Source organism: Balaenoptera acutorostrata, chromosome 21 (assembly GCF_949987535.1).
Source record: "Balaenoptera acutorostrata chromosome 21, mBalAcu1.1, whole genome shotgun sequence".
Lineage (NCBI taxonomy): Eukaryota > Metazoa > Chordata > Mammalia > Artiodactyla > Balaenopteridae > Balaenoptera > Balaenoptera acutorostrata.
This window is the reverse complement of record NC_080084.1, coordinates 22798107-22942285: the sequence shown is the minus strand read 5'-3', so window position 1 is coordinate 22942285 and position 144179 is coordinate 22798107.

Genomic DNA, 144179 nt, shown 5'->3' with positions numbered 1-144179 from the left:
CATAGATTATTTTATTTTATTCAGAATTCAGCAAGCTATCACAATGTTAAACATTTTGTTCTGCCTTATTGAACTGAATATATTCGCTTAATTAGTTTGATAATATTTTACAGACTCATAATTTCTGGAAAGGATCAAGGACATTTGTCTACTGTACCAAAATGTGTATCTTTCCTGAACACATACTGCATCTTGACACTTATATATGGTGGGAATGAGGAGAAAAGACTCATGGGTGACCTTAAAAGTTACTCAAAATCACTTACACTATTTAATTTCTGAGCAAGTTAGACATCACATGTTTCATGAGTTCCTCAATGTTTTCCGGGTGATGGACATACCTCTCTTTGCCTGCTGTACACTGTGAACTTTGAAAGTACACAGGGACTGGAATTCTTTTGCTACCAAACATATTGGAAACCCACAGACATGATTAGACTCGGTGGTTTTATGTGTTTTATCAGCCAGTGACATCATGACACGTGAGAATGTTCTGCCAAAACAAAACAAAATTTCCTAACATTAAGGATTTCGCAGACAAATCACATGTACTAAATGTCATTTAATCTATACAATGATTTGAACGTAATCCAGACCCAAGGCAGGAAAAAAAACTCCTCAACCACCAAGCTTATTATAGCAAGACGTTTGATTCTAAGCAAAACGCTAAGTCAGGATTTGCAAACTATTAAAAGTTAAACAAAATAGTTTGGTATCTCCAAATGGGATATGTTCTTTTGGCTTTTCAGTACTCTCTCATTTGATGAAGCATCAAACTCCCTACTGCGAAAAACAGACAAAAGCTAGTAAATAGTACCTTTCTTTTAATGTTCGTTTTGTCTGTGAATCACAAAAGTAATAGGGCAATAAGTAAATGAGTTGAATGATGTATGCAGAGAACAGAGCATTCTACCAAATTGCTTATTTTAGAGATAAGTGTGTCCAAGGGGAGATTAAATCAAGTCAGCAGAGTTCCTGTGAGACAAATAGGCATTACACTTCCCAAGGAAGGGCTTTTCATCAAGCCTAGCCATTTGGATAAAGTATAATCAAACAAATATAAACCCAGAATGCAGTTCACAATTTTTCTGTTAACACCAAGCTAATCTTTAAAGAATCACATCTAAAACCAAATTCTTTAAAAGCCATACTCTCTGGACAACTGCCTAAAAGAACAATGACCCAATCCTCATAAACTGGGTTTAATAAAGCAGAATGAAGGCATAATTGGGTTCTTTATTTATGAGACGTGGCGGAGCAGCTGCATGGCGTGTACCGCCTCCTAAACAGGTCCCACCTCTAGCAGTTGTCTACTGCAGATGGAAAAGTGACAAGCTCCACTTAATATGTCACAGCATCAGCATGGTCATAAAAGAGTCCCCAGCAATTCTCTTCTGAACGGAAGCCACCTGTTTACTATAAACCCACCTCTTATTTCGCAGGCCACAATTTTAATTTGCAACTTGCACCTGAAAGGTAGCACACCTTGGAGTTCAAAGCTGCCAGGTTGCACGTCAATCATAAGTGTTTGAAGAGTTCAAATCTCTAGTAGAATTTGAACAGTTTAAAAATTTTAGTGTGTCCAAAGCTTGCTTCTAAATGATCCGATCCATCTTCTCTTTGGAAGGGGTTTCATCATAATTATAATTACAGTTGGCATTTTATTTGGTTTTGCTTTATTCTAGAACTATGCTTATATTAGAAACAGACTCATTACCTCTTTGGTTATTAGAAACAGACTCATTATGCCTTCTACTTTATCTCAGTAGCAGAGATTTAGGCTGAAAAACTAAAGATTTGTCTCTAGCCTGTGGCTATTACTTCTCAGAAAGAATGAGTGTTTCATCAGTCATCTGGGACCCCTATGTTCATTATGGGAGATCATCGGTGTCTCTAGTTGTCTATGATGGTTTAGCACTGATCATATGTCTTATAGGAGGGAAAGAAAAAATTGCTTAAAAAAAGTGGAGCTAGGGCTTCCCTGGTGGCGCAGTGGTTGAGAATCTGCCTGCTAATGCAGGGGACACGGGTTCGAGCCCTGGTCTGGGAAGATCCCACATGCCACGGAGCAGCTGGGCCCGTGAGCCACAATTGCTGAGCCTGCGCGTCTGGAGCCTGTGCCCCGCGACGGGAGGGGCCGCGATAGAGAAAGGCCCGCGCACCGCGATGAAGAGCGGTCCCCGCACCGCGATGAAGAGTGGCCCCCGCTTGCCGCAACTGGAGAAAGCCCTCGCACGAACCGAAGACCCAACACAGCCAAAAATAAATAAATAAATAAATAAATAAATAAATAAATAAGAAAATCCTTTAAAAAAAAAAAAAAAAAAAAAAAGTGGAGCTAATGCATCAATCTAAAATCAAAGATAACAGACATCATTAGAGCATCAATTCATATTCATGTGCTATAAATCTATTACAGTAGACACAATCTCGCTCTGAACCAAGACATTCAAGATAGGAATGAAGCAAAAGCAGAAAAAACTCTTATTTGGATGATGACTTCTACAAGACATTTATGGTATAGCTCAGTTTTCCTATTACACTTTTTATTATGAGCCTGGGATTAAACGTGGATCCCTTCAGGATCTAATGTACAGATCATTTTTCTTGCCCTTTTTCATTTTGGCTACTAACTTACCATTAAGTTTATAATGCTAAATCTGGAGCATGTAGAGTATTCTTCATGTATTAATATTTTTAAAAAGGAGTTAGAGGAAGTTTTAGCAGCAGGGTTAGAGCATAACATAGGTTAATTGGACAAATTTAGAAGGCAACTTAGGTTGTGTTCCTGGGTCACGTTGATCTGTCTGCCTATGCTAGAGGGTTGGAAAAAGTTTTACTAGTCACAAATACATAGATCTGCTCTTTGGTTTTGTTTTAAATTGTATATCTATGGTACATTTATTTATTTTTTGTTTTATGGAACCAAGTTTTCTGATTTAACCTGAGAAAAAAGAGCCAGAGAAATCACTGAGATTGTTATAAGGACAACTGATTGCTTAGACTGTGTGTAAGGCAGTGCTGCTTTGGGTGCTCAGAGACTCTTTATATTGTTCAGTTATAAATTATCAAGAAATCCACATCACCAAGTCATATATACCACTCCATTCACTTACACAGACATCTATTGCTGTTATTAATACAAATAAACTACAAATGATGTATTTTTAGAAGACAAATGGATCAAGTTTAATGTAAACTATTACAAAGATCACACACACACAGCCCAATACCATTTTCTTGCTCAGGCCCTCTCCCAAACTCCTACTACAAATATCCAGAGGTCCAGAATAGAAGATAAATTACCAGATACTCTAATGCAGGCATGCAAGTCACACAGAAGATTGCATTTTGATCTCCAGGATCCAGCAACTTTCTCTGTTGGACCACACTTTCGTCTTTTCAGCTAAGCAACTCCTACGGGGAACCGCAGCCATCGTTTTGCACAAATGGGTTTTGTGGTAACTCACTTGTCATCCTTTCACAGCAAGCCCTGTAGTGTTATTTCCCAGGTTATAAGAAACAGAAGGATCTCATCAGACATATATTCAGAATAAGTGGTGAAAAATAAAACGTTCCTGACTTTTTGCATTTGACCAAATAACACTAAAGTATTTCTGAATCTTATATCACATAGATTCAAAGAATAGAAGCATATTTCTTTTGTGGGAAATAGGCAATCTCTCACTTAGAAAAAACAATAAAAATGGTATTGCTTTTTAAAAAATTAATACCATAACAGTGGGTATGGAAGTCAGAAAGATTTTCCTAGTATATATAACATGAGCTCATGATGTGTCATAACATTTCTAAAGAATCTTTCTTCAAAAGGCAGACTTGCGCTCAAGATTGAACAAGCATTTGTTTGCTAACACATCTATTTGGCTGACTCCTGATAATAGGAGTGGGACAATTTGTGTTTCTCAAAATATAAAAATGGCATTCTTATTTTTATAACATTTGTCAGATATTTGTAAGATAGTTTACAAGTCATTATCACATCCTCCTAGTACTTGTCACTGTTAACTTTCCAATCTTACAGCTGAGAAAGCAGAAAGCAAAAAAAGTATACAATGCTACTGACTAAATCTGGTGTAACACAGGAGTACTCTTGGATTGAATTAATTCACTATTTTTAATTCAAAAGTTTTACCAAATTAAATAAGAAATGGTAAATTAGTACATGTTCAGACTGCTCTTTTTTTGTCCCCAATATAATGTTATTACAAGTTTACGGTAGAGTAAAATTTGCCTTAAAATTTCAAAGAAAAATAATTTTTAAATTTGTGTAATTTACAGGATTTATTATACGCTTTACACCTTCGTATAATTCAAAATAAACTTCAATTTTCATTTAATTATTCATGACTTTTTTTTGTTTTGAAGAAATTAAATAAATTTAAAGTAGCTCTTAGGGTCCACATTCATGCAGTGCCCATCTGAGAACTTTTATGCTACATAATTCAATAAAGGTTGTTTTATATTGCATATTGTGTAGAATTAGGGAAGATGGGGGATGTTGCCTGTTGACTTATGTACTGCGAGCAACTAAGTACAGAACTAGATTATAAAGGTTTTTATTCTAAAACTGTATATTAATATATGCATTAACTTTTGACATTAAAAATTTAAACAGTAGAAAATAGTATAGAGTAAAATAAAAGCCCCTTTTCCCTGACTTCCTCTCACTTAAAAGTCAACAAACTCACAAAGTAGGTATTGTCTTTACATTTTACAGATGAGGAAACTGAGGCACAAATTGGTTCAATAACTTGCCTAAGAGTATCACTGATTGAGCAGCAGACTCAGAACTCAAACCAGAGCTCTGAGGCCCCAAAATCCACATAATTATGATTGTCAAACTTTAACGTGCATAAAAGGCACCTGCTTCTGGCCAAGATGGAGTAAAAGGTTCCAGATTTATTCTCCTTCCTGAATCAATTAAAAAGATGGACAAAATATTAAAAACAACATTTTTTAAGACATTGGACATTAAGCAATGAAGACAGTGGTCCCTGAGAGATGAGAAACAAATAAGAGGAGCCCTGTACTTGTCCTAGCTTGCTGCCTGGAGAGGGTTTCTAGGCTGAAATGCAGAGAAGGGAGTTATTAGTGAAGATCAGCAGTGTCACACAGTTGAGGAGACATAACTGGAAGACTGGAAAGGCCAAGGCAGCTAGAGTTTGCAGGACAGGATATTGGAAAGGAGAGAGCTGCACAGACAGAACTCTAGAGACCTTCATAAAGTGTGCCTTATATACATAGCTGCTTACTGATTAATGAATGTATATGTGAAAACTATTCAAGGCCAAGAAAAGAACCACCAGAAATAACAGCTGAAGCAGATAGAGGAGTGGAAAGAGTGCCTATTCCCACCAACCAGGCTAGAAAACTTTTCAATTTACTGGGCATTGAGTAAGATACTCAGAAGGGTTTTGTCTTGGTAATGAAGAAAAAATAGCCCTAGACTAAATACTAACAAAGCTGAAAAGCAAGACCCCATAGGATCCTATTGTTTCTGTGTAAATGAACTATCTCAGAACAAAGCTAAAGAGAATTTTTAGAAAATTACCCAGCACCCATAAAAGTAAAATTCACAATGTCTGGCATCCAAACAAAAATCATGAGGCGTTAAAGAAACAAAAATATACTACACATAATGAGGAAAAAATAAATCATTCAAAATTGACTCAACTGGAACAAATAATAGAATTAGTAGAAATAGATATTAAAACTCTAATCCACACAGCTAACATCATACTTAATGGTGAAACACTAATGTTTTCCCCCAAAGATCAGGAATAAAACAAGGATGTCCACTCTGACCATTTCTGTTCTAGTCTATATACTATCCCGGAGGTTCTTGCCAGTGAAATTAGGCAAGAAAAAGAAGGAAAGGGTGTCTAGACTGGAGAGGAAAAAATAAAATATATCTACTCTTAGATGACATGATCTCACATTTAGAAAATCCCAAGAAATCCATTAAAACACTATTAGAACTAATAAACGAGTTCAGCAAGGGTGCAATAAACAAGAGAATCCTTGTGTACTATTGGTAGAGATGTAAACGGGTGCAGCCACTGTGGAAAACAGTATGGAGGTTCCTGAAAAAATTAAAAATAGAACTACAGTGTGATCCAGCAATCCCACTTCTGAGTATATATCTGAAGAAAATGAAAACAGGATCTCGAAGAGATATCTGCATACCCATGTTTGTTGCAGCATTAATCATAATAATGAAGACATGGAAACAACCTAAGAAAGATGAATGGATAACGAAAATGGGTTAAAGAAAAAGTACATATGCATGAAATACTACTTAGCCATAAAAAAGAAGGAAATCCTGCCATTTGTAACAACATGAATGAATCCTGAGGGCATTATACTAACTCAGATAAGTCAAACAGAGAAAGATAAAAACTGTATGATCTCACTTATATGTGAAATCTAAGAAAGCACCACTTAAACAGAAACAAAGTAGAAGAGTGGTGGCCAGAAGCTGGGGGGTGAGGGAAATGAGGAGATGTTGGCAAATGGCACAAATTTCCAGTTATAAGATGAATAGGTTTTGGAGATCTACTGTATAGCAAGTAACTATCATTAATAATACTGTATTGTATACTTGAAAGTTGCTAGGGAATAAATCTTAAATGTTCTCACGACAATAACAACAACAAAAAATGGTAATTATGTGAGGTAAAGGAGGTAAAGGATGTGTTAACTTGATTTTGGTAATCATTTTGCAATATATTTTTAAAAATTTTTATTGGAGTATAGTTGATTTCCAGTGTTGTGTTAGTTTCCGCTGTACAGCAAAGTGAATCAGTTATACACATATATATATCCACTCTTTTTTAGGTTCTTTTCCCATATAGGCCATTACAGAGTACTGAATAGAGTTACCTGTGCTATACAGTAGGTCCTTAATAGTTATCTATTTTATATATAGTAGTGTGTATATGTCAATCCTAATCTCCCAACTTATCCCTCCCTCCCCTTTACCCCCTGGTAACCATAAGTTTGTTTTCTACATCTGTAACTCTATTTCTGTTTTGTAGTTAAGGTCATTTGTACCCTTTTTTTGGAGTCCACGTATACGGGATATCATATGATATTTGTCTTTCTCTGACATACTTCACTCAGTATGACCATCTCTAGGTCCATCCACGTTGCTGCAAATGGCATTATTTCGTTCATTTTTATGGCTGAGTAATATTCCATTGTACATACGTACAACATCTTCTTTATCCATTCCTCTGTCGATGGACATTTAGGTTGCTTCCATGTCCTGGCTATTGTAAATAGTGCTGCAATGAACAGTGGGGTGCATGTATCTTTTTTAATTATGGTTTTCTCTGGATATATGCCCAGGAGTGGGATTGAACTTATTTACAAAACAGAAATAGAGTCACAGATGTAAAAAACAAACTATGGTTACCTGTGGGGGGGAAAGGGGGAGGGATAAATTGGGAAATTGAGATTGACATATACACACTATTAAATATAAAATAGATAACTAACAAGGACCTACTGTGTAACACAGGGAACTCTACTCAGTACTCTATAATGACCTATATAGGAAAAGAATCTAAAAAAGAATGGATGTATGTATATGTATAACTGATTCACTTTGTTGTACAGCAGAAACTAAGACAACATTGTAAATCAACTATACTCCAATAAAAATTTAAAAAAAAAGAATCTATGAGCACAGTAAAATTGTTGCTTTAAGCTGCTAAATTTTGGATTAATTTTTTATACACAGTAGTAGCTGGAACACTCACACTCAGTTTCCTGTAGATAACAATCATAAAATCTGCATGTGTTTTTTAAAAAGTTATTTGAGGGCACTGGTAAGCAACCAAAAATGAGACTAAAATTGGAAATAAGGCCACCCTTAGCCCACAATTGCACTGGGTGAGATTTGCATGTTTGTAGCTTTTTGCCTGTGGCACTCGCCAAACCAGACAGCTCAGGGTGGCAGAAAGCTGCATTTTTATTGACTTCAAGCTTCAGAGGATGGAGTTTCAAGTTGACAAAATAACTGGAATATTAGAGGGGAAAGAAAGGAGTTACAGAAGGGACGAACTTCAAAATCCGTGTTTAAAAATTGTTCAAATTCTCCTGGACTGATCCATTTCTAGGTCTTCATTCTCACTATCATCCCTGACCTACAGAGAATTCCTATCGCTGTCTGACACTCATCCCAACACCAATGTTCTATTCACTGCTTTAGGAAAGGATGCTCGTAGGGACACAGAGAAGGAATTGATGAGGGGGTCACACACGATCAGTTCACGCCCATATTCCTATATGTCTCCACTGTCAAAATCCATCCTGCATATTATACCAAGGCATAAATGGTACCTCAGGCTCATTTCTACAGCCCCTATTGGGTCTAGGATGCAGCACAAACTGAGAAAGCTGAAGCACTCCCAGCTGCCTGAGTGGCTAAATGGAGTACAAGTTCTCGGCTGAGGGTTCCCATGCTGCTAAGTCCAGCCCAGTCAGAAGCTATGTTTCTCTTTCCCTCACCTAGGGAGAATGAGCAGCCTAAGAAGCATTCTCACATATATTAGACAGATTTTTTTGATAGTAAAGCTTAGCAAAATATTTGCCTTTCTGCTGTTGCCCCAGCCATTTCCCAGGTTTGACTCAGTAACTGACTCCTTGGGACGTGCTAGAATTTGGAGGCAATGAGGTGAGGTTGGATAGCACATTAGGAGAAACTGCTTCTTCTTGTAGATTTGCTTCCTCCTGCCAGGTTACCATAGGATCTTCCCTAAAGTCAAGAACACTTTCATCAAACAGAGGAAGAGAGACTCCTTCTGCTGAAAAGGGAGGCAAGGTTGGGCTCAGGAATTGTGGTGATTCTGATTCATTGGAATCTTCCCTAATGTTCCCATTCTAGTCAACAGCGCCTCAAACTTTCCCAACTAATAATCTGGCTTTGATTTTGTTGTTGTTGTTGTTATATACATCCTTCTGTGCAAACAATATTATGGAAGGGTCACTGAAACACTGTGATTTTTTAACTATACCTTACACCGAGATTTTAAAGTTTTAACGTTGCTAATTTATTTCCAGGTAGACACAGCCAGTGCACGCCACATTCCTGGCATTCTTCATGCCCTTCATACACGACTTCAGGGATTCCAATTTGCCACTGTGTGTTACAGACTACCGGAGTCCCACTTCTATGGCAAGATAACCAAGCTCCACTTCCCAGTTCCTTTGAAGTCTATTACTATACCATGTAGGGTGCATTGATGAAAGCAACAGAACACATTCTTGGCTTTACTGAGAAAAAAAATTTATTAAAAAATTTCGTATTAGGACACATAATCCCCAGGAGGGCCCAAGAATCAGTTGAAAGTTATCCAAGGAGGAACAGTTTCCAAACCGTCCCACTGGCGTAGCTGCAGATTAATCCCTAGTCTTTGGGTCACTGGCACTGCTGCTGCTGGGACATCTGCCTCCACTGTCTCTAAAAACTCTTTATCTCTTCCTTGTCCTCTGCCAAGCAGAGTGTTTCCTGGTCTTTTCCTTCTTCTGAATCCATGTCGCATGTTAGTGTAAGTACCAGGTGGAAAGTAAGTCATATTTTAGCATCCTGGCTGCCAGGAAGGCTGGGGAATAGGGTCCTTTGGTTCTACTGGGTGACCATGAGGCATAAAAAAGTGAGAATGCTCCAAATATAAAAAAGCAATTCAAAAGGTGGAAAGGTACACATATGACATGTTGCTCTAATCTAAATAACTAAATAGTCTGCTTCTGCTTCTACTCCTTGATTTATCATGTTTATGCAGTGTCTTTAGAAAAGGTGAATGTGAAGGGGTAGGCAGGCTTCTGACCAGTTTCCATTATTCAGAATGTGGAGGACGGGAGTACGCTGTTCTCCAGAACAGAGACACTTTGTTTTTGTTGTTGTTCTCTTGTTAAATTCCTCACCCCTTTTGTCATTCACTCACTGTGCTCTGCTTCTCTCACTGTTCCCCAAACTTGCTACAGGAGGTCTCTCTAGACACGCAGTTTTCTTGTTCTCCAGGGCAGCTCTGGGTTTTACATCTGTGGTCCAGCCCAGCTGTCCCTGCCGGTTAGTGCAAAGGGCTGGAGTGGAGGGATGGGATGTCCTCACTAGTCCTGGCGATCTGACTGCCCTTCTTTAACCCAGTGGCCTGATTGCCCAGTTCCCCCTTCAGGTTTAATAATTTTATGAATATGCTCTTTTACTCATGTAAACATAGTGTTCTCATGTACTTCTTTTTTTTTTTTAAGCTGGTGGGGGTTTTTGTTTGTTTGTTTGTTTTATTTATTTTTATTTATTTATTTTTGGCTGTGTTGGGTCTTCGTTTCCATGCAAGGGCTTTCTCTAGTTGCAGTGAGCGGGGGACACTCTTCATCGCGGTGCACGGGCCTCTCACTATCGCAGCCTCTCTTGTTGCGGAGCACGAGCTCCAGACACGCAGGCTCAGTAGTTGTGGCTCACGGGCCCAGTTGCTCCGCGGCATGTGGGATCCTCCCAGACCAGGGCTCGAACCCGTGTCCCCTGCATCGGCAGGCAGATTCTCAACCACTGCGCCACCAGGGAAGCCCTCTCATGTACTTCTTTTCTCTCTTTTTTTGCAGAGCTTTTTCATTTTCTCTTATCAATTTGATTCCCAGTGCTTTCTATCTTCCAGAAATTTTGTACAACATTTCCACTGAAGGCACCCTTTCTTACATTAGCTCTACAAGTCACGTATTATTATTCACACTTTAAATAAAAGAAAACTGAGGTTTAGAAAATTGAAGCAGTTTGCCGGTAAGAAATGAAGTCAAGATTTTAACTCAATTCTGTTTAACTCCAGAGTCCAAGATTTTAACTACTGTGAAAGATATATGCCATTATATAATACCACGTTGCTCTTAAGAAATCATTATTTTCCTTACCATCTCTATTCAGCATTCTAAAGATATCGATTCATTTGAAATTGTGAGCATTGTTATGATTTGAGATTGCCATAACTAGTATTCTATCTAGTTAATTAGAGTAGGCACTAAATTCATTTCTAACTACAAACTCATCTATTTCTCATAAATTTTTCCCAAATGTCAGTTTCACCCTTCTCCTCAAATAATCAGGGCAATTTTCCATTTGAAAAGTTATTCCTCTCTGTGATTTTTCTGTTAGACATTTGAATGTGATAGTCACAAAGTAACAGTTTCCTCCCATCCCAGAATATGAGGAGAAACCACCTTCCTCTCTTACAAAAGAAAAACATTCTAAGTTCAGATTCAGCAGATGGGATCACTGGAAAGAGAAGGTCTCCTCCAATTTTCACTAACAAGAACTCTATTTACTCCACTGGAGAGTTACTGAATACTGAGATAATAAAGCAGAAAGGAAAATGACACTCTCGGTTTCCTAAACCTAGATAAACTAGGAGAATGAGTTGGCTTGGAATGAAATGAGTATTGGGACCTTATGCATACAACTTAAAGCAGAACATCTTGTCAAGTAGGTGTCAGGGTATAAAGCTCTTTAGTCAATGTTTGTATTACTAGATACACTAAAACACTTAACAGCTTGCACTGTAATCTATCACAGAGTCATGGAACTAAGAAGGGACTTGAAGAGTGCCCTTCTTAAAGAGGCCTTGAAAGTCAACTGTCATGAAAAAAGCCAACTATTAATTCAGCCATGTTTATTATGCAAATAAATACATCTCTTAAAATGTTGCTTGTAAACTTCTGTCTATTAAGCCTATTATCCCATTTATTTGCATAAAAAAATCAATGATGCATGTCTACAGGAAAAAAAATGTCCATGGGACAAAATTAAGGGAATGTGATAACAAAATAACTTTTAGTAAAGAGGAGCAACACTTTTTGCAAGAAACTCTTAGTTACATAAGTAAAATACAATAGCATAATAGAATTTTAGCCTTTGAAGTGTCTAACAAACACAATTTTATTGCTAGAGAAACTGAAGCAACTTAAGATAAAAACACCACAATTAATAAACTAATGTATTATACTTCAGGAAAGAAGTAGAAACCAAAACTTGAAAAATAAAATGGAAAGTAAAATAGTTAATGTTGCTAAGATACAGTTAACAAGAAAATTTTAAGAGTTTGGAACCACAGATAGATATACATGAATATAAGATAAAAATTTGGAATACTTCTGAATCCTAAAACACCATCAAAACTTTCAAGATTAAAGTTTATGGGTTTATAAAGTCAAAGGAGAGGATTCTTTAAAAGTGCAAGAGACTTCACCTAAAATGGTAAATTACAACCCCCTAAGTTTAAATGTCTTAACCATTCCAAAAATAGCCTTCAGAGGTAGCTTATATATAATGAGAAGTGCTGACTTCTTCATTTTAAAGAAGAAAGGAAACAAACAAAATGCTGCTGGATATAAATACCTACTAATGGCTTCCACCTAAGCCCTTTCCTAAATTTTCAGCTATCAAGATTTCTCATAGCTTCATGCATGCTAAATTCATAGCATAATGCATACTGCTTTATACATTATGAACACATTTAGAAATATATGGATTATATTTCAAACATGTACTTTTTTTTTTTTTTAATTTATTTATGGCTGTGTTGGATCTTCGTTTCTGTGCGAGGGCTTTCACTAGTTGTGGCAAGCGGGGGCCACTCTTCATCGCGGTGCGCGGGCCTCTCACTATAGCGGCCTCTCTTGTTGCGGAGCACAAGCCCCAAACGCGCAGGCTCAGTAATTGTGGCTCACGGGCCCATTTGCTCCGCGGCATGTGGGATCTTCCCAGACCAGGGCTCGAACCCGTGTCTCCTGCATTGGCAGGCAGATTCTCAACCACTGCGCCACCAGGGAAGCCCCCAAACATGTACTTTTAATGGCTCTATCTCAGGTGTGGGACTCATGTTTCTGGCTCCTGAATATCCAAATATGATTTAACATCCATTGAATTTCTAAATCATTGGTTTTAATTTTGTTCTTAAAATGACTATGATTTTGCCTCACTTTACTCATCAAACAGGGCTATTAACGGTAACTACTTCATATGGTAAGGATTAAATAAAACACTCTGAATAGCACTCCATGGTGCTATTCTATAACGATGGTGACAACAGTGAGACAATGATAATTACTAAATTCCACCTCCTGCTGGGAGCCACATCTACAAGATTAGGTATGAGCGCCTAGAACAAGGGTACTCAATTCAGCAAATAAAAATACAGGACACCCAATTAAATTTGTATTTCAGATAAAAAAACTAGGAAATTTTCAGCAAAAGTATGCAATATGTGGGACATACTTTAACTGAATTTCAGAAAAACAATAAGATTTTTAGTACAAGTATGTCCCAAATATTGCACGGGACGTACTAATGGTAACTGTCTCACTGGGCTATGGTAAAAATTAATTAAAATGCTTAGAATAGCACTCCATGGGTATGAGATATGATGATGATGATGATGATGATGATGATGATGACAATGAGACAATGATAATTACTAAAAATTTATCCATTGCTTAAGTGAAATCCAAATTTAACTGGGCGTCCTGTATTTTCTCTGGCAACATAGATCAATAAATTTGAAAACCACTTACAATTTTGTTTTGAAAATGGATTTGTGAAACTATTGGATTAGCAATTTAAGACAGCAGTCCCCAACCTTTTTGGCACCAGGGACCAGTTTCGTGGAAGACAATTTCTCCACAGACGGTGGTGGGGAAGGGAATGGTCCTGGCAGTAATGCAAGCAATGGGGAGCTACGGGGAGCGGCAGATGAAGCTTCCCTCGCTCGCCTGCCGCGCACCTCTTGTTCTGTGGCCCAGTTCCTAACAGGCTGTCGACCCATACCGGTTCATGGCCCAGGGGGTGGGGACCCCTGATTTAAGGCATATCAATGAATCTAATTGCATCACTATATAATCAATCACGTGACAGTCTAGACCAGGGGTCCCCAACCGCCAGGCTATGGACCGGTACCAGTCTGCGGCCTGTTAGGAACCGGGCTGCACAGCAGGAGGTGAGCTGCAGGCGAGCGGGTGAAGCTCCATCTGTATTTACAGCCGCTCCCCATCGCTCACATTACCACCTGAGCTCCACCTCCTGTCAGATCAGCGGTGGCATTAGATTCTCATAGGAGTGCGAACCCTACTGTGAACTGCGCATGCGAGGGATCTAGGTTGCGTGCTCCTTATGAGAATCTAATGCCTGATGATCTGAGGTGGAGCTGAGGAGGTGACTGCAAATACAGATTATCATCAGCAGAGAGGTTTGACTGCACAGAGACCATCATAAATCAACTGCTTTTTGACTTATATCAAAACCCTATCAGTGAGTGGCAAGTGACAATTAAGCTGCATCTGGTGGCAGGATTTACATCAGAATCCAACACTTATTTTAGTCCGCGCGTGGCCCACCCATTATTTTATTTACCACCTCCATCCACGCCTCTTTCCCACACTGCGCACTTGTCTCAGTCACAGTTTTAGTAACCCCACAAGCTAACCTTAGCCAAAATGAGTAAAAAACAAACGTCACTGGAGTGCTTCTTTGCAAAGGGGGAAAGACCCAATGATGAAACAGCAAAAAAATAAAATAAACAAATGGCACCTAATGAAACTTAAAAGCTTTTGCACAGCAAAGGAAACCATAAACAAGACGAAAAGACAACCCTCAGAATGGGAGAAAATATTTGCAAATGAAGCAACTGACAAAGGATTAATCTCCAAAATGTACAAGCAGCTCATGCAGCTCAATATCAAAAGAACAAACAACCCAATCCAAAAATGGGCAGAAGACCTAAACAGACATTTCTCCAAAGAAGACATACAGATTGCCAACAGACACATGAAAGAATGTTCAACATCATTAATCATTAGAGAAATGCAAATCAAAACTACAATGAGATATCATCTCACACTGGTCAGAATGGCCATCATCAAAAAATCTACAAACAATAAATGCTGGAGAGGGTGTGGAGAAAAGGGAAGCCTCTTGCACTGTTGGTGGGAATGTAAATGGATACAGCCACTATGGAGAACAGTATGGAGGTTCCTTAAAAAACGAAAAATAGAACTACCATACGACCCAGCAATCCCACTACTGGGCATATACCCTGAGAAAACCATCATTCAAAAAGAGTCATGTACCACAATGTTCATTGCAGCACTATTTACAATAGCCAGGACATGGAAGCAACCTAAGTGTCCATCAACAGATGAATGGATAAAGAAGGTGTGGCACATATATACAATGGAATATTACTCAGCCATAAAAAGAAACGAAATTGAGTTATTTGTAGTGAGGTGGATGGACCTAGAGTCTGTCATACAGAGTGAAGTAAGTCAGAAAAAGAAAAACAAATACCGTATGCTAACACATATATATGGAATCTAAAAAACAAAGCAAAAAAATGGTCACGAAGAACCTAGGGGCAAGACGGGAATAAAGACTCAGACCTACTGGAGAATGGACTTGAGGATACGGGGAGGGGGAAGGGTAAGCTGGGACAAAGTGAGAGAGTGGCATGCACATATATACACTACCAAATGTAAAATAGATAGCTAGTGGGAAGCAGCCGCATAGCACAGGGAGATCAGCTCGGTGTTTTGTGACCATCTAGAGGGGTGGGATAGGGAGGGTGGGAGGGAGGGAGACGCAAGAGGGAAGAGATATGGGAACATATGTATATGTATAACTGATTCACTTTGTTATAAAGGAGAAATTACACTCCAATAAAGATGTTTAAAAAAAAAAAACAAAAAAACCCACAAAAGACTCTAAGACTGCCAAAGAAAAGAAAGCTGCATTTAAAAGAAAATACCAAGAGTCATACTTAAATTACAGATTTACTGCAACAGGTGATTCACATTCTCCAAGCCTGCTTTGTATAATATGCGGTGACCAGCTATCCAATGAAGCCATGAAACATTCAGAACTGCTTCACCACATGGAGACCAAGCACCCTGCATTAAAAGACAAGCCTTTGGAGTTTTTCGAACTCCAAAGAAAAAAACATGAACATGAAGAACAGAAGCAATTACTGAAGGCCACCACTTCATCAAATGTGTCTGCACTGAGAGCATCATTTTTAGTGGCTAACTGCATTGCTAAAGCTAAGAAGCCCTTTACTGTTGGTGCAGAGTCGATCCTGCCTGCTGCTAAGGACATTTGTCGTGAACTTTTAGGAGACGCTGCAGTTCAAAAGGTGGCACGTGTTCCTCTTTCAGCTAGCACCATAACTAGACGAATTGATGAAATAGCAGGGGATACTGAGGCACAATTATTAGAGAGGATTAATGAGTCACCGTGGTACGCAATCCAGGTTAATGAGTCTATCGATGTTGACAACAAGGCAACAACGCTTGTTTTTGTGCGATATATTTTTCAGGAGGATGCGCGTGAGGCTATGTTATGTGCATTTTGTTGCCAACCAACACCACACCTGCAGAACTGTTCAAGTCTTTGAATGATTACACAGCAGGAAAACTGAATTGGTCATTTTGTGTCGGTATATGCACAGACAGAGCGGCTGCCATGACTGGACGGCTTCCCGGTTTCACTACTCGGGTCAAAGAGGTTGCTTTTGAAAGTGAGTCTACACACTGTGTCATCCATAGAGAAATGCTGGCTAGCCAAAAAATGTCACCTGAACTTCACAACGTTTTGCAGGATGTGATTAAAATGATCAACCACATTAAAGTACATGGCCTTAACTCACGTCTGTTCATGCAGCTCTGTGAGGAGATGGACGCAGAGCACACACGTCTTCTCTTATACACAGAAGGGAGACGGCTTTCTAAAGGGAGATCACTGGCCAGAGTTCTTGAGTTATGAGAGCCGCTCCAGAGATTTCTTTTAGAAAAACAGTCACCACTGGCTGCACATTTCAGTGACACAGAATGGGTCGCAAAACTTGCTTACTTGTGTGACACATTCAACCTGCTCAACGAACTCAATCTGTCACTTCAGGGGAGAACGACAATTGTCTTCAAGTCGGCAGATAAAGTGGCTGCATTCAAAGCCAAACTGGAATTATGGGGGCAATGAGTGAACATTGGGATTTTCGACATGTTTCAAACATTAGCAGAGATTTTTGAAAAAGACTAGGCCTGGGACTTCATTCTCCCAGCTGGTGTATGATCACTATCTTTGCTTTCAAAAGAGTTTGAGCATTACTTCCTGTCCACGAAAGACCCCCACAAACTGGGAAGGAATGGGTCCACGACCCATTTGTGAATAAGCCAGGTGAATCGTCTTGCCCGTGCTAGAAGAGGACCAGCAGCTTGAGACTGCAAATGATGGTGGCCTTAAAAGTATGCTTCAGAAAACCTGAAATCTCCATACGTTCTGGATTAAAATCAAGGCGGAATATCTTGAGATGGCCACAGAAGCACTGAAAAGCCTGTTTCCATTTCCAACATCCTATCTTTGTGAAGCAGGGTTTTCTGCAGTGACAGCACCAGAACGAGATTACGGAGTAAACTGGACATAAGCAGCACACTTCGGGTGTCACTGTCTCCCATCACCCCCAGATGGGAGCATCTAGTTTCAGGAAAACAAGCTCAGGGCTCCCACTGATTCTGCATTTCGGTGAGTTGTATAATGATTTCATTATATATTACAATGTAATAATAATAGAAACAAAGCGCACAATAAATGTAATGCGCTTGAATCATCCCGAAACCATCCCCACCTCCCCCAACCCCCCACCCGCCGTCCATGGAAAGACTGTCTTCTACAAAACTGGTCCCTGGTGCCAGGAAAGGTTGGGGACCGCTGGTCTAGACTATTGACAAGGCTACGTTATTCAGCAGGAATTACATATTCCCTAGAGTGAATCCTAGATCTGTCACTTAAGAGGTGCGTGATGTTGGCCAACTTAAATAATAATCTACATAAGCACAGGGTTATTCATTTTTTAAATGAAGTTAAGTAAAATCTACAATATCCCTTATGTAGGATTATTAAGAGGACGAAAATACACAAAATGCCTAGTGCAATAGCTGTCCCATGGCAGAAATTCAACACTGTGAATTTTTTCTCCTTCCCTTCTCAAATACAAAACACTTTCTGGAAATAGCACCTGTATTGCTTTTTAAATTTCAATTGTCATCTGCAAAGGTGAATCTTGCAAAGGTGAAACTATAGACTGATTAAAATAATTAGATGCTAAAAGGGGAACAAAAGAGAGAGGTCAAAAATAACTCCAAGACAAGCATAATGAAGGGAGAAAATAATCACTACAGAAAGTGAGTGAATATAAAAGAAAGCACGTTTGAGAGGGAGGACAGTGAGTTTTAAACATAATACATTTGAAATAATGGTGACTTTCTGGGAGACCCTCCCAGCTGGTCTCCCAAAACATGGTCCTTATTATCTTAATTTTCTCATTCCATTATCATTACTCATCAATAAATGAACTAATTCATGTTAAATGTTTGAAATACTATTCAGAATATGGTAAATCTCAATTAATGTTAGCATTAATGTTAGCTATTATTCAATTTATGTTAGCTGTTATTATTTTTATCTTTTCAACTGACCAATTATGAATTCATTCTTGACTCCTTAATATCTCCTGAATTTTTTTCTTTGTTATATCTATCCCCTAAAATCACTTTCTCAAGTGTGTTCTGATCAAGATAGGAAAATCCCAAATGTCCTCCTTTACCTTTCTTACGCCTACCAAAAAACATCCCCATTTTCTTGATCTCTTATTTGGACTCACAATATGTGTGTTTACAGAAATAGAAGCTTACTATTAAATGTATTACATATATGTATACATATTTATTTCTATTTAAAGAAACATATGGTTATTATTTAAACTTTAGAAAAAATAGAAAAGTAGGAAGAGGATAAAAATCACTCATATTCCTGAGACTATAATATTATCAACTAAGATTTTGGAATATGTTCTTTAAGTATTTTTGATGTATGAGCGTCATGAAGAGTCCTTCCATAGTTCTGTGGCTACAGTGCATATTCTAGATTTTAGATCTTATCATGTGTTACAAGCTTTGCCCACTCACTAAGAGATATTTGTGGTGAGCTGCTAATGTGGATTTGTAGAATGTGAGTTTTTAAAATGACAGGATGGTAAATCTGAGACCTAATTGGATTGAATATTTGCAGCAGCCTCTAAAGCCCAAAGGCCCTTATTTGTTAGCTTTAGCACACAAAGATTTCTCTCTGGAAGCCTAGACCTTTCCCTTGGAGCCCACACAGTCAACACAGACTATAGCTGACTCTTTCCAGAGAAACAGGAACATTCACCTGACTGCAGGACTTCCTCAAGATTGTCCATTTGGCCCAAACTTAATCCTGAAGCTATGAGTGCACTCCATCTGCCCTACCAACCACTGGAGCATTACTGGGAATAATTCCCTTGGCAAACGTGTGACTAGCGAAATCAAGGTGTAAGCACATCCCTCCACCCCTCTGCTCTGTGATTTTATGCACTTGACCTAACTTCCCAACTGCCTTCCAAATGCTCCCATTGGAACTAGCACCCCATGGTTAGAAAAATCCCCTGTATGGGGCATATGTGTCATAGCCACGCACATTCCTATCTATTTCTCTTCATTAGTCAATTTCCTTACCAATTTTTAAATCTTATTCAAAGCCAAATATCTCTGCCTCTCCAAGGAGAATCAAATATATGTTCACTTTTCATCTCAGTACAATGCTTTTCAAACTGAGAAGTACCAGTTTTATTTATAACATATTACAGACTAATAATTGTGTAAAATATAATAAAAATAAATTATTAAGAAAGTGAAATTTCAAAAAAATTATAAAATAGAGCCCCATTTTTAAAAATACTGGACACCACAGATATAAAATTATCCTATGAAATTGTTTTATATGTTTCTAATGCTCATTGTTAATTTTAATACTTATCACATTAAAAAGGATAACAGTTTGCAGACAGGCACCAATGATGGATTTCTCTTTGAGTACCTGTATCTTAGTACACACACACCACTTTAGGTGCCACTAGTGCTGCATGGAGTAACATACGCTGGACAGTTTCCTTGTAATGCTTATCCTTCAATGATTTACTGTTTGTCTCATTTCTCTCAAATGTATGAGCTAATGAAGATATGAATCTCGTTCTTATGTATTCTGTAACCTACAGCATCTATTAAAATGCACTTCACAATGCATGTGCCAAATCAATGGTGACTGACAGGTGTATGGTTTATACTCTCAGGCACACTTGTTAGACTGCTCTTTGTACACACTATAATAATGTGGTACAGTTTTGGGATGTAGAAACATGAAATGACAGAATTAACTGGCAGGCATAGTATTGGGCTAAATGCAGTAAGGGTATTTATGTGATATTTTAAAGAAATTACTTCAATACTTGTCTTAGACTGTGTTTCTTAGAAATAGACTGGCACACAAAATTGCATATAGACAGTTTCTTGGGGTGTGTGCTGGGGCAATATTGCTATGAGGCAGCTAGGAAGGTAGCATTAGGCAGAGGGAGGAGCTGATCCACAGCGTTGTGACAACACAGCCTCAGTTGATCCCCCCTGAACTATGGGATTGAAATCGCTCTTAACAGTCATCCCAGAATGTGGCAATGACGCTAGACCCATATCAGCCCATCACTGGTCACAGGCTGTGAGACGGAGGCCGTTAGAGTGTTTCAGGCAGTGTCGTTTACGTTTAAAAGGAGCACTCTGATGTGGCGAGTATAGTTTACTGGGATGTACGGCAAGTACAGAAGCAGGGAGACAGTCAGGAGCCGGAGTAATAGTAGCCCAGGACTAAGATGCCACGGATCAGCGTGGTCACGGTGATGGTGAGCAGCAGCTGGAATCTGCATGTGCCATGAAGTTATAACTAAAAGCATTTACTGACGGGTTACATGTAGAGTATCAGAGAAAAATGGGAATCAAGTAAGTTTTGAGTGTAAACAACTGGAAGGAAGGATTGGTCATTCACTGAAATGGAAAAGACAGCAGAAGAGATTTGTGAGCTGTGGTGGAGGAAATCAGAAATTTGATTTGGGATGTGTTAAATTTAAGATGCTTATAGGTAATACCAGTGCAGAGTTTAAGTAGGCAATTGGATATCGAAATTTAGAGTTCAAAAGAGAGAACCACACTGCAGGTATAACTTAAGAAACAATGAGCACAGAGGTGCTTTCGAAATCATGAAATTTAATCTGGTCACTTAAAAAGTAGATGTGGAGAGAGAAAAGATCTAAGGAGTAAAATCTATGACATTCCAAATGGCAGAAAACCAAGGAGAAGTCAGCAAACAGCTCAAGGAATAGCAGCCAGCGAGGCAGGAGAAGAACCAAGAGTGATTAGTGCCACGGAAGCTAAGTGAAGAAGTATTGCAGGAAGGGGAAAGCAATCATCTGTGGAAAATGTTGCTGAAATGTCAAGTAAATTAAGGACTGGAAATCAATCATTGGACTTAGCAATATGTAAATAATGTGTAGTCCTGAAAGAGAAGTTTTTTTGAAGTAAATGGAAACAAATACCACAGAGGAATCTGAAACCGTAGATATGGATAACTTTTCCAAAGAGGTTTGCTATAAAGAGGATGAGAGAAATAGGTCCATAGCTGGGAGAATAACGTGAAAAGGTGTTCTGTTTGTTTGTTTGTTTGTTTTTCTCTTTCTTGGTGTAGGTAGGAATAATTAAAATGTGTTTATATTTGATGTAGAGAGGGGAAAATTTGAAGATACAGAAGAAATAAGGAATAATTGTTAGTTGCTAAGTGATTGTATTAGTAATCAGGAAAGTGAAAATTAAAATTGCAGTGAAATACTATTTCATATCAACCAAATTGGCAAAATTAAAAAATTCTGATGGCGCCAAATGTTGACTAGAATGTAGGGAATCACCGACTCTCACACACTGATGATAGGACTATGTATGGTAGCAACCACTTAGGAAAAATGTTTGATGATATGCAGTGAAGTTGAAAGCATTTAGTTCCAGTGACCTAGTGATTTCACTTTCTGGTACCTCTTCTAAAGCAGTGCTTTTCAAATTTTAATATGCACAGAAATCACTGGAAGCCTTGTTAAATGCAGATTCTGATTCAGGCAGTCTTGGATGAGACCTGAGATTCTGAATTTCTGACAAGCTTCCAAGTGATGCTGATACTGCTTGACAGTGGATATACATTGTGTAAGAAGGCTCTTTAGAAGCTCTTGCACATGTACCAGCTGACACATACAGTGATTTTCATAGGAGCAGTGAAACAACCTGACAACAATCTTACAGTCTATTAAAATGAGAATGGATAATACATTACAGAATATTCAAAAGAGAGAATACTGAAGTAGTACTATCCCTAACAAGATAGATTTAAAATGAAAAACAAATCAAAGAATATGTACAGTATATTACCCTTTATGTAAACTTCATTTCTGAACATAAAGATATAAAAATTATAGTGGGTGACTACACCCAGAATACATGAAAACGGTTGCTTCTGATGAGGAAGAGGAATGGATGAGGGATAAGGAATTTGACTTTTGTAATATGAAAGAAAATGTGCAAAATATTAACGTGTATTAATATTGTATGATGGGTATTCACTGAATTACTTCTTTTTAATTTTATGGATTTTTAAATGCTTAACTCTTAAACTTACATAAATATTTAAAAAGAATATCCTTGAAGGGGGGAACAACCATGAACAATTATGGTACCAGAATATTAAAAAATAGCCCTCTATGTGCATATGGATTCTATATAAGTTTACGTGAACAAGGAGCAAAGTGGAATGATATTTATCAAACTCAAACTTTCAGAAATGGAGTGGAAGTGGCAGAAAATTCCTTATGCTTCATTATATATAGTCTTTTTTTTAAAACAATAATCATGTGATATTTTAATATAAGCACTTACAGATGATGTAAAGTAAAATAAACATCAGTTAATTCAAAAATATTGAAGCAAATTAGCATAAGAATAGTGTGTCAGTTTAGGAGATGAATGATTGGGAAATTAAAAAAAACAAAACAACAAACAAGCAAAAAAACAGGTAACTATTATGAACTAATACTCAGTAGTCAGTACAATTAAAAACGATTATATATTTCCTCTAATCCAAAATCTCTTATTGCATAATCAGATATAAGATATTTAATTTCTATCTCAAATCATGTTGAGATGTGTTACCTACTTTCCAGCTTCCCTACTTCCTTTGCCCCTCTTCTTTACCTGAATGCTGGGCCCTAATCTGCATCCCATATCAAGTCATACTTCTTTGCACTTCTTGTCCTGATTAAGTCACCAAAGGTGAGTCTTTTCCATAATTCAACCCACTTAGATCAGCAGAACACCTGATTGAAATTCTCTTGTAAAATCTGTCTTTGAAAGGAATTGCATCATTATCAGCATAAAAGACAGAATCAGTGCTGGTCTCCATTTTTCAAAAAAGTCTAAATGGTACTGAATAGTCAGATCAAATTGAACATCATGAAGTCAGCAATCTACAGCAATCTAGGTCTTAAGTTCATTCATATGGCTCAGAAACAGGATCTGATGTTGAAAATGACAGAAATGTAAAACAGATTTATTCACTTAAAAATATATTATTCTCCTACCATGTCCCAGGTGCTGTGCTAGGCTTAAAACAATGAAAACCTAATAAACATCAGGTTTATACTTTATCTTTTTAATAAGGCATACACCATTTTCCAGTGCATACTACAGTTTCAAGAAGTTGTTCAAAAATGTTGAGTATGTCTGTGCGTAAGAGAGGGAACGAGAAAGATCAATCCAGGGTAGTATTTTATCTACAGACCCCAATTAAATAGAATGTGTTAATCTTTCCCCTGGTGCTAAAGAAACTGATGGTTCCATACACTGTGTTCTACCATATCTTTGGTTCTTTCTTTTACAGTCTTCCACTCAAGTGTCTATTTCACAAACCTTGTCATTGTTCAATTTAGATGCTCCAAATGGAATTAAACACTAGTGAGGACTGAAAATGGTTACACAGGTAGTTAAAGCAGGCTTTCAACCTTTATTATTGCCATATCACCAGGGACTATCTGAGACTATCTAAAAGTGGATAATAACACAAAAGCCTGCAAGGAGAGGAACAAAAGAATCCAATACTCAGGAAGTGTGTGAAAAATGGAAAGATGTAGCAAATGAGTAGACATTTTCATGGCAATGTATGTTCATGTTTCATCTCTTATAAAAGAACCATTTCACGTGTGCTATGATGACCTTATTTCTTATATGAATGTGTCTGCAGAAATTCTCTCATTTTCTTCAATTTTGAAGACATTAAAAATCGCATTAGCAATTTGAGACAATCTTCGCTAAAAATAACAGTTGGCAGGACTCTCTATTGATGACTCAGGATTACTAACATCTATTCAGCATAGACTAGTTTGCTTTATTAACCTATCAGCAAAATAACCTCAAGTATGCACTGTCACAAAGTATCAAACATAAGCTGAAAATCAAAAGCAAGAATAAAGGGGGGAAAAAAGCTTATCCTTCCTTTCTTCATATTTCTAATTTCCTCAGAACCCCCTCCCCATGTAAATGAAAGCACTTTAACATAAAAATAAGTACGTTTTCTTAGTCCTCATAGTTGGAATGCCTGGAGAGTGCAGGGCCTCTCTTCTATGACCATCTTCCCTGAATATCAATGTGCGGTCCCTGTGACTCTGTACTAAAGCTCTCTTTTGTCTGTAGATCTAATCCCATAGGCTCTCCTGAAAGCTGTTTATTAACAAGCCCTCTAATCTGCTGAAGTATTCAGTCTGCATCACTCAGCCACCAATGCTCACTAAGAACGTTTTCCGAAGGCTCCCTCTCACGTGCAATTCTATTAAACTCTCCAAGGATTTCTTAAGGGCTTGCTATCGGGGCCCTATATTTAAGTAGCTGATAGTCTAGAAAGAGATGGTAGATCTGTAACTACAGGTAACTGTAGCGCAGTGTGCTAAGTACAATAACTAGAAGTTTGTATATGGTAGAAAGTCAAGAAGAATGTGAGCGATCAGGGAAATTTTTCTCAGGAATTGCCATCAAATCTTAGTATTGAAGGATGAATAAGCATTTGTCAAGGGGTCAGGAAGGAAAAGTTCTTTCAAGAAGAGAAAATAATACTATTTTTATTTTCCACTGCATAGGAGTGTAAATCAATGCAAATGAACTGAGGACCTAAGAGTCTAAAGTGGAGAAATTGGGGACTGGAGACTAGAATGTGATATGAAAAAGTAAACACAATCAAGATTGACCTTTATTCTTTTGAGCTGGGGTCAGTGGCTAAATCTGGCCCACCACCTGCTTTTTAAAATAAAGTTTTATTGGAACACAGACACACTTGTTCATTTACCTGTTGTCTTTAGCTGCTTTCAAGTAGTTTTGACAGTCACCCTCTGACCTGCAAAGCCTAAAATATTTACTATCTGACCCTTTACAGAAAAAGTTTGCCAACCCCTGATTTAGGTAATGGGGATTCAATGAAATATTTCAAGCAGGTATTAATGAGAACAGATTTGTGAATTAGTCTTTTAATCAGCAGATGGGAGGTAAGCCAGATATTGAGGACATAGAGGCAGGAAGATCACTGAAGAAGGAAAAATCATGAGAATCTAAACTCAGGCAGTGACTATGGCAATGAAGGCAGATAATAGGAATTGAAACCAATTCATGTTTGAAAGATACAATAGTTAGGGCCCTACAAAGTTTTAGGTGTGGAGAATAAAGTCAAGAGTCAAAGATTTTTCTACCACCTGAGATAGGGGAAGGGGAACAGGAGAAAAAGGCAGATTTGGGTAACAGAACACTCAGATAATAGGAGAGGATCCAGAGGTGAAGTCTGACATCTCCCCTGAGTCAGAGCAAACCACTTTCATCTTTTTAAAAACAACATACTTTCTTGTTCTTGTTACAAACAGTAACACAGAACATGTTCGTTGAATAAAATTGTAAAAAAAAGACAGAGAAAACAAAACTATAAAAGGTAGCTTTAATGACACAATTGTAACATTCTTAATAGTTTGTGTCTCCTGTTCCCATGATCATACATGCTCTACAATTTTTTACCAAAATTGAACCATATTCTTATGCTATTTCATAAAGTCCACAAAGGATAGATAGGATATTTTCAGATTTTGTTTTTACAAACAGCACTCTGATTACATTGTTGGATAAGATTTCTATCATGTATATAATTCTTTCCTTAGGATAAACTCCTATATATAGAATTGCTAGGTCAAAGAGAACACACATTTTTTAAGTGTTTTTTTTTTTTTTTACAAGTGTCTTGTAATCATTTATTTGCAGGTTGTAGAAATCCAATTCTCTTTCTTCTGACAAAACCATGCCAGAAGAAAGAGAATTTATTAACAAAAAGACCCTTAGATTCTAATTGCAGAAATATAGCTGCACCTCCTGAGAAATGCACTGGGAACTTGCAAGTCAAGCATGAAACATCTCTTGTTATTTCTCTTGCCCCTGTTTTTTTCCTTCTGGGGTGGTGTTATCTTTCTTTTATACTCTCTGAGCTACTACACCATGATTTTAATCACTAACCTTCCTTGGATCACCCATTTGATTACATGTGGCACATTATAGTTGCCCAATATAATAGCTTCAGTCTTTAAATCTAAATAATCTTAAAGCTCTACTTGATTCCAATTTCAGAATTTCTAAAATAAATTTATGAAAAGACCAAAAAAAATTTACTTGACTCCACTGAGATCATTTGTCCAGCCCTCTTCTAATCAGCTCTGGCAATGGGCCCATAACCACTTGTAAAAACCTCCCATCCCTTCTTCAAGGTCTTTGAATTGGACAGCTCTCATAGTTAGGGATATAACTATAGGCATCTCTACCATAGAAAGCACTCAATACTTATTATTAAAAGTAGAAATAATAAGTTAATGTGACGTGTAATTTTATCAGAAATAATCAGGTTCCATTTTTGTTTATTATCTCCTGGATATATTTTTTAACACTTAGAAAAAGAATCATGAGCATTTTTCCAGGTCAAGAATTAAAGCCCTACACGAGAATTTTTTTTTTTTAATTTTTTGGCCATGCCACGCGGCATGCAGAATCTTAGTTCTCCGAGCAGGGATCGAACCTGTACCCTCTGCAGTGAAAGTGAGGAGTCTTAACCGTTGGACCGCCAGGGAAGTCCCCCGACGTGATAATTTTTAATGACTGCTTAATATTCTATTCACTATGTATACACAATTATCAAGCCATTCCTCCTTTGTAAAACATTAAGATTGTTTTTAGTGTTTAACTATTAAAAACTGTGTGGTGATTAATATTTTAGAGCATTTTCCAGGTTATTTATTTAGAAAATCCTAGGAAGGAAATTGGTCATTCAAAAGATTCAAAACTTTCAAGGATTTTGATACCCACTGACAAGTTGTGACCTACAAATTCTTACCAATTTAGAGGCATTATACCCTAGCCAGGATGATGTAGTATTACATTTTCACCATTGTCATCTTGATAGTTGAGAAATGATAACATTTTCATTCCTTTTCAAAAAACTGTTCAAATGCTTGTGGGTCATTTGTATTTTTCCTTTTACCCACAGTCTGTTTTTGCACTAATAACTAGTTATCCCTTTATAATTTATTTGTACAATGGTTTGCTTTATCAGATAAAGATAGTAAAATTTCCGCTTATATATTAGTTTAATTTTTTTTCTTCAGTATCTGTTTCAGGTAGAATTGTTTTCTTGTTTGTCTGTCTTCAGTTTGATGTGGAGTGGGAAAGATTTTTATGTATATGTAATCAAATCTGTGAATCTAATCATGTATGGTTTTAGCCTTTGTCAGGATTTGGTGATGCATTTAGAAAAGCCTACCCCAAGTATACTATAATTGTAAAATGTTTTTATCATGTTAAATTTATTTCCTGTATTTAATGACCACATTTTGCATACTGAAATCTCTGGTTTATTTGTAATTTGGGTGTTATATGTGAAGAAGGGATATAAAGTTTTTATTTCATATAAATATCTTAAATCAATGATTTTAACAAACTATCTCTTTTCTCCCTAATTTAAAATTCAAAAATTAACATATAGAGTCTCAGTTCCAGTGTGTATAAAGTTAGTATGTTGACATTCCCATCTCTATAACTAGAAAAAGCTGGACAAATTGCAAATCAGTGACTTTCTTGGACCCATCAGTCTGAATTTGTAGGACAAACCACCACCCAAAAGCTGGAGAGATAGATCTATTTCAGAGATTTATAACAACCAAGATGTACTTGCCTAGAGCAGAAACTGCTTGAGCCAGAAACTGGTAGGAACACTTAAATGGTAATTTTGATAAACTGTTGGAGGCTAGGTGTGGACCAGCATGAGAGGGAGAAACTCATGGGGCCATGGTCTTAGCTCCTCCATCCCCACATTCACAGGGTGTCTTTCTAGGAACCTCATCAGATTCTCACAGTGAGGACCTTGAAAAGATCTCCTCATAGCTTTGGCAGGAGAGAAGGGAAAGTAACAATTGTGAAATATGCCACAGCCTCATCCATAAAAAGGCCTATTTTCCTGGTGAAAGAAGTTTGCTGGATTTCAATTCTGAAACTTTATTCCAACTGGGAGAAGAAAATTACTCCTCACTCCAGCCTTCTCTAGTCTTTCTCCCATCTGAGGGGAAAAGAATAAACAGAAACAAAATTATAACTATGGTTAACAAGGCTCAAAGCTTCAAACCATAGACTGGGAAACCTGCAGTCAGGGAAGGGAGTAGGGATCAAGGGAATAAAAATATATCACTTGTGAAGGTCACAATCCAGGGACTCAGGCCAACCTAAAGACCGAGATTTATTTGGAAGATTGTAGAACACTCCTCTTCTTCTGTATCCTCAAGAGGTCTCCAGTACAGTAAAGGTGGATTACAGCTGAAAGACTCGTGACCCAGAATTTCTCTGAGGAGAAGTATATACTGAAACCCAAAATCAAGAAGGGAGACAAAACCAAGGATACTGGAGGAGTGTGAAGCCTTTTGTATCTATAACTACAATAATTAGAAACACAGCCCAACTCCTAGCCAGATTAACATAAACCCTTAAACTAAAAGCCCATTTATCTTAGTTCCAGACACAACATGTCTGGCTTTCAATGACAACAACAACAAAAATTACAAGGCATGTCAGGAAAAAACACAATCTGAATAGACTAAGCAATAATCAGAACCAGACTCAGATATGATACAAATTTGGGGATGATGAGACATAGAATTTAGCATAACTGAGATTAATATGTTAAGGGTTCTACAGTATTTAAAAAATAGACTGCATCCACAAATATCGGGTAATGTTAGCAGAGAGATGGAAACTCTAAGAAAGAATAAAATGAAAAGTCTAGAAATCACAAACACAGTAACAGAAGTGAAGAATGCCTTAGGCTTATTAGCAGATTCAACATGGTCACAGAAAGAATCTGTGAACTTCAAGACAAGTAAACTGAAACTTCTCAAACTAAAGCACAAAGAGCATAAAGGATGATAAAGCCATAATAGAATATCCAACAAATGTGGGACAATATCAAAAAGTGCATATATGTAGTTGGAATGGTAGAAGGAAAACAAACAGACAATGGAGCAAAAGAAATATTAGCCAAGAATATTCCAAAATTTATGATAGATACAGAACCACAAATACATACAAGTAGCACAGAGAATACCAAGCAGGATAAATTCCAAAATATCTATATCAAGGCAGATCATATTCAAACTTCAAAAACTAAAAACAGAGAAAATCTTGAAAAAAAGATAGAAGGGGTAAAACAAAACAAAAAACTTACCTATAGAAGAACAAGGAAAAGAATTACAGCAGACTCCCCACAAGAAAACAAGCAAGCAAAAAGAGAATGGAATGAAATATTTAAAATATTGAAAGAAAAATGCCACAACCTAGAATTCTACATCTAGTGTAATTATTCTTCAAAAGTGAAGGAAAAACAAAGACTTTCTCAGACAAACAAAAACTGAGGAAATTCATTGCCAGCAGTCCTGCCCAGCAAGAAATGTTAAAAGAAGTTTTCCAGTCAGAAGGAAAATAATATAGTCCAGAATTTTGGATCTACATAAAGAAAGAAAAGTAACAAATAAGGAATAGATAAAGGTAAAGTATAATATTTTAGTTTTCATATTCTTACTTAATCTAAGAGATAATAATTTCTTTAAAACAATAATGAGAGCAGTTTATTGGATGATTATAACATACATAGAAGTGAAATAAATGACAGCAATGTCACAAGAGATGGGGGTGGATGAAGAATGAGGATATTGTTGTTAGGATACAACCACTACATGTGAAGTGGTAGCTGTTTAAGGTAAGTTTGGATTAGATAAAAATATATATTGCAAACTCTAAGGAAACCACTAAATATTTTTAAAGAAGTATAATTGATATGTTAAGAAAGCAGCTAAAATATAATCAAATTAAATGCTCAATTAAAACTATAAAAAGCAGAAAAAGAGGGAGAAAATTAATGTTTAAAAATGTTTTCTATATACTTGGGCTTGTCTCTGAACTTTCCATTCTGTTTTTCTGTTTCTACATGAATCCGTTGCACTAAAAAAAATACAGATTTTTATTACACTTGCATTCATCTTATTGAATCATCCAGAGAAAAATGATATCTTGGCCATGCTGAATTTTCTTTTGCTTCATTTAGTGGTCATATTTCATTTTTTATTCAATTACTTTCTTAGGATTTCTATTTTTATTGATGTTGTAAAATATTTTTTCTTAACCATTTATGCTTTTTAACCATGTTAACCAATTATGTTAACCAATTATGTTTTTAAACAATTCATGTGGATCAGTTTCTAAATTTTTTATTTGAGTGCATTTTTCATGTACCCAAGAAGTTATTTAATCTTCTAATTAGAGATAATACTAATATTATTTTTTTCTCTTTTCTAGAAAGGTAGTCATAAATTCTGCAAATAATGTCAATTTGCTTTTCCTTTCTAGTACTGTATTTTAAATTACTTTCAAAAAAATTCACATTTCCTAGGATTTGTTATATGTATAAGGAAACTGTTATACATAATGGAGCTGTTATATGTAAGGGAGCTTATAGGTCTTCTTATCTAATAACTAAATTTAAACAGACTACTTCAATGGTTTTCTGTTAAATATTGGCATGCTATTGGTTTCTTTCATATAGTTAACCAAAAAATCTTCAGTACAGGCATTGCTTTAGGTTCTGCTGATACAACCAGCCAGACAAGATCCTGCTTTTGTAAAATCTACAGTCTAATGTAATGCGTTACTTAATTGTAGTCATAAAATAGGTGAATAATTAGATAAGTATTACAATCATTGAATCAAAAATGCAACTATTTTAAGATTTACCATTATTTATTATACTATGCTTAAAAAATAAGGCACCAATAATATTATTACATACAAGTTGTTGTAAGAGATATTCTGATCTCAAAAATGTAAAAATATTTTAAGACTTTTGGTTTAGAATCAGTAAAAATAATTGATGAAATAGAACAAATAAATTTAACAAACATGAAAAATATCATCTAGTGGAAAGAGTTATTCAGATAATTAAAATAGAATGGTGACTTAAATTTGCTGGGTAGATTTTTATAGACTGGTGGTCAGAAAAGGCTTCTCTGTTTAGGTGAGGTTTAAGCAGAGATCCAGAAGAGACCAGAGACATGAACACTCCAGGCAATGACAATGTCTAGTGAAAAGACTCCAAGAGAGAAACAAGCTTGCCATTGTGAGAAACAGAGAGGTTTATTATCACTAGAGCAGACAGTAAGACAAGGGGAGAATGCTGCCAGATGAAATCAGAGTGTAAACAGGACCCATGTCTTAGGTGATTGTTTTCTCAGACAGTTTACATTTATTCCAAGAGCTAGGAGAAGCTGATTGTTTTCTCAGACAGTTTACATTTATTCCAAGAGCTAGGAGAAGCTGCCAAAAGGTTTTAAGAAGTAGGCAGTATGAATTACTTTATCTTTTTAAAAGACAATCTAAGCAAAAATGAATTTGGTTGAATAAAAGTAGAAAATAGGAGAGCAGTTAGGATGCTACGCTGGTAGTCCACATGGCTTTTATATGATCATATTGTTTTTCTTCTTCAAATTAATCTTTAAAGTTACATAGCATTATGGTTTTCTTCACTTATTTTAAAATTTGAGAAACTAGTTTAAAGAATTGAATGCAGGAACCACAAAAGACCCCAAACAGCCAAAGCAAACTTGATAAAGGAGAACAAAGCTAGAGGCATTACACTCCCTGATTTCAAAATACATTACAAAGCTATAGCAATCAAAACAGCATGGTATCAGCATATAAACAGACACACATATCAATGGAACAGAATAGAGAACCCGTAAAGAAACCCAGGCCTATATGGTCAATTAATTCACAACAAAGAAGCCAAGAATATACAATGGGGAAAGAACAGTCTCTTCAATAAATGGAGTTGGGTAAACTGGACAGCCACATGCAAAAGAATGAAACTAGACTACAACCTTATACCATACACAAAAATTAACTCAAAATGGATTAGAGAATTGAGAGTAAGATCTGAAGCCATAAGACTCCTAGAAGAAAACATAGACAGTAAACTCCCTGAATCTTGGCAATGACTTTTTGATTTTGACATCAAAAGCAAGGCAACAAAAGAAAAAAAAATTTTTAAAGACAAGTGGGACTACATCAAACTAAAGAGCTTCTGCACAGCAAAGGAAATCATCAACAAAACAGAAAAAGCAACCTACTGAATGGGAAAAAATGTTTGCAGATCATATATCTCATAAAGGTATAATATACAAAATATATAAAAACTCATGTAACTCAAAAGCAAAAAAAAAATCTGATTAAAAATTAAGCAGATGATTTGTATAGACAGTTTTCCAAAGAAGGTATGCAGATGGCCAACAGGTACATAAAAAGATGTTCAACATCACTAATCATCAGGGAAATGAAAATCAAAACCACGATTAGATATCACCTCACACCTGTTAGAATGGCTATTATCAAAAAGACAAGAAATAACAAGTGTTGGCAAGGATGTGGGAAAAAAGGAACCCTTGTGCATTATTGGTGGGAATGTAATTTGGTGCAGCCACTATAAAAAATGAAAACACCAACTCAAAAAGATATCTGCACCTCTATGTTCATTGCAGCATTATTTACAATAGCCAAGATATGGAAACAACCTGAGTGTTCACTGATGGATGAACGGGTAAAGAAGATGTATATATACATACATATATACACACACACACACATATATATATACATACACACATATATATACACACACACCACATACACCACACAGAATGGAATTTTATTATTTTATTCAGCAAAAAAAAGAATGAAATTTTGTCATTTGTGATAACATAGATGGACCTTGAAGGTATGATGCTATATGAAATAAGTCAAACAGAGAAAGTCAAATAAGTAATCTCACTTATATGTGGAATGAAAAAAACCAAACCAAACAAGCAAACAAACAAAAACTTACCAAGCTCATAGATACAGAGAACAGACTGATTGTTGCCAGAGGCAGGGTTGGGGGTGGATGAAATGGGTGAAGTAGGTCAAAGGACACAAACTTCTAGTAATAAAACAAAAAAGTCATGGGGATATAATATACAGCATGGCAACCACAGATAATAATACTGTATTTCATATTTGAAAGTTGCTAGGAGAGTAACTTTTAAAAGTTCTCACAACAAGAAAAAATATTCTATAACTATATATGGTTATGGATGTTAACTAGATTTATTGTGGTGATCTTTTCACAATATATAAAAATACTGAATCATTATGTTGTACAGCTGAAACTAATACAATGCTGTATGTCAATTACACAACAATTAAAAAAAAAAGAATACAATTCTGAATCTGAATGCAACGTGCTGAAGTTTTCTAAATCACTAAACTGCAGCGCTGTACATAAAATATAAAATGTGTGCTTAGATTTTATATTACTAAATAAGAGGCACAAGGTCATGTCTATGTGATAATAATTTGAAAATATTTAGTACCAAATAAGTCAAGGAACTGGAAAACTGGACACAAGAGTAAAAATGCTGGTTCACTGTCAAGGGATGTTCATGCTATCCAACATTTCCGGGAAGTAAGAGTCAACGGTTTGGCAAATCCTTGCAAACCAGACTAACTACATTTTATTCTTATGGTCTAGTTAATTAAAAACATCAGCTGGATGTTTCAATTAATTCATATCAAATTATCATTCAGAGTATGAGATGAAATATGTAATACATTTAGAATAGTACCTGGCACATAGTAAATGACCAATAAATGTTATTATTATTATTATGCTGTCAATAATGCTTGCCAAATATAAGAAAATTGAAGATAATGCTATGTAAAGTCTGTTCATCACCATGGAAGTATTTTTAGTGTTGCATTGAAGAGAAAGCAATAATCATTCCTTTCTTGGGTTTGTTTCCTGTTGCCTTCTGAAGTCTGTGATTAGAGCATTACTGCAAACCCATGATGACAAGCCTGGTCATCATAAGTATAACAAATGTCAGGAAATTCAGTTAACCCCATATCCTGTTCTTCCTGTTAGATACATTTCTATTATTTTAGGTGAGTACTAGAAATTTTAGAACTCAGTTCAAGTATTACTTACATACTGTGGCCAAAAGTATACACTGAATAAATTTTCTATAAGGCAATTTTGCAAGACTTTGAATTTTTGCAAACTGTTTGAACTAATAATTTTCCTTCCTGGAACCATGTATATTCAAACATACTCATCTGTAAAGATATTTATTGTGACAACAGCAAAAAAAATAGAAGAATTGAACTGCCCAGTGATAAAGCAATAGTTTAATAAATTATGGCAATTATAAATGCGCATCAATTAAAAATAATGTTGCATAAAACTATATTGATGCAGAAAGAGATTCTTAATCTATTAAAAACTTCAACTGCTATTACCAAAAACTAATGTGACCCCATGTTTTGTAAAATATAAAAATAAGAGACAGTCGTTGACAGAAAAATACTGCAAGGATATATACTAAAATTCTAATAGTACTATGTCTAAATGGTAGTGTTAGAGGTAATTTCCACTTTTTTCTCTTGTTCTCTAGGTGCATTTTCTAATTTTTTAAAAATGTATTCCTGGTTTTACTTAGAAAAACTAGCAGATTCTTTTTTCCAGCTAAAATATAACAACATAGTTACAACATTAAAACTTACTTTACTAACGTCATTGCATACTAATAAGCATTCAAAAGTAAGAGAAATAAAGAAAAATAAAATATATTAAAATTAATAAAAACATACAATTTACATTTGTTCAGATTCAGTCAAATATTCAAGACATATTTTAGTGGGGTCAGGAATGAAAAGAGCATTTATACTGCTTCCAAAGACAACAGACAGGTTTATAGCTCTGGTGCCATTATCATCATCATCATCATCATCATCATCATCATCATCATCATCATCAATTAACATTCACTGAATCAATTCTCTAGGGATATAAACCTATTTCCCAGAAATAGGGCACATCTGGAAGTGAAAGTCACTTCTTCAGGGTTCAAGAGGACTACTTAGGAATCTCCTGTTCAGAACGTTACACAACATCTAGTCTCCTGAAAGAGTTAATGTAGTTTCCAGAACAGTCCAGCATATTAAATAGTGTCAACAGAAAACGGCTGGATTATAAAACATAATTCCTGAACAACTGCACTGGGAATAGCATGGCTCAAATAATATATTACCTTTAAAAAAAACTGCTGCAGATGCCCATGGCTGAGGAGACTTCTATCCCAAGACACAACTGCTCTCAGAACACCTGACTAGGTACCAAGCAAAATTTAAGACATGAAAATTGAGATCCAAGGTAAATAATGTGCCAGAAAAAGAAAGAAAAATTAAATCAAATTTAAGTGAAAATTTAAGAAGTCTTCACATTATTCATTCAAAAAACAGTTTCACTCTCAAAATGTGTATAGGTAGATAAATGAGCTTTGTGGCCTTTGAAGGTATGTCTTCTTCCATTTTTTTCACAACAGTTTTTTAGTTTAAATTATCTAGAGATTTAATGAAATCACCCCAATTGAATACATAATGTGATTCATTCCCAAAGAATAATATCTAGGCTGTATTTTTCAAAAGGAAAAAGGAAGCTCCCAAATGTTCTATGGTAAATATGCAATGGAACATATTAGTTAAGAATACTTTATAATTTGTATGGTATGTAATCTGTACAAATATCGAATCACTATGTTGTACACCTGAAACTAATGTAATATTGTAAGTCAACTACACCTCAGTTAAAAAATAAAATAAAATAAATAGATAAAAAATTTAAAACACCCTCAAACAAAACAGAATACAAGGTCTAAAATCAAACTGCTTGGAGTCAAATCCCAACTCTGCCAATTACTTAACATCTTTATACTCCAGGTTCTTTATCTGTAAAATGGGTATAATCATTAATTATAACACCTACTCATAGGTATACTGTGAGGATTAAGTGAGTTAGTACATGTAATAGCATTTAGAAAAGTACTGGGCTACTCAATGGTGTTTATTATTATTTGTTTGCTATAGTATATAATCATGGAAGCAAAGTAAGGCCTCTTTTAAGTTACCATCCTGAATAACTTTCTCTGGAGAGGAATCAGTGTCTCCTATCAACTAATGTGGGGCCTCTGGTGAAGTACCACAGTGCTCTTCCCTAGCTGTCTCCCATTAGCACTTTCCCCTTAATTCCAACAAAGCCTAAGTCATGCTTTTGAAATCTACACATCACTAAGCACAGAGAGAGAGGAATATGTTGAATGATAAACTCAAGATTCAAAATAATCATACATCAGAAAGCTGAACTATAAGTACTATGACAGAATGTCTGGTTCCATGGAAAAGTGCTCCATTATTTTGCTTCTATTTTTTAAAAGTACCAAGAAATTCAGGGGCCATTAAGAGAAATGTATATGACATAAATTATACCCTGTAAAAAAATATATTATTCACTATTTAATACTTATTAAATATTCACTATTTAATATTTATTGAAACCATTCCATCAGTTCAAAGACTACACTGTGTATTTTCTATTTCACTTTCTGCATTCTTCTTTTCCAGAGAAATCAGACACTAGTTACTGGGAAGGACTCTTTTTACAGCTTGTTAGACGAGGGATGAGACAGAAAGGAAAATTATTTATTTCCTTATTTCCATGTTTGTCCTTTACAATAATTCCTGACTGAAGACAAATATTCCACTGAGAACTTTCCTTGTGGGCAGCAGAGCAGGATGAAAAGAACGAGAAAATGGGAGCCTGTATAAGAATCTGTTTTCCACTTTTAGCTGAGAGCCAGTGAGTGAGCATCTTTAATTCTGCTTATTTCTTTGACCTCATTCTTTCCTTTGTTAAATTAGGGGCTCTGACCAGCTGATTTCTAAATTTCCTTGAGCACTGTCTATAATTTTAAGAAATAAAAACAGTATGTATTTTCAGACACTCTAATATGAAAAAGCTATGATATCAAAATCACTTAATAACCTAGCTAACTCATTTTCAACAATGGGTCATCAGTTAAACCAAATGTTTCTTATCCAGATTTTGGAACAATGATCAATTTTCAACTAATATTGACTATCTGGGATTTTCATGGCCTTCCAGAACAGCACCAGGCTATAATTAATGAATGATATGATATGAGATAATATGATAATTATATATTTGCCCCCTTAAATTGAGCTAGCAAAACTCAAAGCCTTTCAGATATGGCAAAAGGATCTGTTGAGAATAACTGGGTCTGTTTGGAAACAAGAACCATCTTCATTACCTTTAGCACAGGTACATAAAACAACACTTTTATGTATTAACTCCCAGCCCTTTACCTTAGCCTCTAACTTTCCCGTATGGCTTGCAAGCACATGCTTTATGACACGACCTGGATTCATTTTAAAGTACAGGGTCCTGGGCTTCCTTGGTGGTGCAGTGGTTGAGAATCTGCCTGCCAATGCAGGGGACACTGGTTCGAGCCCTGGTCTGGGAAGATGCCACAGGCCGCGGAGCAGCTAGGCCCGTGAGCCACAATTGCTGAGCCTGCACATCTGGAGCCTGTGCTCCACAACAAGAGAGGCCGCGATAGTGAGAGGCCCGCGCACCGTGATGAAGAGTGGCCCCCACTTGACGCAACTAGAGAAAGCCCTCGCACAGAAACGAAGACCCAACACAGCCAAAAATAAATATAAAAATAAATTAAATAAATAAATAAAAATGCAATAAAATTAAAATAAAACAAGTAATGTCTGCTCATTAAAAATTAGAAAACAGGTAAATTTATTTTAAAAAAATTGTACAGGATCCTCTGGAAAACAAATATTTAATTTTCAAGTAATCATTTAAAATTGAGTATAAATGATTCTTGAAATTCTTGAATTTTCCAGAAGGGGGGAAATGTACAGAGTTAAACTTTGTCTAGTTCCTAATTTTGCTGTGAGCCAGTTCCAGTTACAAACAATGCATAACCCAAAGGTATAGCATGTATTTGTTGTTGTTGAATATTCAAGAGAGAAACAATGGAATCAAGAAGTCAAACTGTATTCCTTAAATATATACAATTTTTATTTGTCAATTATTTCTCAGTAAAGCTAAAAAAAAAAAGAAGAAGAAATAAGATTGAGCAAATCACTTCTATCTTACTTCCCAGATTATGACAGAAATAATAAAGTTTTCAAAAAAGAAAAAATCAAGAAACAAGAAAAAGTATAAGAAGATCTGAAGAATTCCTAAAGAAAGAAAATATACTGAGCCAACTATGGGGGGAAATAATAGCCAGAAAAAAATCACAAACAATGACAATCAAGAAAAAATGTTATTGATGTGGAAGAGGTTTGCAAGAAATTCAGAGCTAAGACTGCGCAGATTAAAAACTGCTCTGAGATAGTTTTTAGGAATAATTAATACGGTAACCAACAGAAGCTCCTCCACCCCACTGGTTCCTACATCATCTTCCCCTTTACCGAGCAAAGGTCAAGGAGAACATATGCCCCTGAGAAATCAGGAAGAAAGGTTCTCTGAGCAAGAGAACGAATGTGCCAGTTAGCTACATCAGGGAACTACCACACCCCAATTACCCTCAAACATTGACACCTCACTCGCAGTCACTCATTCCCGTAAATTGAATGGCCTAATGGACAGGGATTTTTCAAAGGAAGAGATGAACTGACCATCAAAAATCCAAAAAGCATTTTAGTAAGCAGTGTGCCAAAAATAAAATAAACCCAACTCAAAGCATACCGAACTCAAGGAACTAACACCCATGGCAATCTAATTAATAAGTGTAATAATGACAAGGATCTTAGAGAAGATTGTATATATATGAAAAAAAAAAACCTGTAGATCTCAGAAATTTAAAAAATACAACTGTCAAAATAATGAATAGATGAGCTAAAATAGTTAAATATACTCAACTGAAAAGCTCATTAGTTAGTTGATGTATTAAGAAAAAGATTTTTCTAGTAAACTATCCAAAAAGGCTGAGTATAGAATGTAGTAGAGCATCAGAAACATGAAGAAAATTTTTTAAAAATTAGAAATGGCTGGAGGAGTGTAAATAGGAAGCATAAGTAATTAGAAGGATGATAGAAAACAATTTCTAAGAACTGAAGATAACTCAGAATGATGAATGAAAAAAGGATATGTGTGTATGCATGATAGATATATAGTAAAGATCCATACACTGTGTATCAGGAGAATATCTGAAAGGATAAAAAAGCCAAAAATGGTACCTCCAGGAAAATAAGTAGAATTAGAAAAAAATAGAAAGAATGAAGAGGGTCTTCAAATTACTTTATATGTATTGCTTGAATCTTTTATAATTAAAATGTCCACATGTATTACTTGGCTTAATTGGAAACATAATTTAAGAAAATGAATTAATACTATTTTTAATTGACTAATAATATTTTCAATGTTAACATAATAGAAAGTTGAAATTAATAATATTTAAAGTTAAAAGTATTTCACCTTATATTAAAATAAAAACTAGTAATTTAAGTATAAGAAAACAATATGAAATAGTCAACAATATTTAAATTCATTTTAAATATATAAAGTCCCATAACTAAAAGGACTTTCAAAATTAGAGGAAGTCAGAGACACTTGGTCTTGCTACATAGTACATGCTTATAATGATATGCAAAAAAAAATGGGTTTTCAGAAACTCACATTTACAAGTTAGGAATAGGAAAGGCAACCACCACAGTCTTTCAGAGATAGGTTGAAGATGGCGCCTCCTCGTAGGAAAGGGAATGACTTAACGCAAAAGAAAGGATCCCTCAAGATAAAAATAAATAACTGGTATCAATTTCTCCAACAAAAATAGCTTAATAACAGGTAGGCCTGGTTTGCTCAGGAGGAAGTAACAGAGGGTTGGGATATCTTTTAGGGATAGAAGACATAAAAGACCATCCAGGCTGTTTGTATATTATTTGACTGTTTCACTTGCTAGCACTAGATCAACTTTCAGTGAGAGACAGGAGCATATTCCCTCCCCTTAAAATTCAGGAATTAAAAGTGGAAAGGAAGACCCAAACTATTAGCCTCTGTTAGTTAATAGTACCCGGACGCAGGTACTCAATAATATTTTTGGAATGAATGGATGAACTAGTTCTAATAAACTCCTAATATACCAAGACTAGGTTGTTATATGTTGATTCACAGGGAATGAGGGAAAATGTTTAATAAAAGTATATGGTATTTTGCTTTCAAGGTCATCTCCACCACAGACCAGCTATCAGATCCTGACTACATAATTACTTCCCTTATTTTATTGCACTAATAATTGTCTTGCTTCCCCTACCCAGTTCAAATTAGCTGTTCAGATGAAGTGCATGTTAGCATTTTAAGTAAAAGGTATATTACCCAATAATATGAATCATTCCAGGACAATACCAGAATTGTCATGCAATCCTCTCCTTTTAAATATTTCAACAACAAAACAGAAATTTTTAGATGACTTTCCTCCATCAGCAGTGAGTAGTCAAGGTAACAAGTACTGACTCTCCAAATATTACATCACTGCCATGTAAAGCCACATGCATTAGGAGACCTCCTTGCCTTTAACCTAAACATTAGGGTGAGCTACCACAGTGCACGTGCACATCCAGCATGTAAGTATGGATCAATTCCTAATCACTCAGGTTAACCGACAAGATTGAAAAGAAAGAATGAACGAAGTGGGAGAGGGGAATTTAACCAAGAGCAGTGGATTCAGTGTGCCTGGGCCACAGAGAAGCTGAGGGAGGCTCAGGGAAGAGTAACGCTACCAGTCGAATCCAACAGAAGGTTCAAATCTAAGTTTCTGACGACTAATCCTTCATTTGCTCTCTATACACTAAGCAAGGAAATTAATCTCTTTTTCTTAGCAAAAGATTAGAAAATCTAACAGCTAATGAAAAGAAAAGGAATGCAGTTAGATCAGTAGGTAATTTCTTTAATCCCATTGTAAACATACAAACCCTAGTTATTCTTTCACATTCATAAGTCTACATATTTCTTATGGAAAATATACCTTTAGTTATAAAATAACTAAGTTTGAAAAGTAAGGTAGATGAACTTTGTACACAAGTGGAATTGAAACAGCACACAAAAGGCTTGTTTTGTATGGAATTAAACTTATTTTGTATGGAAGAATGTTAAAGTCCTAGTTAGTAATTCTGAAGAAAGTGATAATATATATTCACTAAATTTTGGTGAGTTTTACAGTATACAAAGATGCCGATTTACAGAGGTGACTAATAAAGTAATGAGTATCTCTGCCAACCATATGTAAAAATTCATGTAATACTGTTCCAAGTATTAAGCACTCCTCTAAGCACTTTACGTATATTTACTTATTTATTCCTCACAAGAACCCTAGAAAGTAGTTGCTATGATTATCTTCATTTCAAAAATGAAAAAATTGAAGCATATAGAAATTAAACACTAACAGTGTCCAAAAAGCAGCTGTGAAGATGTAAAGTCTGAATTCCAACTATAAACTGAGCTATTAACTACTGCAAGATATTTTGCCTCATGCATCATAAAAACCTGTATCCCTATTCACATATACAATTCACACTATAGGGCACCAAGAAGAATGTTTACTGAGGTAGGAAGGGTTAAGACTCTAAGAAAAACAGATGATCAAAGAGTGACTCCCTGTGAACTAAACAGACCGAGTATGGCTGTACCAGATATAAATAAGGTTATCAGTGAGACTAATATGGATGCAACAAGATTAGGCTGAGATTAGGATCCAAGTATTGACATACTGAACAGAAGACTTGGGTTGACATTTTAAAAAACTTACCTGAAATTCAAGTAGTTGCAAAAGATTAAATTTCCAGCATATTTTAAAACTGAAAATTTTAAATAAATGGTTAATTTACACATTTAAATATAAAAGAAATTAAAGTACCATATAAAATTTATACTTATAAATAAGTTTAACAGCCAGAAATTTTGCCTTGCTCTTTTAAATTAATTTTCATTCTCACAGAATATTATTTTTATGTAATGTACTTATGCTTAGGAGACTTTTACTGATCACCCAATTATATTTTTCAAACGATGTTCTAAAGATACATTGAAATTTACTATACTTATTTTATGTGACCATAAGTTTCCAAGTGTCTAAAGTTTCTTCAAGATTGAATTTTCATTACAATAATTATTAGAACACAGTTGAAAAAAATATATATGTATTTAAATTTTTTAAGTAATTAATAAACCTAAAATCAATTTTCATTGCAAATGTATCTCTTAATGAGATGGGTAGAGCTGGGTTTATTTAGTTTTTCAATTGGGTCATATATCTGTGGATATTACTGCTACAATGAAACAATTCAGCATCAATTTTACTCTCACTTTTCATTTTTATAGATGTAATCTCTGAAAACCTTGTTCAAATAAATAAGTAGATGGAAATTGAAGGAGTTTGGTTATAGTAATGCCTCTCAAGTTTTTAAAAACCTTCTGAATTGAAGATTTAAAATTCCATAGTCATTCATCATTAAAGAAAAAAAAAAGTCATTGTTAGTAATCTAGCAGGTTCTGCAAAGGAAAGGAAACGACCTGACTTGAAAAAAAGTATTTTTACCAAGTCATCAGAGCCATGCACACTCTCACCACTAACAACAATATTTCAAATCCCCCCTTTATGGCTGCCCCAGTGTTTTATATCCTTGGGTCACATGTATGGAAAGATTCATATGTGAGGAGAGATGTACTTTCCTATTGTGAAAGAGGAAATCGGAAAAAAAAAAAAGACTAGCTCTTTCATCTCTGGGATGTTCTCAAGGAAGATCAATTTTAGGAAAAACTAAAAAATAAAGTTAGAATCTGGAAATTATTTCCTTTAATACCACCAAAGTCTAGTACCTCTTGGGAAGTCTTTGTTTGCCCTCCGGATACACATGCTCCAGAAGAGAGACCACTGGTCTAATATGCAAAGGAATATTTAGATAGAAATAAATTAATGTGCTTATTTATGAGTGTGTGTATGTCTGCAGGTTTGGGAGTGTGTGGGGCAAGTTACTTCACCAACCAGCCTCAGTTTCATCTTCTGTAAAACTGGAAATAGCTTTTTTAGAGTTCTAATGAGAATTAGATATAACGTGTGCCAAGAGCCTGGCACCCTGCTTGACAGAAACCAGACATTCCATAAATGCTGTTTATCAATTTTCATACAGCATTTTGCACTTGTGGCTCTCACTATCTAGAGTCCTTTTCCCTTGAATCATCTCAAGCCTGGCTCCTTATTATCATTCCATTATAAGCTTTAATATCTTCCTCTGACTTTCCTGAAAACCCAGTCTAAAGTAATCCTCTAATCACTTGCTATCTCATTTCTGTTTTCTTTCCATCATAGCTCTTAATGCTACCTGATATTGTCTTGTTTGTTTACATCTTGTTTGTTTGCTTTTATTGTTTGTTTTTATGCACTGGAATTTGAGCTCTGAGAGAGTGGGATGTTATCTACACCTCCAGTGCCTTAAGCAGTGTCTGGCACAAACTTTGTTTGCTATAAATGATTGTTTAATGAATAAATGAGTCTGCCATAATAAAATACCACAGACTGTGTGGCTTAGAGAACAAGAAATTTATTTTCTCATAGTTTTGGAGGCTAGACCTCCAAGATCAAGGTGTCAGCAGGTTTGGTTACTTCTGAAGCCTCTCTCCCTGAATTGCAGATGGCCACCTTCTCTTTGTGCCCTTATGTGGTTGTCCCTTGGCCTGCATTGTTCTGTCCTAATCTTCTCTTATATGGATACCATTCATGTTGGAGTAAGGCCTACTCATCTGACCTCATTTTACCTTAAATACCTATCTAAAGACCCCATCTCCAACTACAGTCACATTCTGAGATACTGGGGGCTAGGATTTCAACATATGGATTTGGGAGGGATACAATACAGCCCATAACAGTGAGTGAATACTCTGAGTTTCAGATTCTAACCTAAAGCAGCCAAACCATTAGTCCTGACGACTAACTTCAGGAACCTCTGCTCACCAAGTAATAGTTAGGTGATGTCTGGCAAAAACCTAGTAAGCAAAGTACAGCCTCCAAAGTACAGGCTAAAAACAGAGCATACTATATCTACATAAAGTCCTATAAAAATGTTAATGCCAGCATTATTCATAATAGCCAGAAACTGGACACGACCCAAATGTCCACCTACCAGTAAAGGGATTAACAAACTGTGATATATCTATACAATGGAATAACACTCAGCAATAAAAAGGAATGACTGATATATGAAACAAACATGGATGAAACTAGAAAGCAAGATGTTAAGTGATAGAAGCCAGACAGACTCTGTACTGTATAGAACCATACACATAACATTCTAGAAAAAGCAAAACTTTAGGGACAAAAAGCAGATCAGTGGTTGCCAGGGACCGGGGGTAGGGAAGAAAATTAACTTCAAAAGAGTTCAAGCGAACTTTATAGGGTGATGAGAAAATTCTAAATCTTGATCGTGCTTGTGGTTACATGATTATATATATTCGTCACAGCCCATCAACTATAATGCTCAAAATGAGTAAATTTTATTATATGTAAACCATACCTCAATGCAACTGATTTCTCAAAAATTGGAGCATATCAAGAACACTTGGAAATCCATGTTTTCATCAGATAGATTACCATAGGATTTTTGCAAATATCTTTTTCACATATATTTTGGGAAGAAAACAAATATGCACACGTATAAATACACACACATGTTTATAGTAAAACTAGGCAAATAGAAATGTAGATTTCATTTGTAAAGTTCTAGAGAGAGCTAGAGGAGCACAGAGCACTGTCAGTGTGAACCTGGAATTTTCCCTGACAGCTGCTGAGATAATGCCTCACGCATTTCCTCTTGTTTGAATCCCCAAATCCCAAAACCTTCCCTGAGCAGTCAGTGAGGATGTTGGAAGGACCCCTCCAAGCTATCATTACTCGTCTTCACTGACTGGAACAGACTTGAAGATTTTTATACATTTTTCTATTCCATATCATTTTAAAATTTCCTGTTGAAGTGCTTCTCCCAAACAATAAAAAAAATACTGATGCTGTAGATAAAGTAGCACTCAATGGAAATTAAAGCAACTTGAGGGGTTTAGAATACTTAAGCTCCAACTGGAAAAAAGGAAGAATTTGGAGGGAAAAATTGTCTAGAAGGACTATTCCATAGAGGACAGATGGAGAGGATATTTGTGTTTAATTTAAATGTTCTGCGAAAGTTAACACTTGCTGCAGCAAAGAAACACCCCCAGGTTCCTGGCAAATGACAGGAACACTTTATCCTGAATCCTCAGCAGGATCTGAGACCTAGGGATTTTGAATCCATCCGGAGCCAGAGTTCTCTCTTTGAAATGATGCAAACCAGGAAAGGACTCTGAGGAGACTTCCACACCTCCACTCCAAACATATGTGCAACGCTAATCCCCCAAAGTTTCATGTTCTGATTAATTAGAGATACCAGGTTTTCATAATCACTGACTGCTCTTTCTTTCGGGGCTGATTTGGTTTAACGATGCCTGACATTTCATCCACTACACTCTGAGCTTTTTTACAGCAATAAAAAATAACAGCCTCTCTCTCTGACAGCAAAGAAGGTTTATTCACTGCTGTCAAATAGATGAACAGTTATAGCTCTCCTCCGTAGTAACTCACAGCACAATAGGTGGAACATCAAGAATAATTATATCAAATGGCCACGGAAACTGATTCACAGGATGTGCAGGTGAATGCTGTTTCACACTTGACACACTCTTGCGTCTTGTGCTGCTTCCATCAGCGAAGGGCTTCTCGAACCTTCCTCTGCTCCTCATCTGAGTGTGGAAAGCTGCCAGGAAGGTTCCTTTTGAAAAGCTGTGACCTAAGGGACCATACCCACCCTGGTCTTCAAGGACCCGCCTCGGGAAGTGGCCTCTTCACTGCCTCAGTGGAGGCAGCTGCCATTAGTGGAAGCGGCACGTGGTGTCTGGGGCCAGCATGGAGCTGTTGAGATCAGCAGTAAGAAATGTGGATAATGGCACAAGTAGCCACCCAGGAGAGTCTTGAGGGAGAAAAAGGATTAATGACCTCTGAGACTTGTTCTTTTTCTACTCTTTTCCTGAAATGTCAAACCATGGAGCCAGTTATCAATCAAGAGAGTGAAATGTATCAGTGGATGGGTTTGGTTTGCTACAATGACAGTCAGCTCCACTTTTGAATACTCTTTGAAAATAAGTTTTACTGTGCAATGCTGGAGAAAGCCAACAAATAATAAACCTGTCACAGCAATCACCAAGTGCTCTTAAATACAAAAGTCTCTGCTGTGCAGCTAGCTGTAAAGGAAGCCATTCCCAAGCTTAAAAAATTGTCAGTGCTTAATAACTGCATCTGATAGGATTCTCATTGAGGGCTGCTTTTTGGGGTGAGGATCTTCCACGCTCTCAAGGCAGGAGATTCCTGCCCCCACTGGTCAGTAGTTCAGAATGGAGGCCCAGCAGTTCTTTGAGCTCTATTTACTTTCCCAACCGTGCTACAGTTACACACCAACAAGTTCATCTTTTCGTTTAATTCAGAAAACCATACTGAACTGTGCTTATCGTGCATTTTTGGTGGCAAAATTTCAAAGGCAACACCAGTCCATTTAATGAAAACCATAGGCCTCCGGGCTCTGTTCAGCACTCCTCAGCCCTGTGGCCCTCCAGGTGGCCTGCCTGTGCTTCCTCGTTTGTCCTCCCCAAGTAGTTCTTGTTATGCATCATCCCCTGAAGACTCTGTCCCTGTGTCTGTCCATTTCTATCCTCCTCTTTAAAGTGATCAAACCAGAACTTGACAAAAAAAATTAAATTCTCATACAAACCCTGACTTGAGAGAAAGGAAGTCTCTATTAGAGAGCAGAGTGCTGAGTGGACACTTTTCAACAGTATCTTGTCACTTTAGAGGGATTTGGCTGGAACAAACTTTGTGGCCAGATTCTTCAAAGGAGGACCAGGAAAGCTGCCTGCTGGGTACTCTGGTGGGTTCACTGTGAACAGGAACAAGTTGCTTCCACTAAGAAAAGTGCTGTCTCTAATCAAGGTAGAGTTCCTAGGTATTTAGAAGGCTCACATTTCCTAAGAGGAGCCAGGTCACACATTTTTTGGTGTTGAAACTAGTAAGTTACTAGATTTGGAAGTGACAGCTACAAGCTCATAACCCTCAGGAAGGTGTAGAAAGAGGGGTTTTGTTAAATGAGTTTTCTTCTTCTATGTTAAACTTTTCCTTACCTGGACCGTATGGGGGTACAGAGGTACAGAAAGCCTCTTGCTGGCTTCCCTTTTCTGTGATGCTACTGTGGGTCATCTCCAGCGTTCCTAGGGGGCATGTCCTTATTGAGTGTCCATTTGTAGTTATTTTTAGAAAACCTGTCTCTCCTGAGCCCCTCTGAAGAGAGCAGACAATTACATGCAAAGGTGGAGATTCGTTAGTGTGGTCAAGTAGCCATGTCCAAAATGGCTTTCTAGGGTTAAGAACAGATAAATCCTCCCAAGAAAGACATGGAACTAGATGGTCCATGGCTTCCCATCTAGTAACATGAAAACAAGATCCCCCAGACCCAGAGTGACTCCTCACAGAGACTAACTGCTGACATAACAGGATACCCTAATGGCTGTTTCTCCTAATTTATCATTAGACCATTTTCAGTGAATGGTTCAACAACACTAACAACAACAAAAATGTGTTTCCCTGATAGAAAAAGTGATGTTACTTTGCCCAGACTTTCCATGGAAACACTGGTTTATACACTCATTACCAAAATATTCATCTCATTAGAAGATACGTAAAATTGAGTTATATGTTATACCAAAACCATTCATTTTTCTCCATCACTACATCAAAATAATTTAACCAACAAATATTTTTAAACTGATTTTGTCAGTTGCTAAAGCCAAAAAATATTTGGAGTCATACTTGAACTTTCTCACATCTAATCAGTCTAAAACCCAGTCAACTCCACATTCAAAATACACCTCGCATTTGACCAGTTTTCACAATTCTACCAATTCTACTTAGCCATCTTTTGACTATATCATTTTTAGTAGTCTCCCTGCTTCTGCCTTCCCTTCTTTAGTTCATTCTCCACAAAGTAGAGATGTTGGTAAAACATAAGCCATATCATGTAAGTTGTCTGCTCAAGCACTACAATGGATTACCCTGTCTATTACAGAGGTTGGCAGTTTTTTTTTCTGAAAAGGGACAGGTAATACATAACTTAGATTTTGTGGGCCATATGATTGATCTCACAACTATTCAAACTTGCCAATGTAGCAGGAAAGCAGCCATAGATAATGCATAAATGAATGGGGGTGGTTGTGTTTAATACAAACTTTATTTAAAAACAGCAGAAGACAACATTTGGCCTTGTTTGCTGACCCCTGGTATATAAGACCATACACGGTTGGCTTCAAGTTCCCTGTGCTAACAATCTCCTTCTTAATAACTCCATTTTAATCATGGTGGTCTCCTTACTGGTCCAGAAATGTGCCAAACACAGCCCCATCTCAGGCTCTTTGCACTTGCTATATTTTCTTAAAATGTTTAATTGAGATATATATTGTTGCATAACAAATGATACTAAGACTTAGTGGCTTAAAACGACAAAGACATTTATTTTCTTTCATGATTCTATGTGTAGACTGTTCTCAGCTGGGCATTTCTTCTTCTACACATGATGTCAGCTAGAGATGCAATTACCCAGAAGCTCAATTGAGTGGGAACATCTAAGAAGGTTTATTCACCTGCTAGCAGGTGATGCTGGCTGGTACCTGGGCACTCTGCTAGATCTAGTTCTCCTCCACAAGGTTCCTCCATGGGACCTGAGCTTCTTAAAATATGGTGGCTTGGTTACAAGGGGGAATGTCCCAGGAATACAAAAGTAGAAGCTCCAGATCTCCTAAATTCCAACTGTGGAACTTATACAGCATCACTTTATTTATAGGCTAGTGGTCAAAGCAAGTCATAGGGCAAACCCAAATACAGGAGAGAAAAAATAGACTCCATCTTTCAGTGGGAGAAGTATCACAGAATTTGCAGCCATCCTCATTCTATTACAATGCCTTCCTTTGCTTGTACTTTATTTTAGGTCTTTATTCAAATGTCACCTCTTCAGGGAGGTCAGTTCTGGCCCTGCATCCAAAACACTTACTATTTTCTTAACACTATTTTATTTTTTTCTGATTGTAATTGTTCATTGTATACCTTTATGTGTTAATTTGCTTATTTTCTTTTTCCCTACCACTAGACAGATGTGTGTTGTTTGTTCACTATTCTCTCACTGTTTCCTAAAATAATCCCTGACACAGAGAGGGCATTCACTATTTTGTGAATGAATGAATGGAAGAGTGCCAATTCTGTACAATGCACTGTGCCAGCCATTAAAGATAAAACAATTCAATAGATAATGTCTGCTCTGAAAAACTCATAGCCTGAAACTGAGAGCCTGTTAATCTAGAATTGATTTCTCTTTAACTCCAATAATGTGAAAGAGAATCACAAAATTGTGTAATTTACAAGCAAAATTTATAGCGCTCAAAAATGAAAAGGGAATACTAAATATTTAAACAAGTGAGAATACACTGCTCTCCTCTCCTCGGCCAGTGGTAGGGGTTTCCAGGCACCTGCAGCGACAGGACTTCTGAAGCCATTTCAAAGTTCTACAGGGAAGAGTGTCAAGACCGATAACTACTTTCTGCCAGGGGTGTTGAAGGGGGTATTTACCAGATGGTTTTTATTTAAATACTGGAATTAAAGAATAAAATACTGATGAAAAATGGCTTACAAATATCTTCAAAATACAAAGTATGATCTATTTTTTAATCTACTTGCATGTTTTACCATTTGCTCTGATATCTATATCCTAAAAGATGTCAGGGAGAGAGTACTGAGACTGAGAAAATGTATTAGACCACACTAATATGTTGATTATTAGCATTAATATTTGGAATAATTCTATTTACTAAGTAGGGAAGCTCATACAGAGCAATACAAAACAATAGCAATAGTTAGCAAAATTATTAGTGAAACCTAGATATCCAATCATTCATCTCTCAATTCAGGAATTTCTTGACATTCAGAGTAAGAGACGTGTTCACTGTGTATATGTGTTTTGGAAAGTTAGAATAAGATGATATATAGGTGTATAATAAAAAAGTGATGTTTTTCTTCAGGATTCAATTTTGTTCCAGTGTCTACCTTAGACCTTAAGTCACTGTTGCTGAGAGAGAAATTACCCAAACAACTATTACAACCCTGGCCATGTTGCTGCGATCTTTCAAATGGGTCAGAAGTATCTTGGGGGGCCTAGCCTATATTTTCCAAGAAAAGAGAAAGATTATGGGATAGCAAGCATGGTTAGAATAGTGAGTCTTAGAGTACAGGTTACCTCGTATAATAAAGAGAACTCAAAGATAAAATGACTCGAACAAGACAGAAGTTTGTTTCTCTCTCGTAAAAGTCCAAAAGTTGGCAGGCAGCCTAAGGCCATTCAGTGTACTTTCTCCATGATACTATCTAGGTATCTAGGTTACTTCTATATTGTTGCTTCACTCACTGTTCTTGAGTGTGTCACCCTCACCTGCACATTCAAACTTGGATCACCATCACACTTCTGCGTTCTTGTCCCGGAAGGGGAGAAAGGATGTGTGGAGGGTAAACAGCTTATTTTCATACACTCAATCTAGAATTTTCACATATTACTTCCACTTACATGTCTGTCTCCAATGTTTACACATACAGTTCAAAATGTAGTCTCCAGTTGAATGACCATGAGCCCCACAGCAACTCAGAGGATGACAGTATTAAAAGGAAGAAGGGGAGAGTGAAGACTGCAGAACAAGTAGTGTCCTAGACATAGTTGACTAGTTCTTCCAACCCCAAAATTAACAGATTAGCTTCCCTTAATCTGGATGAGATAGTGTTCTTAGGATCTGAAGAATTTAATATTGGTTTAATTATTGTTTCAGAACAGAAAAATAAATAGAAGGGAAATTACACAAGAAAAAATAACATTTTTTCCCTCTCAAAATGTGGAAGATAACACGAGTCATATACACACAAACACACACACACACACACACACACACACAGTGAATACAGGAGAGAAGGTGGTCATTACTTTCTCTAGTGTCTCTTGATAACAAAAGAGATAATCAGGTCAAAAGCAATTATTCATTTTTATATCTGCAATATAAAAGGGGAAAAAAACCAAAAAATAAACCAAAAAAAAAAAAGCCAAGTGGAGAACAGAGATGACCAAATTCTCTCACCAGAGAATGATCTTATTTTGAACTCCCATTGAGGAACTGCAGAGCCTGAGTAAATTGAGTGATTATATATAATAGCCACATTTTAATGTTCTTGAATTGAGCACCAAGAACAAAAACTAAAACATTTTCCATTTAAGAAGATATCCAGAGATGATTGTGGAGTAACATCACTACTACCTACAAAATTTCATCTTTATAAAAGAATCTAAGGAGAGATTATACTTATCTAACAGAATGTTCAAGGAGAAAATGAAAATGAAAGAACCAAAGAGAATGACAAGTATAGTATGATGCAAAATACGTAATAAATGAATCATAAAAACTAATAATTAAAGCTGTAAAATCAGTCTCCCAAATATACCTTTGCATTTGTTGAACTAGTTTACTTTTTCATTTTGTTTTCACAATGATACACATAATTCCACATAAATGAAAAACTATTTTTGCACATAAAGACCAAAATACTGTTTATTAACTGTCATTAGATTTGTTCTAGAAGAAATTATTAAAAAAAAAAAAATCAAGACACCATGTAATATTCTATTTCCCTTGGCCCTGGGAATTATGAGAAAACAAAAGGAGGGAATATGTTGCAAAAAAGGACAAAAACTAAATGAATTATATAAATTGTTGCCAATAAATTTATATTGCCATCATTCATTAAATAATTAGGGCTAAGATCTTTTAGGAATGTAATTTTTTTCTAAAGTCATATGTTGATAGTCTATGTAAGAAAGGATTAACTACGAAAAACTATCCAATCATTAAAATTGATTAGAAAAAAAGACTTTTAAAACTAAAGAACACTGCCTAAGGTTTTTCTGCATCTCTGTGATGATCTTATTTGGAAATATTATAAATTAGTAAATAAATATGTGCTGTGTTGCTTTGTTTTATAGTAAACTGAGAAGAACTTCCACTGACCACACGTAGAAATTGACCCAAAGTGAGATGAGTTTAGACTCAGGAGATTAGACAAAGCTAAAGTATCCAAACTCAGAACAGGGATCGGTACTCTTTTGCTGTAAAAAGTCAGATAGTAAATATTTTAAGCCATGTGGATCACATACCTTCTCTGTCCTGTGTTGTTATATTTTTTTTCTTTTTATAACTCTTTAAAAATGTAAAAACCATTATTAGCTTGTAGGCATAAAAAAAGGCCAAGGGTCTTGCTTGCTGAACCCTGCTCTAAATGGCTAACCATGTAATGAGAATAATGCTCAGTTTATATCTCTTCTATGAACATGTAATTTCCTATAAACATACTTATATATTTTTTATGGTAAAATCCTCATGTTCATTGCTAGAAATTTATTTACTATCCTTTTTAACAAGACTCCCATTCCCTACTTTAACTCAACTGCTAACAATCAGGCTGGGATAGCCTTTGGTTTTACTATGAAAGTTATATAGTTTACCAACATGCCAAAGCTCATACATATTTGTAACTGTATTTGTATTGAAGGAAAGATCAACCTATTATATGATACTGACAAATGTGCTGGGCTTTGCACAAAGCATATACATGCGTTATCGCAATGCTATTTCTCACTAACATGCTATGAGGTGGCTACTTATAATCCACATGAGAAAACTGGGCCCAGAACAGCTAACTGACTTTCCCAAGGTCACAGAGCTACTATGCAGTGAAGCCAGAATTTGTATCTTTCTCCTAAATTTAAGACAAATCTACTCTATCTCTTCTTTGAAAATCCCCACCCACTTCCTCAGGAGTCTTATACTTTATGAACTAGGAGATAAACTAAATCTGGTCCTCACCTGTTTTTGTGTGGCCCAGAGCTAAGAATTGGCTTTATATTTTCAAATGACTGGAAAACATTCAAAATTCATGACATGTGAAAATGATATAAAATTCAAATTTTGGCATCTATAAATAAAGTTTTATTGGAAAAGAGCAATACTCATTCATTTTTGTGTTGTCTGTGTTGCTTTAGTTCTACAATGCCAGAGTTCATAGTTGGGGCAGAGACCATTTAGTCTGAAACCCTAAAATATTTACTATCTGGCCCTTTATAGAAAAAGTTTGCCAACTACTAGCATAGATTACGACTTCTCTTTCTTTTATATTCAACCTATCCTTCTAACTAGATATTTACCCACTGTTCTTAATTATATTCAGGTCATTTCCATTTTTAAAAAAAAGAAAGCAATAAAAAGAGCCTTACTCTACCATTTGTTCTGACCACCAGCCTTACTCTCTCTTCACGGCCAAATTAGTCTGGAGGGTTTTCATTATTAGTCTCTCACTCACTCATCACCCACACCAAATTGTCTTTAGGGACTATCACTTTAACAAGTAAGCTTTCAATAACATCACCACAGATTATAAATATACTAGGTCTCATCTGACTTGTCTGTTTGGAAAGATTCTATACTATTGACCCTTCTTTCATTCTGAAGCAAGTTCCTTTCTTTGCTTCTATGTGCAAAAAATGTGCCTGCTTTTCCTCCAGCTTCTCTAGTCACTCTTTATCTGTCTATTGTTCAGATCCATTTTCCTCTTACCAGAATTTAGTAGTGTAATTACTGAGCCTGAAGATTCAGGCTCTTGAGTCTTCTCTTTTTTCAAACTCTGCATCCTCTACATGATTCTTATACATTCACAGCTTCAATTCCTACCTAGACGCAAACAACTCACAAATTTATATCTCCAGTTCAGACATCACTTTTTTTGCTCCAGAGTCATAAATCCAATTTGATATCACCCCTTAGTGTCTTAAATGAGCCTTGACATATACAGAGCCAAACGATAATCCTTCTGCACACACCCATTCTTCTTCCACCCCACCCGCTAATTTCAGACACTGCCACCATCACTCATACAGCTCCTTAAGACTAGAAACCTTAGTACTTGACACCATTTGACACCACCTCTCCCCAGCGTCCCATATCCAGTCCATTAGCAGATCCTACATCCTTCTGGAATCCATCCCCTTCTCCCCATTTCTCACTAGTCCCTAAATTCACATCAGCGTAACCTTTTACCTAACCTGCCTCGGTGTACCCCTCACTGCTCTCAGGTCTCACTCTGGCTCCTTCAGCCTACTGTCTACGCTGCAGCCAAAGTGATCTTTGACTTGGTACCAGGACAAAAGTTTCCAGAGGGAAAGAAAAAAAAAAAAAAGAATATTGACAAGATAAAAATCAAGTTGGCATCTGCAATCAGCAATGAGGAAAATAAGTTTTCAACCTAGCAAACTACATGTAGCCAAAATATTACTATTGTTCGATAGGAGAAAAAAAGACATTTTTAGATGTTCTAAACTTATGATATTTATCTTCCAAATATTTCGGTGGAAAAAAATGATTACTTAATGGTTTATTCCAAGAATATTGAAAAAAATTCCAAGAAAGAAGGGTACACAGTATATCAGAAACAGTGGACCTGATTTAGATGCATAATACCATCCAGGATGCCCACATGTGAACAGTCACAATACCTGGAAAGATCACTTCAAAAAGACAGTGGGGTTTTTAAAAATCAATTCTATGCTGAAGTAACAAGATGATGCTGGTGATAGTGTGAAGCCATATTATTCTTCTTCAAAACAAGAAAGAAAAGATGTGATGAAAAACTCCAGGGAAAGCCACAATAAAACAGTACTAAAAAGACATGGTCCTCAAGAAAGAAAATAAAATGTGATGTGTTCTTTAGAAATTAGCTAAGTGTAAAAAATGACAAATTTTAAGAGGTGGAGGATAGTGGAAAGACATTGAGGGATGCTAAATTCTAAATTACAAAGTGGGTATACTGCTTAAAGCTGCTGGATAAAGAAACAGAAATCTGAATATATTTAATTTAAATATAAATATATTGATATTATAAAGATATCAAATGGAGAGAACTGACTAAAATTCTATCAAATAATGGCAGGAGAAGGAGAGATAAGGAAGTGAGTGGGGGTCAGAGTAAGTGAGCTAAGCTTGTCATCTGTTGTAATAGTGATTTCCTATTACATATAGCTTTTAGTTGATGTAGTAACAAGTTAAGGTAGAAACATCACATGGGATATAAATGTGACTCCCAGGAGAAAATAAAATAGGTGAGCTCTGTGGAGTGGGACGGGAGCTAGATGGAGGAACTTTGCTCTTTCTTTTTGTATTCTGAGCTCCTTGAATTATTTATTTACTAAGTGAGTATATTACTTGTGTAATAAAAGAAGATAATTTTAAAAAGTAAACTGGAGTTTGAAACCATTCAAATATTAAACTTTAGAAGGGACAAAACTAAAAGTCCTGAGAAGGAAGAACAGAAGCCTCACAAAAATAGAGAAACTAAAAATAATTTAGAGAGATATTTATATTCTTGTATATAAAACATCTTGATCTTACTGCCAAACAAATATGATCCTTAATATATCTCTCATAAAAGAAATAATAAGAGAAGGCTATTAAACTCAAGTCACACATACACTGGAGTTGGAAATATACAGAATTACAATGATACTTGTTATTTCACATCAAGCAACAACAAGTTCAAGTAGTTCAAGTAAAACTATCTTCAGCGGACTTCTAACTGTGATAATATGAGGCGAGAAAATTTAAGGGTTATATATATATTCTTTGTTTTTTCACATCTTTATTGGAGTAAAATTGCTTTACAATGTTGTGTTAGTTTCTGCTGTTATGTAATCTCCATATATTACAGAGTTCAGTGTGAAAGTGCTCCCTCTGTCTGTAAAACACAGCCTGGCAGCACAATGTACAATGCATATCTATAATATTTAGCAATGGCAAGGCACTCCATAGATTCCAGCAGGTACCTGCATTCCTCCCACAAGATTTTAAGCACCCATTCTTTTCCATCTTATGTTCTCATGAATATCTTATACCGTTTTACAGCTAAGGAGAGATAAAAGCATAATAATTATATTTAATTATTAGAATAGCTTTTTAAAATCACAAGTATCTACTATGGAATTTGAGGGATATTTAATGCAAAACTGAACATATCCTCCATAGTCATTTTCTTTTTGCAGTTATCTTATTTCAACATGCCCAGTAGTGATGAATCCATTTTCATATATACACAACCACAGAATCTAATATTCAAAAGGCCACCGAAAGAGCACAGTCTAAATCACACCAGGTACACAAATTGCTTCTCTCTTATCCCTGAGAGATTGCTTGCACAGTTCCAGTGACTGGAAGATCACTTCAAAACACAGGCAGATTTACTACTATCAAAAAAGGCAGAAAATAACAAGTAATAGTGAGGATGTGGAGAGGTTGGAACACTTGGGCACTGTTGGTGGGAATGTAAAATGGTATAGCCCCAATGATGGTTATTCAGAAAGTTAAAAATAGAATTACCGTATTACCTTGGATATATACCCCAAAGAACTGAAAGTAAGGTCTTGAAGAGACCTTTGTACACTCATGTTCACAGCAGCATTATTCACAATAGCTAAAATGTGAAAGCAACCCAAGAGTATATTGACAGATGAATGAATAAGCAAAATGTGGTATATACATACAACGGAATATTATTCAGCCTTAAAAAGGAAAGAAATTTTGACATATGCTACAACATGGATGAACCCTGAGGACACTATGCTAAGTGAAATAAGCCAGTCACAAAAAGACAAATACTGTATGATTCCACTTGTATGAGAAACTTAGGGTAGTCAAAATCATAGAGACAGAAGGAATGGTGGTTGCCAGGGGCTGGGGGGAGAGGGGAGGAAATGGGAAGTACTGTTTAATGGGTACAGAGTTTCAGTTTTACTAGGTAAAAATAGCTATGGAGATGGATGGTGGTGATGGTTGCACATTATGAATGTATTTAATACCACTGAACTGTACACCTAAAAAAGGTCGAGATGGTAAATTTTATGCTGTGTGTATTTTATTACAATAAAAATTATAAAACCAGCCTGATTTATGGTTAACAAGCATTCTATCTTATATTAAGTTGAAACTTGCTTCAGTTTTACCCCATTAGTCCTGGTGAGATCTGACCATTAAAGCAACATAGACTAACACTATTTTTGCTTGCACATCACACTTCAAACATTCAAATTTAGCCATACCATATTGTAGGCTTCATTCAATGCAGTTAAATAAACTGATTTTATAATTTTGGTTCAGGGCATAATTTTGAAATCAGATGGACAAGAGTTCAAGTTCTATATCTGCCAATTACTAAGTATAATGTTTGGGACAGGTGATTAACCCTTTTAAGCCCATAATGTATAGAAATAATAGTAGTAAATGACATGTAAGTTAGTTGTGAGATAACACACATATAAGGCACTGATAAACAACTGAGGTATTTGAGTCATTTATTATTTTTATAAGATTAATATTTCACAGGGTATTATGAGAATGAACTGATACAACCCACAGAAAACATTTTGCCAATTCTAAAGCATTATTCAACAGTAATTGTTGTTTCTAACTATGTTTGATCCTTCAATTATAATGGTCAACCTAAGGTAAGACAATATTAAGCTTGTTTCACTCATGAACTAAGCATAACAAACTACTAGATATGCTGCATTTTCTATTTTTACAGATGTGTTGTAGTGGTTTATAACCAGGCATTAATTCTAAAATAACCTTTGAAAAAGATTTTTATCCTTAACATCTATTAATTCCATATATAAACTATGATGAAGCTGAGCCAGGCAGAATTGAACATTCAAGATAAACAATTCTTGACTATTCAATGACACGACTGTAGAACAAAAAATGCTATTGAGGAATGAATGTTATTATTTTGAGTGTCTACTCATGAACTTTATGATTTTCAACATCAAGCAGGCCATTTTGTGTCTCTTGCCTTGAAGCTGAATAGGCTAGCCACAGTCCATCGACACTGGAATAACCCAGAGGCCAGTAAATTGTATCATTATGCAACTCATACCCCACAACTGAGAGTCAGCTTAAAGAAAGAGCAGGCGAGTAGAATTTCACCATAACACATTTTATCAAAACACAGTTCAGCTTTTTAATTAGTATTAATGAATTAATGTCCTACAAGAAATATAGTATCCCATGAATCACTTGGAAAATTCATAGAAGCTACAAGTGTTTATTAGGAAGAAGGAAAGAAATGAATAAATGAAAGGGAAATACAGTGCTTTATGGAATAAATCTACATACAAAATGAAATCCCTTGTACTTTCTAGTCATAAAAGTGTAAATCATTCTTAAACAAGAATTATACTATGTAGTTTTACATTTAACTTAAGACTTTATTAATACTTTGTAAGAGTATCAGTATTCACTTCTTTGAGGCTTAAATATTTGTTTCCAAATCTGCAATAAAGCATACTAAAAAAAACAAAGCTATCAAATACAAAAACACATACAATCAACTTTCTTCTTATGGAGTTTATACTACAAAAGTTTCTGACTAATCAAATGAAATCAGAAGTGTTTAGTGACTAACTTAATACCCCCGGTATCATTTAGCGTGTTTTAACTCACTGATATGAACAACAGGTTAATGTTTGGATCACTGGCAATCATTATGTCATTTTTTGAAAGTTCAGAAATATAAAAGCATATAAACTTAGGAACAATTGGGAGAATATTAGAAAACAAAATTATAATTTGGACATTATTGTTTATATTAGTTGTATTATATCTTTTTTGATTGTGCTGTCTAGAAGAAGTGATAAAAGACAAAGGGCCTACAAAATAGACCCACCTGGAGGTGGCTTCATTATATTAGATTAAGATATTTTGCTTTGGAAGTCCTTTACTACATTATATTGGAATAAAGTAAGACATATATTGTAAAATAGAGCTTCATCCTAAATTAAACAAACATGTATCGTGTGACTAAATTTATGAGCTATGTTTATTATTATGTATAACAGCTTATTCTCTTTGGCAGGCAGAAAAGTAAGAAAATAACTGGAAAATGATACTTGAAAGCACGTACACTTTTTTAAAAGAAAATTTTAAATAATAAAAATAAAAAATAGGTAACATTTATTGAGCACTTACTCTATTACATAAATTGCATCAAATTTGTATGCTTTATATGTATTATCTCATTTAATTTTCCCCCAAAACTATTTAAAATAATTACTTTTATTGACTCCTTGTTACAGACAACAAAACAGAGCATTAAAAAGGTAAAGTGATTTTTTCAAATTCAAATAGTGAGTAAACAGCTGAGTCAGGATTCAAATCCAGATCAGTCCTGAAGCAAAATGCAGACTCACAACTGTTATTATACATACCAGTGATTTTCAAAAATGAGTTGTAACACCAAAATCAAAGGCAACAACAGCAAAAATAAACAAGTGGAACTGTATCAAACTAAAAATTGCACGGCAAAGGAAACCATCAACAAATTGAAAAGGCAACATATGGAATGGGAGAAAAGATTTGCAAATCACCTATCTGATAAGGGGTTAATATCCAAAATACACAAGGAACTCATACAACTCAATAGCAAAAAACCACAAATAACCCAATTAAAAATGGGGTACAGGACTTAAGTAGACATTTTTCCAAAGAAGACATACAAATGGCCAACAAGTATGTGAAAAATTGTTCAACATCATCAGGAAAAGCAAATCAAAACAACAAGGAGATATCACCTCATACCTGTTAGGATGTCTATTACCAAAAACAAAAGAGGTAGCAAACACTTGTAAGGATGTGGAGAAAAGGGAACCCTTGTACACTGTTGGTGAAAATGTAAACTGGTATATCCACTATGGAAAAAGTATGGAGGTTCCTCAGGATATTAATAATAGAATTACCAAATGATCCAGCAATTCCACTTCTGGGTATATATCCTAAGGAAATGAAATCATTATCCTGAAGAGATATCTATTCTTCTAAGTTCATAGGAGCATTATTCACAATAGCCAAGTTATAGAAACAAGTTAATGTCCATCAACAGACGAATGGATGAAGAAAATTCACATATAATGGAATATTATTCAGCCTTAACTAAGAAGAAAAACCTGTTATTTGTGACAACAAAGATGAAGCTGGAGGGCATTACGCTAAGTGAAATAAGACAGCCAAAGAAAAATACTACATGGTATTGTTTATATGTGGAATCTTAAAAAAAAACAAAAACAAAAAAACCCCCATCAAACTCATAGAAATAGAGAGTAGAAAAGTGGTTGCTAGGTGCCGTAGGGTGGGGGAAATAAAGAGAGGTTGGTTAAAGGGTACAAACGTTCAGTTTTAAGATGATGAACAAGGTCTAAGGATCTAATGAATAACATGATGACTATAGCTGATAACACTGTAGTGTATAACTGAAATTTGCTACAAGAGTAGAACTTAAAGGATCTCACCAAAAAAGAGAAAAAAGTAAACATGTGAGGTCATGGGTGCATTAATTAACTAGATGAGAGGAATCCTCTCACAATGTATACACATATCAAATCATCATGTTGTACACTTTAAATATCTTACAACTTTGTTTGTCAATTATACCTTAATAAAGCTGGTGGGGAAATGAGCTGTAAGTCAATTTAGTTACTAATGACCAGCATTTATTTAAAAACATGAAATAGAGTTGAATCAAACAGAAACTATCAGAATGCATTGCAGAAGGGTAAATAGTTTCAAAAAACTTTTATTTCAGAAGACGGATGATAGGTTAGGTAGATAGATAGGCAGACAGGTAGATAAGAGGTAGGTAGGTAGATAGATAGATACATAGATATACACAGATAGATGCACACTGACAGAATGGAGGTCATGTAAGGCATTTCCTACTTTAGAAACACTGTGTGTCAAAACTTAGGTGGTAGAATAATAATAATAATAGCACCAATAGGCATTAACCCACTGGATTGTTTCAAGCATTAAATGAAAGAGTGGACAGTACCTGTGATATAGTGAGTGTTCAATAAGCTTATGATTAGCCTTCAGTAAAAATAAAAGCGTTTTTAGTATTTCCACCCCTACCACTGATAAAAGAGCAAAGGCTGCCTGCATCTTAAGAGTTTTATGAGCCTTAAGGATCTTTCCATTTTATCTAATCTAATAGTTTCTAAGACTTAAACTCCACTATATAAAACAGATAAGTGCAGACTGGATGAAGTGAGGCACAGTTCTGGTCTCTGAGCTCAGCCTGCCCGTTTTGATCATCCAGGCATCAGGCCCAAGTTCACTTAGTGAGCTCCTCCCTGACTATCCAATCTATACCCGTACTTACCACTCTGTTTATATCACTACTTGATAATCTCTCTCTCTTCTTCTTTTTTTAAAAATTTTAACTACCACACTACCACCAGCAACAAATGTTAGGTCTTTGAAAGCAGAACCTAATATCTTATTCACTAGGTAGAACTGTGCCTGAAACATAATAGACTATCAATAAATACTTGAATACATATAGACAAAATCAAGAAGTCAGTGGAATTTACTTCAGTGCCCATCCAATCTTTCTTCATTCAGATCCTCGAGTCCTTGTTCTGGATCATCCTAATCCTCACTAAGAGATAATCAATATTATTTTAAGGTGTCTGCTCCTGAGTGTATAAGAATTTGAGGAGGAGGTTACCTCTGAAAGGCCTTGCAACCAGAGCTCGGGAGGGGCTGGCTGGGGACAGTCAGGCAGAGTCACCATTACCTACAGAGTATCACTAACTAATAAGTACTGAATCTCTCACTTTCCCTCTCCTTCTTTCCCAGTATTCTCCCAGTTGTACTGACAGTGAATCTGGGTCTTGTGTCAGAACCAGAAGAAGTGGGAGCACAAACAAGGGAAAAAAAGCTCTCATGAAAATATGACTCTTTGTGTTACATGAGGAAGTATCAATTTATGTACAAATAAACATTACTTTATTTGTACATAAATCCCTTAAGCATAAGGTATGTTTTCTTATATTAGCAAGGAATGTCTGTTAACCAGGCAGTTGAAGAATCCCAATGCAGACTGTGAAATTTATTGAGATTCAGAAATGATGCTTTCCTGTATTTTCCAGTAAAAATAACATTAGGTTTTTTTAAAAAGTACCCTTTTAACCAGAATATAACCCTTTATCCTTATTGGGGTAAGGGAACATTCAATTTCTTCATTTAGGAACAGTCTTACTCTCCCCTCTGAGCAGTATAATCTAGTTTTTAAAAGCTGGCCTAACCCTTGAATGGAATATGCAAAGATAAGAGTACATGGGAAGATGAGAGTCTTAAAGGGGGCAGAATAAAGAAGACAAAAGGTCATTCAGAAAAATCACCTTTAACACTTAGGAGTCAGGCTGCAGGTGATCAGAGTGGCATGTGTGGAACAGCTCCCACTCCTCAGGGCAGAGCAATAAAATCCTGCTCTAAAGAGAACTGTCACAAACGTCTTACACAGACAAATAAACACTATTTTTTTGGTTTCTTTCTTTCTTATCTTCTTCATTTCCACGAGACTGATCCTCCCCCCCCTTACTTTCATTCTGACTTTAAATAGTCACTTAAAGATCTGTAACGAAGGGCCGCCCATCCCTGGAGCAATGTGCCGGCTTGTGCCTAGCTGAAATATTTGATGTTGTTCAGACATGACCCTGCTATTCAATTTTTACAGATTCTTTTTTATCAAGATTATAATAATGAGTTCCATTCTAGGGCGAGCAAATAATCTGTCAGAGAGCATACTTTATTCCTCCAAGGAATAAACTCTTCCAAGCAAATGGGATCTCATTAACTAACTTAACTGAGAACACATATGCATAATGGCATTAGGCATTTCAAATGGCAAGGTGCCAATTCTGGATTCCAGAAGAATCTAAGAAATAGCACATTAGCCTCTCTGCCAAAGTTAAACCACATACACTATAAAATAAGAACACAGAATACAACAGCTATGACATTTTAGTTAGTATGATGGTTAATTTTGTATCAATTTAACTGGGCCATGGAGTGCCCAGATATTTATATTTGGTCAAACATTATTCTGGGTGTTTCTGTGGGGACTTTTTGGATGAGATTAACACTTGAATAGGTAGACTGAGTACAGCAGATTGCCCTCCATAATGGGGGTGGGCCTCATCCATTCAGTTGAAGGCCTGAATAGATCAAAAGGTTGACCCTCACTTGAGTAAGACAGAATTCTCCTGCCTAATGGCCTTCAAACTAGGACACCAGCTTTTCCTGATTCCCGGCTGTAACTAAGACATCAGGTCTTCCTGGATCTCCAGCCTGCCAACCTTCAGACTGCAGCTACACCATTGGCTCTCCTGGGTCTCCAGCTCACTGACTCAACCTGCAGACTGTGGGATTTGTCATATATATATATTACATATATATAATACACACACATCCTATTGGTTCTGCTTCTCTGGAGAACCCTGACCAATACAGAGGGATAGAGTTAAGTTATATTACAAAACACAAATCTTTTACTTCTGTTTAGATTTTCAAAAGATGGGGTAAATTTTACTTGGTAGTCAGTTTTGGTGAAGTTTCTGGATCCTCCTCTTTCTGTAATACTCCCTTCAATTTCTAATAGGTAACAGTTTAATATTTAGATATTACATTTTTTAAGGAAAAGTGAATATTCTCCCAGTCAACAGAGTAGTAACAGTATCATTTCCTGACTCCTAGAATTTTAGTTGGAATGAACTTAAAAGAGAAGCTGATCCACAGCTTCTGTGTTTGGAAAAGAAAAGGGGCACCAAAAAGGTGAATATGTCTCCTAGGCAATACAGCTCATCAGAGGTGATCCTCAGGCTCAAGTGCAATACGTTAATTCAAATCAGAATTGTGCTGCTACTATGCACAGTTTGATGTTTGATACATCCAAATAAAATTTACAAACCCATCTGAACTCTACCCCATTTCAGAGTTCCATGACCATAAATGAGAGAAAAAAATAAAATTACGAAGAGAAATTCTCCCTTGGAACCTTTCAAATCCTCCCTCCCAGCAAAGCAAGGCACATACCCTGAGCAGCGTGAGATCACTGTCTCTGAAGTTGGTTAGAAATCTATTGATAATCTTTCATTACCTCACAAATGTGGAGAAACTGGGTTCTTGTGGGTATTGATTCATTTACTTCACCTCCTCCTTTGCCTTTTTTCATTTGGCGGGATTGATTTCCTTTCTCCATATAATTTCACTTGTCATATTCATGACTTGAGAATTGACCCTCTTCTCTTTGTACTTTCCTTTATGAGCCACATTTTTTTCTCTTAAACAACTGAAATGCACATTAATAAAAATTATTGAAGATGGCATTTATGAAAATGCTTGCTTTGGATTATTTTTTCTTACTAACATGAATTACTGTACTTCCTACACCTATGAAGAAATATCAAATTAACACCAGCACTTAAATAGTGAAACAAAAATTCATGAGGTGTCCAACTCTAGCCCCATCTTAAACACACCCCAGCAGCAAATTTAATCTTTAGCTCTCTTTTTTCCTACAGAGGAAAGAAATGGGCTCTTTGCCTCCCGGTTTCTAAGGTGATGCCTAAGTTATTAAATTAAAAAACAAAAACAAATCCTTAAAGCTCCCTTAAGAGCTGTAGGAAAATGAGCCTTCTAAAACGCTGGCACACTGGAAGGACCCTGCTTTCTACCCTAACATGAAGATTGAGTCTTCTTGGACCTGAGTTTGGTTGAAATAAACTCAGGTCCAAGTAAAGTTTGATGCTTATAAAATTTCCTTATGTCCAAATATTATTAGTGAATATTGTTCCAAACTAATGATGTAAGACCTGGGAATGTAAGGGCAGAGCCAGAGCATGAACCAAGCCTTCTGGGTTGGGCAAGCCTCTATCGTGTGCAAATACTGACACTGGCCGCGTGCCCCGTCACAGACTTTAGGGAACAAGGAAAGCTACATGGAGATTCACTGCTTTAGCTGTGATCATTGTCTTCTCTTTCTAATTTATCAGATTACATTTTCTGGTATGGGAGTTCTGAGGTTTTTCTGAGGTAGACATTCCAGTTCCTGGCATCTACTGTCTTCAATTATTAAATAATTGAACAAATTTATTTCTCTCTTTCTTTCTTGGCATGAACATGAGAACAATAAAAACCTAGGCAAAGCCACAGAGATCTTAATATTTTTCTAAATTGCCTCATGCAGACAAATCAACTGTCAAAAGCATAATATTCCACTAAGAGTACAAGTGCACACAGTAATGAAGTATTTTTTTAAATTTTATTTTCCAAGCCTTAAGTGACTTGAAGGCACATTACCTAAAGGAGGCTTGAACTATCAGGAAGAGGAAACACTGGTTTGACTGACCTAAAAATCAGGTTTAGTATGTATTTACTGTAATTTGCATAAGTTATTCAAGTATCTTGAGTGTCAATTTCTTCATTGGCAAAGTATGGAAATAATACCAACTCAGTAGACTTTCTGTGAGAATTAGAGAGAATGAACATAAGGTCTTAGCAAACTTCTAGACACTACATGGAAACACAGTTTTCATTTTTAAGAATGTATTTGCAAAATTCGTAGAGAGAAGAGTCAGTGCAAGGCTTAGGATAGATAGATTGAAGTTAGATATTGTACCTTTCTGGAATCTGAGAAGAATGGAAGATCTGGAGCCAGAACCAGATTTAAGGGGGATAAGAGACATGTTTGGATATTTAAACACTACAGAAGGTCAGCATTAAAAAGTACCTGATGATTTTTTGGTTAGATGGAAATATAAGAAAAAGCGTTCAGTTTGGCTGCTAGCATCCCAATGAAATGACCAAGTGAATATAAAAATTGGATAGGGGCTTCCCTGGTGGCGCAGTGGTTGAGAATCTGCCTGCCAATGCAGGGGACACGGGTTTGAGCCCTGGTCTGGGAAGATCCCACATGCCACGGAGCAGCTGGGCCCGTGAGCCACAATTACTGAGCCTGCGCGTCTGGAGCCTGTGCTCCGCAACAAGAGAGGCCGCGATGGTGAGAGGCCCGCGCACCACGATGAAGAGTGGCCCCTGCTTGCCACAACTAGAGAAAGCCCTCGCACAGAAACGAAGACCCAACACAGCCAAAAATAAATAAATAAATAGTGAAAAAAAAAAATTGGATAAAATGGGAATCTGTGCTGGGAAACCAGAATGCCAGCTATGTACCAGAAATATAAAAAAATTCCTGCTAGATATAGTGCAAACATTAAAAATAAAACAAGTTAGAAAAAGATATTCTTCCTGCCCTCATGAGAAAAGCACAGCATTCTGGGAGCTCCATATTGAACCTCCTGAACACCTGAAACCACACCTACCACCGGCAGTGAGAGGAGTTAGAAGTGCTATTACCCCTAGTGCATTCAGGAATCACACCACTCAGAATCCTTGCTAATTATGAAGAGCAGCCAAAATTGCAAGCAGATGTAATCAGTGGGTCGGGTATCCACAACAGCACAGCCAGCAGGAATTTAGACCACTGGGGCCTCTCCATGGTGTAGACAACATAGGACATAGTATAGACAGTTGTTCAGGGCATAGCCACAACTTGTGGCCGGCTTAGAGAATTTATCTCTGGATTTATCAACATGGGAGTTTTTTGAGAACTTGATCAGAGCAATTTCATTAAAAATAATATCAGTATCTTTTTAAACTTAAAAAAATAATTTTAAGACCATATTGAAGAACTTAATAATATCCCGTGTTGGTGACGGTATGGGAAATCGGTAGTCTTGTTCATCAAATATAAAGGAAAATTTTTGTGGAAGGCAATTTAGCCTAAAAACTGTCCATAATGTTTCAATAAATTGAAACTTAGAAATTTCTCAAAGGAAGAAGATATGGATGCACACAAGAATTTATATCCAGGTCGTGTTCGTATTTGCCTGACTTAAAGTGGCAAAAAACAAATTGAATATTATCTGTCAGTCCCCTCCACATATTGCCATTCTATGTACTACTTTACCTGCCAAAACATCTTCTCCTTTCCTAACTTGTGCTTCTCCTTTCTGAGTCAGCTCATGCCTCACCTACTCTAGAACCTTTTCCTGACATCCCAGGCTGGATAAGAGGTTCCTCCTCTGAACTCCTATAGAGGTCTCTGCATATTTTTTCATCACTGTGTTTATCACATTACATTAAATCTGTCTGAGTGACTTTCTTCGATACTAAGCCACAAAATCCTGAAGTACTCAAAAACAGTTTTTGAATTGAACTGATGTGAACTATATAACAATAGGGAATACAGAAGGGACAGTCTGGTGGAAGTCATGTGTTCACTTTTAGATATACTGAGTTTGCAGCAATGGTAGAATATTCAAATGAAGATTTCAAGGAGAACTTTGGAAAACTGGCAGGTGGGAATTCACATCTGAGGATCAGGAAAGAGGCCAGGACAAGACATATTATACATGAACTCCAGTTATTTATTTAGAGGTAACACTTTAAATACGGATGAGAATATCTATCTATCTATCTATCTATAAAGAAAAAAGAAGGCAACAGAAAGAAACTTTGTGAATGCCTGCAGCCAGAGGATTAGAAAGAGGCTTGGAAAGGACAGTGTCACCAAGGCCAAATAACAGAGAGTCTCAAAGAAAAGTAATCCATTTGTCATTTTGTTGTTGCTGTCTATGGTTAGAGCAGTGATTCTCAGCCTGGGATGATTTTGTCCCCAGGAAAACATTTGGCAATGTCTGAAGACATTTTTTGTTTGTCACAACTGGGAGAGTGGGGATGGAGGGCAGGGGACGCTACTGGAATCTAGTGGGTAAATGCAAGAGATGCTCCTTCTATTACTTTGCTATGACTGCCCTAACCAAATAGCACAGTCTGGGTGGCTTGAAGAACAGAAATTTATTTTCTCACAGTTCTGGAGGCTGGAAGTCCAAGATCGAGGTGCTGCGAGTCTAGTTTTCCCTAAGGCCTCTCTCCTTGGCCTACAGATGGCTGCCTTCTTGCTATGTTCTCACATGGCCTTTTCTCTATGTGTGCACTCCCCCAGTATCTTTTTGTGTGTCTTAATCTCCTCTTTTTATAAGAATACTAGTCAGATTGGATTAGGGACCACCCAAATGACCTCAATTTAACATAATTATTTTTAAAGACCATCTGCAAATCTAGTCACAATCTGAGGTACTGGGGGTTTGGGTTAAACATATGAATTTGGAAGGGACACAATCTAGTTCATAACACTCTTTTCTTTGGTCCCTTCAAATCCATGTCCTTCTTACAAGCAGAATATATTCACTCCTATATCAAAAGCCCAAGTCTTAACCCATCCCAGCATCAACTCTAAATCCCAAATTTCAACTAAATATCATCTAAATAAAGTGTGGATGAGACTCAAGATATGATTTATCCTGAGGCAGAAATTCCTCTCCAGCTATGATTCTGTGAAACCAGAGACGTAATATGCTTCCAAAATGTAATGAAGTGGCAGGCATAGGATAGAGTTTCCCAGTCCAAAAGGGAGACAACTGAAAGAAGAAAGAAGTCAGAGGCCCCAATCAAGTGTAAAACCTAGCAAGGAAAATTCCATTCAATTTTAAGGCTCAAGAATTATTTTCTTTGGCTTGATGCTCTGTCCTCTGGATGCACCAAGGTGACAGCCCCGCCTTCTGGGCCCACTGGAGGGCAGTGTTGACCCCTGAAGCCCAGGGCGGTAGCGTGGCCTGCTAAAATGGAGGACGTCTGCGTTGGGAGTGACAGTCCGGCCAATCTCGCAATTGCCTTCGGGGTCATTATTCTTTTCTTGAAATATAACTCCTGTTTTCAGTCAGATAGCTCTATTGGTCCTCCCTGGAATCCAACAGCCTTTCATTTTGTCCCATCTCTATTCCCTTTAGTCCAAGCTGGCAGTGTCTCTGTGGGCACAGTCCCATCTGTAATTCTGGCTCCTGCTGAGATGGCTGATTGGATCCACGGATCACATCTGTAGTCTCCTTATGAAGTGACTGTCCAGCTATACCATTGGTGTTCTTTCCGGAATATGCTTTTTCATTTTTTGCAATATGGATAGACTAAGAATTTTCCAAATATTTAAGTTCTGGTTCCCTTTGGCTGAACAATTCCTTCAATGTATCTCTCTCCTCTCAAACTTTACTGTAAGCAGCAAAGGGAAACCAGATTGACATTTCAGTGCTTTACTTATGTATCTCCTCAACTAAATATCCAAGTTCAACATTCACAAATTTTACCTTCTACAAAACATTAGAGCACAATTAAACCACGTTCTCTGCCACTTTATAACAAGGATCACTTTTCCTCCAACATCTAATAACATGTTCCTCATTTCCATCTGAGGCCTCACCAGAAACACCCTTAATATTTCTAATAACAATCTCTTGAATACAATCTATACTTTTTCTAACATGTACCTCAAAACTCTTCCAACCTCTACCCATCACCCAGCTCCAAAGCAACTTCCACTTTTAGGTATATGTTACAGCAGCACTCCACTTCTTGGTACCAAATTTTATGTATGTCAGCATTCTCCAGAGAAACAGAACCAACAGGATGTGTATACGTACACAGAGAAAGAGAGATTTAGGGAATGGCTCACAGAACTGTGGAAGCTTGGCAAGTCCAAAATATTACAGGCCCATAAGATAATTCTTTTCAGACTGGAGACTCTGTTGCGGTTCAAGTCCGAAGGCTATCTGCTGGCAAAATCCTTCTTGTACTCATGAGGTTGGTCTTTGTTCTGTTAAGACCGTCAACTGGCTGGATAAGGCCCACCCACATTATGAAGGGCAATCTGCTTTACTCAGAGTCCACTGATTTAAATGTTAATCTCATCCAAAAAATACATTTACAGAAACATCCAAATAATATTTGACCAAATATCTGGGCTCCATGGCCCAGCCAAGGTGACACATAAAATTAGCCATCACATGGCCTCATCCTACAATGCACAAGACAGTTACCTGCAACAAAGACTTAACTGGCCCAGAATGTCAATAGTACTGACATTGAGAAAGTCTGGTCTGGAAAGGTGAAGAGAATATTAGAATGGTCATGACATAAACAGCAAAGCCCATAACAGAAAAAATAGAATTTAGACACCTTGAAGGCAAAATTGTTGGTACATTCTCTTTTCAAGTTACTCCCACAAAGGTCTCAATAGAAGTGCTCACAGAATAGTGGGTAATCAAGAAATGTCACTGACTGACAATAAGTGGACTCCGTGACTGGGAAAATGAGAGAAGTAACGCCAATATAAGTTTTATTTGGTTTCATAACATTCCATGGGAGAATTTTTTTCTTGGCCATGGGTTTAACATATTCATTTTAAAAGTTGACTGTTAAAATAACAGACTTAGCTTATTTTCAACCTTTTAGCCTATGCCACTTTATAGTGTGGCTTTTTGTCATTGTTTTAATCAGTCTTAGAATCTACTATTGCCTTAAAGCTAAATTAGGGGTTTTATATTTGGAAAAAAGGTATTTTGGCCAAATATATGTAAAACAACAAAAACAATAACAATACCTATATAAAAACCACACATTTTATAAATTTAAGAATTCCTAGTCTTACAAACCAAGAAGATTCCTCTTTAAAAGGACTTGGATTTAGTTTTCTGAACTAAAAAAAAAAAAAAAAAATTTTTTTTAAATTAGTACAAGCATGAGTTGGTGCTATTTATTTGGTTTTCTCCCATAATAGCATTGCTTTATAGTGACTTAAATTAAAAAAGAAGTGTATCTATTATTTTAAAAATTTATAGCTTGAATATCTTAATTTCCCCTATACAAAAATTGAATAGCTCTTTCTGGTCATTTTTAGTAGATACAAATTGATTACGTAATCAAAGTCCTTCCACTAGGAAAAAAAAAATATGTTGTGCTGCATTCTCTATACAGTCTTTCATAATTCATCCTGATCGACGTAGCAAGCAGAGCTGAGAGGATGCTGAGGCTTCACAAAGTAATCAATGAAGTACCAGTGATGCATCAAAAATAGCTGCAAGGCTATCCATGGTGCTTTATAGTTACAAATATGCTGTCAAAAAATAGACGCTTTTTTTTTTCCCTGAGTATTAAGCACTTGTTTCTAGATATTTAACTGACCCCTTAGTTCTGCATTCTGTTAAGTTTCACTCACAGAGAAACTGTTCACTTTCTTTAGGGACCGACTGCTGGCCATACCTTAAGCTATCACTTCCTACTAAATATTTACTGCAATAATCCTCACATTCTTCCCTGAGTCATTCATATACTTAAAGACAAATCCTAATTTCATAGACCATTCCTCAGGCTGGTTAGTCATGCCTAAGTGGTTCTTCTTTGGGCTGAGCAGTGTGAGATGACCATGGTTAGCATTTCCATATTTTTTAAATTAAAATAAAGTTGCATGAAGTGCATTGCTTTCCTTATAAACTTTGAGTCACGTACTTTTAGTTAAAGAAGACGTAAGAAAAAACTACTTTATTTGCATCTTTTTTTTTTTTTAAACAATCTTGACTGGTTATCATTGATGTAACCTTAAGAGATAGGGAAGCAAAACAGTGTAAATTTATATTCGATTGAAGGTCAAGGAATACTTTGTCTAAGTGTCACTGACAGCACTGGTTAAGACCACTCACCTTAATCAACTACAAACCAGACGGAAACTACTGGAGCTCTGAAACACAATGAAAACCCAAGTATGTGAACTTATTATTTCAAACCTGGCACTTGCCATATCAATGTTCCCCATTTGAAAGATTTCTTTTCCAGAAATGCTTGTTTTTATTTGTGAGATATTTAACGGCATAGTAGTCGTATTATTCAAAGAGATATTAAGTCTGACTCATAACAAAGTAGAAGTAAAATCTATACCTTTCTTTGAGTTGAACTGTGTTATTTTAATAAGCTTTTTATTTTGGAATAATTTTTAGACTTACAGAAAGTTTGCAAATATAGTACGGAGAGTTCCTGTATACCCCGCATCTAGTGCCCCTATAATTAACATTTTACCTTGTCGTGGCACTTTATTCAAAACAAGCAATTGACATCGGTATATTTATCAGTTTCCTAAGGTTGCTATAGCAAGTTGCTACAACCTTGGTAGCTTAAAACAACAGACGTTTATTCTCTCACAGTTCTGGAGGTCAGAAGTCCAAAATCAAGACATCCCCAGGGCCATTCTTCCTCTAAAGGCTTTAAGGGAAATTTTGCTCTTTGCTTCTTCTGGTTTCTGGTAGTTGCTGAGATTTCTTGGATTTATGGCTCCAATCATCAATCCCTGTTCCACGATCACATTGCCTCCTCTTCTTCTGTGTGTCTCTCTGTGTTTCTCTTATAAGGTCACTTGTCACTGGATTTAGAGCTTCCCAGATAATTCGGAGTGATCTTATCTCAAGATCCTTAATTACATTTGCAAAGATACTTTTTCCAAATGAGGTAACATTCACAGGCTCTGGGGATTAGGACAGGGACATATCTTTTGAAGGGGCCAACATTCAACACACTACATTATATATTATTAACTAAACTCCAAAACAATTGTTCCAACAATGTCATCTTCCGGTTCTAGGATCCAATCCAGAGCACCACAATGCATTTACTTGTCATATCTCCCTCATCTCCTCTTGTCTGTGACAGTTCCCTGGACTTCCCTTGTTTTTCATGACCTGGGGAGTCTGGAGGTGTACCGACCAGCTATCCAATAAACTGCCCCCTCACCAATCGCGGTTTTTCTGATGTCTTTCTCTAGACTGGGTTTAGAGGCTTGGGGGGAAGAATATCACAGAGATGAAATGCTTTTCTTGTCACATAATATCAGAGGTACATGATATCCACAAGACATCACTGAGGATGTTAACTTTCATCACTTGTTTAAGGTAGTTTTTGCAGGTTTTCTCACTCTAGCATTACTATGTTTTTTTTCTTCCCCTATTCTATTCTATGGAATCAAGTCACTAAGTCTAGCCCATAGTGGTTAGGTGGATGGCGGGCAGGGATTAAGCCTCACCTTTATAAAGCAAAATAACTACATATATTATTTGGAATTCTTCTGTAACTTCTCCCCCACTTATTTATTTTTAATCATTTATTCATATCAGTATAGATGTACATACATTTATTTTATACTTTGGGTTATAATCCAATATTATGTTACCTATTTTGTCACTGAAATTGTTCCAGCTGGAAGTTCTTTCAGGTTGGCTCCTGTGTCCCTTTGACAGGCCCCAATCCTTTAGGTTTTATTGAACACTTCTTTACTTTCTGGTACTACAAGTTATCCCAGGCTTATCTTGTATTTGTGGTTTACTTTTTAAAGTCAAATAAAATATTAAATACGCAAGAGTTTAGTTGCTTATCTGGAATGAGGAAGGGCACTTGCCTTTTAATACCTCTTGGAATCTAGTAAGTGAAAACAGTGGCACAGTTTCATAAAGTGATGATTAAACAAACAGCCAAGTTAAAGAGTTATGTGAGATAAGTTAACTGCTTTTCTTACAACTAAATGTGCATGCCTCAAGCAGAAGACAGGGATGAAACACTGACTTCTAATAACAGAGTGAGGAACTCTTGACTCCAGCACAACCTCAGCTGAGACTGTCAACTCCCTCATGGTGCAAACCTCACTTGGCTGGAGACCTGGCACTCCCTCCTTACTTTCTTTTAACTTTCCTCAGTGTTTGTAAATGGAGCAATGGTGTTCTCTCATGAAATCACCAATTGAATAATACATTGTTTTCATACAAGAGTTTTGGCCCTGGAGAACCCAGAAAATTTTACAATGTAGGTATAGGTCATGTACCCCAGAAATGAAGTGAAACAGCGCTGCCTGTAGAAGCCTGTGAGTACACACTTGGAATAAACAGCACTATGCAGGATTTCAACTTGTGTATTTGTTTATACTCTCCCTAGAAGAGGAAAGGGAAGAAATGCCTCCCTGATTATTGTTGGACTTTCTGGGAGGCAGGCTATACTTACCTAACACTGCTTGGTCAACTGCACAATAAAACAGGCCACAATTAAGGTACTATATAGCAATAAGGATAACTTCAATAACATATGATATTTTACTGTTTTCAAAACACACACACACACACACACACACACACACACACACACACACACACAATTTCATTACCAAACAGCTCTGCCAGATGGGCAAGGAAACTATCCAATATATTATCTCCACCCTGGGGATGAAAAAGCCTGCAGGAAGACAGGCTGAATTTCTTGGTGCAATCATAGTTATTTACTTCAGAACATGAGGATTCAGGAATGCCTTCTGAATCATTTTGTATTAACGATATATGCACAGAAAATCACAAAATGTGCTATATATCTAAAATGCTCTTTAATGTTCTTATGGAACATATGAAGTTAATCCCAATGAGAAATATAAAAACAGTTACTAAGCAGTCAACCTTTCCTCTAAACACAAGTTGCATTTATGTGACCCAGTGTACTTACAGCCTAATTAACCAGATAGTTTTCCAAAATTTAGTCTGGCATAAATCCTTAAAACATCATTTCAAGGAAATTATGTGTGTATTAGTGTCAAGGTGGGAATATATAGTGTTTCTTCCTTTAAAACAAGAAGTTATTTCAATAATACATATTTTAGAAAACGTGCATTGTAAGATTTTAAATGAAGAGATTATGACGTGCTCTTTTGCTTTTTGGCATGGAACATTTTAAAAATAGTGTATTTTGCCTTGTTATTTCTACAAAAGCACTTAGCAACCTTTCATACTTTCAACATCATTTCTTGACAAGACAAAGAGAACTGTAGTCTGTGGGTGGCACTCTGAAGTAATAATCAGAGGATTGTCATAAGAAAGAACATCATGTCAGCTGTTAGAATGTTCGCCAACTATACTTGTCTGAGAATCAGAAGAAATGTCTTCATGATTATTTATGCTATAGAGTGATTTTACTTTTGATAAACAAATGAAGTCGTTAATTCTAAAGGGTAGGGCTTCACTAACGGAGTCAGCTTTAAAAGAGTAAAGGAAGGAGGAAATTAAGCAGTCCGCTTATTTAGGATTTTTTTCCTCTGCTTGTCACTGGTCTTCTTTTATCTTCTCTTCAAGACAACTGTGATCTAAAATATCACTGAATATGAACTGTAGGGAACTCTCGGAAGAATTAATCAAACATATTTTGATGTTTGGTTTTTAAGTGCAGTTAGGAAATTACCATCCCCAAAACTGTTAATTAACGCTAAAACTGACAATTATTCCATTTCCTTTTCTCATCAAAGTGTGGGTGAGTGCTTCATTCTCTTTGGATTTTCAGAGTGTAACAGCAACAGCATATAAATCTGACTTCACTTCTTTCACTTCTGCCATACATGAAGCATAAGGGTTGTCATGGTACATCTTCCTGCTTCTTTTTACTTCTCACCTATTTGAGTCTTTATATTTAAAACAGGATTCAAGTAGACAACAGAGTTGGGTCTTATATTTTTATCTATTCTGATAATGTCTTTTCATTAGTGTATTTAGACCATTCAAATTTAAAGGGAGTATTGATATAATTGGATAAGTGTCTACCATGTTTGAAACTGTCCTACTTCCTCGCATTTGTTCTTTGTCTATTTTTGTTTCCCCTTTTTCTGCCTTCTCTCATTTTAATTGGGCATTTTATAGGATTCAAACTTACCTCCTCCCCTACCATATCAATTATACTTCTTTTTAAAAATTTTAGTGGTTTCCTTAGAGCAATATATTTTTTAATTAAGCTAAGTTCACATTTTAAATACCATTCAAGTACCTTATAACAAAGTATTCCCAATCGTTCCCTTTTATCCGTTATGACATTGCTATTGCAAAGCATTGAGTTGTATCTCCTTAAAATTCGTATATTGAAGACCTAACCGTCAATGTGATAGTATTTGGAGACAGGGCCTTTGGGTGATAGTTAGATTTAGAAGTCATGAGGGTATGGCCCTCATGATGGGGAAGAGAAGGAAGCTGGTAAAAGACCAGAGCTCTCTCTCTTTCTCAACCATGTGAGGACACAGCAAGAAGGGAACTGTCTGCAAGCCAGGAAAAGGGTCCTCAACCAGAAACTAAACTGAACTGCACACTTGTCTTAAACTTACCAGCCGCTCGAACATGAGAAGTAAATGTCTATTGTTTAAGCCACCCAGTCTGAGCAGACTAATACACTATCATCTATTTCACTTAACTATATATATGCTATAATCATAGTGTTATTATTATTACTTTTAAAAATGTTATCTTTTAGATCAATTAATAAGTAAAAGATTTTTTTGCCTTCTTTTACTCCTCCAGTGCTCGTCCTTTCCTTATATAGATCCAAGTTTCTGACTTATATCATTTTCCTTCTTCCTGAAAACTACTTGTAACTTTTGTTTCAAAGCATATCCGGTGATGAATACTCTCAGTTTTTGTCTGAGAAAGTCGTTATTTCTCCTCCACTTTTGAAGGATAATTTCTTTTGACACAGAATTTCAATTGGTAGGGATTTTTCTTATTTCTTTCTTTCATTTCTCTCTTCACTCCACTCTCTTCTTGATTGTATGGTTTCTGATGAGAATTCTGTGATTCTTATCCTTGCTCCTCCCTAAGTAAAATGTTCTTCCACCTCTGGCTCCTTTCAAGATTTTCTCTCTGCTTTCTAAAGTTTGAATATGATATCCCCCTGTGTAGATTTTTTGATATTTATCCTTCTGGGTGTCTCTGAGTTAAACAGATTTGTGATTTGTTGTCTATCATTAATTTTGAAAAGTTCTCAGCCATCATCACTTCAAATATTTCTTCTGCTCTGTTCTCTCTTTTTTCTCCTTCTGGTAATCCAATTAGATAGATGTATGTTATACCTTTTGTAATTGTCCCACAGTCTTTGGATGTTCTCATTTTTTTATTATTATTTTTTTCTCTTTGTATTTTAGTTTAGAACATTTTTATTGACATACATTCAAAGTCACTAATTCTTTCCTCAGCTGTGCCTTGTCTACTGATGAGCCCATCAAAGACATTCTTTATTTCTGTTGCCATATTCTTGATTTCTATAATTTCCTTTTGATTATTTCTTAAAGTTTGCATTTCTCTGCTAACATTAGCTACCTGTTTTTACATGTTGTCTACTTTTTTTTAATCAGAACCTTAACATGTTAATCATAATTATTTTACACTCCCTGTCTGCTAAATCCATAATGCGCCATTCCGAGTCTGATTCTGATGCTTGCTTTGTCTCTTCAGACTGTTTTTATTTGGCATGCCTTGTAATTTTTTAATTACAAGAGATTAACTTTTTAATTAATAGGGATAATCTGTCTTATCTCTGCCTCTATCCCTATATCCATGGCCTTTAGTGTGAGGATTTACAGTAATCTGGCTAGGAGCAGAGCTATGTTTAATGTTTACTGTAGCCATGGATGCCAGAGGCTTCAAATTGCTCTAGTGTCCTTTTTGTGTGTCTGTAGTTGTCTTTGTGTTTCCTTAAGAACTATTCTTCAGATAGAGTCTGTGTCTTTCAGCCCTTTCATGTGTAATCCACCATTACTATACTGGAGTCCTGTGTGCACAGTGCTAACGTGTGGTGGGTGGGAAGCATTCTAGAATCTCATGATTAAATCTCAGTGTTTTAGTTGGCTTATATTCCTGACCATCACAAGTGTTTCTTAGCTTTTCCTCCCTCCCTCAGTGGTAATACATGAAGGCTAGAGGGGGCTGGAGTCAAAGGAATACCTTTCCCCCAGGTGGGATAAGTCCCTGGTAGTCTTTTCCCCTGGATTCTGGGCTTTTGTTACAGAGGGCTCTGAGCATATTTTAAAAGGATTACTCTTCCCCTCCCTCTGCCACAGCCATAAGAGGCTCTCTCTCAGCCTTTCATCTTGAGATAGTGGTGGGATTCTGAGTTCCATCTGGAGTGCAGGGGCTCCCAAAGATTAGGGTCCCCAGAAGTGTCTCACTTTCAAATCATTCCACACTCCTCCTCTAGCAACTTATCAACACTACCATTTAAGTGTTCCTACATGTTTTTGGTTCCTACTGCCTCTGCTCCAAGTATGTTGGTCTTGGCTGTGATTCTATGTATTTGCCTATGATTCTCTGCATTCACTACCTCTCCAGATTTCAGGATGGTGGTTTGCCCTATGACCTCAGTTCTCTGCTAGATCCAAGAAAAGTTGCTGATTTTCAGTTTATTAAGCTTCCTATTTTATGGACAGAGTGATGACTACCAAGTTCTTTATGTATCAGGGGAAGCTGTTAGAGGAAGTCTTTAGATTTAGCACTAGACTATTTTTACTCAGTAATTTCCTCACTCAGGACAGTCCCTGGAATGTATCACTATACTTCAATTTAAAAAAAAACTGTATTAAACAAAATCATTTAACATTTAAATAAGTGATAAAATAGCCCAGGATTCTGGATGTGATAGCTAAAAAAACCAAAAAATGACTGCATTAATTTTAATGTATGAAAAATTATATCCCAATAAATTTTAAGAAAATTTTATTTTATTTTTTGTTGTTTTTTTATCATTTAATACATTTTAAAGTGTATTCAATTTAAAAAATATATTTATACATCACTGTTGATAGGATTCTCATAACTCAAAGTTTTTCCATATTCTTTTTTCTAATTTTAGTATTTTTTAAATTTTTAAATTTTTATGCAATTTCTAAAGGTTACTTTGCATTTACAGTTATTACAAAATATTGGCTATACTTCCTCATGTTGTACAATACATCCTTGAGCCTGTCTTATACCCAATACTTTGTACTGCTCACTCTCCCACACCTATATTGCTCCTCCCCCGTCCCCACTGGTAACCACTAGTGAGTCTGATTCTTTATTATATTCACTAGTTTGTTGTATTTTTAAGATTATACATATGAGTGATATCATACAGTATTTGTCTTTCTCTGTCTGACTTATTTCACTTAGTTTAATGCCCTCCAAGTCCATCTATGTTGCTGCAAATGGCAAAATTTCATTTTTCATGGCTGAGTAGTATTCCATTGTATATATGTACCACATCTTCTTTATCCATTCATCTGTTGATGGACACTTAGGTTGCTTCCATATTTGGCAATATTAAATAATGCCACTGGGGTGCATATATCTTTCATAAAATATATTTTATGAAAAGTTTAAATCATATATTAACTGAAAACAGAGAGAAAAGAGAAATCCTTACCCTCTATTTTGTTTCTACTCTTACTATGAAGGGATATTTAGTATACTTAACATTGATAGAAAAGAATAAAAGTTTGGCAAGAAGGTTGTACAAAAGCTCTAGTTCTTCTAAATAAGTTCAAGTTTCAAAACACAGAAATTATACCCTATGTATTTTGGTCACGGTTCTTCGTTGTCAAAAGCAGAATCCATTCTAATAGTTTAAACCGTGCTATGGACTGAATTGTGTGCCCCCTAAATTGCTATACTGAAGCCCTAACCCCTAATGTGACTGTATTTGGAGATGAGGCCTTTATAGAAGTAATTAAGGTCAGAAGAGTATGGCCCTGATCCAATACAATTAGTGTCCTTATAAGAAGAGACGCCAGAGAGCTTGCTCCCTCTCTGCCATGTGAGGATGCAGCAAGAAGGTGGTCATCTGCAGGCCAGAAAGAGAGCTCTCACCAGATATAGATGCTCCTGGACCTTCATCTGGAACTTCCCAGCCTCCAGAAAATAAATTTCTGCTGTTTAAGCCACTTAGTTTACAGCCTTTTGTTATGGCAGCCTGAGCAGATTAATACAAAACGAAACTGCTTTATTAAAGCACACTAGATTGCTTACAGAATCTCTGACAGGGCAAGGAAACCAATTTTGGTTGCCACTCAGGTTATCTGCCACTAAAACCTCTACCAGAGCATCCCAGAGAAACCAAGTATCTCCAACACGTTTTCCAGAGCCAGCCTTCCCTCCACGTGGTCACTGCCTCGGTTACCTCCTTTCATTCTTCCAAGTCTCCCATGGGGGTAGCTGCCTGGCAGAGCCCAGGTGGGCCAACCCACAGAATCCACCCCACCCATGTGTCCAGATCCCTGTTGGTAAGACCTCTGAGCTGCTGTCAGGGCACTTCAAGCAGTTCTTCAAGGAAAAATTGAAGAAAACCCGAAAATATTCTATAGCTGAAAAGGGGACCAAAGAATCCCAGACCAGACCTGTGAGTCTAATGTTCCTCTGCCAAATTTCAAAGGAGACTGTTAAAAGGATGATTTTTGAGTCTTTAATGGAAAACAGTAATAATCACTGAAGACTATACAGTTTCATTACGAACTAGGTTTCTCAGAATGGTATGACTGATCTCAGAATGTCATTCGAGCGTTTCCCATACTATAACTTGCACAGGATTAAGAAATGTGAAACAAGTTCAAAATGGAAAAGTAGGTAATTGATTGATAGCATCCTAAAAGGGAATTTCTAGGTACCTGCCAGGAGAAACATTTTTTAATATGAACACACACACACCAGCTTGTCGAATTTGCAAATGACACAGTACAGAGGCACAGGTTAAAGAGAGAGCCTCTGACACTATATTTAATTTTTTTCCTGCTGCTTTTGCTGGTGGACTTCACTCTTGCTCCATTACCCCCACACCTCCCACCTTGAAACTTGTTAAGAGTGCTGGGCTTGGATGAAAAGATCACTCCCACAATGTATCTGTTTGATCTTAGCCAATTCATTTCATCTCTATGGACTTCTGGTTTATCATTCGAACACAAGGATCATTGCCAAGGACCACTGCAGCTCTCAATCCCCATGATTCTTATGAAACCTCTTGTGTTTGGCAGCACTTTTATTCTTTTCTGAGAAAACAGCTTTTAATCTGCTCTTACCTATGAGTTTCATGAGGCTATCCTATTGATATGTTACTGAGTACTTGGAAATCATTGGTTACAAAGGACAAATAAATAGTAAAGTATCTTTTCTGAAACATCTTTGTTCAAGACCCCAGCTCACAGCACTGTGCCTCTTAGTATACCCAGGGAATGATTTAAAAACAAACAAAATCAAACAAACAAAAAACTGGAGGAAGGAGAAAGAATGAGGGAGATTATAAATTGTGTTTGAAATCTTCTAGTGATTAGCCTACTCCTGGAACTTTTTAACAACAAGAATGATCTTTAAATTATATTGTGTGTTCAAATCCCTCTGATTGAAATACCAGAGCAGCTTAAGCTGAAATGAATCTAACGAGAGTGGAAGAAATTCTGGTAACCTCTCAGACTGTGTCCATGGCTGGTAGGAGAAAGTGTCACCATCCAATTTTCCTTTCTTTCTCACTACAATCCTCATCACAGTAAGTGCTGCCTTGATATTTCACCAAAGTGCATACTACACTGACATATTGGGGTCTCTGCAATTAGATCAACTGGCTATTTTTATTACTTCATTTTATGGCTTTCAGAAAAACCAACTCACCTGTGACATGTGGAGTTTTAAAAGAAGTAAAGCAGTAGATCATATGGGAAGGGGCATTAGCCATGAGTAATTTACATCTTGATATCAGGTATACAACAATAATTAGAAAATTTTATTAGGGTGATAGAAAGTGAGAACAGAGTTCTTTTTAGTTTCAGTTTCGCTTCTTTCACAGATTCCAAATCTTGAGGTTCCAATAAACACCATTCCCTTTAGTCATCTCTGCATGAGCACAGTCATGCCGGTTCAAAGCTAATAAACACCTATGGTCTACGTAACTTGTTTAAATGATGCATTTATTCTCAGGCTCATTGTGAGATGTTGATAAGCCTCATTTCATAACCCAACAGAGTCTAGGCACTGTGAGAAAATTAATCAGAACAAGTAGAAATGCCGAATCGTCAAATTCAGTTCCAAAATTAAAAACCATCTACCCACAATTTATATTCTATACATCTGTATACTTTCTGGCAAACTACTTTGTACAGTAGTCCCCCCTTATCCTTGGGCGATACATTTCAAGACCTCCAGCGGACGCCTGAAACTGTGAACAGTATCAAACCATATATACGCTGTTTTCTCCTACACATACACACCTATGATAAAGTTTAATTTATAAATCAGGTACAGTAAGAGATTAACAAGAATAAGTAATAATAATATAGATTATAACAATATCCTGTAATAAAAGTTATTTGAATGCGTGTAACCGAGCAGGACCCTGGGAGGCCTTCCCAGAATAGACCCCCACCCCTGTCCTCTGCCTGCCTTTTGTCTGCAGAAACGCTTTAGTCAAAGAATAAATTTAATCAGAGAAGTGAGAAAATGCAGAAAGAAAGGAAAACAGTCAAGCAAGACAAAATAATAATACTTTAGCCATTAAACAAAGTCAAGGACCTTTAGTTCCTCCTCAAGGACTATAGATACTGTTCTGAGCCGCGTCCTGCGAGCTGTTTGCCAGATGCTAAAACCCCCGCCAGGTGGGAGAAATAAACTGCTGCCCACAAGCACGTAGACCCCAGACTGATTGGAACCAGGTTGATGGTGTTGACTCCTGATTACCTCACCACCAACCAATCAGAAGAACGCCCACGAGCTGCTCACGCCCTGCTCCTTGAACACGGTAAGATTCCTCACTACCCCCTCCAGGGCGGGACACACAGTCTTGAGGGCATTAAGCCCGCTGTGGCCCCCTTTGCCTGGCAAAGCAATTAAGCTATTTCATTCTGCTTCACCCAAAACTCTGTCCCCGAGATTTAATCCGGCACTGGTGTACAGAGGCCGAGTTTCCGCAACATGTGATCAAAATATCTTATGGTACAAATTTAATGCTTTTTTCATCTTCACTAAGCACTTAAGCACTTGTCACATAACTTTTGCAGTCTGAGGTGTGACAACAAAACTAGCACAAATTTCTTTTTCTTTCTTCACAATTTCAAGAATAGATTTGTTCTTACCGTAGGTCTTAGCAACCTCGTCAGACGATTTCTTTTTCCGTATCAAGCCACCTCTTCACTTAAAGGAAGCACTTTACGACTTCTCTTTGGCATATCCGAATTACCAGAATCACTATTCTAGCGTTTTGGCGCTGTTATTAAGTAAATAAGGGTCACTTGAACACAAGCGCTGTGATACCGTGACAGCCGACCCGCTAGCCAAGCTGGCTGCTAAATAACTAAAGGTCCGGAGTCCCCGGACAAAGGGATGATTCACGCAAGTCCGGGCGGGATAACGCGAGATTTCATCACACGAGATTTTATCATGCTACCCAGGTGGTGCATAGTTTAAAAGGTACGAATTGTTCACTAATGGAATTTTCCATTTTAAAATGTTTGGACTGTGGTTGACTATGGGTAGCTGAAACTGTGGATAAGGAGGGACTACTGTAAAATAAATTCATAAGTAATGATCTTGTGCAAAGGCTGACAAAACTCTTTCCTGAGCCCATTTGATTTCTCAGATTTGCGAAGGGAAGAAATGATGGATATTAACAGAGAATTTCTAGATTTGGGGCACCGTGTTTGTGAAGAACCCCAATTCATATTTCCATAGAACCAATGGGCCCCTTTCCCACCAACATGAGAAGCAGTGGGAACTGAGAACTCACCTTGAACACCAAGTTTGTTCTCTGATAAGCATAAAAAAAGACCTTCAAATCCTTTTCCCCAGAATGCTGCACATTTTGATGTAAGACCTCTTCTTACTGAAGCTTGCTAAAACTGTCGAGTCCCTCGCTGTCTGACCTGCTCTTCATATTCTGCTGAGGCCAAAATGTGTCAAATGGACAGATTGCTCTGCCAGAGACAGTCAGATTTTGTCAAACTAAGAAAATTAAATCCAGGCCCTGCCATAAAAACACAGCTTATGAATCTGCCGGACGCACCAGCGAAACTGGTCTCGTTCACAGCTGCACTCCCTCCTTGCATTTCAACATTGGCCCAATGTTGATTCAAAGCATAACCGAATCAGAAATCTCTCAAGCAACCTCTGCTTCAGCTGACACAGACGACTGCTTTTGGGTAAGTGGTGTTTGTCAACCCCCAGTCTGAATTGCTGACCATAAAACATGAGATAATAAACAAGAATTAGCTCCAGAAGAGAAGCTCCAATTGTCTGAATTTGTCTTTTCCTGTTTTTTGTCCCCTGGGAAAAATAGGAATTCTTTACTTCATCTTTCATCATGTTTTAGTATTTTAGGGGGGTCTATAGTCTCTAAATTGGTTTGGTTTTCAGGTAGGATTAGAATTCTAGTTGCATTATCATTAATAGTGTGATTTTGCAAGTTAATTTATGATGGTTAAGAACTCCCTATTGAAGAAAATAGTCAAAGATTAGATACATAGGAACACAGCCAGGTATTCAGGGGAGATATACCGTCTGGAGCACTTCCTTCTGGGGTGTTTCTGGTTTGCCTTTGTCCTGGGGTATCTAATGTCTGTCTGACGTGCTCTGAAGGCTTATGGGTGAGCTCTGGATGGATTCTAAGGTTTCTGCATAAATCTCAGAATTCTTCATTTCCTCCACATAAATATTCCAAAGAACAGATGGCTTGGAAATTATTGCATCACAAAGTGAGACAGAAATAGGAATGACCTTTCTTGCTCAATTACTAATCATCATTTGATTCTGGCTAGTTTGAATGTAGCGAAATGGTTGCATCTACCTTTAGTCATAACTCAATTTCCAGACAAATTATATATTGCCAGAAAAGTAAAACCTACACTGATACTCCTGTATATGAGACAAAGTTTTTCTAGAAAGAAAAGAAATGGCCAGTTTTTTAAAGTATCATTTTAACTAATTCTACCTGTGTTTACCTTTTGCTTCCAACCAAAAGGTTAATTTGGATTCAATCTTCCAGAGCATTGAAAAATTGTGTTCATAATTATTATTTTATTCTTCCTGGTTTTAATGTGTCAACCCTAACCCCTACTCCCAATGAGGCTCAGTTATTTATTTATTAAGCAGTCAACTACTGGGATGGAGAAAGAATGGTCCTTACAGCCTGAAACTATGAATGCACTGCTTATTATAATTTGCTAGAATTTAGTATGAACACATATATATGCGTGTCAAGTTAAACAGCTATAAAATTACTGTAGAGTTGGAATATGAAATGAAAAAACATACTTCAAGTATCTCTCAGAGTTCGTTCTTCCAAGAATAATTCTCTTTAATTAATTGGTCAGGTGCTTACTTAAGTCATGTCTTTAAATCTCAGAGCAGAAGCAACAATCTATGTTTAATCTGTTTTCCCAAATGCAAGTGGACTTGAACTGAAAATTTAAAGGTGAAATAAAGCTGTCAAACCTATTTTATGATGATTTGCAATTAACATAAATAAAATGAATACTATAGAACTTTGAGGTTCAGCTATGACTGAGACTTGTGTTATTCATATCTGTTTGCTGATTTTCCTCGTTTCTAATCTTTAAATAATTTACTCTCTATCCTTTTCATCTTTTTTTCCACCTGTTGAAATAAAACAGAAAATCTGTTTCAAAAACTTATTTGTTCTAAAATTAAAGCTACCCAGCTATTAAACAGTGCCTCCTTTGTCTACACTTTGCCTTTTAATTCTCTCAAGGCATCTAGGTAATTATTCATTTGACCTTGAAGTTTTGACAACTTTTATTTGTTATGAGCCTATGAATTCAAGATCTAGAAAGATGGTCATTACCCCTACATTACATTCAACCAAATTACAGAAACAGAAGTGGTAAATATAATACAGCAAAATATAAAACAGTGGTAAATATAATACAGCTTTCTACTGAAGGGGCCCAGACAATATCAGGTAAAGCACGGGAAGGGAAAAGAACTTTGAAGTGGTCGTAGATGCAAAGAAAATATGTGAATGTAAGTTCTGATCTATGGAAGCTGAAGGAACTAGCAAGGACATAAACCTCATTTTATAGCTTGAGCATTTAAGGTATGGAAGATAAAGCAGAACTGTGATTTGTAGCTACCACAAAACATACCTTTGCTGCTAATATCTGGCATCTTAACTACCTTACTTGGAAAACACTTTCTGTACTTCAGACTTTTTGTATTTCTATGCTATTGACAATTGAGTAGAGTGTCTATTAACCTCATGGGAAAAGGATCTAACCCAATTTTTTTTTTTTTTTAGTAAAATAACCGTTAAAGAAGTAACAAAGTGTTTTTATTTCTCTTGTTTACTTAACAGAGTGAACGATTAAAATATTCACCTTAAAAAGTATGTAAACCAATAGAACTCCAATCACCCTAGGCAGTTTGGGTGGTGTTCTGTCTAGTTTTTAAACAAGTCTTTTAGCAGCTGAGCCTCTTCTTCAACTGAAATCACACACAGGACTTTAGTTTGTAGAACTGATTAAAATAAGGTCAAGGCCTACCCCACTCTTCTCCAGGACTTGGACCACACACACACACACACACACACACACACAGAGTGAGTGTGGTCCCTGAGGAGATCCAAGGAGCCCACCCAATTTAGGGTGGTTATTTAGAAAATAACCCTACTAAATGGTCTCTCAAGATGTCTTCCAGCCATTGGTTAAATGGTTTTTTCCTAAAGTGCTGCTAGGGCTAAAAAAAATCATCTTTTTAAGATTAAATGGACAGTACTTTTCAAGTGTCATTTGTTATTGCCAATTTTAATTTTCTCTCTGAAGACACAATCCCATGGTCCATACCCTGGAGTCAGACTGTCTGATTCCAAAACTTAACTGTGACATTTACTAACTGGATGACCTTGGAGAAGTTACTTAACTTCTCTGAGCCTGTATGTCCTCATGGATAAAGTGGTATAATAAGTGTAATTACCTTCTTAGAGTTTTTTTTTTTTTATAAGTTAATCCATATGGAGCCTTTACAAAAGAGCCTGGCACATAGTAAGCACTAAGTATAGGCTACTATTATTCAGTTCAATAAACCAAGTACCCACAATGAACAAGGCACTAAGAGTTTTAAGACAATGAACAAGGCACTAAGAGTTTTAGGCAGTAATGAGAATTGGTAATACAAAATCCTAACCCACACTAAATTTCCAACATCTCTAGATAAGGATCCATGTGAGTGCTTAACTTATAAGCCCTTATATAGCTAAAGAAGAGTTTCTAAGTCTTATGAGGCTCAAGATACCCAAAACATTCACCAATTTACTTGGACCAAGCTAAAAGAGAACAGATGCAAGATGCTAAATGTAATTCCAGGGTCCATTTCATTAACAATGACAGGTAAGAGCTCAATTGCTCCTAGGCTGTGGACTCTCTGATACTCTAGAACATAGAATGGGAGTCCTCTGCCCTCCCTCCACAAGCCTATCAACAGGACCTGTATGAGCCCAGGCAGAGAGGTTGCTGGCCCGCTGTACCAAAGCACAGAGCAAGAAAAAAGAACAAACAAATAGGTCCTGCCTGAAAAGTGTGTTTTAGCTGGTGAGAATGCAAAGTGGTGCAGTCTCTTTGGAAGACAGTTGGTGCTTTCTTACAAAACTGAATGTACTCTTACCATACATTTCATCAATCACACTCAACAACAAAGTCTTAATTTTTTAAAAAATGAAAAAAAAGGATGAATGATTTAAGAAAAAGTGTTTTTATATATACAATGGAATATTATTCAGCCTTTTAAAAAAAAAAGGAAATCTTGCCACTTGCAACAGCATGAATGAACCTGGAGAACATTATGCTAAGTGAAATAGTAAAATACATCAGACAGAGAAATACAAACACCGTATGATCTCACTTATATGTCTAATCTAAAAAAGTCAAGCTCATAGAACCAGAGAGTAAGTAGAACAGTGGTTGCCAGGGACTGGGGATGGGGGGATTGGCAGTAGAGAGAAGTTGGTTAAAAGGTGTAATGTACAGTATAATAACTATAGTTAATAATATTGTAGACTTGAAATTTGCTAAGAGTGAATCTTAAGTGTTCTCATCACACACACACAATGGTAACTATGTGATGGATGTTAATTAACATAATTGTAATTATTTTGTAATGTACATGTATATTAAATCATCACACTGTGTACTCTAAATATATATATATATATATATATATATATGTATGGTTTTTATTTGTCAGTTATACCTCATTAAGATGGGGTGGGGGGAAAAAGTGAATTTTGCCATCTCAACACTGCCCATTAGAGAACCATGGCTAATGAATGCTGGGCTGTCACCAGCCTCACCAGGTGAATCAGTCCATCTCCCAAGAAGAGGAGCAAGTAAGGAGACTCAGTGGTTCTCAAGGGGGTCAGATAGCACCACTGGGGGAAAGAAAGGGTTTAAACATAAAGGGAATGTTTTGGGTTCACACAATCAGCAATCGCAGGGAAGCTACACTGTCCTGAAATGAGAGTCACAGTTCTATACAATGAAGAATTGTCAGGCTCAATGCACCTCCAATAAGAAATGGTAGAAAGGTAATAGAGACAGCTTCTCAACACTTCCACTATGGACTAAAGGTAATGGCAGAAAGTCCTTTCTCTGTGACCTTAGGAGGAAAGTAGGGAGAGGAGGAGAAGTATCCTCCATGCCACCTCTAACACACACACACAACAAAGGTGGCTTTCAGCTGGGATCACAGAGGTCTCCCGAGGAAAAAGTTAAGTACCTAGAAGCAACAATTGTTTTTATAAATGTTGATATGCAAGAGGCAGAGGGTATAGCATGGAAGAGGAACAGGGACAGAAAACAGTTGAGAAAGGGTGGATGGGAAATAATGTGTAAGTAGGTGCCAGAGCTGAAGGAGCACAGAGGTCCTGGTGGGGTGGAGGGATAACCACTCTGTAAAGTTGAAACCCAGTCTGTAGGTAATGGAGAGCCACTGACCTCGTTGGGTTGGAGCAAGTATACGCTCAGAGAAACAACAGATAAAATGGATTCAACAGGTAACAGCACAATTTGGAAGGTTACCCTAGCTGTCTCAACAGAAGGTATCACAGCCTTTCTTCCTTATCTGCCAACCCACATCTCCTGCATTCTGCAAGACTCAGAGCAACACAATTCTTCATAGTCGTTAGCATATAAATACACAATTTGCCTTATGATTTTTGTAACCATATCGATCTGAAATTACTCTCAACCCTGAATTATAGAGCTGAAGCAAACCTTGGCAGTTATTTGGTCCAACCCTCTCATTTCTCATAGGAGGGATCTGAAGATGAGAAAGTTGAAGGCATTTTTAACAAGGTCATACAACTTCATATGCATAATTTACTTCTCTAATTAGTCAAGTTCCTTGAAGACACATACTATACCTTGGGGTTCTAATATGTGGTTATTCAACTTTTTTAAACACCGCTTAATCCAGTACTTTGAAAGTGACCAGTCTTCACGGGAATATGTGTTGCCCATATAGAATTTTGGTGAAGGACATCTAGTTAAAAAAAAAAGTCAAAAAAAAAAAAAAAAAAAGATTCAGTATAACAGGATTCCAGTTCATTCTCAAAACCAATCCCTACAGAAAATTCTAAATTCTTGTGTTTTCTATGTGAAAATGTTTATAGACACTTCCTAAATAGCCTAACTAGATTTTCATAGTCATGTAATAACAAAAAAGTCAACCTGACTTCTTCCAATCACAAAGATTCGCAACATCAAGAGAATATTTCCCACAAATATAGAAAATATTGAATAGAAAAAATAAATTCGTGAACAGCAGCCATGGAGCTAGCATATTAAATCTAAGATATTCAGTTCTCTTTGCAATACTTGCATTAGTGATGAACTACCATTTCTACCCTGGGTGTAAGATTTCAGCCCTCCTTTCCTTCTGAGAACTCTGTATTACTAGTACTTAACTTTAAGAAGTCAATTCTTAGGATAAAAATATAGCAATGAAATCTTCAGCCAACTTTGCAGAGCCTCTGGGAGATTTGCACACCTAAAAGTTACCCAGACTGCAGCTTCTTCTAATTGCCAGATTATACCTTCTGGTGAATAGCCATACCTCTTCAAGAATAATCTCTGTAAACCATGACAGACACCTTGGAATGTGACTTTTACATAAAGCTTAAATAGAAAGTTTCATTAACTAAGTATACAATGTGCTTTAAATATCTGTCTTGGTTTTATCCTACTTCCAAAGTGAACTCTAATCAAGCTTTAGTAAAAGTCTTTAAATGTTAATTATTTGATGCATGAATGCATTTAACTGGCTGCCATCCTGATTTGGCAAAGAAAGAAAATGTTTAGATGATTTTCCCAAACCTGTAGGAGAAAACCTCTCTTGCTCCTTCAATGTTCCTAAATTCTACATTTTGGTTTGAAGATGTTTTAGAATAACAATATCGTGGGGGTTTTTTTCTTTCTTTCTATTTATCTTGATTTAACTATTCAGAGGCAATATTTTGTATATTCCATGACTTTTCCTCAATTCTAATGATAGAGATGATTTCCCACTTCCAGAGGTTTCCCAAGAAGGGTGAAAAAACTTCTACCCCACTCCCAGCTGAGAAAAGTGTAGGAGGAACATTGCTCTTCTTTCTCCAACTTACTACTTTACCCCAAGGAAGCAGGAATGACTAATAACTAGGGCCCTGGAAAAGAAACTCTTGAGTTTGCTGTTTGTTTGTTTGTTTTTTTCTCAAATCATCTCGCTCAAAGGAGGAAGTCTCACTAATTGAAGAAAAACATACTTGCTAAAACATAGTCACTTTTCATTGTTATTCTATCTACCCTTTCTCAGAAGTAAGATTGAAAGAGACGAGTGACTTTGTAAAGCTAAACACAACTCAATGCAAAGCTGACACAGACTCATACAGAACACTGCATATGACATTGCCTCTGCTCGGATAGCAGAGACACCTAAAATTCACAGGTGTAAAAGTGAACTCTTGTTCACACCACCTTTCAAACAAGCTCCTTCCTCTGTGTTCCCCAGCTCAGGCAATAGCACCACAAACTACCAAGCAGTGGTAGATTTCTCTGCCCCTGCTGCGGTATAGTTGAAGTAGGCATGGCCCCCAGGCCAGATATGTCTTCTTAAATGTAGTTACCAGTCCAGATTAATCAGCATATAGAGATATTTTGATCTCCATCTATATAATTTCTCCTTCCTCATTCTTTTCCTTCTCCCTCACATTTTAAATGGTTTAGAATTTGGAGATATACGGATTATAGTACAGTGAATTTAATAACAACTTTATAAGGAAAAATAAAGTACCAAATTAAAGACCCACTTTAGTTTAAGACACATTTCAATCTAAAAATGTTCAAATGTAGGGGCAAAGGGAGCCTGGAAAATACAGTAGTTTGGAAAATATCTACCAGTCATATATTTTTACTTATCTATTAGCAAAAGAAGTATCTAATTAGTAATAAATATTTATTTTCTGAGGAAAGATTATATTTGAATTTTGTTACAATATATTACTGTAATAATAGAACCTTCTACTACTGAAGTCACATGGTTTCCAGAATTATCTTTCTCCTAGCACCATCATGCATGACTAAAACTTTGAGCACCATTGCATCATTCCTTCTGAGCTGACACAACACTGCTCATCAAGCTTCACTGATGCCATCCCAGTCTACTGGGAACAAAGTATCTTATTGCAGAGATGGAATTGTCATGCAAAAAGAAAGTAATGAAGCACAGGTGGTCCTTGGACTATGGAGAAAAGGTAGAATTGGGTCAGGACCAAACCCTGAAATCATAAACTAGGGGATGTGACCACTGTGGGGGGAAAAGCCTCAATCATTCACAATCCAGAATTTTCCAATTTTCAGCCCCACAAAAAGGGTGACTGCAAAGTTTTGTATGATTTGCTATATGGGAAGAAAAGCCTCTACAGGAGTTAAGCTTACAAATTTATCTTGCAAGAAGCGTTGTAACAGTCTAGGATGCTCTAGTGTTATATAAGGATACATATTTTTAAAGAAACTATTTATTTAAAATGTAAATTTGTATCCCTCAGAAAAGGATTTAAGATAGCTAACAATTATAATTAGCTTCAGGAACAAACAAATAAACACAGAATAAAATATAAAATTGTCAATTAATGACCCCATAATAAATAGCCAGCAGTTGAATAAAATTATCCTTTAGGCTGAGCCGTAAAGTATCAACACAGGCAAAGTTAATGAATATTTTATACACTTTAGTTAATAATGGACTTTAGATGTGGCAGGTATGTATTCCAGAAACAAGCAGAAATTTGAGTATTGTAAGGCTCTCTATCCCTGTTCGCTGATATTATGTCAGCTATGGGGCCATTTCCAATGAAGGTAGCTGCATGTCTTTTGATTGATGATTTGAAGTTTTTCAAATTTATTTGTATATATTGATGACTCACAATAGTTGTTTTAGGCTAAATAACACCCCAAAGAAAGGTAACAAGTAGGATAAGATGCATAACTTGCTCATTGAGGGTTTGGGCTCCACAATCAGATAGGTTGGATGAGAATGTCTAACTTGCACAGCTCTAGGTCCTTAGACAAATTACTGACTCTCTGTCTCAGTTTCTTCACCTGTAAAATGGTCAAAATAACGGTACCTATTTCATGGCTTACTGTGAGGGTCAGTTCATGGAGGTAATGACCTAAGAATAGTGCCTGGCACATATTAAGTCCTCAGTAAATATAGCATTAGTAATATTGTTGATATTAGTATTAGATTTACCATACCTCTTGCTCAGCTAGAGAAGGAACAAAAGAGAAAAAAGTGTCATTCTGTTTATATTCAACTTTGGTTGATATGGAACAGAATCCATCCAGTTGCAAATAATATGAAATAGTAAGTAAACTAACTTGCTAACACTTTGGTGTTTAAGTCAGTTCCGGCAGAGAGCGCGGTGAGAAGCGGATCGCGGCCTTCTAGCCCGGGGCCCTCCAGGCCCTCCGGCCTCCGGTCGGCAGGTGAACTGGGGGCCCCCGGGACAGGCTCAGGCTGTGTCTTGCCGAGCCCCAGAGCCCTCGCCGCAGCCGCCCACTGGCAGGGCCCGAGCCTGGAAGCAGCAACGAACGTCTCCCCCACCCCCACCTCCGCGACCTAATGGCGGCGGCCCCTTGGAGCCCAGATCCCGCCCACCGCCGGGTCTCTTGACCCCACGCTGTAGGGGTTAGGCGAAGCCTCCGGCAGGCCACCGAGGACGTGGCGCCTTTGGGCGTCGGGCGTGGCAGGGCGAGAAGAATGGTGGCCACTGGAACGCCGCGGAGGGCCCTTAGAGTTTCGAGGGCCCGGGAAGGGGGGTCTGCGTGGACGCCAGCTCAGCCACCCTTAGGCCTTGGAGCCCGCGCGGATCCGGGACCTGAGGTGACCTCTCTGTCCCAGTTGGACGAGACCTCACCTCGTCCGGAGAACTACGGACAAAGGCCTGAACGGGCCCGGAAGGTGAGCGGAGCCCCGGTCGACGACGGGTGGAACGTTAGCGGGTCATCGGGCGGTTGGTCGTCGTTCTACCAAGACTTAGATGTCGGAAGATAGAAATGGTAGAATAACGTACCACATGCGGCCAATAGGAAGTGCCCGCCACCCTTTGGGAAGATTTACTGGCCGTTTATAGAAGGCCTGTGTATATAATAAGAAAAAGCTGCTCTCAACTTTCCCCCCAACCTTTCGAAAGAAAACTTTTCGCTACATATAGGCCTTCTAGATGTGAAGAGGTTGCCGACGTATGATAGAGTTAAAGTCACATGTCTTGTAAATGCCCATTTGTTTCTTTAAAAAAACCGTAGAAAAGAAATGTCTTCTGGAAATGACTTTTCGAAATGGAGTTGTTTGACCACCTCTAGAGGCGACATCAGGAGCCACAGAGGTCCACGTTTGTCCAGTGGGTTAGAGGACATGGAATGGCAGACGTTGAGGAGGAAGAAAAGAAGGTTCTATGCCAGACTGGTCACAGTTAGAAGACTTTTCCATATTAGAACCATTGTTTTGTGTGTGCATTTTATTCCTTACTACTGTAATGTAGTTGACAATAAGTACTTTTTTGAAATATCTAGTCTTTCTAGATGTTCTGAAGTGCCTGATATATGTTCAAAGTAGAGGTAGTAAAAAGACATTTTGTAAATATCTTTTTGTTAAAATTCGTATGAAATGTTGTTTTGGGGGGGAGGGGTGGCCAAACCACCTTTTTGAACAGTACGCAGTATGCACTGTGTTTGTGCACTGGTTCAAGGTCGGGGAGAGGAGAAGGAAGTGCAAAGAGCTCTGTGCCAGTGTGTTTATAGTGAGGCAAGATTAACCATTGTCTTTTTTATGTTCCTGCATTTTGTTTCACTTTGCTGTGTATATAGTGTATATAATGGACAAATGAGTCCTAATTTACAACACCTAGTCTTTCTAGATGTTAAAGAGGTTGCCAGTGTATGACAAAAATAGTTAGTAAATAATACATTTTGTATATTTTGTGTTAAAATTTCTAGGAAAGATTGTCTTCTGAAAATTTGAGCATTATAGCCCTCTGGGTTGGAGGCGGGGGAGAGAGAGAAGGGGGTTGGTCTTAAAATGGCTAGAATGCTGGTATTTTGAAGACACTTTCAGATTATAACTGTTACATGTGTGCAGTTCGTTCAATACTGTTCTGTATATAGTGGACAAATTAAGTCCTTATTTGAAACATCTAGTCCATCTAGATGTTTAGAAGTGCCCAACGTATGTTAAATGTAGAGGTAGTAAAATATCACTTTGTAAATATCTTTTTGCTAAAATTCATAGGAAGTACTGTCTTTGGGAATGTTAAATGTTAAACCACCTCTCTGAACAGTATACTATTGTCTATACTTGTTCAGTGGTTTGGAGGAGGGAGGGAAAGAATTGCAAAAGGTAATATGCTAGTGTGTTCATACCTGGACGTTTTCATACAAAACCATTTTTTGTATGTTCATTTTGTTTTGCTGTGTATATAGTGTATATAATGGACAAATTGAGCCCTAATTTTGCAACATCTAGTCTCTAGATGTTAAAGGGGTTGCCAGTGTATGACAAAGTAGTTAGTAAAATTAGCACATTTTGTCCACTTTATTGAAATTCATAGGAAAGCTTGTCTTCTGTAAATGACTTTTGGATATGAATTTGTTCAACCATCTCTAAGCATTACACATGCATGTACTTGTCCACTGGATTGGCGGCGGAGAGAAGGAAGTGAGGGAGGAAATGGTTCAGGCCAAAATGGTCATATTTAGAAGATACCTCAGATTATAACCCTTGTTACATGTGTGCAATTTTATTTAACAGTGCTGTGTACATAGTGGACAAGTAAGTTCTTATATGAAATATCTATTCTTTCTAGATGTTTAGAAGTGCTTGATGTATTTAAAAGTAGTTTTAGTAGAATAATGCTTCTTGTAAATAGCTTTTAAAAACTGATGGGAAATACTGTCTTTGGAAATGGAATTGTTAAACCTCCTCTCTGAACAGTATACTCTGTGCTTGTTCATTGGGTTTAAGGAGGTGGGCGGGAAGATTGCAAAAGATGTTTTGCTAGCAGTTACTAGAACATTGCAACTTACCCATTGCTCTATATGTGACATGCATTTTGTTTAACTTTACTGTATATATTTTGTATATACTGGACCAATGGGTCCCAATTTTATAATATCTAGTTTCTAGATATTAAAGAGGTTGCCAGTGTATGACAAAAGTAGAGTTAGTAAACTAACACATTTTGTACACTTTGTGTTAAAATTCATTGAAAGGCCGTCTTCTGAAAAGGACCTTTGGAAGTGAAATTGTAAATCATATCTAAGTGACACCTGTGCCTGTACTTGCCCAATGTTGGATGGATGGCCGAAAGGAGGTACTGGGAGAAGTGAAGTGTTCTAGATTAGAATGTTCCTATGTAGAAGACACTTTCAGATCTAACCATTGTTACATGTGTGTAGTTTATTCAACACTACTGTGTATATAGTGGACAAACTTAAGTCCTTATTTGAAACATCTAGTCTTCCTAGATGTTTAGAAGTGCACAAAGTATGTTAAAAGTAGAGGTAGTGAAGTAACATATTTTGTAGATATATCATTTTGTTAAAATCCATATGAAATACTGTCTTTTAGAAATGGAGTGATCAAAATGATCAAACCACCTCTCTGAGCAGTACACATTATTTTATTTGTGCTGGTTCAGGGAGAAAGAAGAAAGTGTAAAGGGCTTTATACCAAGACTAACCATTGTCCGGTATGTCTCTGCGTTTTGTTTTACTTGGCTGTGTACATAGTGTACATAAAGGACAGAGGTCCAAATTTACAACATCTAGTCTTCCTAGATGTTAAAGAGGTTGCCAGTGTATGACAAAAATAGCCGATAAATACATTGTGTACACTTTGTGTTAAAATTCATAGGAAACACTTTGGTGTTTAAGAGTGTCAGTCAAACATGTCCAGTGGAATCTTGATCATCTGAGAACACTCTTGTTTTTTGCCATTATTTCCTTTAATACTGTGATATAGGAAGCATCATTTACAAACTACAACGAGATGCATAAATCAAAAGACCCTGTTTTTCAACGTACATGTTTTCTGGCCTTTCCAGATCATGGCATTCTTGGCTCAACAGCAATGTAATTTCTCTCCTGAGCATTTCTGTGTATACTTCATGGCCTTCATTCCTTGTCAGGTTTGCTGTTGCAGTTTCCACTAATCCCTGTGAGCACATTCCCTGACAAGGAATAGAGAGTCTGGGTCATTAACCCAGTCAAGGGCACTGGGCCACATTTTAGAGATTTTTTTAATCACACACCTTTGATCCCAAGCAATACTTCTCAGCTGACAGTTCACTGAGCATTTAATACATATTAAATGATCTTGACAGAGAAATGTCCACCCCAGCTGCCCAAAAAGGATTCCCTACCCCTGAGATTATGGTTGATCCCAGGAAAGCCTGTAGCCTGCCAAGAATGGAACTCAAAAACATATTTTCCATACAGAAAGTGGCTCAAACATGTTCCTTTTCCTTGAGTAGATTATATGGGCAATAAAAAATAAACAGAGTAATGCTATCCTGAATTAGCCTGCAGCTTAGGTCACTATCTTTATGCTATATGACCTCTTCACTCTAAACTTGAAGAAAGACTCATCTCCTATCTTTTGCAAATGATTCTAGAAAAAATAGACTGAGCTTGAGTTGTGGAGCTGGTTGGTCCAGATCTCGGAGGTGTATCTGAGTACACAGTTTTCCCTCATTAATGAGCAATCAGAGGCCACTAGATCCATTTATCCTTTACTCATTTATTCAAAAATCAAATGCCTACTATGTGCTAGGCACTGCTACTGGGGCTGAGAATACAGTAGTAAATAAAAAGGAGGCTTGGCTTTCTAATGCATTTTGCCTTCAAGAGGTGGGTTTTATGGACCTGATAGTTAAGCTTTTAAAACATTCTGACAAAGTCTGGGCTTATAGATGAAGAAGAAGAAGAAGGAGAAGAAGAAGGAGAAGGAGAAGAGGAAGAGGAAGAAGAAGAGGAGGAAGAGGAAGAAGAAGAAGAGGAAGAAGAAGAAGAGGAAGAAGAAGGAGGAGAAGAGGAAGAGGAAGAGGAAGAAGAAGAAAGGAAGAAGGAGGAGGAGGAGGAAGGGGAGGAGGAGGAGGGGGAGGTAGAGGAAGAAGAAGAAGAAAGAAGGAGAGGAAGGAGAAGGAGAAGAAGAAGGAGGAGGAGGGGGAGGAGGAGAAAGAGAAGGAGAAGGAGAAGACGAAGAAGGAGAAGAAAAAAGGAGAGGAAGAAGAAGGAAGTTAGCTTGAAAATGGGAAGCATGCAGGATTTCTTCCCTCATGCTCTTTTCCTTAAAAAAAATAGCTAAAAAAGGGAAAGTGCAGAAAAAGAAAAAAGAAATAGAAATAGTAGCCCTTTCAGAAAAGAAAAAAAGCCTATTCTATATTTTATAAGAAATAAAGAACCTTAATCAAAACACTACCCATAAAGAGAATAATTCAGGATCAGGCAGAACACTGAGAAATTTAGTATTTGAAACATATTCAGGATTAAGAATACTGATTTTCATGAGTTGAGAGCTATTTTTCTTCGATCAAAATTTCTAAAACAATAAGGAATAGTCTATCAACAGACAGGAGTCAGCATGAGGTACAGTTGTTACTTATACTTTAAAATGCTAAGTTAGCGGAAATCCAGGGAGTGTTTTAACTGTCGTTCCTGCAGAGAAAAATGTCAAAGAGAAAACCCTCAAGTTACTCAGAGGCTGTGAGGGCTGTAATACATGATTGGAACCCAAGCTTGTCCATCAAAGACACCCTGTGGCCCAGAGTGAGAGCTCTGGAGAGCTATACCAGGCTTGCTGCTCACAGGCACTGTTTTCAACATCAGGTAAAGTAAATTTAAGAATTGCAAACTACGAAAATAGATGTGGACAATAAGTCCCCCATTTTCAATCCAACAACAGTTGTCATGCCTTTCTGTGAAGGCACAGATGGTAGTAGTTAACAGATTTCTTCCATAATCGTTAAAATGAAGGCACGGAGCCAGATTGCACTAACTGAAGAAAAACATGCTTGCCAAAACATAGTAACTTTTAATTGTTACTCTATCTACCCTTTCTCAGAAGCAAGACTGAAAGAGCCAGTGACTCTGGAAAGCCAAACACAACTCAATGCAAAGCTGAAACACACTCATAGAGAAAATTCCATAAGACTTGGAATAGCAGAGACACCATAAATTCACATGTACAAAAGTGAACTCTTATTCACACCACCTTTCACCCAAGTTCCTTTCTCAGTGTTCCCCAGCCCAAGCAATAGCACCACAAACTACCAAGCTGCCTGAGCTACCATTCTGGCAATCAACTTCAGTTCCTCACATTCTTTGGCACCTGGACACCTAACCCATCATTCACCCAATATCAAATTCTGCTGATTCTATAACAAGGAAGCATCTTGAATCCATCTGTTTTTCTTGCCACTACATTAGCATATTTCACCTAAAAGAAGAAAGAGTAACATAGATGTATGTTACAAGAGTATCTGGATGAAGATAACATCATATGGAGATGCTACAATTATTTTATGCACAATAAGTGGCACTCGATTAAAAAAATACTAGGAAAGACAAGAAACAGGATTTTATAACTAAAATCCATAAAACTACCATAATTTCCAAGTAGTGAGTGATGCGCATAAATAATATTCGGGGATATCAGCAACAACTGTAATGTGATATGAAAAGATCCATGATTTGATTGATGATGGTCACAGATTCTGCTAAAAACCACTGTAGTTTGCTGTCTACATTCATCATTGAAGGAAAGCCTAGCTTTGCAGTTAGAATGGATGTAAATAAAGACGTCATTTAAACGAACAAAAAAAAGACAAAGAAATAGACCTACATCTAAATGAGATATTGGGCTTAGACAATGAAAAATCTAAAATAACTGTAATTATTATGTGTAGAAACTAGAGGCAAAGATGATGGAAATAAATTAAAAGATGAATTTCTTCAGATTGTGGGAGTCACTAATAAAGAACACAATGTAAATCCTAGGATTGAAAAATACCGTAACTAATATGAAATCCTTAATAAATGGATTTGTATATTTGATGTAGAAGAAAACAGACTTTCGTCTGAGAAGCATCACATGGAAACCCCGGATCAGGGCCCTCCAGGAGCGGAGGCATCAGTGGCACACCGCTGAGGAAGCTCACATCTGTCTGTGTGCAAACTCAAGATGTACAGCCCAGGCCCATCCATGTTTATTATTTACAGCATAACACTGTTTCTAACCATAAGTGGTGATTCTCTAGTAGAGAAGAAATAGGCTACCTCAGTGGAGAGAATATCCCATTGCCTCTATTAAACCTACTAAATAATTTCAAGCAAGTTCTGATTGACCTTGAAATATGAGCATTTTTCTCTTACAGGGCTGTGAGGAGACATTGTTCTCTATTTGTTTGTTTAACTGTAGCTCCTGGGTTGTCACTGTGTAAAGAAACTTTCAAATACAGAGGACTATCTCTCAGGCACTTTGCTGTTTGTCTTGTCTCTGTGACACATTCAGATCAGGTTCCAGATCCTTGTAAAAATGTAACTTCTTTTTAGTCTTAATGAGCCTCTTGAAATGGAAGCAGGGACTACAGAGGCAGATGATTTATACATACAGCCTACAACCACACTGACAGAATACAGAGCACATTATTTGTTGAAGAGGTTCATTCTGTCCACACTCAGCTCCAAACCAATCCCTGCAGGTGCTAGCTGAGCACTGGCGCTCACTACCTGTAAAGGGACCCAAAGATGGGAAACACAACAGTCAAGGGAGAATAAATGGGGTAGAGGACAGGTTCCCAGAGAAGAAACCACAGCGAAAAGGTGCATATATACACATACAAGAGGTGATAAGGAAAAGGAGATGAGACTAGTCGTTCATTTGTCACCAAGCAAAAGGAATAAGATTGAGTAACGAACTGCATTGGAAAGGATCTTCATAGATCGTTTCAACCCTACTCTGATTAAGAAAAGAATTGTTCTGTTGGTTCCATTTTGGTTTCGTTTTTTCAAAATATTAGTCTAGGCTAATACTGAACGTGAACAACAAGCATTTTCATTTTTGTCTCATAAATTTGCCCTGTGATAGCTCTTCTATACCTAACATCTCGGAATACCTCCTCCTGCTATCAGAGAATTCAGAAGTCTGAGATTTGGGGTATTTTTTTTAAAACTTTTATATATGTATCATCTCATCAAATCCTCAAAAAGGTATTTCTTCTAGTTTCATAGATGACTAAACGAGGCAGAGAAACAAAATAATCTATTATGGACATTCAGAGTCTTCCTCATTTGTCCCTACTCAACCCTAGCTCCCGTGTCTATTTTGGTCAGGTGATCCCAGTGACCCTGGTATCACTGGGACTGAATTCCTGTCTTGTCCCTCCTGTTTATGGTAAATATTGTAGGGGAGTTAATGCGGCACCCCTCTAAATCCATTGTACCCTTGTCTTTTTCAACTATCAAGACTGGAGAGCTGAAAATGCACCCTCCCCAGACTTTCTTTATTGACTATGTGACACAATTCTTACCAATGAGATCCATGCAAACGCCCAGAAATTTCTGTGAAAGAGTTTGCTTTTCTGATAAATGGCAGGGGGGTGAAGGTGGGGAACAGGGTGTGTGGGGAGAGGTCCACCCCACTAGGAATATTTTATCACCAACGTTTTTTTAAATTGCCAGCTTGTGGTGATAATGAAAAGCCCATGGACTCTTAGTTATATTTATTATTTTTAACATTATGCAGACAATGTACCCCTCATTGCACCTGGGCAGACCACTTCCTTCACCTCCCTACCTTGGTATGTCTCTGCTCCTGACACAGGTATCACTCTTTCCTCCTCCTTGCTGCCTGCAATCTGACATTTGGCTGGAGCTGGAGCTGCAATTGCCATCTTGTAACCATAAGGGAAAAGCCAAAAAATCACAGACACTACCCTACTGACATCCTCTATCCTCTGAAATAATACTAGCAACCATCCTCCCAAGACATCTGATACTTGAAAAAAATAAAACCTCCAACTTTTATAAGGCACTAGATACTCAGATTATCTGTTACTCATAGTTATCTGTTGTTACACCTAAACGTGATCCTTACATTTCAGATGTCTCTTGTAAGGTGTATATAATTGGGTTTTACTTTTTATTCAGACAGACAATTTTATTTTTTAATTTTGATATTTAATCCATTAGTACTCATGTTATTATGGCTCTATTTGAACTTGTATCTACAATCATACAACTTGGTTTCTGTTCTGTTGTTGTTGTTATCCTTTGTTTTAGCCTACCTAGATGACCTCCTTTGGTTTTCCTAATTAGTTTTATTCCTTTATTATCTCATTTCCAAATATATTAGGCTGTGAATTATAAATCCTTTTACTATTCTTTCAGTTGTTACTGTAGAGATTACAACAGACATCCTTACCTTGTTAGAATCAACTATTAATTAGTGCTTCTACCACTTTTCAGACAAGTTTAGGTTCTTAAAATTCTTTAATGAGTTCACTGCATTCTCCCACTTTGTGTGATTTTGTCATTCAATTTGATGCTACAAATACTTTACAATATTGGAATATATTAAATATTTTCACAAGGCATAATTAGCATCATTTAATATAGTCAATATGCATTCATTTATATGTAAAAACATATTTACAATTTTTCTTGCTCCCTTCCCTCCCTTCATTTTTGTTTTTCTGTTGGGGAAATTTCCCAAGGCTAAACTTCCTTGTAATGCCAGTCTACTAATGACAAAGTCCCTTTGTTTTTGCTTCTCTAGAACTATATTTATTTTGCTCCCACTTTTGAAAAATATTTTGCCAGGTATAGAATTCTAGGTTGACAGATGTTCTCTTTTATCTCTTTCCTACCATCTTTTTTGAAAAGAGATAGTAAAAAGATACAATATTAACACTATTAACACTATATAAGTTAAAAAAAATCCTTACATGCTATCTTATTTGAGAAAACTTGCATATAATTTTGTTCTTTTGAAATGTGAACCTCAATGGAATCAGAGACAAGAGCAAACCTCCTGCATCCCTCTCCAACCCGGATAAGCTCCAGATATGTACCATCATCCCCCCATGATATGTATACACTAAATTTCATTAAAGCAAATTTCGATTTACCTTTTTATTATTTTGTGGTTGTAAGAACTTTTATGATTGGAATTAAATACTGATATCCAGGATAATATGTTTTGTTATCAGAGTGCCTTTACCTATTCCTTGTTTCCAGCAAATATAAGTATATTTGTTAGTTAATGGTCCTCATACCAAGAAAAATGTACAGTAATCATCCATGTTTCACTTACAAGTAGTCAATCTGCCTAGTTCATTCTCAGACCGATGAGAGCACTTGAAGTACAAATAAATATCTTCCAGAACTAGAGTGAAATAAAGCCTAGGCGCAAGAACTTCTAACCTTGAATACAGAAATAAAAAGAACACATCTGTATTTCTACTATGTTCTCATGAGAATGCCAGATGATTGTTTCTGGGCAACTAACCTATTCTTACCTATGTTTACATACATACATTGTTTTTCCCCACCTGATCTGTTACTGAATAGTTTTGTGAAAATCAAAACATATTTCCAATTATCCCAATGAGAATTCTATTTAAATGAACCATGGGTTAAATCATTTTCTAAATGAAAGAGGCTTTCAGATTAGTTTTCAGACATACAGATGGCCAGTAGTATAGCAGATATTAGTCATGTTAGTGAGTTCTGGGTTTCCTTTACTCTTTCTTTCCCTATCTATTAGTATTTAATCAAAGGGTTTGAAAGCATTAATTCCTTGTTAATATATTAAACCAAGGCTGATTGACAACTCTCCGTGGGAACATTTTTTTTTTGCAAGTCTTTCTCACTAGATTACACCTTGCCAGGTAACTTATCCTAGCAGATAAGTTATCACTGAAACTTGCAATATGAATAGCAACACTTGACCTCTCTGTATTTATATTAACCAATCTGCCATCCTTCCAGGCAGTGCACAGGGTACCAAACTGAAGAACATCACAGCTTCCCCAATGCTTCAGCAAGCAAAGTACTAGGCTTAATCACTATACACAAGTGATCCCACTGGGCTGCCTTTCTCTAGACAACCCACCCAACTTGGTCAGCATTAATTCAAGAATGCATAGTGTAGTGGGACTAATGCAGGAAGCAAAGGCTGACAAGCCAGATCTAATTCTTAGCTCTGTCTTACAAACTGTGTGGTCATAGGGATACTTCTTAATCACCTAGACCTCAGTTTCCTTACTACCAAAATAAGCATTAATATATATTATATAGTTTTTGAGAATTATTTTAAAATTCTATGTGGATCTACTTATAAGCTCTAAATAATGTAAAAAGTGAAGAATGGTATTTATGTTACTATTATTCTTATTATGTCTGCAAGGTTAATATAAAAGTACAGCTAGTTATCTCAAAGAGTTATATAGTATAACTATGTCTATGCTACAACCAGTTACCCAGTTCTTTCAAGAAATATGCTATGTGAAATAGCTCACTGCAACAAAATAATTCAATTCCCATAAGCTTTATAGAAGGTATATTTCTATTTATGAACCTAATTTAAATCCTGCTGTATTTAAATTGTGGTTAACTGTATTCCAGGAAATAGCCACTTTGAAAATAGGTAGGTGTTCATTAAGGAAACAAAACTGCATTAATCTCACCATTACTCTTACACTGATTTCTCATCTGTATTCAAAGCTGTGTTCAAAGGATGTCAACATGGTAAAAATGTACTAGAAAGTGAGAATTGAATAAATTAGGTTCTACGACCCAAACCATGCCTCTAAAAGTGATTAAGGTATCTTGTACTCACAAAATAAACTCTGGGATCAAAAACGAATACTAAATCACCTGCATTATTAAAGACTGGCATCTAAAGGATGAATGTTTTCTTCTTTCAAACCAAAAAATGATATTTTCTAATTCTTTCTTCCTTCCTTCCTCCCTCCCTCCCATGCTTGCTTGCTTGCTTGCTTGCTTTCCTTCTTTCTTTCTTCCCCCTTCTTTCTTCCCTCCCTCTGTCCTCCCTTCCTCCCTCCCTTCCTTCCTTCCCTTAACAGTTCTCTTTCTTAAAGCTATTTTACTCAACCATTCATTATCTGACTTTATCTATAAAGTCATACTTGACTCCCAGAAGGCCAAGTGCTATCTGCTACAGGAATCTGAGTTTGCACAAGGGATTTCCTCTATGGCCGTGACAGGCAACAGATTGCAGTATACCAACCATTGATTGGTTAAAACATCTGTGGAGAGTAAGTTCATTTACACCACACATCAAACCCCTCCAGTGTGTGAGAAAATGTGAAAGTAGAAGAGTGTCTAAGAATAAAGTATTGCTACAAGTTGGAATTGCCAAAAAAAAAAAAAAAAGATTGTATCAAAGCCTGATCTACTTGACCTTGCCTAGGGCTGCTGATGTCATTAACATCAGATCATAGATTGTTAATCATAGTTAAGCAACATGTTATATAAGAGAAGCTGCTTAGTATCTTTGAGCCTTGGTTGCCCTCTCAGTAAAAGTTTCTGAAATCTCTTCCATGTGTATAGCACTCCATATGCCTTATCTGGTATCCCTCTATCTATTTAGGGTTTGTTAGAGTCAAATATATATGTTGGTATATATTCTTAACTGTCAATTGTTACCAAATATAAGTAGTAAATATTAAGGGTAGGGATGGGGAAAGTTTACCAGCTATTAAAATATTAATGAAATGACCAGTTTTTTTTTCTACTTTGGCCTAACTAAAATATAAAGAACTAGTATAGTGTCTACAACAGAATAGATACTGGATAAATATTTGTAAAATCAATTAATGTATTTATTAACTAGAAAATAATGCCTGGTCAAAATATTTCAATAGTAATTAAGAATGGCACTCATCAATGTTTTTATTATACAACAGGTTAGTTCATATTGTGGAAAATGCTCTTCATCAGTGAGTCCACAGACACTATTACCTATATTTATAGCCACAGGAAAAATCTCTGACACCTTTAAAATATTCCCTGGAGTCAATGGTAGAAATAGTCACACGCTCACCTTACATAAGGCTCAATATATAGCCTCCACAGTGGTGTAATATCGGGGATTGAAAAACTCTGAGTCGTTCTCTTTTCCTGTCCCCTGTATCTCTGCAACCTGCAAGTTAAATATTTCAATTACTTGTAGTAAAGGCGAAGCCTTTGATTCCACAGTCAAAAAAATAGTTTAAGATATTACTAATAGAAATACTATCGAATTAATTCTATAAGTCATAAGTTACTAAAACAAGGGTATTTATTAAATTATAATATGGGAAATAAATTCTGCCTCAGATTAGAAAATTAGCAAATAAATTTCTATTAATAGAGATTTTCAAAGCCATAAGGCATATATAAAAAGAATATGTTTTGTACTTCTCAAGTTGCAAATAGCAAAATATGCTGGAAAATATTTTACCAGTAGAGAAAAACAAGAAATGAGCACATAATTTTATTAAGCAAATGCAACTTTCAGAGATTTATTCAGTAAATATTAGGAAGGGGCCCACAAAGGCAATAGTGACTAGGAGGAGGAGACAAGTTGTAGCATCATGAATTTCCAAAAAGAAATGAGAAGAATTACTCCCCCACAAAAAAATGGATACAATTTGAAAAACAAGAATTACCTTTCTAGGTTCTTTCTATGAGGTCTCATTAATATTCACAAAAAACAAGGCCCAGAAATGTTAAGCACCTTTTATGCAAGTCCATTCAACTAAAGATTGGAAGAACTAGGTTTTTGTAAGACAAAGCCCAAAGTCATTCAGTCAAGCCACCCTGTTTCTCTCATCCTTGAATGAGAATTGAGGGATTTGGCTTTGTTTTGCTTTGTCTTATCTTAGTTTGGGGATTAACAGAAATACCAAGAATACAGTAAGCCTCTTCTCTTGCTATTTTTGCTATTTTAAATAATATAATTTTTCTGGTTATTAAAAAACCTATACTAGAAAAATAAGGAAAATAGTGCAACAGAAAGAAAAATGACTGGAAATGCCACCATGTAGATATAATCAATATGAACATTTCAGTACCTGTTCTTCTCTTTTTATGTATATGTATATGTGTATGTATATTTGTTTATATGTGTATATATATATCTTTACTTCTTTAAAATGTTGTGACCTTTTTACTTACATTTTCCTTTGTGATTACATTTTTTAAAAATAGGATTTCTAATGGAGGCCTTACTTCTACTTTTTTGTTATACTACCATTTCTTTAACCATTTTCCTTTACTTTGTTTCGAACTTTGTTTACATTAATTCTCCTGCCTTCATTTTTCAAAGTTATTTCCTCACCTAGAAGTCAGCAACTGTGCTATTTAATCCATGAAAATATCAACATTTTTGAAGAAAATTCTCCTGCAAACAATTTAAAAGAAAAGGTGGAAAATGTTTGTTACTTCTCACAACTCATTAGTTGTGAGTTTGATGAAAAGGCACATATATATATATATATATATATATATATATATTTTTTTTTTTTTTTTAACATCTTTATTGGAGTATAATTGCTTTACAGTGGTGTGTTACTTTCTGCTGTAAAACACAGTGAATCAGCTATACGTATACATACGTCCCCATATCCCCTCCCTCCCACCCTCCCTATCCCACCCCTCTAGGTGGTCACAAAGCACCGAGCTGATCTCCCTGTGCTATGCGGCTGCTTCCCACTAGCTATCTATTTTACATTTGGTAGTGTATATATGTCCATGCCACTCTCTCACTTCGTCCCAGCTTACCCTTCCCTCTCCCCGTGTCCTCAAGTCCATTCTCTATGTCTGCGTCTTTATTCCTGTCCTGCCCCTATGTTCTTCAGAACCATTCTTTTTTTTTAGATTCCATAAATATGTGTTAGCATATGGTATTTGTTTTTCTCTTTCTGACTTACTTCACTCTGTATGACAGTCTCTAGGTCCATCCACCTCACTACAAATAACTCAATTTCATTTATTTTTATAGCTGAGCAATATTCCATTGTATATATGTGCCACATCTTCTTTATTCACTCATCTGTCGATGGACACTTAAGGTGCTTCCATGTCCTGGCTATTGTACATAGAGCTGCAATGAACATTATGGTACATGACTCTTGTTGAATGATGGTTTTCTCAGGGTATATGCCCAGTAGTGGGATTGCTGGGTCGTATGGTAGTTCTATTTTTCGTTTTTTAAGGAACCTCCATACTGTTCTCCATAGTGGCTGTATCAATTTACATTCCCACCAACAGTGCAAGAGGGTTCCATTTTCTCCACGCCCTCTCCAGCATTTAGTGTTTCTAGATTTTTTGATGATGGCCATTCTGACTGGTGTGAAGTGATACCTCATTGTAATTTTGATTTGCATTTCTCTAATGATTAGTGATGTTGAGCATCCTTTCATGTGTTTCTTGGCAATCTGTATATCTTCTCTGGAGAAATGTCTATTTAGGTCTTCTGCCCACTTTGGGACTGGGTTGTTTGTTTTTTTGATATTGAGCTGCATGAGCTGCTTGTATATTTTGGAGATTAATCCTTTGTCAGTTGCTTCATTTGCAAATATTTTCTCCCATTCTGAGGGTTGACTTTTTGTCTTGTTTATGGTTTCTTTTGTTGTGCAAAAGCTTTTAAGTTTCATTAGATCCCATTTGTTTATTTTTGTATTTATTTTCATTTCTCTAGGAGGTGGGTCAAGAAGGATCTTGCTGTGATTTATGTCATAGTGTTCTGCCTATGTTTTCCTCTAAGAGTTTTATAGTGTCTGGCCTTACATTTAGGTCTTTAATCCATTTTGAGTTTATTTTTGTGTATGGTGTTACAGAGTATTCTAATTTCATTCTGTTACATGTAGCTGTCCAGTTTTCCCAGCACCACTTATTGAAGAGACTGTCATTTCTCCATTGTATATCCTTGCCTCCTTTGTCATAGATTAGTTGACCATAGGTGTGTGGGTTTATCTCTGGGCTTTCTATCCTGTTCCATTGATCTATATTTCTGTTTTTGTGCCAGTACCATACTATCTTGATTACTGCAGTATAGTCTGAAGTCTGGGAGCCTGATTCCTCCATCTCCATTTTTCTTTGTCAAGATTGCTTTGGCTATTCAGGGTCTTTTGTGTTTCCATACAAATTGTGAAATTTTTTGTTCTAGTTCTGTGAAAAATGTCATTGGTAGTTTGATAGGGATTGCATTGAATCTGTAGATTGCTTTGGGTAGTATAGTCATTTTCACAATGTTGATTCTTCCAATCCAAGAACATGGTATATCTTTCCTTCTGTTCGTATCATCTGTAATTTCTTTCATCAGTGTCTTATAGTTTTCTGCATACAGGTCTTTTTGTCTCCTTAAGTAGGTTTAATCCTAGGTATTTTATTTTTTGTGTTGCAGTGGTAAATGGGAGTGTTTCCTTAATTTCTCTTTCAGATTTTTCAATATTAGTGTATAAGAATGCAAGAGATTTCTGTGCGTTAATTTTGTATCCTGCTACTATACCAAATTCCTTGATTAGCTCTAGTAGTTTTCGGTAGCATCTTTAGGATTCTCTATGTATAGTATCATGTCATCTGCAAACAGTGACAGCATTACTTCTTCTTTTCCAATTTGTGTTCCTTGTATTTCTTTCTTCTCTGATTACCATGGCTAGGACTTCCAAAACTATTTTGCATAATGGTGGTGAGAGTAGACAACTTTGTCTTGTTCCAGATCTTAGAGGAAATGGTTTCAGTTTTTCAACATTGAGAACGATGTTGGCTGTGGGTTTGTCATATATGGCCTTTATTATGTTGAGGTAAGTTCCCTCTATGCCTACTTTCTGGAATGTTTTTTATCATAAATGGGTGTTGAATTTTGTTGAAAGCTTTTTCTGCATCTATTGAGATGATCATATGGTTTTTCTCCTTCATTTTGTTAATATGGTTTCTCACAATGATTGATTTGTGTATATTGAAGAATCCTTGCATTCCTGAGATAAACCCCACTTGATCATGATGTATGATCCTTTTAATGTGCTGTTGGATTCTGTTTGCTAGTATTTTGTTGAGGATTTTTAAATCTGTGTTCATCAGTGATATTGGCCTGTAGTTTTCTTTCTTTGTGACCTCTTTGTCTGGTTGTGGTATCCCGGTGATGGTGGCCTCGTAGAATGAGTTGGGGAGTGGTAGGTAGGTTATTACATTGCTCCTTCATCTGATGTGTATTTCTCTGTCTTCTCATTTTGCTTAACTTACTGTGTTTGGGGTCTCCTTTTCACAGGCTGCAGGTTCATAGTTCCTGTTGTTTTCAGTGTCTGCCCCCAGTGGGTAAGGTTGGTTCAGTGGGTTGTGTAGGCTTCCTGGTGGAGGGGACTGGTGCCTGTGTTCTGGTGGATGAGGCTGGATCTTGTGTTTCTGGTGGGCAGGACCACATCTGGTGGTGTGTTTTGGAGTGTCTGTGACCTTATTATGATTTTAGGCAGCCTCTCTGCTAATGGGTGGGGTTGTGTTCCTGTCTTGCTAGTTGCTTGGCATAGGGTGTCCAGCACTGTAGCTTGCTGGTCGTTGAGTGGAGCTGGGTCTTAGCGTTGAGATGGAGATCTCTGGGAGAGCTCTCGCCGATTGATATTATATGGGGCCAGGAGGTCTCTGGTGGACAAATGTCCTGAACTCAGCTCTCCCACCTCAGAGGCTGAGGCCTGACAGCTGGCCAGAACACCAAGACTGGTCAGTCACATGGCTCAGAAGAAAAGGGAGGGAAAAAAAAAAAAGAAAGAAGGGCTTCCCTGGTGGTGCAGTGGTTAAGGATCCACCTGCCAATGCAGGGGACATGGGTTCAAACCCTGGTCCGGAAGGATCCCAGATGCCACGGAGCAACTAAACTCATGTGCCACAACTACTGAGCCTGCGCTCTAGAGCCCGCGAGCCACAACTACTGAAGCCTGTGTGACTACAGCCTGTGCTCCAGAACAAGAGAAGCCACTGCAATGAGAAGCCTGGACACTGCAATGAAGAGTAGCCCCTGCTCTCTGCAAGTAGAGAAAGCCCACGTGCAGCAACAAAGACCCAGCACAGCCAAAAATAATAATAAATAAATAAAAATTTAAAAAATATATTGTTAACTTTAAAAAAATAAAAAGGTAATAAAAAAAATAAAGGAAAGCAGAGAGCAACCAAACCAATAAACAAATCCACCAATGATAACTAGTGCTAAAAACTATACTAAAAAAAAAAAAAAGGACAGACAGAACCCTAGGACAAACGGTAAAAGCAAACCTATACAGACAAAATTACACAAAGAAGCATACACATATGCACTCACACAAAGAGAAAAAGGAAAATATATATATATATATATATAAATAAATAAATAAAGGAAGAGAGAAACCAAATCAATAAACAAATCTACCAATGATAATAAGCTCTAAATACTGAACTGAGATAAACATACAACCAGAAACAAATAAGATGCAGAAAGCAAACCCCAAGTCTACAGTTGTTCACAAAGTCCACCGCCTCAATTTTGGGATGATTAGCTGTCTATTCAGGTATTCCACAGATGCAGGGTACATCAAGTTGATTGTGGAGATTTAATCCGCTGCTTCTGAGGCTGCTGGGAGATATTTCCCTTTCTCTTCTTTGTTCGCACAGCTCCCAGGGTTCAGCTTTGGATTTGGACCCGCCTCTGTGTGTAGGTTGCCTGTGGGTGTCTGTTCCCCTACCCAGACAGGTTGGGGTTAAAGTAGCAGCTGCTTAGGGGGTTCTGGCTCACTCAGGCCAGGGGGAGGGAGGGGTACAGAATGCGGGGCGAGCCTGGGGCGGCAGAGGCCGGCGTGACATTGCACCAGCCTGAGGTGCGCCGTGCGCTCTCCCGGGGAAGTTGTCCCTGGATCATGGGACCCTGGCTGTGGCGGGCTGCACAGGCTCTTGGGAGGCAGGGGGTGTATGTGGATAGTGACCTGTGCTCGCACACAGGCTTCCCGGTGGCGGCAGCAGCAGCTTTAGCGTCTCATGCCCGTCTCTGGGGTCCGCGCTGATAGCTGCGGCTCATGTCCATCTCTGGAGCTCGTTTAGGCGGTGCTCTGAATCCCCTTTCCTCGCGCACCCCGAAACAATGGTCTCTTGCCTCTTAGGCAATTCCAGACGTTTTCCAGACTCCCTCCCGGCCAGCTGTGGCGCACTAGCCCCTTCAGGCTGTGTTCACGCCGCCAACCCCAGTCCTCTCCCTGCATCCGACCGAAGCCTGAGCCTCAGCTCCCAGCCCCCGCCTGCCCCGGCGGGTGAGCAGACAAGCCTCTCGGGCTGGTGAGTGCTGCTCGGCACCAAGCCTCTGTGCGGGAATCTCTCCGCTTTGCCCTCCGCACCCCTGTGGCTGCGCTCTCCTCCGTGGCTCTGAAGCTTCCCCCCTCCGCCACCCCTGTCTCCGCCCGCGAAGGGTCTCCTGGTGTGTGGAAACCTTTCCTCCTTCACAGCTCCCTCCCACTGGTGCAGGTCCCGTCCCTATTCTTTTGTCTCTGTTTTTTCTTTTTTCTTTTGCCCTACCCAGGTACGGGGGGAGTTTCTTGCCTTTTGGGAGGTCTGAGGTCTTCTGCCAGCATTCAGTAGGTGTTCTGTAGGAGTTGTTCCATGTAGATGTAGAAATACATGTAGATGTATTTCTGATGTATTTGTGGGGAGGAAGATGATCTCCACGTCTTACTCCTCCGTCATCTTGAAGGTCCCCCCGCGCTTATATATTTTTAAGCTCAGATACAATCAGACAAGTTTTTCCAGCTCAGAATGTGTTATTATCATTTCATCTGTAACACCTTTCATTGTTTTCTTTGGATGCTGTTGATTTCCTTTTATACACTTTCAGGTGAGTTAGCTAAACAAAATAACCACACACTGAGATGATAGGTAGTAAAAGCCACTCAAAAAATTACTTGTAAAAACTGCATACAGGTTTGGCATGTCTGACATCCAAAGAGTAATCAAGCTAAACACTAGGGCTTTAAAATGGTACATGATAGTATATTGTCCAAATATTTACAATCATCAAAAACATCCTTGTGATTTTGAAATGTAAAGCAAAAAGAGTAGATAAATGCAAATAATTTCACTGGCCTTGAGTGCCTTAAAGTAAATTAGTCTCTTTCTTAAGCAAAAAAACAAAAAACAAAAAAACAAAAAAAAACCAATTTATGATAATCAAGAGGATTTCATTATTTTTATCATGGGAGAGGGAAACAATAGGACCCAAATCAGTGAGACCATTTGAAAAAATATATAAAGATATATTTGGCAGATGATAGTACTGTGCTAACAAAAAAAAAAAGGAGGGGGGAGAAAATTCAAGTATAATGAATGGTAGCTTTACGAAAGGATTAGCCAGAAACTGCAATTCATTTTAGGTCCTTATGGTTAAAACATCTCTCAAGTTTCCATTTTGACCCCAGTACACACCCTAGACATGGAGAAAAGAAACTAGAACTAATTGAAGAAGGTGGAGTTGAGAGAAAGAGTTTGAACAGGTTACAAAATAAAAGGCACAACTAATCAAATATTGATGCATCTTTGGCATCAATGTCATTTTATGAACACTGGAAGTTCAAAGAAGAAAAAAGGTTATGAGACCTTCAAAGTCACTCAAATACTCCATCTCATTTGGAAATTTTAAAAGCATAGATCCTTTAAAAAAAAACTATCATTTAAAAATTAGAGGCCAGATACCTAAATGAACACCAAGGAACAATACAAGCTGAGTGACCAATGCAACACCCTATTTCATATTTTGCTTTGAGTGTTCAGAATGCCAAGAAAGTTTGCAAGAAACAGCTTAAAAATCTGTCCTGTTCCAGAGATCCACACTGGCAAAGGAAAGATTTCCAAGGCCAAATTTGGAGAATTTGATATCTAAAGAACAACTGCAATATGTGTCCCTTTGTTTGGGCTTTCTATAATTTCTTTTACTCCTGGGACTTTTTTTTATATCAAATTACTGGTTGTTCTTACATCCTTTGCAAATCAGATATGTGATTTTCTTCCTTCCTTCCTTCTCCCTTCTTCCCATATCTCTTCTCTTCTTTTTTTCTTCTCTCCTGTGGTGGTCTTCTTCCCCTTCTCCCCCCAACCCTTCCTCTTCTCCTTCATCTCCTTCTCCTTCTTCCTCTTCCTCTTCCTCTTTTTCTTTTCTCCTTCTCCTTCTCCACTTCCTCCTCCTCCTATTCCTCTCTTTCTTTCTTTGCCTGAAAACAAAATCATACCGGAATTGTCCATATTGGTGTGGAAAGGTCATGTAAATGGTAAGATATTTGCTGATAGTTGTCAATTCTGACAAGATCCTTTAGGGTGGGCTTGAAATTGGGTTTGTGACTGTAGCACTCCAACTTCAGAAAGCACAAATAAAAGGGTTTCTTTCTGGGTGAGACTATAGGTGAGAGCAGTGCATCTACAGTTCCAGATCATGCCATTCGGATTCTTCTGGAAAGGAACAGAGGTGATGAACAGGAGGATTTACAAACACTAGTACTGGAAGTTTGCCTATTTTTCCTTTGCTAGTGGCATTATTTCCAATGTAAAATCACCATGAACAATTAGGAAATATTTTATGCAAATAGCATTCAAGATGAAACATTGTTTTTATCATGTAACTTCTGAATTCATTAGACTAAAGAAAAATGCAAATTGATTGCAAATGAAGCTGCCAATTAAACTTAGAAAATATTTTTTAAATATTCTCTTGGTGACAGAAGCATTGTTTTTTTCTGTTTACCCAGATTCTAAACATGATAGAGGCCAACTTATAGAGAAGCTTTAGGAAATAGTATATAGGAAAGACATAGAAGGTAAAGTTAAGGGTCTTAAAATCAATCTGTTTCTTTCAGGGATCAGTGATTTCCTTAATTCACAAGTTGGAAAGAAAAGTATATTTACAGTGAGTTACCACTGTTACCAGTATTTTGTGTAGAATGACAATATTCCATGTTTTAAATTCAGAATATAAAACAAAACTATGATGTTCACAATAAAAATCAAATCACATATTCATAATTTAGCTGGATTTTTATCTTTCAAATTTACTAAAATATCTCTTCATCTAGATGCAGGTGTCACTCATTTTCAAGTATTTCCAGGATTGAACCCTTTGGCTTTTTAATCCTAGGTCAATAGTGGAAATGTTAGCACAAGGAACGTTAATACTGATTTTCTCACCTTAGACTAACAAGATTTCTGGACTGCATTGGCAAACAATTCAATAGAAATTTAGAAAGGATATTTTAAGAGCAGGAAATCCCTTGTCAGGGAGAAAAAAACTATAGGCAGACAAGTCTCATGTCCAATGACTTCTACATTAAAAACAAATGTTTCATACTATTGAAATCATTTCATTACCCAGCTCATTCCTCTTATCTGGAGGTAATATTTTACAGATTCCAGCCTACTTTGCAGACACAAATTTCCAGCCACTCTCCTTCATGCCCCAAGAGGCCATTTCATAAGCAAGCTAAAATCAATTCAAACAAGGTTCGTTTTTTCCATCACTTTACACCCTAGAAAACTGATACAGACTTACCCAGATGAAGTTTAATACAGAACACAGCTTTATGAAGTGTGGAACCTCATTTCAAATGTACACATAATATATCGATATAGACTTTGGGAACATTTTCAAAGAATACAAATGTGCTGGGTCCAAGGCTTAAATGGTCCTTTTCGCTGAAATAAAGTTCATAAAAGATTTCAGAAGTCCAGAAAACTTTAACATTTAGTGCCTTTTTCTTGAGATGTCCCAGAATATTCTAATTTAGTAATTAAATTGTATATCCAGCGTGCAAATGTGTAGTATAAGCAATTCATTATATTAAACAAATTTGACAATTGAGGACCTGATTATGAATTTCAAAGCCTGAATACTTAGAGAAAAGATGCATGAGTAAAAACCATGATGACAATAAATAATATCTAATACTCTATGAACAATAAAGTGTCCTCCAAACTGAAGAACGTGATTAGTCTCAGCGAAGAGCAATGCCTTCAGGGATGTGGTCCCTCAAATTCTGTATCCTGTCTGAGAAACTTCACTAAGGGATGTGATTTAATAAGTAGAATTGTCTCATATATTATATCTTTCTTAAAAGCTTGGAGATACACCCTCAATCACTCCCAACCTTCCATATGGGTATGATATCTGTTATCCTAGCCTTCCTACATAAATTAATATTTTATCCTGAGTAATGAGCTCCATAACTGAACTAGACTATGCAAAAATAATACATCTTTTTTTTACTTAGCCCTAAACTGCTTCTTCTGTTTGATGGTTTCTCACACTTCAAGGTATCCATCCCACCTCATTCATTGACAAAGTGTTTATTGGGTGCTTATTTTATGCTAGGGGTTGAGACACAAAACTGAAAAGAAAATTACTTTGCCTTTCAGAAGCTAACAATTAAGAAATCCAGAATTAGGTTTAAAAAATGGGGGGGGGGGGGGCGGCGTGGGCTTCCCTGGTGGCGCAGTGGTTGAGAATCTGCCTGCCAATGCAGGGGACACGGGTTCGAGCCCTGGTCTGGGAAGATCCCACATGCCGCGGAGCAACTGGGCCCGTGAGCCACAATTACTGAGCCTGCGCGTCTGGAGCCTGTGCTCCGCAACAAGAGAGGCCACGATAATGAGAGGCCCGCGCACCGCGATGAAGAGTGGCCCCCGCTCGCCGCAACTAGAGAAAGCCCTCGCACAGAAACGAAGACCCAACACAGCCAAAAATAAATTTAAAAAAATTAATTAATTAATTTTTAAAAAGGGGGGGGGAATATTCAACCCTCCATCCATACCTTCCATAATATGTTTATTTTACTTATGTCAACCATAATCATCTCATATTGATTTATAAACATGATTCCTTTTCACAGAGGCAAGTCTAAGAAGAAAACACAATCTATGATTTTACCACTCAGAGAATCTCTATGAATGCTTTGTGTATTCTCTCCAGTGTTCCCTCCCCACCATCACCATGATGTTTATAAGTTATCTAGTCACAGGGTAAAGAAGACATGAACGTGCTTAGAATAAGACCATCCTTCTGCCAACTTCCACGGAGAGGGGCCGAAGAGGAACCAAGTCAAAAGTAAATTGACCATCCTTCCACTGACCTCCAGGTCTTTATTAGTAGAAGTGAAATGGGACACTCAGAGCTGTGCAAACTCCTGGCAAGATCTCATCACCACTGCATGCCTCGGCTCCATCATGACTAGTTCTCATTGTGCCCTGTACCCCTATTTATTTCAGACACACAAGAAGCCCAGCCCGTCCTATTTTTCTTCTAGTACCCCAGCCGCTAATCTGTTTCTGGACATCTTCTCTCTCTGCCTGGAATTTATACCCTTAACTTATTCTTAACTTATACTTTCCCATCTCTTTAAATTTGTGACTCCAGAAACTCATTCAGTCTCTCATTCATTCCCTACATCCTTAATATGTAATAGAAGTAACTTCCTTTACTTTTTGCTCTGAAGACACTGCTTCCTAGGCAACCTCCTTGGAACTAAAATGTGTCTTCCTTAACCTCATTGTTGCTTCTGAATCTTTCTCCTTCCCTTCTCCCTGTAAACACTGATATTTGAATCTCATGTGATTGGACTAAACAAGGCAGTACACCTCTAAAACTTGAGTCACCTCCCCTTATTCTGAAGGAGGCTAGGTGTTCCCTTGACCTGCAGTTCACAACATGCTCCTGGTTTTCCCTCTAATTCAATGGCCACTTCTCAGCCTCCTTTGCTGATCTGCCCTATTTGTGATCTCCAGACTTTGGAGGTCCTTGGGGCTTAGTCCTTGGATCCAGGTCTAATCGTAATAACCTCCCAAAGATCCTTCTCAAATGTTTCCATCTAAATTAAAAGTGATTCCATCCTTTCTGTTGCTCAAGCAAAATTCAAGTCATCTTGTAGCTGTCCTTGACTCCTCTATTCTGTTTTCCTGCTCATCCCATTCATCAACAAGTCTACCTCCTGAATACTGGGTTCCATCTCTAAGATGGACCATTAAAAAATGGGGGGGGGGATTAGTCCATTTTTCACATTTTAAGATTCTCTGAAATTTGCACATGACATAAAACAAATGGCAGGTCATATTTTAATTGGCAGTTCTAATTTAGAACCTAAATTATGTCATTTCTTTCTTGGTTAAAATTTATATTAAAGCATGCTTCTGCCCTGCCTAAAACCTTCCAGTGGGTTCTATCTTGTACTAGATAGAACACAAAGTCATTACAATAACTAAAAAGGGCCTATAATTTTGGATGCCCTTAATTCTCTAAATTAATCTTCCCCTTGCTCAGTCTGTTCAGCCCTCTTGGCCTCTGGGCACTCCCATCTCAGGTACCTAGCACTTACTGTTCCCTCAGTTTGGAATGCTTTTCTTTCAGGTATTACACATGCATCACTCTCTCACTTCCTTCAGGCCTTTCAACAAGTATCACTTTCTCAAATCAAGCCTTCCCTGCCTGCTGTATTTAAACTGCAACATCCGTCCTGCCAACATTCCCTATTGCCCTTCCTTGCTGTATTTTTCACCATAGCATTTATTACTTTATGACATGTTATAAGAGGCAAAACTTTCTTTCTTTCTTTTTTTTTTTTTTTACTCTTTCATTCATTTCTATATCCTTAGTGCTAAGTCTGTACCAGGCCCAAATTTGGTGCTCAATAGTTAGTTATTGAATGAATGAATATATAACATAGATGTAATTTCTCTTTTATAAAATTAGACCCAAGTAGAGTATATGTCTACTCCTCTTCTTCAGTAGTAATCTGGGCAACATTCATGTTCTTGTCTCTGATATAAATTAAACAAGTAATTTCATTTAATGTCTATTAACTTAAACATAACTATTATTAGAGATGGTATTTATTGAGCAGTCTTTATATACTAGTCATTATACTAAATGTTTTTATGTATTATTTAATTTTCATTACAAGCCTATGAGTTAGGTAATATTAGCCCTATTTTACAAATTAGGAAATCAATTCTCAGAGAAATTATAATTGTCTTAAGGTCTCCTAATAGTAAAGAGCTACAGAGCTAGGATCCAAATTCAAATAGTCTGATTCCAAAGTTCATTATCCTGCCTCTGAAGGCCAAATGTGGAATTTATGGAGGAAATCACACTAGTTGTATTTGCTATACTTATTTAGATTTACATGGCTTTATTGCTTATCACAGGCCTTTTATCCAGAGGCATCCTTGTTCACGGATTCTTTATTTGAGTTCTCTCACCACCAGCCCTGTGATTTCTTTTAAGGAACTATATATGTGTATGTGGCATTCACCTTTGTAGAAGAAAAGCTGGGATCCAACATCTTTATGATCTTTTTAAATAGTTTTTTAGGGTCCATGTTTGGAATTGAGGATGGGGTGACCTTCCAGAGAAAAGACATGAGGTATGTGGTGGGAGAGAGGAGGATTACTTAACAAAATTAGAGCTATTTTAGGGAGGAGAACGTAGTAAGGGATGCTGGATGGACAACTGCCAATGTACATGTAGGTAAGAGCTCTGTGCTTCTCTGGACTTAGCTTATGTCAAAGAGGAACTGAGGGTTCATTAGTCAGAGATCAGTATGGACCCCTGTTTATTTCATTCAGATGCAGCTTCCAGAAGAACGGGAAGTTTAAATCTACTTTACATTTTCATTATCGTTTGAATATTTGGTAGCCTTCAGGGAATAGCGAGGAAACAAAAACAGGAAAAAAATCATAGCAAGAATTTCAGTGTCTGTACTGAACTCTCTCATCTAGGTTTGGTGCAGCAATGAGAAGTTAGTTCCATCAGTGTCCCACTCTTTTCTCAGTACAATTTTCAATTCCTGGTGTATGCAGTTATCTCCTGCTTTTCAAAAGTTTGCTCTATGCCACTTTGCTTTTATGAAAGACCTACATTAGTACCTGTTTTTCACTAACCAAAAGAAATCTGAAGAGAATTTTCACTTTTACAAAAAAAAAAAAAAATGTGAAAAGGGAAATACTGTTTAGCATTTGCTTTTCAGCAAGTTGTTTCAGAGGCAGTGGGCACTCCAGTATCTGAAGTGGCGCTGCCAAGCTCCTTCCCCAGGAACTACACTAAGCATCTTAGCATCAAGCTGCCATTTGAAGTGTCTGTGAGCATTGGTGCTTTATCTCGATTTATTTTGCGCATTCCTTAGCAAGATGTGTCCTAAGGCAGTTGCTTCTTTGCTTTACCGCATTTGTGCTTAAGAAAAGTTTTCATAGGAACGCTCTACTTTCAGATAGCGCGGGAAAACCTGTATAATGTTGTCCCCTGCCAGGGTCCCTGATGTGCTCATGATAGCAACAGCACGACCCCTCTCTCTGGTCCAGTCTCATCAAGTACCTCACCGCTCAGAGGTAGAGGGTATTTCCAGAAGCCTGCTTAGGCTTCCTCCACTAATTTTCCCACTTTTGGATTCCTCAAAATGCTTTGTGCTATCCTGCTCTATCTGCCACATATTTAGCAGAAATTCTTAAGTTTCTACCATGTGTACAATGACCTTTACTGGGAACCTGCAATTCAGAAAGTGGTCACCGTTTTTTCCTCCATGTCTAGACCACTAGTCGTGCCAACAAAAAACTGAAAAAGGAGGAGGATGAATTGGAGAGCTCAGCCCAGGGGAACCGTGTGGTACACTGGTTAAGAGGGAGTCGCTGGAACCAAGAGATAAGGTCAAATTGCAGTTCTGCCATTTACCAGGATGGACAGTCATTTAACCACTGGGGCTTTGTGACTAATTCTGTAAAATGGAAATTATAGTAGTACCTACTCCACAGGGTGGTCATCAGGATTAAACAAGTTCACACATACAAGCTCTTAGAAGTGTGACGGGCCAAACAATGAGTTTTGGATATTATTATTATTATTATGTCACAACTGAAAATAATTTCAAAGGTTTTTTTCCTTAAAGTTTACATTATACAGTATGACTCTGTTTCTTATATTATTTTTGTTGGCCTTTCCTAACCTACTGTAGTTTCCATAGGCCTTTTTTGATATATGGCAACTAAAATATATATGATATCCCAGGTGCTCAACAGTACTCTAAGATACCTGCTTTGTTTCCAGTTTTATTTTGTTTCTAATTATTTATTACACTTTAAAAATACCAGGTATGGTTATCTTAAAATAATTAATAATTAATTAGGGACATCAGATATATGAATAAATTGGATATCTGAAAGCTAGTTGGTTTTTTTTTTAGTTTGGTTTATGTAGCAGTATTGAAACATAGCTCTAAGTTCTCTGACACACCTCCTATCTACCTCCTATCAAGAAGTGGGTCTATGCTTGATTAATAGAATAGTGTACAATTGATGATGACCCAGACAGCTTCCACTTTCTACTTCTGGGAAAACTCACTCTCAGAACCACCATGCAATAAGAGAAAATCCAAGTGGCCTGTGGCAAAACATGTGAAGAGAAATAGAGACCCCAGCCCACAGCCCTAACTGACCTTCCAGCCACCAGCCAGCCCAAACTTGCCAGCTATGTGAGTGCCATCCTGGAAATGAATCCCCCAGTGCCCAGTCAATATGTTCCAACAGATGGTACTTGGAACAAAGACAAACTGTCTCTACCAGCCCTGCCCATACTGCAAATCCATGAATACTATAAATGACTGTTGAAGTTTTGGTACACAAAGTTTTGGGATGGTTTGCAATTGAGAACTAGAACATATTATAATGTTTTATTCTTACCTAATTAAACCTTTGATATATAATCTTAAAATACTGCAAATTATTGCAAAAGTAACTTTTTTCAATCTCTGCTGTGCCTCTCTACCTCAGTGCTTTCCAACATAGGATCTATAAAGTGAAAGAGCCAAAATAAGGGCACCAAGTCTGATGCAATGCCTAGATAATCCACAGCCTGGATAATCAATATTGTGTCATTGAGATATAAATATAATTATCCTGAAAGTCAGCATGTGAAGAAATAACAGCAGACATTATAGCACTGCACATGCTTCAGAGAGCATGCATTTTCTGGTAAGGCTTAGAATCAAAGTTGTGCTCTTCGAGTTGTCAAACTACTTCTTAGAAGCAGTACAGTGGATGCTGGTCATTGAAACTCAAGCTATTAACAGGCTAAAATCTTAACTATTACCAGATCACAGAGCTAAAGTTTTGATTCATGTAAAATATACTAAACCATGGTGCATGCCAGCCATCAAGTTGCATGCTTCCCCATGCATCTTTGTTATATAATTTTCTTAGGGTGTTGTGTCATCTCATAAAATCTTTGCTTGCAGGGAGAAATGTTCTCCTTTTTGTCTTGAATTTTTTCTTGCATAAACATGAAAATATAAGGACAGCATAAATATTTTCCAAACCAAGATTACTCTGCTTTGCAATTTGGAAATAAAGTTTTGTTTTGACAGTTACTTGACTATGACAATCATTCTGTTATCCAGGTACATTTGATCATTATTTTTTAAATGGTAATGATCACGTGACTAAATGACTTCAAAAGAGAAATTCCTTTTAGAAAATGTCATCCTAAGAAACACTCAAACTGCAAAATAAGGTACTCAGGATGGTCTATTATTTCCTTCAAGACAGTAGGTGGGGAAAACAAAATTATACTTACCAAAGGGAAAAGGGGGGGAAGGGATTAATTAGCAGTTTGGGATTAACATATACACACTACTATATATAAAATAGATAAACAACAAGGACCTACTGTATAGCACAGGGAACTATACTCAATATTTTGTAATAACCTATAAAGGGAAAGAATCTGAAAAAAAATAGATATATATGTATTTATAACTGAATCACTTTGCTGTACACCTAAAACTAACAGAACATTGTAAATCAACTATATTTCAATTGAAAAAAAAGAAAAAGAAGAGTAAGAAAAAAAGTCATTGTAAAAAAAGACACTAGGTGGATAAAGGTTAGTAATGACAGCAACACAAGTAGTAGTAATAATAAAAAGTTAATGATTTATTCATAGACATAACAAGTAAATATTTAAAAGGTAAACAGGGACTCCCCTGGCAGTCCAGTGGTTAAGACTTCACCATCCAATGCAGGGGGTGTGGGTTCTATCCCTGGTCGGGGAGCTAGGATCCCACATGCCTTGTGGCCAAAAACCAAAAACATAAAACAGAAGCAATATTGTAACAAATTCAATAAAGACTTTAAAAATGGTCCACATCAAACAAAAAAAAATCTTAAAAAAAAATAAAAGGTAAACATATTAAATTTAAAGTAACTCAGATATAAGCTTATTGAATGTTTTCAAATAAAGGCAATAATTAATAAATATAAGGCCACATATTGAAAGTGATTATATTTATGAATTCCCATAAGCCAATTACACTTTATTCCTGAGAATATATATAAAACCTCCTGAGGATTTAACCACTTCTGACCCTGGGAGTCTAAAGACCAGCAAGTGCTAATAAAAAAACATGGCTTAATATACAAGCTCTCTGGGAATTAATAAATAAAATAGTGAAAGTTACTATGGTCCCACCTACATTATTTTTTGACTCCTTATCTAGAGACTATGCGTATTTTTAAAAAATGATGCCCAACTTGGATCTCATTTTCTACAAGTTCTCATAAATTATATGTCTTCAATTCATTATATATCACAAATTGCTTTAGCCATTTTTTTTAAAGACCTCCAAGTTCAAAACAATAATATTTGAGAATATATGATTCAGCACCTTTCATGATGGGGCAGCTGGAAAAATAAAAGATGATTGATGAAGTGGTGAGGTCCATTTAAGTCACTGGTAAATATCATGTTATCCCTTGAGATAAGTGGCATTACCACCTTTCTCATATGTATGCAGAGTCACAAGTACACATGTGAACAACTAACAACGTATGAAAAAAAAAAAAAGAATGTCCTTTGGGTGTTATTAAGTAAAGAAAAGCCATTAAACCATAAAGCAGAAAATAATTAATTCTGTAATTTACTAGTAAGCTTTCAAACTGGCAAGATATGATTCTGGTTAATATTATTTAATGTGAAAATTAATTGGAGAAGCCATTTATCAAAGACAAATTTTGAATGTGTACCAAAAATGTATGTAAATTTGTATGAGATACAGAAGCATACATGCATGCTTACTTTGAAAATAGCTTAATGAAAATAAAATCAGTGGTTCCACTTATAATTGTTAATTATTTAGTTTCTTTTTTTTATAAGTTGGTTACCTAGTTGATTTTTATTTTCCTTGATATCATTCACTAGAGTCAAGTTTTACTGCTCTATAATTTCCCTTCTTAAAAGCAATGCTAATTTAGTTTTGCTCCTTTGTAGACCTAAATTTTTCTGAGTGTTTCATATTCCCAATCCATTATTTTTGTACAAAGCCCACAACAGCTATCACTGTAATAGAGCATGTTGTGAGCAGAAACTTGAAAGACAATGTGGGGTGGGGGAGAAAAAATATAGGCCTTAGAATCCGAAAGAACAGAATTGAATTCCAGTTTTTCCTTTACTAGCTGTGAGACCTTGGGAGTATTTAATCTCTCTAATCTCTTCTTCTTCATCTCTAAAATGGGCTCCAAACACCTACTTTGAAAGTTCTAAAAATAACTAAGTAGACTCAAGTTTGCTAAAATCTGAACTGGGACCCTAGCACATAAGAGTTGATGAATATATTTAATTGCTACCATTTTGATAAATATGGTATTAATTCTACTTGAGTATTAATGTTAACAATAAGGCAGTATAATGTCAGTTAAGATCATAGATTCTGCACCCAGACTGCCTGGGTTCAAATCCTGGATTATCTACTTACTAACTATGCAACCTTGGGAAAATTACTTTCTCCATGCCACAGTTTCCCTATCTATAAAATGGGAATAATAATAAAGCCTATCTTATAGATTTGCTTTGAGGACTAAATGAATTAATAAAAGAAAAGTATGATGAGTAGTGTTTATTACATAGTGACCCTTAATAAGTGTTTTCTATTATTTTTATTCCAAATTTTGAATTTTATTGTATTTATTTTTTTGTACAGCAGTTTCTTATTAGTTATCTATTTTATACATATTAGTGTATATATGTCAATCCCAATCTCCCAATTCATCCCACCACCACCTCCCCACCCCACCACTTTCCCCCCTTGGTGTCCATACATTTGTTCTCTAATGTTTTCTATTATTATTAAGTAACTAAGGCTATTTTAATTATGATGTTATAGATTGCTAATTGACTGGGCTTGAATCCCAACTCTTCTTTCCACTTACTTAGTGGGTAACCTTGGGCAATATATTTCTGTGGCTCAATTTTCTCATGTGTAAAATGAATATAATAATAAACCTCAGAGGGTTTGGGATATACATATATATATGTGTATACCTATAAGTATATACATATATATGTTTTTAAGATATGTATGTATATTTCACATATGTCATATATCTGTATCTATATCTATATATATTGAACAACTTCTGGCACTAAGAGGTATTACATAAATGTTAGCTATTATTCTGAAAATAAAGACATAATTTTATCAGTAAAAATATTATTAAAATCATAATTATATATAAATTGAACCCCTCCCACAAACTTAAAAAATAAATTGGTTTATTAATGATAATTACAGTAATAAAGTTGATCATTTGGCTTGTCATTTCTTTGAGGCAGGGCCTTAGCTTCCATATTTTTATCCATGGGTAAATGGGTTAGAAATAAAAATATGGATTTATGTCTAAATAATTCCTTATGTTCAGTAGCAAACCTTTCCCTAGGTTCTTGACAGGCATTAATTAAGTGCACGGGAAAAAAATGATTTCTTTAAACTTTGCCCATGTTTAAATTCTGAGCACTCACAATTTAATCCACCTCTGCAGTTGTATGGAAATCCAGTGCAAGTGTTGGGATTAGAAAACCAGATTAACTGATTGTCTCTGCTAACTACAAACCCATTTCCTCAAGGAAGATTTTCTTCCAGGTTGTGAGAAGTACCATATGCCCAGAGTAAATAGCCATTAGCATAAGAAATACCCCATCAGATTTTATTAACGCTGTGACATTCTAGAAGGCCTTTTTTGACATCAGTGAAAGCCATGGCTCCAGTCTTTAGGACACAACTTGGAACCAGACAGTAAAGAATAAGTAGGTAAAAACCAGAATGCTGCAAGTCAAGTCAAAACACTCATTCCAGTGAGATGGAATGCTGGAAGCCATCCACCATGCCCGGACTCACCCCCTTTGCTGAATTCAGTCTGAGAATTCTATGCACTCAAATTGGAAAATGGATGGGTTTCTTCTATTGCTTTCTGTGAGTAAAATGTTTAATCTTCCTTTGGCTTTTTAACTTTTTGCCTGAATTATTATTTTGGGAAATCTAAGCAGTTTCAGAAACAGTTATTTCTGGTAACGAGAACCTAGAATAGACATACTCTAAATTCCTGGAGCATTGTTACTACCTGGAGTGTAAATTATACTTGTGGACACTTTTAAACATGTGTTCCTCTTTTTATAGGTGAGCCGGAGCCTATCATGTAATTGCTTTACTTTAGCAATTGCTAAATGCATAATATTTGCTGCCCAGATCTAAGGCTTTTATGTTGTACTTTACAATATAAATTATTATAATAAAACAAAAATTTTAAGCCTAATATGTAATCATCAAGAAGAACATAGTCCAACAACTAAATATCTCAATGTATTTCATTCTTTTCAAAACTAATTTAAGTACCTTATGTTTTAACCACTTGATAAATTTCCTGATTTACTTTTGATCTAAAAAGTTCTCTTCAAGCATACTAAGTTAAGTAGGTGCTTGAAAGCTTCAATTTTCAAGTGGAGTTTTCTAACAATTTTTTTAAATGGTGAATAATGATGGAAGATACTAAATAAAAACACCTCAGCCTAAGAAGCTAAGAAACCATAATGACGTCCCATATGCTGCCCTAAAATATAATCAAATGTCATCATGTCCAAAAGCATCAGCAAGAACTCTGAGTTATAGGTTAAGATTTTAAAATCATAACTCTCACAAATCCAGATATGAAAATAGTTATAGATAGTTCAGATAGATGATAGACAGATAGAGAGAGTAGATAGATAGATAGATAGATAGATAGATAGATAGACAGATAGAGAGACGGATATAGATAGATAGATAGATAGATAGATAGATAAAGTGGTGGGTAACTAGATTTACTGACAAGAAGTTGCACCAGAGAACAGATTCTGATGAACTGTTCGTAAGACAGACCTTCTTCAACCTATTGGAGCTTTCCAGGTCATCCTTGTATGTTCAACATACAACATAGAAGGCTTCCCCATAGATCCCTGGGTTTCTAGGAGGGTTACAAACACTGAGATAATACAAATTGGCGCTGGGTTTTCCAATTCATGTTAGTTCATATTTCTATATGGTAATTATGGCGAACAGTGAGTGATAAAGGACAGAAATAGGTAATACAGACTAGTTTGTATTCAGAATCCAGGTTAGCATTAAATCTGGAAAAACATTGGTAATAACTGGAGTCTGAATCCGGGTACCCCAAGCAAAAGAGCACAGGCCAGTGAATGATCTGAGTATAGAAGCTGGCCATGAGAAACAAGGCAAGGAATAAAGTCCTGTATATGAGGAGCCTGAAAATATTAGATCTGGGCATTTCTGCCAATCTCTGAATACAAGATATTTGCCCAGTGGCCCACTAAGGCCAAGGAAAACTATGATCCTCCATAAAGTGAAGCCAGTTCTTAGGGCCAAAGGGCAGGCGAAGTAGGAGATAGTCATTGTAACTTTACAACTACGGAAACCTGTCGTTTGCCATTGTAATAGGAGTTTTCTTATGTGGTGTTTCCAGAAAACTGAGAGAAGAAATTACTCATTTGTATGCGAGGCTAGGATTTACCACTCTGTGATTCTCCTGGGTCACATGCATCTGGGGTAGGATTTACAGTTTTATGCAGGAGGAACGTTCTATTTTAGAGAAATGATCCCTCACTTTTATATGGCACTTTAGAGTTTATAAAGATAGTTTACATTCATGATTATATGTTGTGGTAGATAGCAGTTTTAACAATAGCCCTAAGATGACTGGATTGCAAATGAAAGAAAATCCAGCTCAAATAAATGGAAATTTATGTAATTATTTAAAAAAAAAGGGAGTTTCTAATTTCAGGCAGAGGTGGCCTTCAGAGGCTGAACAATAGCACCAGGATATAGTTGCTCTGTCTCTCTGTCTCTGTCTCTCTGTCTCTATCTCTCTGTCTCTATCTCTTGACTCTGTTTTCTCTCCACTGTGTTTATTCTCAGTTAGGTTCTCCCTGTGTGGTAGCAAGCATGGTCACCAATACTCCGGGCTACCAAGCACTCCACTTAATAAACCTATCTTGGAAGTGGAAGAAAACACCTCTTCCTTGAGAGCTGCAGCAAGAGTTCAAGGTGTGGTCAGGCCAGGGACATGTATCCAGCCTCAACCCATCTCTGTGGCCAGGGGCATGTAGAATTCCTGTTGGTCAGGAGTGGAGGTCAGCTCCTCCCAACCCACAGGGACTGAAAATGAGAAAGGCTTAATCCCTAAAAAGAAAAGAAGAGATGCTGGGCAGGCAAAAGACCAGATGTCCACTATAAAATTATAATGATCTTTTTCAAACACGAAGTTGAGGCTTGCTCAATATCACACAGAAAACCTAGGTTTCTGACTGGCTAAGACAATACCTAATTCCAAACCCATTCTCTCTAGCCTACTCCTAGTAAAGAAGCTAAATAACCTGCCTCCAAGTCCTCTCTTGGAACTAGGGATAGCTTTTTGGCACTTCTGGTCAATACAGATAAGGTGAAGACTGCTGGGCTCTTCTAGGGCAATGTTTGCCTTCTCGATACCAGGGGCAAGCAAAGTAGGGGACATCCTTTCCCCTTCCTCCTGTCTTTACTGAAGACATGAGACCTGGGGTTGCAGCATCACAAACCCGGTTATGAAACAAGGAGTCAAATCAACACTTAAGATAGCAGAATAGAAATCTAGAAGAAAGCTGGGTTTTAGTAGCGTCATCAAGGCACTCCTAACCCTGAAGTGTCAGTCTAAACATCTTTTTTTTTTTAGGCCACGACACATGGCTTGCGGAATCTTAGTTCCTGAACCAGGGATGGAACCCATGCCCCCTGCGGTGGAAGCGTGCAGTCTTAACCACTGGACCACCAGGGAATTCCCCAGTCTAAGCATCTTGTTGTGACAGATTGTTAAGTGGCTTTATTGCCATTTTAGGCCACTTTTAGATGGAGTTCTGGTTTTTGTTCGTTTTTAGTAAAAGCATTCCTAATATATATTTCTATCAATAGCTAATCTACAGTTAGGAAGCTGATACCTTGGGCCTAGGAGAAACTGTGTCTTTTCATACTTTAGAGACTTAATTAGTTTAACTCTTTCAGAGAAATTGCATTTCATGTATTTCCAAATTCTTAGATGAATTCTCACTGTAACTCCCATGTACTAACTGCATTACCTGCCTTAAAGGCTTATTGTAAAGGTGAAATTGCATTTTTTTAAATGCCATAAAACTATAAAAATCTTTACAAAAGAAAAGCAGTCTTATTATGAGAACCATCTGTAACATCTTCCAATTCAAGAGGATATAAGAGAATGTGAGAAATCATTTCTGGCTACCTAAATTAAACAATGTTTTGTAACATCCAGAAATTGCTGTTTTAATTTAATTCCAAGATTTTTACGTAGAATTTATACACACTAAGAAATCATTAGCCACTTTAATTTTACCTTGCATATTTTTAAATGTTTTAATATGAATAAGTATTTAAATAAAAACAAAAAAGGCATATCAGGGTGACCAACCCACTGTATTTCCCAGGACTGTCCCAGTTTTAGCAACAAACGTCTCATATCCTGGAAACCCCTGATTCCCAGGCAACCCTGCTGGTTGCTCTCCCTGTGACCCTACCAATTTTGTTATCTTTCAGTCTTTTAAGTTATGTTGACTTTCACTGTTTCTAATGTTAAAGGTCCAATAATTCATCTACAGGCATACCTCTTTTTATTGCGCTTCATTTTATTGTTCTTCGCATACATTGCGTTTTTTACAAATTGAAGGTTTGTGGCAACTCTGCGTTGAGCAAGTCTATTGGTGCCATTTTTCCAACAGCATTTGCTTACTTTGTCTCTCTGTGTCACATTTTGGTGATTCTTGAAATATTTCAAATCCTTCACCATCAAAAAATCACAGCTCACTGAAGGTTCAGGTGATGCATTTTTTAGCAATAAAGTAGTTTTAAATTAAGGTATGTACATTATTTTTTAGACATAATGCTATTGCACACTTAATAGACTACAGTATAGTGTAAACATAACTTTTAAATGCACTGGGAAACCAAAAAATTCCTGTGACTCGCTTCATTGTGAGATATTTGCTTTATTGCGGTGGTCTGGAACTGAACCCGAAATATCTCTGTGGTATGTCTGTATTAATTCACTTAACAGGCATTTGCTGAGCCAGCTCACCAATATGGCAGGCTCCATGGGTACCTCCAAAGAGCTCACAAGCCTAGTGGTAAGACCTGACCTCAACACATAATTGAGTCACTATAATACCGCTTCAGACTGACCCTAGCAAATTTGTTCACTAACATCTACGGGGTTATTTATCTTTTGAAAATATCTGTTTTCTCCAGCAATAGGAGGCAGGTAGGAACTATTTTTTTAACCAGGTAAAAAATTACATTAAAGGCAAGTTGCAGACCAATCCTGATGCAAATTCAAACATTTAAAACAAAGGTGCTTAGAGTCTGTCATACAGAGTGAAGTAAGTCAGAAAGAGAAAAACAAATACCGTATGCTAACATATATATATGAAATCTAAAAAAAAAAAAAAAATGGTACTGATGAAACTAGTTGCAGGGCAGGAATAAAGATGTAGACATAGAGAATGGACTTGAGGACACGGGGAGGGGGAAGGGTAAGCTGGGACAAAGCGAGAGAGTAGCATGGACATATATACACTACCAAACGTAAAATAGATAGCTAGTGGGAAGCAGCTGCATCGGCACAGGGAGATCAGCTCAGTGCTTTGTGACCACCTAGAGGGGTGGGATAGGGAGGGTGGGACAGAGACACAAGAGGGAGGGGATGTGAGGATATATGTACACATATAGCTGATTCACTTTGTTATACAACAGAAACTAACAAAACATTGTAAAGCAATTATATTCCAATAAAGATGTGAAAAAAAAAGAATGATGGAATAAGTATTTAGAAAAAGTCTTTCACTGATAAATCATTTCTAAGTATTCTGCAAGAAAAACCCCCAAAAAAACAAAAAAATAAAAAATAAAAGCAAAGGTGCTTCAAAATAGTCATGCACTTAAAAAAAATACTCGGTGATGCCTGCAATCTGTCCTAACCACTCTGACAAGCATTTGACGTGAAAGGTTTCTCTAAGAGGAACACAGTTACATTCTAATGGCAAGATCCGCTAACCTTTGAGTTAGATTAGACAGAACAGTCCTGGCAGGAGTGGGGTGAAAAGACCAAATGGGCATTGAAAACTTGGACTCAACACTAAAGGTATGACCCTGGTGAACTTGCCAGATTCCAGTACTTCATTCACACAGTGGCAGCAAAGCCCATAAATTTTTTTCTAGCTAACTATTTATCTTGAGAACTGTTAATTTCAACAAGGGAAAAAAAAACCTATTTCTAGTATTCTCTATGCTAATTAACAAACTCTCTGCTGTGGAGTTAGACAATACTTGAACTACTTGCCATGGACACCTCTAGAGTGTGAAATTCTTACTAAAGTCCTTCAAATACAAACTAACAATTACTAGAATATGGAATGAATTTAACACATACACACACACACACACACACACATATACAAGGGAGAGATATAAAATCCTAAGATATTTTAAAATAAATTATCTTGCGACAAATATGAGCGATACCTAGTGATTATTCTTTTAAAATGTAGAAGAAATCCCTATCACCAAACAAAATACTTGGGTGTCTCAAGGACTTGACAAGGTGACCTGTGAATGAGGTCTTGAAAGATTAATATGAGTTTGCAAAATGAAGGGAGGAAAAATGATGTTAGGCAGAAGACAGAGCACTGTTCAAAGGTATCTGTGTGAAAGAGCTTGATACCGTGAGAAACAATAGGATGTTTCTGAACAAGTTCAGAGAATCTTAGGAGTGGTACATTCTCAAGAAATGTACTGAAAAGGTGATTGGAGAAGCCAAGATGGTGGCAGGATTTGCAGGTCGCGCTAAGTAGTTTGGACGGTCCACTCTAAGTACTGGGATGATAATGGGGTTTTTTAGATAGTGGGGCGACTTGTTGCTTAGTTAGCAATGGGAAGAATGGATAGAAGAGGGAAGGGGGGTCAGGAAAACTAATCAGAAGTAAGAAATGATGTAGATTTGAACTTAGGTCTCAAAATTTATCTATTCAACACCCAACACAATATTAATTGAGCATGTACTAGGCACCATGCACTAAACTAGACACTGGAAAATAGTATTGGTAAAACAGTCAAAATCTCAGCCCTCATGAACATAAGTTTGCATAAAACAGTTGTTTAGTGTAACTATAAATAAAAACCATTGCACTGTCAAAGTATTCCAGATTACATAATATGTCATACACTCATCCAACTCATGGAGATTCAGTTCTAGAAAAGGAGACAGCCATTACACAAATTTTAAGAAGAACATCTAAATCAGTATAGTCTGTTTAATGAGGATAGGTGCTCTAGAAATAAAGTAGGGAAAGAGCCTAGAATGTGTGTGTGTGTGTGTGTGTGTGTGTGTGTGTGAGAGAGAGAGAGAGAGAGAGAGAGAGTTTTAACAGGGTGAATGTGGAAGGTGGCATGCAAGGGAGTGAACTATGGAGCAATCTGAGGGCAGAGTTTCAGGCACAGGGAACAGCTAATGCAAAGCCTCTGAACAGAAGCATGCCTGGTGTGTCTGAGGAACGGGGAGGAAGCCTGTGTGGCTGGATCAGAGTGAGGGAAGGGGAGGATAATAGGATAAGAACAGAGAACTAGCAAAAGACAAGATTGTGTCGGCCCTCGAGCCAGACAAGAAATACAAACTCACGTAACTTTCGAACTAGAAAGCCCGTCAGAGGCTCTCAACTAATACCCACCAAGGTGCCAATGAGAAATCTAAGGACTTTTGAATGAAGCTCGTTTATACTTAACGGGTTGCAGTTTTTAATTGCATTTTTTATGTCTTAATTTACTTAAAAAGTATTATGTCTTATGTTTCCCATAATCGTTAAAATGGAATATTTTTAATTAAAATTTCAAGGTAAATTCGATATTGTGATTTCCCTGAAAACTCATGTTTATGAAAAATACTTGGCCTTATCCATTATGAAAAAGCGACTTTGGCTCCACTACTACGTGGCATTGGTGTATGCGCCACACTCAAGCCATGAGAAGGGCGTGAATCTGCCCTCTAAGACAAGAAAACAAGGGACTAACAAGCAGTGCAGCCTGGAAGGAAAAAGCAGCCACCGGGCCCAAAATGCTTTGGGAACTGTTATGAAACACAAATCACGGGCCAGCCTTGAGCTCAGTATTGCTGAAGACCTCTTGTCATATTTCTGATCAACGCTTTGCGTCTCAAAAGACAGTTACCTTTTAGTCAACTTCCTACTTTCACAGAAGCACCCCTTTCTTTCAAAAACTCCACATTACAAATATTTTCTTAGTAATCTCCTGCTTTGTACAGGTGGCGCCTGCCTCCTGGCTGGGCCTGAAATGCAATTTTTGGCTGAATGAGGAAGCCAGAGCCCCTTTATATCACATATTCACCGATAATATTTTTCTGCTCTTCTCCCTTCACCCTTCGCTCTGCAGATCTTGCCTATGCTGGACTATTCTCGTTCAATCTGAGTTTCCACTGGTGACCCCTTTACTGGTGCAGATGAGGATATGGTCATCAAAGCTAATGAGAGCTTTGAGAAGACTGAAATTCACTTCCAGTGGTGGGACCAATTAATGCCAGACGCAAACATTCATTTTAAGTAACTTGACAACCTGCGCTTTCCTCTCCATCGTTTTGTTTTTTCTCCTTTGTTTCTATCCCAGCCATAGAGAGCAGCAGGGTTTGCCCTTACACACTCTAACATTTTGCCTGTATCTGCTTGTTCCTTTGCTCGGGATGCCTTTCTGCCTCTTCTCTGGGGAGCATCTTCTCCACTGCTTAAAAAGTCAGCTCTTCCACATACGCTACCCAAGCCCCTCCAGTTGTTGGTATTTTCTTTCTATATCCTCACGGTCCGCGTCGCACTTTTATGATAGAATGTGTCATGTTATATATTTTTATTTTGAATTATGGTGAAATACATAACATAAAATTTACCAGCTTGACCATTTTTAAGGGTACAGTTTAATAGTGTTAAATGCATTCACATTGTTGTGCAACCAATCTCCAGAACTTTTTCATCTTGCAAAACTAAAATTCTATACCCATTAAACAGTTCTCCCATTTCCCCCTCCCACACCCAGCAACCACCACTCTACTTTCTGTTTCTTCACGTTTGACTTGTCCAGATAGTTTATGTAAGTGGAATCATACAGTACTTGTCTTTTTCTAACTGGCTTATTCACTTGGCATAATATCCTCAAGGTTCATCCAAACTGCAGCATGTGTCAGCATTTCATTCCTTTTTAATATTTCACTGTATGTATGTAATACATTTTGTTTACTCATTCATCCATCAGTGAATACTTAGTTTGCTTCTACCTTTTGGCTACTGTATAATGCTGCTATGAACATGAGAGTACACATACCTCTTTGAGACCCTGCTTTCAATTCTTTTGGATAAATATGCAGAGTTGGAACTTCTGGATCATGTAGTAATTCTATTTAAAATTTTTTGCGGAACCACCATATTGTTTTCCATAGTGGCTACAGCCTTTTATATCCCTACCAGCAGCACACAAGGGTTCCAAGGTTTCCAAATCCTCACCAATGCTTTTTATTTTCTGGCTTTTCTGATAGTTAGCTTCCTAATGGGTAGGCAGTGACTGTCACATATTATTTTAATTATCTGTTGTCTGGCACTGACTTCCTTTTCATCTTTATGTTGCTAGTGTCTAATCATAAGCATGGAACATAATATGTCCTCAAAAAAAAGCCCATTCAAAGAATAAATGCTATAAAATCTCAAAAGAGCCTTAGGCTTCTTCAGAAACAGAAGGACAGGTGACTGACTGCACCCTTTCCTCCAGTGGGTCAAGGAGTAAAGAGTGCATTGCTGGAAGCTGCAGTAGCAGTGGTAAAAAGAAGAGCAAGCAAACTAGTTCCATGTCTATTTTATTAGAAAAAATGGAAGAGTGGGATGAAAACAGGGAGCTGACACAAGACTGAGAAATAGCCCTGAGAGTTCTTCATTAGAAGAAAATCCTATCCGCCCATGATCTTCAATCCCTAACTGGTAGGGGTCCCCACCTCTACTCACCTGGGGAACACTTGAGGCACTCCTGTTCCTGGCCGTGGGGGTCATTGGATACTTAGGAAGGGGTGCTTCTGTGTTCCTGGCCCCCCAAGTCAGAACACAACCATAGAAATTCTATACAATTCCTTCTAATTAGGCTTTAGGATCCAAACAGTCCTGGAGCATAGCCCACTGGCAAATTAGAGAATGCCATGGACTTTATCATAATTTTACATATGACAAAACCAAGATTCTTTATGAATATAAACAACAGCACAAGATCAAAGATTATATCCCAAAGGTCCTGATTCCTGCTCCTTATGGAGCTTGGCCTTATGAACTTTATCAGCAATTTAAAGGTGCATTTTGCATATTTCATTGTCAAGCTGCTAATATATTCCTTCCTCGGCAGCTCAGTTTTTCTAAGAGAGCCGAATTCCTTGCTTTATATTCCTTCTCTTACTTCTTATTAAAGAATCAGTAGATTTCTGTTGCTCAACGTTCTACACTTTCAAAGCACAGGTCTTCCTATTTAGTATATTCCCTATATAATTACAGTTCTCTTTTACAATAAACTCCTCCCAACTTGTTACCGGTCTACATATTTATCGGCTTTGGTTCTGCCTTTAGAGTTGTTTCAACAACGCTAATTATAAAGAAAAAGATAAGGTTGAATTGTTTTTCTTTCTCACTCATAACAGCTCAGAATATGAACTGTAGCATTCTACTTTCTTATTTGTACAGGTAATGATGTATTCATTTTGGCAAAGTCTTCACAGATAATAAAAATGACTTGCTTTTTGTAGATGTGCTAATTATCTTTTCTTGATCAAGAAAAAAATATTGAATTAGCTTCCAACTACTCAGTTTAATTTACACCAATATTTGATGCTGGCAAGTGGCCTGGGCTATTTTGTGCTACTTCATTTTTTGGCTAGGAAATAAAAGTATTCTGGAAAATTATTATTAAGAAATGCGTAAAATAACAAATATATATGATTGAGTGTGGAAGGTCACCACCAGTTAAGCTATAATACTGATGTAAATGCAGAGAAATGGTGAGGAAGCCAAAGGACAAACAGGATGGATGGTTTACAATATCCAACTTGAGCAATGAGGACTAATTCAATCTACTTTGGACATGCAGAGATAACTCTGCTATTAAATGACTATTTGCACCAGGAAGGAGTAAGCTATACATTTTTAAGACATAAAAACTACATCATTTCCTGGTGGCAGAAAGACGCCAACATTTTCATGATGTTCCATTCATTTATTTCTTTTTACTTGTACAGCATTAAGACCAGAATTGTTTGTGATTGCAGACTAGGTTTAGCAGATTCTGTTACCTTTGATTACAGTTCTTTGTTATTTTCTGAAAGCCTATTTAGTTGCGAAATTTGATGTAAGACCATATTGTTGGCAGGCAAAAACCCTGATCCTTAACCTTAATTTACACATTTCAGCCTCAAAGCAATCACTCAGTATGAGTTATGTTTATAAAATAATACCTTTAATACTATGAAATATTACAACATAAAAACCAATATTATTCACTGTCAAAAGAAAGAAAATGAGAGAGAAAAAGAACTTTTCTCTTTATGTTTTGTTTTGTTTTAGTGGGAACCAGATTTTTCTTCAATTCCAACCAAAAGACATTTTCAAAATAAATAGAGAAAACTGGCTTGCCCTTAATTCTAACGCACAGAAGTCATAAGCCAAGTAATCCACACAGTTCTCATTCCCTTTCTCTCCTAATCTTATCTGTGCAGACATACAGACTTCCGTAAAATGTTAGTGACATGTTTAATATGAGCCCACTGCAAGATCAGAGGATTGCTGAGCCCATTTCTCCAGGTTGGTCTGGATATTGGTGATCCTTGGTTAAAAAATGATGATAAGATAAAAGTAAGATATGGAGCTAGAATTAAAATTCAAGTCTTTTGATTCCCAGTTCAAAGTGCTTTTTACCAAAATACTGTAGCTCTGTGACCTTGGACAAGACTTTCAGCTTTTCTGAGTCTCTTTGTCATTATTAAAATTAATGTTTTAACACTACCCAAACCTACTCGTTGAGTTGTTTTGACATAACACTCACACTCACATAAAAGTACAATGTAAAATATAAATATAAGATATCCTGTCCTTGAAAATAATAAAATATCTCAGTATCAAACCATTATGAATGTGCCACTCATACTATGCACTATACTTCTCTCTTACCTGATAAAAGTCATAACTTGTGAAAACCTCCATGGAGAAGAAAAGGGACTAATGTATGTGCCGGCCCAGGTATATGCATTTGGCTTGTATTCTGCCCAGAGAATCCCTGGCAAGAGATTGTGCTGGTGCCTTGATTCTAGAGCCAGTTGCTGCTGCCAACACAAGATGCAGGGCCCCCTGTGATGGCTGCACCACATGCCTCATAGCAATCATGAACTACACCTGAGGGCACCCCCCTGATACCTATGCCGTGCACCTCTGCTCTCCCTTGTCAGGGTTTTTGGTTGATGCTAAAGTGCAAGATGCCACGGGACTTTCTCAACATCCGTATATCTGGAACCCAGGATCGTGAGGGAGAGGACCCTCCATGGGGTGAAATTTGACCAATGGAAGACAGTTACTAGCAGGTAAGTTCTGGTGCTTTCGACTCTTTGGATGGACTGTTTGCAGGGGCAGTACCCTCTCGTGGATTCTCTGATGATATTCTGTGTGAGATGGCTGCGACCAGCTCTGTAACAACTCCCTTGTATTTTTAGTCCATCCTTCCCAGCCTGACTCACCTTTCCCCTCACTTTTGCATTCCTTGGGTTGCACTCATACTGAAGCAAAGCCCCTAATATGTGCCTCAAGCACTAGTTTCTAGGAAACCTAGGCAGAGACACTATCCAACTAGGAACAAGAAAAAAAGCCTAATTACAAATTAGGGGCCCAGTTGAAGATAGAAATTATAAATTTATATTCAGTCAGTAAGTAGAGATATACGATGTTTTTCCCAGCATCCCAGGAATAAAAGTAGAGAAAACAAGGAGTTAGGTTCATTTATTCATTTAACAAATTGGGTTTTTCCTAAGTGTGAGTACTAGACTAGTCATTAGGGATTCCAAGATATAAAAAATTATAATGCATCGGGTTCTAGTTGTTTCTTCTTTAGGAATTAACTTTATATGGTGAAGTTTAAGTTGAGATAATCCAAGACACAGGTGAAACAGTATTTGTGAAGAGTCAAGAGGGAAGTAAATAATACATTAGAAGACAAGGAGGGGTGAGGAAACTGAAGGTACAGATGAGGTCAGAGAACAAGTCAGTAAGGAGGGGGAATATAGGCAGTAAAAGGCAGTGGGAAAAAATGTCAGGACACATTTCAGATATTAAGCCATTCTGGGTAACAGCAAAGTCCAGAGTATAAGCCTAAGAGTGAGTGGTGCTTACAGAGCATGGATGAAGATTATAAAAGTAGAGGAACTATAAGACAAAGAACTATAAAACAGATGTGGTGGGTGCCTCAACAGTGTAAATTGAAAACATATAGGATAAACAAGAAGATGTTATATCCCACCTTAGTCTTTGCTCTTCCCTAAATTTGGCTAAGATAGGAACAAGCTGCAATTAAGAGGGGAAGATGCTAAACTCATCAATTGCTCAATTAAAATAACCATCAGTCCAGTAATGGATGAAATAAGATTTCACCGGTCTTTTCTGGATATAAATATCTTGACCATAGCTACGCTGTTAAGCCAATTCCCATGGTGAGAAGTGATACAAACAGGAAAAATAGCAGGTAGAAGTGAGAGAAAGGAAGGAAGAAATGATTAGGAAACAGAACAGAAAGTTCACCCCTATGTAGTAAGTGCAATAAATGTGGTGGGGAGGTGAATCAGAGTGGGGAAGATGCAGGGAAAAGCAGCTGTACAGAACACTGTGTTCTATGGATGATGAGAAATGCAGATAATGAGAGCTATCATTACAGAAATGGTGGGTGGGCTTTCCCATTCTCTGACTAAATTACACCAGGAATGCAGTACCATGCAGGGTTAATGTTACTGCTTTCTTTAATGCCATTTCCTTCTGTAAGCAATGCCAAATCCCTCAAACTGAGAGATACTCAACTTTATTAGAAGATTCTAGAGTACTTATCTTGTGGCCACACAGCCCTGTCCTACCCCTCGGCAGCCTCCCAGCACCCCCTGCATCCCCAGCTAGCGGAGTTGCCTGTGAGAAGCCCTTGCGAGGACTTGGAATGGAGAAGAGAGGCAGAGGCCATTTGAACTTGTCTTTGGACATGGCAGGCAAACACGCAGGCATGTGGCAAATATGAGGTTTTTCTGGTGGCCTCCAAGTGTGCTCCTGAAAATCACCTTCCTAAATGTTGGAGAAAAATATGATTGTCGGCATTTCTTCCCTGGGTCTGTGACCCCTTGATTCTCTAAAAGCTAACAGTGCATCTAAGAGTTCATATAGATTGCCCTCACCTTCACTTTCCCAGCACTTCATAAAGTTTGAAAGCATTTAATTCCCTGAATTAAATATCATCCTGTTTAAAAAACTTGAAGTGACTTCTGGTTTTTGGATAGAACTCTAACAGATACACTTTTTTCTTCTCCATAATACCCATCTTAACGTGGAAATTGGTTATTTTTTAGTGCCATGGTAAGTTTTTAAGACTTTATTTTTTCGTAAGCTATAGGTTCTTTTTACTACTTCCAATGAAAGTGTCAGAGAGTAAACATAAAAATAAGATATCTCTGAAATACTATAAAGATCATATTATCAGAGCTTATTGATACGCTATTTTGCTATTACAAAATCAAATGAATTAATAATATATTTGTTTCCTTGGGGTAAACCCAACTTTATAAGTTTTGGACCTGATTTTTTCAGTGAGTTACTTAATAGAAGCCATAAAATTCAAGAACAGTTTCGTCTGTAATAGGTGAAAAGAAAGAATTTAGTAACTGCACTGGCATAAACGAAATACTTTCCACCTCTTTCTAGGGAACATTGTTGTATTCAGGAAATAACCACTTAGTCATTTGATTAAGGCTAGAGTGGAAATTGTTAATTAACATCATAATAATTTTTATAATTTAATGCATAATTGTAATTCATTTTTATTGCTTAAGCTGAAAATTGCCAAATTATCCTTTAAACAGTTCTTTATTTTTTTCACCTTACTATTAGAAAAACGTTTATTATCTTTATTACCATTTCTGATATTTAAGAAGAAAGAACAGTAGTTTGTAAGTTTATAAACATCTTTAAAGCTACAGACCAGGTAAATCATTTTACCCAGTTCAAACAAGTGCAGAGAAAGATGTGACCCATGCACACATAAAGGCACTAGAGGGCAAGTCTTCAGCCTCTGGAATAGATGGTGCCAAGGCAGACCCAGGAGCCTCTGGCCAAGAAAAATTCTGAGCTGCCTCCTTATTTCAGCCTCTTGCCTGCGTATCAGACCTACTAGGAATAATCATTCAGCTTTTCTACGAACATAGTAAGAAAAACCTAAAGAACAAAGTTGGCGCAATGGGAATGCGGGAGAAACTGAGATAACCCATATTTCATTTCTGAAGGTGAATCCATGAGAATCTAGAAAGAGGGCAGATGAGAAAAGCATGCTGACCTGCCTTGGATGCAACAGCCTTGAAACTGTCACAGCCAGTTCTATGAAAAATTTCAAGGTTCAACACTTGAGAAAAAGAACTGATGATTTTTTGTGACTAGTTTTGTGTGCAATTCTACAACATTTGCGAAAGTCTAAAAATTATCTCCAGGTAAATTCAGAAAGAAAGGAGAAGAGCTAATCACACCAGCACATACACTTATGGAGAAGTTTCATCATTACTATGTGTGGTCACCTTTTCCTCTTCAAAGAAGAGTCACTATGAAAGTACTGTCATAGCAATGCTACTAGAACTAGTGAACCATCTTCAGAATGTAGACTGTGCTACCAGATCAAGTGACCGGAATTAGATCTTTCTTCCGATAGATGTACTGAGTTTGAGGGTTACTAAAGATTCTAGTGATCAAAAACTTAAGGCAAGCCTAAGGCAGAACCCTTTCTATTTTATTTTCTCTGTTATCAACCAAATTATATATTTCTCACACAGGTAGTTTTAAACAACCAGGTGTTCACTATCGTGGCTAAAGAATCTGTAAAAGAATAAAAATATCCTATACAGAGAGAATAAAAGGAACCACCAAAAAAAAAAAAACCCTTTCCATTTATGAGATCCCTGTTTATACAAAATTCATTTGTAGACAATATTTCATCTTTTCATGTTACTATGTAATTTCTATCCCACAGTTAACAAGACTCGAGCACTATGGTACCAATCTCCATCCCATGTAGAGCTGATGGGTAGAAGCTGGCCTGAGCAGTACCATTATGAGCATAGAGGCTCTATCTAGAACACAGGGAGTTCTTGGAACTTACCATATAATTTCCTTTTCTACAAGGGTAAGTGTATAAGGAACTTTAAGAAACCTAATATCCAAGGATATGGGGATTTTTCTTCCCTTAACTCCGTTTAAATACGAACCCCCCCATAAGCCACAAAATATATATATAATCAGAGTTTCATATATTTATATTTAATTTAACAATCTATTTTTTGCACATGGGTTTTACCTTTGATTAAAATTCCTATAAAGCTAGGAATTTTATTTTTTTTAAATTGACTATACGCGTCCCTGGTGGCGCAGTGGTTGGGAATCTGCCTGCCAATGCAGGGGACACGGGTTCGACCCCTGGTCTGGGAAGATCCCACATGCTGCGGAGCAACTGGGCCCGTGAGCCACAACTACTGAGCCTGCGTGTCTGGAGCCTGTGCTCCGCAACAAGAGAGGCCGTGATAGTGAGAGGCCCGCGCACCGCGATGAAGAGTGGCCCCCGCTCGCCGCAACTAGAGAAAGCCCTAGCACAGAAACGAAGACACAACATAGCAATCAATCAATCAATCAATAAAATAAATAAATCTTAAAAAAAAAAAAAATTGAACTATAGCCAGCCCAGCACTCCATAAAGATGGGCATTTAGAAAACATATTTGACAGTGACCAAGAATATTAACTTGTGAGATTTATGGTCAGACTTAACACATTAGTCTTCCTTATCCTTAGCCCCCAGTTTTATAACCTAGCTTAAGACTTCTCTTCCTTAACACCTATTTCAATAAATGTTAAATAAACAGATAAATGGATGAATGAATAATGGAGTCTATATCTTGAAATCTCATCCTATCCAGGCAGTTTTCCTCAAAGACTACTATTTATTTCTACATCTAATCTGATGTCCTGAAATAATTTTTGCTGCAGTACCCAAGGATGTAAGACAGAAGTCCCCTGCCTATCAAAGGATACCTTAGACTTCTCTGAGGTATCTTGTACTTACTACACCTAAGCTTAGACCATCTCAAGCCATCACAGCACACTCAACTGCATATTTTTTAATCTGATTAGTTTATAATAAATCACAAAGCCATGGTGGGACTTTTTTTTCTTCACAATTTCTAGATCTGAAGTATAAAAATTTATGCTTCTACGACATGAAATTGTACTAACACAATTTATTAAATTAGTTCAACTAGGCTTTCCTTCAGAAAGATTGACAATAAATTGAGTGCACCTCTTTTCTATTCTGTGTTTAACTGCGAGATCTGCTCAGCTTTCTGTATCTAAAACTCTTACTAGATGCTATTCCATTTTTATTAGATTCTTCCATTTCAGTGGACTGCATTAATTTAGAATATGAGATAGCTACCACTATCTGAAAGATACAGATAACAGCAAATATATAATTAACCTCTTTAAACTAGCATGACATAAATAGGCCATATTTCTAGAGTGACAGAGCAAGTAAAGGACTTCAAAGACGAATATGGAAAGGCAAAGTTAGCTAATAAATGATATTCATTCATTAACAAATGGTATTTACAAATCATTCAAAATACCCTCTTGCTAAATAAGTCACGGGATATGTTTTTGTTCTAAAACCAATCTAAGACAAGGTAATGAAGTCCATGTAAAAGAGTTGCACCAAATCACCATGATTTACCACACATCTTTAGAGGGCTGAGAATGAAAAAGATAAAGAGAATTAATTCCTGATTTACATATTCTGCTAATAAAGTGGCAAGGTCTTATGAAACAAACACAACAGCTGCAAATTATGTAATTATGTATCTGTATGCAAATTTGCAGACATCTCATAAATGCTGGAACACTCTTTGCAATGCTTATTAAGTGGCTTTTATTGCTGCTGCATAATTCCTACATGTGATTTGGTTCCAGATGTCATTGTAGCCTGTGAAACCTTTATTGTCAGGTTAGCTGAGGTAGCACACATGAACACTACTAATAAAAACTCCATTTATAATTAAATTACTTGCAGTGACTCAGTGATTTTTCATCATCCTCTTGGCCATCTCTGTTACTCTTACAGTATTGTACATCAAGTTTGGGCCAAAGGGGATTTTTCAGTAGCTACATTCCCATACAAGTGGTTAATCTGTTTAATCTCATCCACATAAACTAAATTCAAGTGTCTAATGAGCATGGGAAAGTTCACATAACAGACTGAAGCCAATATGGGTCTTATGGCAGATGCCATATTCTAATATCAGTATTTTAATAGTCTGAAGAATTATTATTTCTTTTTTAATAGTACAAAATGTTTTGAGAATCATACAATAGGAATTGGTACCATACTTTGAATTCACATGTAAGAAAAAAAGGACATTAAGAAAAAAATGTATACTGAGCACCTACTATGTGCATAGCACTGCAGGAGCTCCAAGGAAGCATAATACATGGGCCCTCAAAAAGCTCATAAATAGTTGGGAA